Raw genomic sequence first — 144,179 nt, 5'->3', positions numbered from 1 at the left:
TTATTCAAATTTACAGAGCAACCACAAGTAATTGAGCAACTAGGAATAGCCACATTTCAACTAACTAATGGCTCCAGCTGGGATGAAGTAATCGTGGCAAAAACCTCCATCTTCAGCAGCGCTTGAATTACATGACTTGGATACAATACCAACCGCAACCATTAGAAAAATCAGCAGCACCTCCTGAACCACTACCACAAACTTTGAGCTGACCTGTGCAGTCCAGCACAAGACTCATCAGTTTCTAGGACCTGGAAATGGATTATCACAATTAAATCCAGGAGAAAATTATGAGGCTTCTTCACTGGGATGAATGTGCTGTAATTTAATGGATCTGGAGGGATCTAGATGCTCTTTAAATAATCTTTGTTTTAGCTAATTAGATTGTGCTAGCAGAATCTTCCCCGCTTCATGCTGAGGAAGCAATAGGGGGGAGTTTGGAAAGAAATTGTTAGTTAAAAGAGTTACAGGGCTACTATGTCTGTCTAATTACTCATCTCACTAACACATGCATTAGGGGCTGGAAACCTCTGGAATAAACAGTACCGTAAATACTCTGAAGTTTCCAGGGAAATCCTGGAAAATCTGTTTGAAAGGGAACAAGATAGTAAAGTGTCAAAGTAGCCTTTAAGCAGCTCCTGATTAATAAACAAAGTGGAGAGTAATTGACAGTAAGACCATCTATTTCAAAGGATTCTGTAATTCCTTTTAAAATGTTGGATATTTATTTCTCGAAGGACTAATTTGGTTGACGCAGCTACTTAATGCTCTCACAGAGTCTTCAAAAATTCTCTGCTGAATGAAGGCAAAACTTCTGAAGTTAGTATTAGAATAAACATCTGATGTGTATCACGACAGATCAATTTAGGAAGCTCTTGGCTGTGTGTCTGGAGAAAGATGTTTGGTCATTTTATGTCTGGTTTTGAGAACAGAATAAAAAATTAAAAGATGATGTCTTTGGATTAAGACAGATTGAACATAAATCTGGAAGACCTGATTTCCCTCTCATTTACACTGGTTTACACCAGTGCAACTCATGAATTTCAGTGGAGTTATACTCTGGTATAAATGAGTGGAGAATCAGTATATTATGTCAAAGGATTATAATAAAATCTGGGTACGTACTGTAAAAATATATTTGTGAGCAATTGTTCAGATGAATTCCGGTAACTCACTTTGATGGAATTTGACTCTTTTTGCTCATTTTCCACAATCTTGTTCTTTTTTTGTTTGTTTGCAAGAATATGTTTGCAGAAAGCAAATATCTGATGAACAGTTATGTGAATATATGTTTATGAATAGGTTCACTCAAGAAGTATTCAGATGGCTCTGTGATGGGGTCCACTCACTGCAGGTAATGCCTCTTCCTGCATCACTTTGGGATTTAGCTCTTTCCAGGTGCTTTGCCCTCCTCTCACAGTCTCTTCGCCCATCCTGTCTCGCCCTGTTGCCCTCTTGCTCCAGGAGCTTCAGCTTCCTCTTTGTGACTTGACCCTCTGGCCAGCTCACTATAGTCCTCCCCTTCTAGGGTATTAAAGTCTTTTAGGGCAAACTGTCCCAGGCGGCCCACTCTCCACTGCCAGGACTGTGCCTCTTTCCCAGAGGTTGGCAGGGGAACCTGGGCCAATCTCTTTGACTTTCCTTCACTTGTTCATAAAAGTTCCAATCACAAAGAAGAAAAATTACCATATATTTTAGGTGACCAGTCATGCACCGCAAAAAAATAGGGAAGAATGACAATAATTCTGAAATATAATTGAAGCAAATAATTTGGGGGTGAAAATATATTCACCTCAAGTGTGTGAATCATTTCAAATAGCAAGCAAGACCCAGTGCATGGCCTGTTCTTTGCACTGGAAGAAGGGAATAGAGGGAGAATAAGGTCTCCCTTCTTTTCTTCTGCTGAAAACTTGTACCACCACTTCCTTGCACAGGGGGAAGCAGGCTCCACAGAGCTATGCCTTCCCCAACATGTGCATGTGGGCGGGGAAGAGCAGGGAGGGGGCAGAGCACTGACTCAACCACTACAATATGCCCAGCAGTAGAACTGAATGGGATGGGATTTTCCATTTGATAAAATAGTCAGAGATTTTGATGTTTTGTTTTTGTTTTCATTTCATAGAGGAAAGGGAAAAAAACTCAGCATTTTTCATGGAACAGCGACCTGGTTTCCCTGCTGCCTATAATTGCACTGTTGGTGAACAGAGGACACTAAACCAAATCAAAACAAACCCCATAACAGCCCTTTTGTGACTTTAAAGTCAAAGGGTGAAATCTTGGTCCCCAGTGAAGTCAATGGCAAAATGTTGAATGATTTCAACAAACTCAGGATTTCATCCATAGCCAAGATAAACGTGAACTTATTTTTATTTTTAATGTGCCACTCAGTGGCAAAGCCAGGATTCTTTTTATTTTTATCTCCAAACTCTGGAAATAAGAGTTCTCATTCAAACTCTGATCAGGTCAATAGCATTCTCTCTCTTTCACTTTACAGAGATATTACTTGGAACAAACAATAATAACCTTTTTGTTTCTAATCCCAGAGACTGATATTCAGTCCAGGATGACTTTCTTAAAATTCACACAATCTCTTTTTGCCAAAATCTCCGTGTACAGTCGCCAGCGTTCAAGATACTATTTCAAACTTTGACTCACATTTTCTGGAATACAGTGCTTTAAAAAAAATAAATGTGGCTGAAAAAATGATTTGGGGGCTGTTAGGTTCCAGGGAGGCCTTGGCCTACCCAAGGTGCTCTGCAAGAACGAGGCCGATACACACTCTGTGAGTAATTGGCTTTACTGAAGGTAACATGACACACCCGCAACAGGGACTCCAAGCGTTGCTGTCACAGAGGCGGGGAACCCAGCGCCCTGGAGCTCAGCCTGGTACGGAGTCCAAAAGCCACTACAACGCATGCTCATATTTATATAAACAGCAGCAAGCCAGCTCATACATAATGCAAAATGGGCTTTCCACCCTCCAGGACTGCCTGGGGCCGCCCCTCATGGCCCAGGGCCAGGGACTTTCCACACACAGCGGCTGCAACCGGTCATGGCCAGTTGAAGCAGGCACTGCGTGCCCTACAGTAACCGGGCTCTGAGAAAGCGGAGCTGCCTAACTAGGCCGTAACAACATCTTCCGCAATGCCCTGCCTCCCTACAGGGGCAAATAAGAACTTACCCGAACCTTCAGAATTTACTTACTTTAAGCTCAACTTGGTACCTTTCTGAGAAGTTAAAAAAAAGTGCCCATTGCAAAGATAGGCATGTTATGAAAAGAGCTAATAAATCATTCATTCTTCAGTCATTATAAATTATTATAGCCCTTTCTTTCATTCTTGAAACAAATCCAAAATTCTACAAATGCATATTCAAAAGTATTCACTAAATAGTTTATACTAGCAATTTTCAGCTTTTGTGGTGTTTGCAAATGGTTCACTTTGTTTACTCAATGTTTGTTACTCCTGAGGTGTGATTGGACATTTAAGTCACACTATATTGTTGCTGCTCTCTGATTGGATAACTGAATCTTTTTAAACAGGAGAGTAATGAATGCCAAATAGGGAATAGTGGATGCTTTTGTTTGTACATAAGCACTCTTGTTTTTGTTATGTTGGTGGCATAAGTACAGAGAGTTGAAAACAAAACCTAAATACTATTCCTGAAAGGTTGCAACATAACACTTCTTTATTTCTTAGAATCCAGAAATCTAGCACACAGCAACCAAATATACAGAGGGATAGTAGGCTGCACAGAGGCACAACTCAACCCACCAGTTCTAAGACAGGCTCTTTTACAGACTGCTCAAGAGCACCCAGATGATCCAGCTTCCCTCAGAGCTCCCTAGCATGCAAGCAATACACCACACTTTTCATGTGAATATGGGTGTTCATATGAAGAACAACTATTACCCAAACATCCATGCAAATGAAATCCATGCATGAATAACAAGAGATACAAGTATTATTGACCTGAAGAGCCTTTAAGACTTTGAATGAATGTTCATGGATACTGTTTATTCAGTGGACAACCAGCTCCAGTATGGGTCTGAGTATACTAACAAGATGATGCAATGGCCTGAGGGAACACCTCACTCCTAGGGTTGACAACTTTCTAATCACACAAAACTGAACACCCCTGCCCTGCCCCTTCTCTGAGGCCCTGCCCATGCCCCAGCTCTACTCTGAGGCCCTGCCCCCTGCTCGTTCCATTCCCCCCCGCCCCTGGTTCCTTGCTTTTCCCCACCCTCACTCACTTTCACTGGGTTGGGGAAGGGGGTTGGGTTTGGGGTGTGAGGGGGGTGAGAGCTCTATCTGGGGGTGCAGGCTCTGGGGTGGGGACAAGGATGAGGGATTTGGGGTGCAGGAGGGGGCTCCAGGCTGGGGATGAGGGGTTTGGAGTGTGGGAGGGGGTGTGGGCACTGGGGTGGGGCCGGGGATGCAGGGTTTGGGAGGGCCCCATGGACGCGGTACCCATGGATGAGACCCCAAACCCACAGTGGGTGCGGGGGAAACTGAGGCAGGGAAGCTCCTGCCATAAGCGGGGATAGGTTCCGGCCCCATACCTGAGGTACGGGAGGAGACAGGGAAGCTCCTGCCAGAAGAGGGGATAGGTTCCGGCCCCATACCTTAGGTACGGGAGGAGACAGGGAAGCTCCCGCTAGAAGAGGGGATAGGTTCCGGCCCCATACCTGAGGTACGGGAGGAGACAGGGAAGCTCCCGCTAGAAGAGGGGATAGGTTCCGGCCCCGTACCTGAGGTACAGGAGGAGACAGGGAAGCTCCCGCTAGAAGAGGGGTTCCGGCCTCGTACCTGAATTATGGGATGAGCGGGGGTTGGGTGCCCTGCCGTTATGTGCATGGTATGATTACCTGTGAGCAGAGGCAGAGTTATGGGGACAGCCACTACCGCCGCAGTGTACCTTCTGTGGGCAGGGGATGGAGCGACCACTGGCAGAAGGGCTCAGGGTCCACGCGACCACAGGTGGAGGCCTCCCGCCGGAAGTCCCCACCCTGGGTCGACAGCAAAAAGGCTGAAGGGCAGGAAGACTGACGGTGGCTGGGCCTTGTGGCTCTTAAGGCGGGAGGGGTGTAACTGGGTGCTGGCCAGGAGATCCAAGCCAGGCCCCGTTAGCCCAGCTCCACTTAAAAGGGGGATTAGTTAGGACTGGCCGGGGAGGCCACTCCCTAATCACCTGAGGGGATGCACCTGCAGGCCTGAGTGGCCAGCCTGCTATATAATGCTGGTTGGGAGGAAGCAAGCAGGAAGAGACAGGAAAGGTAGGAGCAAGGAGCTCTAGATCCCTGCTGGCAGGAGAAGCTAGTGGTCTCCCAGGGTGTTGGTCTGTAAGATATGTAAATAGTAGGTGGTGGGGATAGGCACGAACAATAAAAGAGCACTGGTGCATGTACTTTGGAGCAGTCTCCAACTGAGTTTGTTGAGGGGCCGGGAGCAGGCACTGCTACAGTCTCTTTTTGACATTATCAAAACCAAGTTTTGTTTTTTTGGTTTGAATGACTTTTTGTTAAGAAATGAGTGATCTCTCCTGTTTCCATCCACTGCCATCATCTACACTGCACTTATGAGAAAAAGTAACATTGTGCCAAGATACCAGTCAACTACCCTTTGCATTTTCCCCATCCATAACATGTATGGACTGACCTTGAAAGAAAATCCATCCTATTTTGTTTGAAGCCAATCTTCCTGAGCAGAATTCAAGTGGCTCATTCTTGTGTGAACAGTGTGGTGCAGAATGAGGGATCCGTAGTTTGCAGGAATCCAGGATTGCATAACTGTGGGTCTTGATCCAATACCAGCTGAAACTGTGGAAAGGTTCCCATTTACCTCAGTTGACTTTGGATCAGGCCTTTGGATTTAAGGTCTTTAATATTAAACTTATTTTTCTTCCCCATTTCCTTAATGTAGATCCTTCTCCCATGCTACCGACCCCCGACCCCCACCATTAAATATAACATCCTTCCTGGCTTTCTTCATATTGAATTTGATGAGCAGTGCTCCCTCATCTGGATGACTCCTAACGCTTTGTCCATTAAAACAATAAATTCCACTCTCTGAGCTGCCCTGATTCCCTTATGCTCAGAGGCTCTCCCTGGCTGTAATTTGGCCTTTATACCTTTTTCTCCTGTGCTACTGTTTCCACAGACATTAACTCTATAATAGGTTATTTTTCAATTCACCCACCCTCCCACCTTTCCATTTGCTTGCAGAGCATATAACTGGCTGTAAAACATTCTGCAATACCTACAGTGTATAAAGTACACTACACAAAAATAAAGGGCCAGATTCTCAGCTGGCGTAAATTGCCATCAAAAACAAAGAGCTACCTTGATTTGCACCAGTTGAGAATTTGACTCAAAATGTACTATAAGACTTGGCTTTTAGGCTTAGGTGACCTTTCTCCCTCTGCACAGTGAAACTTAGAGGAAGCCATACATTATTCCTCAGGGGAGAGAAGGAACTGCAGAGTCCGTTGTTGAGACTAACCATCATTATACATGCCAATCACATCCTGCCTGGCAATAATTACTAGAGAGTGAGAGAATGTACCTGTAATCATAAAGTGAATTAAACATATAAATAAGGTTCAGACAGGTAATTGCAAGCAAAATGAAAGGGAGCGAGTGTGCGTGAGAGAAACAGAAATGTGAAATGAACAGCAAGAGACTTAAATCAGAAACTGATGAAAGACTTTGAAGATCTTTTGCCTTAATTGATGACTATTATTCATATTTATGCAATTCATGGCAAAGCAACTGAAAGGGGATATGAAAGGAATACATTTAAGATATTTAAAATAGGCTTATTGCCTTTGCCACTGCTTTGTAATGATCCATCTGTGCTGTTCAACTGACCAAAAGGTCAAGTTCCATTTCTCAATGCTACCCAAAGGCTGGGATTCCTTTTGACCTCTTTCCCCTTTCCTTAAGTTCTTTTTGACAACTTATTCAGAGCCTGGCACCAACTCTCTCATATAGAGAATAACACAGCTTTGGTTTCTAAGGCCTGGTCTACACTAGGAGGTTATGTCGAATTTAGCAGCGTTAAATCGAATTAACCCTGCACCTGTCCACACAACGAAGCTATTTAGATCGACATACAGGTCTCTTTAGTTCGATTTCTGTACTTCTCCCCGACGAGGGGAGTAGCGCTAAATTCGACATGGCCATGTCGAATTAGGCTAGGTGTGGATGGAATTCGACGTTAATAGCTCCCGGAGCTATCCCACAGTGCACCACTCTGTTGACGCTCTGGACAGCAGTCCGAGCTCGGATGCTCTGACCAGCCACATAGGAAATGCCCCGGGAAAATTTGCATTCCTTTTCCTGTCTGGCCAGTTTGAATCTCATTTTCTGTTTGGACATAGTGGCGAGCTCAGCAGCACTGGCAGCGATGCAGAGCTCTCCAGCAGAGGTGTCCATGCAATCTCAGAATAGAAAGAGGGCCCCAGCATGGACTGACCAGGAAGTCTTGGATCTGATCGCTGTGTGGGGCGATGAGTCTGTGCTTTCGGAGCTGCGCTCCAAAAAACGGAATGCAAAGACCTACGAGAAGGTCTCCAAAGCCATGACAGACAGAGGATACAGCCGGGATACAACGCAGTGCCGCGTGAAAATCAAGGACCTGAGACAAGGCTACCAAAAGATCAAAGCGGCAAACAGACGCTCCAGATCCCAGCCCCAGACATGCCGCTTCTACGAGGCACTGCATTCCATTCTAGGTGCAGCCGCCACCACTACCCCACCACTGACCGTGGACTCTGACGATGGGATAGTGTCGACGGCCGGTTCCTCGGAGATGTTCACGGACAGGGAAGATGAGGAAGCAGATGAGGAGGACGAGGCAGTCGACAGCGCTTACAACGCTGATTTCCCTGACAGCCAGGATCTCTTCATCACCCTCACTGAGATCCCCTACCAACCCTCCCCAGCCATTAACACAGACCCTGAATCAGGGGAAGGATCAGTCGGTAAGTGCTTTAAACATGCAAACATTTATTTTTAACAGAGCAGGAATATTAACTATGTGAAAAGAAGGTCAATATATATGGGGATAGAACAGAAATCCTCTTGGGAGATCTCCACGAAGCTCTCCTGGAGATAATCGAAAAGCCTCCGCAGGAGGTTCCTGGGGAGAGCGGCCTTATTGGGTCCTCCGTGGTAGGACACTTTTCCGCGCCAGGCTATCAGCAGGTACTCTGGGAGCATTGCCTCGACGAGCATGGCGGCATAGGCCCTGGTTTGTGCTGGCTTTCATGCAGCATGCGGTCTCTATCTCTGTCAGTGATCCTCCTCAGGGTGATCTCGCTCAGGGCGTCCTGCTTTGAATTAGGGGAATGTTAGTATTGGGAATGCTTGACTGTTCCTTTATATAACAATAAGCGTTGGTTTACAGCCACGTGGTGGAGGCGGTAGAGGGGCAGCATACAGGGATCTTTCCCGGGGACAGCCGCGAGGGGGTGGAACAGGGGCAGAGTTCATGCTTTCCAGATTGCCGGCAGCAGGAACTTGCAAACGCTATGACCATTGCTTTGAGCGTGAAAGGAGGGCACTGCTATACATTAAGGTTTAAGCAGCCAAAAGTCTACGGCTTACCATGTGTGCCTGCTCCACGAATTCTGCTGTCCTGCCCCGCTTGTCTGATCTCCAGTGCAAGACCCAAGGCAATGAATGCGAAGGCCAAAAATTCGAACTTGTCCTGAGTGCGCATGAGATAGGTGCTGTGCATGGTCTTGTTCACAGAGACAGACTAGACTATGTTCATTGTTCGCAAAAATGTATCTTTGTAAGGAATTCACTCCCTTTTTCCCATCACACAACTGCGACTGTTTCCCGACCTGCCCCGGCATCCCCCTCACAGAGGCTGGCGCAGATTAGGCGGTGAAAGAAAAGGACACGGGACGAGATGTTCTCTGAACTTATGGGCTGCTCCAGAGCCGAGGCGGCACAGCAGACCCAGTGGAGGGAGAACATGTCTCAGTACCAGCTCTCACACAGTGAACGGGAGGACAGGTGGCGGCAGGAGGACCAGCAGGTGACTCAAACGCTGCTTGGACTAATGAGGGAGCAAACGGACACGCTCCGGCGCCTTGTCGATGTTCTGCAGGACCGCAGGCAGAAGGACAGAGCCCCACTGCAGTGTATCTGTAACCGCCCTCCCCCGCCACAAAGTCCCATACCCCCTTCACCCAAAGTAACAAGAAGGAGGGGCGCCAGGGGCCGTGAGAACTGTCACTCCACCCCTGCAGAGTGCTCAATTACCAAAAAGCTCTCATTCCCTAAATTTTGAGAAGTCCTTTCCTTCCTGCCTCACCCAAGCCCCCATCCCAGTTTCATCCCCTAACTGTCTAGGTGATAATAAAAAAGATTTTTCTGTTAATTACTGTTTCTGTCATGTTCTTTTAGAGGAGACTGTGTTTCAAGAGGGAAAGGGGGTTGGTAATTGGACAGGTCAGTTACCTTTACCAGGGTACAGACACGGGGGCAGGTTCAGCAGCAGGTCACACACACAGTGCAGTCTTTAGGCACCCTGGTCAGTCTGGGAGGTTGTTTTCATGTTCCGTTTTGGGGTTGCTATGTGACTTTGTGGCGGGGGAGGGTGGTTAGAGATCTTATGCAGCAGTCCTTATCCTGGATCACAGAGCCATGCAGCAGCTGATCTGTAACTGTCCTCCCCCGCCACAAAGTCACATAGCCCCCCCACACAGAGTCCCGAGAAGGAGGGGTGGCAGGCTCCGTTGAAACAACCAGTTCGCCACAGCGCACCGCTCTAGGAGCAGGAGCCTGTCATTCCTCGAGTTTAGAAGCGGTCTTTGCAGCACTACACACCCTACCCACCACAGTCTGCGTCCCAGTTTTAACCCTTTACTGCAAAATCAGTACTAAAGAAAACGGTGTTTATTAACAAAGTTCCATGTATTTTATTTTTAAAGTGTGTTGGAAGGGGGGGAACGGGGTGAACGGGGTATGTAACTGCAGAGGATAGTCAACATTAACTGGGTAAAGAAACGGGGGCAAGTTCAGCTTCTCTGTAAACAAACTTAATAGTCACAGGTTACCCTGCTCACTGAGGAACCTAGCTTTCAAAGCCTCCCGGATGCACAGCGCTTCCCGCTGGGCTCTTCTAATCTCACGGCTGTCTATCTGGGCGTAATCAGCAGCCAGGCTATGTGCCTCAACCTCCCATCCCACCATAAAGGTCACTCCCTTGCTCTCACAGAGATTGTGGAGCACACAGCAAGCTGCAATAACAATGGGGATATTGGTTTCGCTGAGATCCGAGCGAGTCAGTAAGCTTCTCCATCTCCCTTTGAGACGTCCGAAAGCACACTCCACCGCCATTCTGCACTTGCTCAGCCGGTAGTTGAAGAGTTCTTTGTCACTGTCCAGGGCGCCTGTATAGGGCTTCATGAGCCAGGGCATTAGCGGGTAGGCTGGGTCCCCGAGGATCACTGTAGGCATCTCCACATCCCCAACAGTTATTTTGTGGTCCGGGAAGAAAGTACCTTCCTGCAGGCATCTAAACAGACCAGAGTTCCTGAAAACACGCGCGTCATGAACCTTGCCCGGCCATCCGATGTTGATGTTGGTAAAACGTCCCCTATGGTCCACCAGTGATTGCAGCACCATTTAAAAGTAGCCCTTTCGGTTAATATACTGGCTGGCCTGGTGGTCCGGTCCCAGGATAGGGATGTGAGTTCCATCTATAGCCCCACCGCAGTTTGGGAATCCCATCGCGGCGAAGCCATCTATGATGACCTGAACGTTTCCCAGGGTCACTACCTTTGAGAGCAGTAGCTCAACTATTGCGTTGGCAACTTGCATCACAGCAACCCCTACGGTAGATTTGCCCATGCCAAAGTGGTTCGCTACTGACCAGTAGCTGTCTGGCGTTGCAAGTTTCCAGAGGGCTATGGCCACTCACTTCTGCACAGTCAGGGCTGCTCACATCTGGGTGTCCTTGCGCTTCAGGGCAGGGGACAGCAAGTCACACAGTTCAAGGAAAGTGCCCTTACGCATGCGAAAGTTTCGCAGCCACTGTGATTCATCCCAGACCTGCAGCACTATGTGGTCCCACCAGTCCGTGCTTGTTTCCTGGGCCCAGAATCGCCGTTCCAGAGCATGAACATGACCCATTGCCACCATGATGTCCACGGCGTGGGGTCCCATGCTTTGTGAGAGGTCAGTGCCACTCTCACACTTGATGTCCTCACCGCGCTGCCGGAGCCTCCTTGCCCGATTTCTCAGGATCCGACTGTGAAAAAGGTGGACGATAAGGTGTGAGGAGTTGACAACAGCCATAACTGCAGCGATGATCGCAGCGGACTCCATGCTCACAGTGCTGTGGCGTCCACGCTGTCACTGACCAGAAAAGTGTGTGAACAGATTTCCCGCCGGCGCTTTCATGGAGGGAGGGCGGGAGTGACGGTTGAATGATGACAGTCGACACATATTTTCCCCCAGCAGGCATTGGGGGCTCGACCCAGAATTCCAATGGGCAGCGGGGACTGCGGGAACTGTGGGATAGCTGCCCACAGTGCACCGCTTCCAATGTCGACGCTTGCCCCGTTAGTGTGGACTCACAAAGTCGAATTACTGTCCTTAGTGTGGATACACACGTTCGACTTTGTAAGGTCGGTTCCACAAATTCAAGGTAAGTAAAATCGAACTACTCTGGTACTGTAGACATACCCTAAGTCATTTGCCAGAGTTGTAAACTTACAATCAGCAGAATGGCTGCAGCAGCCTCCTGGGACATGGGCCTCCACCCCACCTCACCCCACCACCTGACCCTCAAAAAGTTCAAGACAATTTTTTCCCTTATCAGAGAGAAAACGTATACAGTCTTCTTTGTCTGCTCATTTGTATTAGATCTGTGGCACTTGTACCACCTACCAGTTAATAAAGATTGGGTAGCTCATAGAACAACATAACGATATAGTTTGATTTTCCAGGAGACTAGAACCGAATGGATTATTCTGGCCAATCCCTCCTTCTCTCTCTCCTGCCCTGACTGCCACAGACACCATCCTTCTTTTTGAGGAAGATTAGCCAGAATTCCTTTCAGAACCTATCAACTCCACTGATCTAAGAGTCTGGAATTGCTGCTGTTGATATAATAGAAGGCAGTTGCTCCCCACTCTGATAAAATGTGTATTGCTTCCATGGCACTCGGGATCTCTGCTGGACCAAAGAGTGGGAGTGCAATATTAGAAGGTGACTCACTTAGGTTTCCAGGGCTGGAAATAGAGTGGCTGCAATCTGAAGTCCTCGTGGATGGGTTGTAAATCAAGAAAAGTGAACTTACATGTATGTCTTTATTTTAAGAAGTGATTTCTCAGAGCTCCAGTGGGGATACCAAGAAAGAAAAAGAAAAGAACAGTCACAGAACTGGCTCAGCTATCCATAATATAATGCAGCGTTATTTTTCATAGCTTCTTTCATACCAACTCCACCCCAAAATCTTTTAGAAATTTAAATAATACAAGTCAGTGGATATTATATTGTATAGATTATGAGAAAACAGGGGCAAAAAGATGCTGTATGTAGAATATATTAAAACCAGATAACGACCAAGAGAGAGAGAAAGAAATTAAGAGGTGTAGGCAAGGGAATGAAGAGATGTTATTAGATGAGATTTGAAAAGAGATGGAGTGATGATGAGGCAGAGAGATACCGGAAGGCTGTTCCAGATGGCAAGAGATTATGCAGAGGGACAGAGAGGAAGCTGGTGTTAAATGAGAGGAGGGAGAGGCAGTGAAGTGAGTGCCAGGTCTGGAGTTATACAAACAAGGAAGGCATTTCAGAGCTAGCTCCTGAAATGACTGGGAGGCCAGAGGATTCCTCTAAAAATGGATGTGGTGTAGTACCATACGTGTGAGAGGGTGAGCAGCATTCTGCAAGCTGCTAAGAAACAGAGGAAGCAGGGGCTAGGGTTATTTTTAAATCAAAATAATTTGGAGTACCATAGAAACAGAGCAACCACATAACTTCCCCTGATGTCTTAACTGGATTTTCATATTTGTAAAGAAGTACTAAGTGACATCTGTCCTGGGTTCTTCTGTTTGTTTGAAATAGGTAGGACTGAAAGAAAAACAAATGTATCTACAGTTCTCACTGTTAGTCATTAGCGGCTGCTTTGCCACTGCAGCTGGGGCTGCCAGAAGCTGCCTCTTTCTACTTTGTGCTGCCTGGCAACTTCCACAGGCAGCACAACTTCCACAGCACAGGCAGCTGCACTGTCTACAGCTTCCACCAAACATTTTGGATTCTTGAAGAATCCACGACCTACATGGCAAATTTTTCTGATATGGCCTCCAAATTTGCACTGGCAATTTCGTGCACACAATTATTTGAGCATGCAAAGGCCTGGATTTGCCCACAAATCAGATAAATGCCTAGCCATCCACCTGGCATGCACCAATTGAGTTCCTGGGGGAAATAGGTGGGTGCAAGTCTGTCCACAACTAAGGGCTCCTCCCCCAGCCTAAGGGGAGAAGCTACTGGACCCAGGGCTCAGGTAAATTCGAGGGACAACAAATGAAAAAACAGGAGCAGGAGTGAGAATCACAGGGTCAAAAGCAGTTATCCAGAGAGGGACACCAAGCAGACAACCCCCGACAGTGCCCACTGCTCCTCCAACGTGTCCAGGTAGCCAATAGACGTGGCTCAAAGGATCTCTGCCCAGAGACGTGACTTCAGAAAGGAGCGGAAATAAGCCCCACAGTTGCAGAACACATCCCCATCCAGCATCCTTCTCCTAGTATGGTGCATGGCCACACTGGCCAATGTCTGGAGGAGGTTGATGAGGCGGTCTCACGACTTCATGGCACCATATGCAAAAATTGGGAGATGTGGGGAAAGTGCAGCCAGAACATGAGAAGAAGGTTCTGGAGGAGCAGGAAAAGGATCTGCAACCTGGTGCAGTCAATGTAAATGTGTGCCAATCCAACTGGTGTGCAGGAGTGTCATTTACACACATAAATGCTTGGTTTTACTTGTTCAGAAAGTTGAGAATGTTTATATCTTCCAGAAGTGCATTTTCATGCACTAAGCCTGACCTGGCTTCGCACTCCGCCCCGCCTTTTTTTTTTTTTTTTTAAATGTCTCATGCCCCTTTATTTTGTTTTTGTTTAAATATCGGTGGGGTTGTTACATATCAACATTGAACTGCATTTTAATTCAGTATCTAAAGTGTTATGTTAATTATCACATGGCATGTGCGCTGAGGCTAAATTTGAGTCCATGTGAACTGCTGTTTTCCTATTTGCTAGAAGTGCCTGAGGACGGCCCATTCTAGCTCACATCCTGACATTCCATTTTGCACCTGTGTTTAATCTGGAGACAGAGCTGTGCAGAAGATCAACTTCAGAGTGCTGAGAAGAGAACAGATTTGCCTGAGAAGATAAGTGTTGAAGTGGGATGGCTTCTGAGCTGGTCAGATTGCTCATCTGGGACCCCATCCAAAACCCACTGAAGTCAATAGGAGGCTTTCCACTAAAGTCAGTGAGCTTTGGATCAAGTCTTTGATCTTGATCAATGGTGACAACTTTTTCTTCTAATAAAAGTTAAGAATTTTGTTGAAAAACCACTCACTCAATTTCCCTGATTTCCATTAAAAAACAAACAAAACCCCCAACACTAATAATTTTCAATACATTTATCCACATTCTGCACCAGCTGAAGCTTCCCAGAGGTCTTCAAGTATAGCGCACATACTGTTCTGTGCCTCAGAACAGATGGTTTTCACTAACTGATGGAATTAGGAATTCAAGCCTTGGCCACTATCTCATAGTCAGTCAGAGACTAAGATCAAATTGGTTTGTGCTGATTTTTTCCATCATGATCAGATAATTTAGCTAAAACTCCTCGTCTGTGTGAAAATCATCCCGGTGCAAAGGGACAGGAAAAACCCTAGGTACTGTACTACTTAGAGGCCATTTAAACCTTCAAAACAGGGTTTAAACAGGACTTATGTGGCACATAGGTCTTTTCCTAGCCCTCTATATATTGGGTAAATTTCACATTCTGAGAACAGCCACCTCAAAATTATTCATAGAAATTTAGACAGAGGAGCAAAGCTCAAATCCAGCTATGATGAAACATTCACAGACTTGGAAAAAATGTGAGCAAATTATAGCTGTATGCTGTTGAGCAGTGGCAAGACCAATGGATTTTAGGACTCAGGAGACCTGGGTTCTAGTCCTTGTTCTATCACTAGCCTGCTGGGTGATTGTTAGTAAGTCACTTCTTCTCTCTGTATCTCAGTTTTCCCATCTGTAAAATGGGAATAATGATAGTTGCCTCCTTTGTCAAGCTCTTTGAGATCTAGTGATGAAAAGTGATATATAAGAACTGGGTATTACTATTACAAAATTTGGCAAACACATTTTGAAAGAAGCAGTTGCAAATATTTTGTGTATAAAATAGTGCATTCCATTTTCCAGGTATTTGTAACTGTTTTCATGCTCTTTTCTATGAATTTTTGTGCAAGAAGTTTATTTGCAAGAATGTTCACAGAAAGTGAAAGCGTTGGAAATATTCAATGCAAATACAATCCTGACAGGGGTACTAGCACTGGAAGTGCTCCCGTGACCTTTTTGAAAATTCTTTGTGAACTCAGGTTTAGAAAAGGGGAGGAAGGGTGCTTGTGAGTAAGAATAATAACCAGAAGAGACTGATGTTTCTGTTGCTGATGTTAGCACTGGTCACTGTAAAAAGCCAGTCAGCATTAAACACTTGAGAGGACAGTTTAGGATTGCACAGTTATGTGGAAGAGGGCCAATCAAAGATACCTCTTGAGCTACCAATAGACAACAATTTTATCAAATTAGTCCATCGCCTCATCGGTTCTTTGCCTTTGTTTACTAGGCGTTTTACCTATACAATTCCAAAGAGACAATCTTGGGCAGGCCACGATGATCCAAGGTGCGCCATTTCCTCCAATTCTTATACAATTGTATATCAGTCCAGCTGTTTCCTGTTCTGATGATTTTCTGTATGTTTCTCAGAACATAAGGTTGTTTTTGCACATAGAGTTCTAATAGTCCTTGACCCTAAGCTCTTGCTTCAGTTGCTAACTTGCAACGCAGGCATTAATGTCAAGCACGCATCATTCATACCAGGCCTCAATGACCTATAACGTATTACATGGATATATGAATCACAATGTATCTGTATTTGTACATATATACACACACACACACATATATATATATACACACCAATACCGGCTTTTATTTAAAACTTCACATGACATTCCTTGGTGAACCAGAATGTACATACCAGAATCAGGACATTCTTGTCACACATTCTTTCCAGTTGGCATTAAAGGGTTCTTAGGTCATGTCATCTGTAAACAAAGGTGTGACCATCATGGAGCCTGAAAAGAGAGCACCTTGGGACTACCTCATGGATGGTGGAAGATAAAGGAATATTATGAAATTTGACTAACCCATCAACTTGAGTGTACTGTCAGTATCCCCCTGCCTAAATCCTCTGAAAACACTCAAGTTCCATTAGTTTATGAGAGTGAACCACCAAAACAGGTCCATCCCCTGACAGGGGATGCGTGCTCCAATCTCAAATGCAGTTAATCAAATGAGATGGACAGGAATATTGCTGCCTTTTACAGTTGCCAGCCTTCCAGGATTGTCCTGCAGTCTCCAGAAATTAAAGATTAATATTTAATTCAATAGTATGTCATGTGATGAAACCTCCAGGAATATGTCAAACCATAATTGGCAACCCTACTCCCTTTGCAACTGGGACCAAGCACAAGCACACACATGCTATTACTAAATGGTGCATATGACTTGACACTGATGGTGCAGTGGTAGATAATGGAGACCAGGGAATTCAATTACAGACTTAGCACCTTTGTGAAATAAAGCTGAGTAGAGTATGGGTTAGAGAGGGGACATTTAAAAATCCACAACAGTTCCTTAAATCCTTCAGGTCTAAGGCCTGGCAATGAATCAGATAAAAGAGGGGAAAAGATAGACAAAGACATCCTTCACAAATAGAGCTGTGTCCATAAACACTATTAATAGCTATGGTGAATGGTGGGTGATAGAATGACATAAAATGGAGATGCGTTAATTCAACCAAATACTTTGGCAGCTACACAAAATCTAGCAGAATGAGCAATTGCAGCAAACAAATTTTGAAAGCAAAATATAAGTTCAAATTTGTTTGCACAGAGCATTTGTTGAATAATTAGGAATAGTAAATAAAATATTTAAAAAAGACACAATCTGTTCATAGACAATTCTCTAGCCAAAAAAGTGGCTAAATTAATTGACTAAATTATTCATTACAAATTCTCTCTCAGGCTTTCTTAAGGGGTCAAGTGCAAGTCAAATTTGAACTAAGGTCTGATGTGTAATATCTTTGAGTTGAATATTTTTTCATGGCTCTCAGTAGCAGCCTATCCTCACCCATCATGAATGGAAGGGTGCCGGTCATGCCAATGGATGTCTTTCAGGTTTAGAAGAGATGTTAACCTGTGGGCAGAATCCCAGAGGCCTTTAGAGTAAAACCATGCCTTTAAATAGAGCTTTTTGAAAACTTTTAATCAGTTTTTCCCCCCAACAAAAATGTTTTTTTATTAAATTAAATTTGAGTGAATTTTTCATTGCTGTTGATTTTTTTAGGGTTTTTTTTTGGTTGTTGTAAAATCAAAATCTGGAATAATTTTGAAAACCAAAAGTTTGTTTTTTCCCCTTCCCACCATCTTTCCCCCTTTCCAGTGGCAAAACATAAAAAGGAAAAAGAAGTGGGTAGGGAGAAATGACAGACAAAGGGAAGGGAGGACTCCAAATAACTGAAAAACAAAACATTTTCATTTTCAAGAAAAGAATCCATGGAAATTTTAGAAAAAATAGTCTGTGCTGTGTGGGTGTGTGTAAGTAAATATGTCCTATTTGTCAGCTAGTTCTACCTTTACTTCACTAGCAAGACACTTTCATTGAAATACAAGCCCTCAGACACCACAGTGACGTACACAGTACAAGAATTTAGAGTAGATTAGAATTTCAACCCCCCATACCCTGTTTAACCCAAGGGATGAATTTTCATGAAATGCATATCAGTAACTGATTTTTTTAATTATTACTACTATTATTCCCCAAACAGTAACTTGTACATTAGGTTCTTCGCCAAGGGACCCAGAATTAAGTTATTCTCTTCTAATCGGGAAGCTTGGTCCAAGTTTCTATTAATATGAACTGTAAGGACAAGCTGAGGATTTAAGCGGGGTGGCAGTGGAGGGGAGTCAAGGAATATAGATCTATTTTTCCTCTCTGCTTAATGACTTTGTGTGTACAGCTCTGTACCAGAACTCTCAACAGCTAGTGCATAAGTTCTGTGGTCCACTGTAATTAGGGTCACTCTACATAATGCCCTCAGCTTTCATAATTACTGGGTCATCCCATTTACCCTTTTTAAAAATGGGCAAAACTTAAGCTTTCTTTCAGCCTTCTGTAACTTCCCCAGTGCTTCAAGACTTATTGAAAAGCAACATTAATGATACAGAAAACTCCTGAGGCAGCTCTTTTCAAGCTCTTGGATGCAAGTGACCTGGACCTGATCATTTAAAAATATATAACTTCAGTAGACACTTGTATTTATAGTATTTGTATTACAGAACAGTATAGAGACCACAAGTAAGATCAGTGCCCCATTGTGCTAGGGACTATACAAATACATAGTAAGAGACTGTTCCTGCTCAAAAGGGCTCTCAATTTAAATGGAAAACAGACAAAGGGTGGAAAGGAAACTTTATTATTCCTGTTTTACAGGTGGGGAACTGAGCCACAGTAAGATTAAATAACTTGCTTAAAGTCTCACGGGAGGTCTCTTGCAGAACTGGGAACTGAACCCAGATCTCCTGACTCCCATTCATATCATGAATAACTAATAAATTTAAAAAAATCACTGTCTCTGAGAATTTTTTTTAAAGGAGAACTAATAGAAAAATTAAGTTACAAATTATTCACCCAGTTGTACTCAGGACTCTACAAGTAGTAGGAAATGCTTCCAAGTTGGGGTTTTGTTACACAGAACTATCACACTTCAATCATTCAAAACTAGACTGCACAGAATACTAGAATATATATTGTAGGGAGCAATCCTACACTAGCAGGTTGAGAGGTTAGATAATTTGGTAATACTTTTTCATCTCTAATCTCTAGGATACTGGGTTGACCCAAAAGTGACACATTTTGACTTAAGAATAACACGTTTATATTAGAGCTGTCAAGCAATTAAAAAAAATTAATCATGATTAATTGCATGATTAAAAAATAGCCATGATTAATCAAACTATTAAACAATAGAATACCATTTATTTTAAAATATTTTTTTAATTGTGATTAATTTTTTGAGTTAATCGCATGAGCTAACTGCGATTAATTGACAGCCCTAATATATATTAATCATGGAGGACACATTACAAATCCAAAGCCCCTATTAGCCCAAGCCTGCCCATGTGACCACCCCAACTCAGAAAGGGTCCAAGAATGAGCCAACAAAATCAATGAATCATCTCCAGCTTCTGTCACTCATGAGGTCTCAGTGCCATGGTGGGTCTATGAAAAGCATAGCTTAAGAGGGCAGAAAAAATTTGGTTTCTAATTTTGCAACAATATCCATAAAAAGCAAACATTCAACCATAGCAATGCAAGTAAAGGGTAGGAAGAGAGACAAATGAAGGCTGCGTCCTTAACTGTCTATAATCCTTTATAGCTCTTTGGAGTGATTAGCTCCTATTTACTTCTTCTTCTTGCAGCAAAGTTACTGTACTCTGCCACTGGAAAAATATGTGTCTTAAATTATCACTCCAAGCTTTGTGCTAGTCAGGCCCCGTGTCCTGGATTGAAATCAATGTTAATGGATTTTGAGACTCAGATACTTTTTGAAAAATTGATGTTTCCTCTTCCTTTTGTTGTCCACTGTAGTGAGGCGGACAGACCTCCCTCCTCTGGGGTGAGTGAGGGAGTATTACACACCCCTTGGAGGGCGGAGCCTAGGCCACCCCGACCCCCTTGCCGGAAGGACAGGGGCGCGGCCAGCAGTATAAAAGACCAGACCCGCAGCCCCTTCAGGGGGAAGCCTGCAGAGGGGAAGGACGTCCCGCCGGTTCCGGAGCAGCACGGAGCGGATCCCCGGCCTGGCTCGGCCCAAGCCCCGGACGTGGATGACAACTGGCCCAGAGTGCCCGCCGCCACTTACCCGGAGAGAGCCGGACAACGACTGTACGCCAGAGGTACTCACCCCAGGGGAGGCAGGAAGTGGCCCAGGGGCAGCCCCCAGAGGACTGGGTGCAAAGCCCCAAGCCCCCGCATTAGTGTGTTGCGGTTGGATCCCTGCCGACCCCGGGGCAGCTGATTCCGCCCCTGCCAGGGCCCTGGGCTGGGACGCGGTGGAGTAGTGAGGGCCCGCGTCCCCCTGTCCCCCCGACCCCCGGGTGGCTGACCCTCGTTCCTCTGCAAGGGGCTCTCGCTCTGAAGACGAGTGGTCCCAGCCCCCCTGAGACTGTGTTGTTTGCTGGCTGCCTGAGACCTGCAAGCCCAGGGCCAGTTAAACTGAGACAAGAGTGGAGGCAGGCTACCGCCAGCCTTCAGCGACCTCCCTCCTCCGGAGTGAGTGAGGGAGTGTTACACCCACCATCCTCATTTTCAATATATCCACAAACAAATTGATGACCCACAGATCTGATCAATTATTTTGCTCCTTTTGCGATAGTTAAATGTAATAGTGCTTTGCTGGCACAGTTTAATTACTGGCACAAGTGTCTGAAATTTATGAACAACAGCTGAGCTACCATGACAGAAAGCAGGTGGCCTTGTGGCTGTTAGGATCCAATTGGCATGACAAACTAAGGCAACATAAGCTACTGGATGGACTCATTACTACAATTTTGCTGATTCAATCTCTTCCTTATCCATTCAGCCCTAATCGTTATTCAGTCTGATAGGCCAATGTCCATTGCAATATTCCTCCAGTTGGCTTTATGTGGGTTTGGACGATATGCACATATCAGAAAAGAGTGGAATGGAGTAAAAATAGAAGGACCCAAGAGAACAATATAATTATTGAGAACTTGGGGTGGGTCAATGAGGAAGAGGGGAGTCATGTTTGCATGGGACTCCATACTAGGGGAGGTTGAAAAAACTAGGATCATTTCATATGATAATGGGAAAAGCAAGAGTAGACTGAAGAAATATGTTAATTAGTGAGTGGTATAGAAATAGCTATTTGGAGGTTCCTATTTATCTTCCCTCATAATATAAAAACAAATGGGAAAGTCAATGAAACCAAAAGGCAACAAATTTAAAATGAGTAAATGGAAACACTACTTTCACACAACAGATACTTAAACTGTAGCATTCATTTCCATAGGATACAGAGGCAAGGAATTTAGCAATTTTTTTTTAAAAAGAATAGATATTTACAGTCACTAGAAAGAAGGTCACAAAGTCTATCAAGTTTCATATTTTAAGGCATAAAATAACTGCTGGGGTCAGGAAGAAATCTCTCCCTCCCATGGTAAAGCATTGCTCAGTTAGCCAGATGGCTGTATACGTTATGCAACCATTCTCTCCTCCCTCTCCCCCGCAAGTCATGAAATCAACATGATATTGCTGCTACCACATTATTCACTCTATTGGTATTGTCTGTGTCTTGGGGCTTTTCTATATGGTGCAGCAATGCATACTAGAGGGATGTGACTTCTAAAGCTTTCCAAGGTGTTGTGCACTAACTGGCCTGGGTAGGCCTTGCTAGTGCACACTAAAGGTTCTCTGGTAACTTGAGTTCCAAATGAGGATGTGCACGCATTTGGATGCTGATGGGTTTTTCCAAGAAGTTTGTTAGTCATATCCAGGTCTCCACAGCACTCTGTGGGAGGGTGGGAGTTGGGATGTGGTTAGCACTCTCAGAGGATGGGGCAGGGTCTGGCCACTCCACTGGTTTTCTTCAAAAACACTCAGGGTGTGACTACACAGCCCACAGAATTGAGCCTCCCAGCCTGACAGACTTGGGCTCATGAGGCTTGTGCTACTGCATTAAAAATAGCTGTGTAGACAGTACTTTGAAGTTGTGGCTCATGCTCTGAGGTCCACCACTACATTCCCACTCCCCGCTCCAGGCTTCAGAGTCCAAGATCTAGGCCAAGCCACAACATCTACACAACTATATTTAGTGCGGTGGATCTTGGGAAGCCTGCATCCCAAGAAAGGGGAAAAAAATCATAGGCAGGAGTTCTAGATAAAGCTGGATGAGCAAGCATCTTAGAGAGGTGATTAAGAAAAAGCAGAAAGCCTACAAGGAGTGGAAGATGGGAGGGATTAGCAAGGGAAGCTACCTTATTGAGGTCAGAACATGTAGGGATAAAGTGAGAAAGGCCAAAAGCCATGTAGAGTTGGACCTTGCAAAGGGAATTAAAACCAATAGTAAAAGATCCTATAGCCATATAAATAAGAAGAAAACAAAGAAAGAAGAAGTGGGACTGCTAAACACTGAGGATGGAATGGAGGTTAAGGATAATCTAGGCATGGCCCAATATCTAAACAAATACTTTGCCTCAGTCTTTAATGAGGCTAATGGGGATCTTGGGGATAATGGTAGGATGGCAAATGGGAATGAGGCTATGGAGGTAGATATTACCACATCCGAGGTAGAAGCTAAACTCGAACAGCTTAATGGGACAAAATCTTCATCCAAGAATATTAAAGGAACTGGCACATTAAAGTGCAAGCCCATTAGCAAGAATTTTTAATTAATCAGTAAACTCAGGGGTTGTACCGTATGACTGGAGAATTGCTAACATAGTTCCTATTTTTAAGAAAGGGAAAAAAAGTGATCCGGGTAACTACAGACCTCTTAGTTTGACATCTGTAGTATGTAAGGTCTTGGAAAAAATTTTGAAGGAGAAAGTAGTTAAGGACATTGAGGGCAATGGTAATTGGGACAAAATACAACATGGTTTTACAAAAGGAGATCGTGCCAAATCAACCTGATCTCCTTCTTTGAGAAGGTAACAGATTTTTTAGACAAAGGAAATGCAGTGGATCTAATTTACCTCGATTTCAGTCTGGCATTTGATACGGTTCCACATGGGGAATTATTAGTTAAATTGGAAAAGATGGGGATCAGTATGAAAACTGAAAGGTGGATAAGGAACTGGTTAAAGGGGAGACTACAACGTGTCGTACTGAAAGGTGAATTGTCAGGCTGGAAGGAGGTTACTAGTGGAGTTTCTCAGAGATCAGTTTTGGGACCAATCTACTTTAATCTTTTTATTACTGACCTTGGCACAACAAGTGGGAATGTGCTAATAAAGTTTGCAGATGACACAATGCTGGGAGGTATTGCCAATACAGAGAAGGACCGGGATATCATACAGGAAGATCTGGATGACCTTGTAAACTGGAGTAATGGTAATAGGATGAAATTTAATAGTGAAAAGTGCAAGGTCATGCATTTAGGGAGTAATAACAAGAATTTTAGTTATAAATTGGGGACACATCATTTGGAAGTAACAGAGGAGGAGAAGGACCTCGGAGTATTGGTTGATCACAGGATGACTATGAGCCGCCAATGTGATATGGCTGTTAAAAAAGCGAATGTGGTTTTAGGATGCATCAGGCGAGGTATTTCCAGCAAAGATAAGACGGTGTTAGAACCATTATACAAGGCACTGGTGAGACCTCATCTGGAATACTGTGTGCAGTTCTGATCTCCCATGTTTAAGAAGGATGAATTCAAACTGGAACAGGTACAGAGAAGGGCTACTAAGATGATCCGAGGAATGGAAAACCTATCTTATGAAAGGAGACTGAAAAAGCTTGGCTTGTTTAGCCTAACCAAAAGAAGGTTGAGGGGGGATATGATTGCTCTTTATAAATATATCAGAGGGATAAATATTAGGGAGAGAGAGGAATTATTTAAGCTTAGTACCAATGTAGACACAAGAACAAATGGATATAAACTGGACACTAGGAAGTTTAGACTTGAAATTAGACGAAGGTTTCTAACCATCAGAGGAGTGAAGTTCTGGAACAGCCTTCCAAGGGGAGTAGTGGGGGCAAAAGACATATCTGTCTTTAAGACTAAGCTTGATAAGTTTATGGAGGGGATGGTATGATGGGATAGCCTAATTTTGGCAATTAATTTGGCAACTTATCTTTGATTATCAGCAGGTAAGTATGCCCAGTGGTCTGTGATGGGAGGTTAGATGGGGTGGGATCTGAGTTACTACAGAGAATTCTTTCCTGGGTGCTGGCTGGTGAGTCTTGCCCACATGCTCAGGGTTTAACTGATCGCCATATTTGGGATCAGGAAGGAATTTTCCTCCAGGGCAGATTGGCAGAGGCCCTGGAGGTTTTTTGCCTTCCTCTGCAGCATGGGGCACGGGTCACTTGCTGGAGGATTCTCTGCAGCTTGAGGTCTTTAAACCACGATTTGAGGACTTCAGTAACTCAGACATAGGTTAGAGGTTTGTTACAGGAGTGGGTGGGTGAGATTCTGTGGCCTGTATTGTGCAGGAGGTCAGACTAGATGATCATAATGGTCCCTTCTGACCTTGAGTCTATGAGTCTATGAGTCTATAAGTATATCTAAACCATTCCTGACAGGTGTTCCTATGTCCTGTTTCACTGATGGGGATTCCACAACTTCCCTAGGTAACCTGTTCCTGTACTTAACTATCCTTATAGTTGGACATATTTCCTAATATCCAACCTAAATCTCCCTTGCTGGAAACTAACCAACTTACTTCTTGTCGTACCATCAATGGACATGGAGAACAGCTTATCATAGTCCTTTTTAGAACAGCCCTTAACATATTTGAAGACTGTTATCAGCTCACCACTCAGACTTTTTATCTCAAGACTAAAAATGCCCAGTTTTTAAAATCTTTTTTCAAAGGTCAGTTTTTCTAAACCCTTTATCATTTTTGTTGCTCTCCTCTGGACTCTCTCCAATTTGTCCACTTCTTTCCTAAAGTGTGATCCAAAACATATTAGCATATCCTGCCTCAGTCATGCCCCAAGTCAGTGATGATGAAGGTGAAAGGAGAGTAGAGGGTGCTGAGGATCAGCAAGGTGTGATAGATCTGGAGAAAGATGGTGATCCTGGGGAATACAATCAGCAATTTTTTTGGCTGGTGGCCCCACCCACGGCCATCTGGGACAGGCTGATTGCCAGCAGTTTGAAGGTGAGTATAAAATGAAGCATCCTTTAAGTTAATAATAGTCACACTTAATGAACATGCTTTTTTATTAGAGCATGAGGCCTATGGCCAAAGCAAAATTAGCCTGCCTGAGTGCATGAACACAATGTGTTCAAAAAAAGATGTGGGGAGAGAGGGAATGGGATAATGACTGCACCTGCAGGCCATTATCTTTTCTCTCTCTCCCTTTTTTCCCTTCTTCTTCTTTGGTGCTCGGTCAGCAGCTGCCTTAGAAGCAGGCTGGTTATGCCTGATACTATGGCGATGCACGCTGGCCCTCTTAGATCCAGGGTGGCTCTGTTGCCCTGCCTGTTCTGATGTAGAGGAGGCAGTGTGTTGTTCAACGGTTATGGTGCAGGATGAATTGAATTATCTGGGTCCAGGCAACCTCTAATCGTGCTGGCCAGAATGAACCAAATGTGCCCACAATATTCCATAAGTGGAAATTCACCCAAAGAGATTTCATCCCTTGTGTCCCTTGGAAATGAGAAAGAGCGTGTGCTGCAGCACTGGGCCCATGAAGAGTCTGAGGAAGATTCCTACCCTCCACTGCTAACACGGGATGGGTTCCATAGACTTATGTGACAGTTGCCTTCTGAAAGTCCCAGAGTGCCAGGCCAGCTTGAGAACCAAAAGATGCAGCCAGATTTTCAGAACACTACAGCTAGTTTTGAAACTTCCTCCAATTTCCAAAGCAACCTAAAGCAAGAGCCCACTTTTCCTGCTTCATATCCCAAAGGACCCCTTTGAAAGGTCTCCTAGACATCCCATTGCATTCCAGAAGCCGTTGCCTAGTGTGGGACCCCTATTTATTGACACAGAAAGCATTAAGGATCCTTGAGCTCCAACTGTAGCAACAAAAACTAGAGTGAGTGTTTTGGGATGAAGGTTTTGCAGCCATTCGTAATCCCTATTCTAGCAACAGATCTGTTGATCCACAGAGTGAGCATTAAAGACTATGTGAAAATCTTTGGAGGACAATTTCTGCTCTGACCTAGCTACAATAGTGCAACTCATTCCAGTCAATGGGGTGCAATCTGTAGAAGATTTTTGCCTGAGATTTCTAGGATAGAAATATGTGGAATCTGCCCTACAACTAAGATATGACAAAGGCTGCTGGTCGTGAGATTAAAATCCTGTTTTCTATGAATTGTGTGAGATGCTGCACATGTTTTAACTGGGGCTTGTTGACATTTTGGCTGCTGAGTTTGGAAAGTGAATTATTTGGAGATGCCAGATGGTTCTAGATTTCCTACTGGGTTTTGGAACAGCGCAGTGGATCTTGGGACACTAATCCTCCAAATGAAATCAATGGAGACAAGTAGAAGGATTCTAATGATGGCTACCGGGATGTACACAAAGGAAGGCATGAAAAGACATCTATTAACAGGACAACAGGGGTCAGATTAATGTCATCCTGATGTATAGGCACTTCATGGCATGCTCTCCCCAATGGATCCACCCCCATGCTATGGTTCCCAACCCCCATAGGCCTCCTCTGCCAGAAAGGCTGGTTCGTGGAGGGCCCCAGAGAGGCAACAGGGGACATCCTCCCATCCTGCCACACAGACTTCTCTTCTGGGGTAGTATTGGCAAGGTCTGGCAAGGTCTCCCAGAGCAGTGAGTCTGGGCATTAACATCCCATTGAGATGAATGGGTAAGGCACTCCCTCCCAGAGCCATTATTTCAGGCTCTCTGCAGACTTAGGTAGGCGTTGTTGCATTTGTTAAATAGGTGTCAAGTTTTTCTTCACAGTCATGAGAGCTAGAAACCAGTTATTAAAAAAATGAAACCAGAGATTGTGATGTAACCACATGACTCCAGGAGGTGGGGCCTAAGAAGCTATGCCCTAATTTGGCCTTGGAGGATAACTAAACTTAACAGGTTGGAGGCGGGAAGTCTTCAGCATTTGGTTTTCACAAAGTCTGGAATTTTGTTTGGAAGGAGTGTGGGAGAAAACACAACCTCCACCTCTACCTATGTGCAGGGAGCCTTCTAAAAGAACAAGTATTCTAGGAAGCCAGACTAGATGACAAATGAAATGGACCCCTTGGGAAATAATTTTCTTGGACATGGCACAGGGTGGAAGGTTGTTAAAGGAACTTTTGTTTGACCCCCCCACACACCCTTTTTTTTAAAAGGGTAGGATTTATATTTTTAATATCCGCAGTTGAATCCACGTGCTGTCTTGGGACCCTCATTAGTATTCATTTTAGCAGCACACAATAGGCTCTTGCAGCTGCCCTCTCTGCATTATTTACCAAGACAGATACAGGAGCTGTTAAAAGAATTGTAATAAAGCAAAAACCTGCCATCATCCAACAATCTGAGAGGGAGCCTTCAAAGACTATGATGTCTCTTTCAAGTTCTGTCATTTCCACATTATCATCAGTGGACTCTACTGTGATTATATCTGTGCATTTTGCTTTGTTCAGAACAACATTAATATACCAACATACATTTCACTTGGTCCTTCTGTATCTAGCACTACTTAGCCTTCTGTTTTTTTGCTTTGGCTAAGACATACCTTAACTGGTCACACTGGTCTACAATTTTTGAGACGTCGTCTGCTTCAGAGATAAAATGTGGTATTTATTATGTATTTTGATGTGCTGAATTCAAATATGACAATTAAAACAACTGATTGGCTACTGTTTCTAAGATATTTAAGTTTTTACATTTTATGTCTATGTATATTGTGTAGATAGTAGAGTTTTAATCATAAATTGTAAACCTAGGTCTTTTCATGTGTTTATGGTTGCTTTACATGATAATATTTCACCTGTCCTGTTTATGTAACACTTTAAAAATCAGCAAAAGGGTTATATAAATAAAATTTATTATGAAACCAAAGGCAAAAAACTATTATGTACATAGTTTAGTCCTATTCAGTGTCTACTTGGCACTTCTTGGCTTGTCTCTTGTATTCATTAAATGGAGCATCTCTTGTCGCTGTCCAGCAATAGTCTGCAAGCACTGATGGGCTCCATTTGCCCTGATAGCGTTTCTCCATTGTTGCAATGTCCTGGTGAAATCGCTCGCCGTGCTCGTCGTTCACTGCTCCGCAGTTTGGTGGAAAAAAATCTAGATGAGAGTGCAAAAAATGTATCTTTAGTGACATGTTGCAACCAAGGCTTTTGTGTGCCTTGAGGAGGTTTTCCACCAACAACCTGTAGTTGTCTGCCTTGTTGTTTCCGAGAAAATTTATTGCCACTAACTGGAAGGCTTTCCATGCCGTCTTTTCCTTGCCACGCAGTGCATCATGTCGAAGAAGTTCACGAATCTGAGGACCAACAAAGACACCTTCCTTTATCTTAGCTTCACTTAACCTTGGAAATTTTCCACGGAGGTACTTGAAAGCTGTTTGTGTTTTGTCAATGGCCTTGACAAAGTTCTTCACCAGACCCAGCTTGATGTGTAAACTACTCAAGATAGTTAAGACCAAAGCAGACTGTGAAGAACTTCAAAAAGATCTCACAAAACTAAGTGATTGGGCAACAAAATGGCAAATGAAATTTAATGTGGATAAATGTAAAGTAATGCACATTGGAAAAAATAACCCCAACTATACATACAACATGATGGGGGCTAATTTAGCTACAACGAGTCAGGAAAAAGATCTTGGAGTTATCGTGGATAGTTCTCTGAAGATGTCCACGCAGTGTGCAGAGGCAGTCAAAAAAGCAAACAGGATGTTAGGAATCATTAAAAAGGGGATAGAGAATAAGACTGAGAATATATTATTGCCCTTATATAAATCCATGGTACGCCCACATCTCGAATACTGTGTACAGATGTGGTCTCCTCACCTCAAAAAAGATATTCTAGCACTAGAAAAGGTTCAGAAAAGAGCAACTAAAATGATTAGGGGTTTAGAGAGGGTCCCATATGAGGAAAGATTAAAGAGGCTAGGACTCTTCAGTTTGGAAAAGAGAAGACTAAGGGGGGACATGATAGAGGTATATAAAATTATGAGTGATGTTGAGAAAGTGGATAAGGAAAAGTTATTTACTTATTCCCATAATACAAGAACTAGGGGTCACCAAATGAAATTAATAGGCAGCAGGTTTAAAACAAATAAAAGGAAGTTCTTCTTCACGCAGCGCACAGTCAACTTGTGGAACTCCTTACCTGAGGATATTGTGAAGGCTAGGACTATAACAATGTTTAAAAGGGGACTAGATAAATTCATGGTGGCTAAGTCCATAAATGGCTATTAGCCAGGATGGGTAAGAATGGTGTCCCTAGCCTCTGTTCGTCAGAGGATGGAGATGGATGGCAGGAGAGAGATCACTTGATCATTGCCTGTTAGGTTCACTCCCTCAGGGGCACCTGGCATTGGCCACTGTCGGTAGACAGATACTGGGCTAGATGGACCTTTGGTCTGACCCGGTACGGCCTTTCTTATGTTCTTATGTTATGCAAGGGTGGTAACAAAATCTTTCTTGATTCAACAAGTGGTGGATGCTGAACACTTTTCCTCCCAGGCTCCAATGACTGTTGGAGTGGCCAATCTTTCTTGATGTAGTGGGAATCTCTTGCACGACTATCCCATTTGCAGAGAAAACAGCAGTACTTTGTGTATCCAGTCTGCAGACCAAGCAAGAGAGCAACAACCTTCAAATCACCACAAAGCTGCCACTGATGTTGGTCATAGTTTATGCACCTCAAAAGTTGTTTCATGTTGTCATAGGTTTCCTTCATATGGACTGCATGACCAACTGGAATTGATGGCAAAACATTGCCATTATGCAGTAAAACAGCTTTAAGACTCGTCTTCAATGAACAGTCTCCACTCATCTGGATCGTGAATGATGTTGAGGGCTGCCATCACACCATCGATGTTGTTGCAGGCTACAAGATCACCTTCCATGAAGAAGAATGGGACAAGATCCTTTTGATGGTCACGGAACATGGAAACCCTAACATCACCTGCCAGGAGATTCCACTGCTGTAGTCTGGAGCCCAACAGCTCTGCCTTACTCTTGGGTAGTTCCAAATCCCTGACAAGGTCATTCAGTTCACCTTGTGTTATGAGGTGTGGTTCAGAGGAGGAGGATGGGAGAAAATGTGGGTCCTGTGGCATTGATGGTTCAGGACCAGAAGTTTCATCCTCTTCCTCTTCCTCGTCTGACTCAAGTGAGAATGATTCTGGAACCGGCAGTCCTTCTCCGTGGGGTACTGGGTGTATAGCTGATGGAATGTTTGGATAATGCACAGTCCACTTTTTCTTCTTTGACACACCTTTCCCAACTGGAGGCACCATGCAGAAGTAACAATTGCTGGTATGATCTGTTGGCTCTCTCCAAATCATTGGCACTGCAAAAGGCATAGATTTCTTTTTCCTGTTCAACCACTGGCGAAGATTTGTTGCACAAGTGTTGCAGCATATCTGTGGGGCCCACCTCTTGTCCTGATCTCCAATTTTGCAGCCAAAATAAAGGTGATAGGCTTTCTTAACCATAGTGGTTATACTGCGCTTTTGTGATGCAAAAGTCACTTCACCACAAACATAGCAGAAATTTTCTGCACTGTTCACACAAGTACTAGGCATCTCTGCTCACTGTGGCTAAACAGAAATGTGTCCCTTTGCAAAATCAAACACTGACAAATAAGAGAGCACGACACTGTATGATTTCTAGAGCTGATATAGGGCAATTTGTTCAGCAGAGTGATGTAAGCTTTGTTATGATTGCATCATCCATGACTTCTAGGAATAACATGATGCAATTCATATCATGTATGATGCAATACCAGCTTCAGATTGCATCATTCATTGTTTTGCCTAAAAAGCAAGTACTGTCCAAACCCAGTCATAGATTTATTCATAGATCCAGTCAAAGATGTATTTTAGTCATTTCTGGTTTAAATTGAGATCCCTTCCCTTTATAACTCACTTTATCCCTCTGATATATTTATAACTCACTTATCCTCTGCTATTCCCAAGTCAAGGGTCGTATATACTGACCCAATAGCATATCTTGAAAACTAGAGCCAATCAACAATTTTAAGCATCATTTTCGTTCTCAGTGACCCAGAATTAATAAAGTTTGACTACATTTATTTCAGAAGCATTTTGGCTGTAGGGCAGTGTCATCTATTATCTACATAGCAAGGAGAGATCTAAGGCTATGTGTAAGACATCTTGCTATGTGGAAAACTAAAAAGCAAATAGGTTCATCAGTTTCAGTCACTAAAGATTAATAATTTACCCTTTGTCACTTCTGTGGTAGAATTTGTGAGCAATCAGCCCCACATACCACAGCAGAAAAGGGGAAACAGAGCTATTGGTTAAAAGACAGATTCCATCTTCTGCAATTTACCAGCTGAATTATTAAACCAAAGCCTGATTAAAGGCTGTTTTAAGGACCACTAAGTTAGGCATGGAATGTAAGTTTGTGTGCACAGTGCCTAGCACAATGGGGAACTACTGCAATTGACAAAATAAGTATATTTTAAATGAAGGAAGGTTCAATGGATATGAAGCTCCCTCATATGTTAGAAGGCAGGGACATGTATTGGGTATGGCCACTTTATGAGTGAAACTTTTTATATAAATAAAAATACAATCAGCAGCTTTCCCTACAAGATTTAATAATCAGGAATATTAAAGATGCTTTTTTATTACACAACACAAGGCTAAAGGACATGTTTAATGGAACTAAAGGAAACATTTACTTAAATTTTAAGCTCTTTAGGGCAGGGCCTGTCTTGTCATGTGTTTGTATGTCATCCAGCACAGTGAGCCCTAATCGGGGTCCCTAGGAGCTAGAGCAATAATAATAATAATAATATTAATAATAAAGTTTAAAAGCCAGTCCTGTCTCTATTCCCTCTTGCATAGTTTCACAAGGCTTGAAAGGAAAGAGAACTTCTTCAGGTTTTCTGTATATGGCGCAGACCTCAGAAAGGCAACAGATGAGAAATCCACAACAGCAGTATGGCTCTTCCCAAGGCATCATATCCATTATATCAAACTCCAAGCGTCAATCTCCAGTAGCATTTTTGGCATTTAGTTCAGACATATCCTCATTTGCAAGTGTTCCTCTAATATACAAATGTTCCCTCCCATCACTCAGTGAACATGAGTGGGGTAGGTTTTGACATCTTTCCTAGATATGGCCTCTGCAACAGTGCTGGACGGTTAGACATAAGTAGTAAAATGTATTCCAATAGCAGGTATTAGAGACAAATATTTCTTGCACTTACACTGGTGTAAATTAGAAATAGGTCCACTAAAGTCGATGGGCTTATACCGATGTAAAACTGGGGAAAGTGAGAGGAGAATTAGAGCCCATGAATCAAAATTAGATGGGAAATACATATTAGCAAAACAACCTACCCAAACAAAACCAAAACAACCAACCAAATAACCAAACTGGCTAAGTCAGGCCAAGTAAGCAAGCCCTCTTCCCTGGGACACTAATGGTATGTGTACACTGCAGCTGGAAATGTACCTTCCAGCACAGGTAGACATATGTGCTTGAATTTTGATCAAGCTTAACATGCTAAAAATAGCACTGGCATCACTATACCTTAATTGTCAGTTCCTGTACCACTGGTCAATTGCCAAGATCACAGTTAGTGGCCATGGTAAAACTAAATGCCAAATTCTACCCTGACCCTCATCCTCTGCAAAACCATTGATTCCAATACAGGATGTAAATCAGAGCAGAATCCAGCCCACAAGTAGCCCGTTTTCAATTCAGAGTAGCTTTAAATTCAAACAACTGTATTACTTAGGCTTCCAGTTCAATGGTGAATCTCCTTTGGGTAGAACCTTTCTAAAAGTTGGATACAACCTGTCATTTAGAAGAGGGTCGGTCTTGTCTTGGGGACTGTTCATAGGACATGGAGCTATTCACTTCTGGGCCATTCTTCTTTGGCCAAGTTGGACATGAGTTCTTATAGCTGAGTATGTTAAAGCACAGTCTGAATCCAGAGAGAAGTGATTGTGCAACCAGCGTGAGAGAGTGGCGATTGAGACAAAGAGGCAACCATTCTACTTCAATATCCAAAACATGGGGAAATGAAAGACAGATATTTCCTCAACAATTATGAGTTGTAAACAATTTTTTTTCATCAAAAAGTAATGAGGGAAAACCTGCCTAATCCTGGGAGAAAAGTAACAGAGAGCTATGTATCGACCTGTCACCAAATCAGGAATGGACAGTAATCACAAAAGGATATAAAGGAGCAAACCCCAGTCAGAGCGTATAGACTCATCCTGGGTGGATCGTAATTACTACTGACAGATACCTGAAGGAGCTGTCTCTTTTTTTTATGCTTTGGCTACACTTGTATAGCTTGTCATGCCAATTAAGTCTTATTGAATTGAACTGAATTGAAGAATGAGTCATTGGTTGCAATCCAGTTTCTAGTGTGCAGGTGTCCACTTTGAATAACACATCACAGTAATAATTTGGCACCATGTAATGTTTTGCTTGTATGGGTATAACCTGTCAGCAGCAGCCAGCTCTGCCCCTAAGGAAATTATTTTGGTCACAGAGTGATTAAGGGGGAAAAAAGGCATTACAGGTTATGGACTTGATCCAGTTGAAAGCCCACTGCAATCAACGGGAACCTTTCCATTGACTTCAATGAGATCTGGATCTGGCCCTAAATGCATGGCTTCTAAATGGACCACTTCCCCTCCCACAATAAGCATTTTCCAAAGAGCTAACCACTCATACAGTCAAAGAAACAGAACTAGCAGATCATCTGAAATGGCTCCAACTGGCAACTTCTAACAGAGTTATAACCATGGATGGTATTTTTCCTGGAATCCTTATGAAAGGATAATGACTGAACAGACATAGAAACTGGACTCCCCCAGCACCCAAGAGATGGTCTGGTCATTCAGGTTTGATGCACATAATGTGGGATAGTGAAAAGAAACTTGAGCTGCAACTGCCCACATTGTTGTATGTGTTTGATTGATAAACAGCAAATTTTAGTATTCGGTGCTGTGAATCTCGACCTTTGACCAGCACTAAATTCACCCTAGGACTGACAACAAACCAGCCAACGTGATCTGAGGGTAGGAAGGTGTTCCAAAGCTTATTCTTCAAACACCTTCTGTTACAGGAAGGAAAGTGTCTGGGGGGAAAAAAGGCAAGCTCATTGACTTGAAATCTCTGAATTGATTTGTAATTCAAAGCAATTTTAAATTTAACGCTAAATTAAGGTAGCATGAGAGGGCAGATTAAAGTTCCAATTTGCTTTTCAGCTGTAGAAATTAACTGAAAAGCTCAGGGTAGGTATAATGGGCTTTAAAGGACTTTAATGAGACATAAGAATGGGCTCTAGGATTTTACTGAAAGCAAATAAAAAAAAGACCCTTTGTTTAGCTGTTGCTGACATATGCTCTATTTCTGCTCATTTCAAAGGCAGGAACGGGAAGATCAGTGCAGGTTCATGTTGTGCAGCAGAACCTGGATGTTGTCGTGTGAACTTGTCTTCAGCTTAACAAGAACAAAAGAGACAGATTACTTTTATAGTGATGTTGCAGTTCTTGTTTTTACCCCTTTATACCTTATTATAAAGCAAGGCTGGATGAAACAGATGTAAGTGTCAGTATTACCAAAAAAAAAAAAGTCACCAATTCACCCGTATGCTGTATATTCCATACAGGCAAGATTGTGCCTAGACCAAAACTTCCCTTGGCTACATAGGTAAACTCCCATAGTCATCAATGGGAGTTACACCCCTTTGGGCCAATTCTTCCATATTTACATGAAATAGTATTTTATTTAGCAAGTAACACCAATGAGCCAAATTCTACTCTCCTTTATTCCTGAATTATTACATTGATATAACTCCATTGTCTTCAAGAGTTGTGTTACACTGTATTTACATTGGTGTGAGAGCAAAATCTGGCCCAGGGGGGAGATACTATTCAGTCAGACCTGAACACAAAGGCTTCCAATGGGATAAGATTGTAATACTCCCCATTCCTTAAAAAGAATATCAAATAAAATTCTATAGCATTCTACAGGAATAGCCACCCAAACCCTGCAGTCTTACTCCTATAAGATGTAGGGCTTTGGGTCATTACTGTAGGATAATGTAATTTATTTTTGGTAAAGTGGAGCAAGGAAATACAAACACCTGGAAGAGAGGTGATAAGGAGCTGGCCTACTGCAAAGCATGCACAAGACTACATGTGGGTGCCAAGTTCCTAGAGCTGGCACCATTTACATCAAGATCTCCCGAGATTGTACAGTTTCTTCTAATGAGAAGCAAGGTCCCCTCAAGGTCTGAACTGGATAAGTGCAGATTTTAGATTTAAGTGTTGATCTGCAGTTGAAATAAGAAGGGATCAGATTCAATGAAACCAAATATTCGAAACCCTTTTTTCCCCTGTATGTTCCTCATGCTTTAGCTCATCAGACCACAAGTGGCTTCGAATGAAGTAGAAGGAACCGTACCGCAGGTAGGACAGAGGGAATACCAGAATTCCATCTTTTTCAAAGAGGTGACGCAATAAGATGATCAAAATGGATTCCAGAATGGTGATGATTGCTAATTTTTATTATCTCAGTAAAATTCATATGTTAATATAATAATAATTATAAAATGTAATAATAAAGTGTACTTGCAGCTGCTTTTCTGAATGCATTTTCAAGAGGTGTTGTGGGGATAAATACATTAAAAATTGTGAGACACTCAGCTCTGATGGTAAGGGCAGCTGTATAATACCTAAGATTCTAACAAACCGATGTCTCAGTTCCCGATGAAGCCAGAACTTTTTAATTTAAGGAATTGTTGACACTAGATACAGTATTTCACCAATGGTCACACCAGTGACAAAAAGCAAGGGCTGCACTGGCAAATTCCCCAAATCTTATAATTGCCCTGATTTCCTCATATGTCTACTCTTGATAAGAAACAAAACTAAAAGCAGATGTGACCTAATTATCCGTTCCTTGCCAGGTGAATAGAGACAGGTTGTTGTTTACATTTACTTGCAATGGATCAGCTTTATCCCCAGATTGAGTGGGCATATGGGGGTGGGGGGAGTCAGCATTTCAGGGTCTGCCAGGCTGCCCTTGGAGCTGAACCTCTTCTAATTCCAACATAAGTAACTTAGCAGTGGGGTTCAGTTTCAGAGCAGGATAGGTGGAGGATGGTATCTGCTCTGGGAAAGCTTCCAGAAAGAGGGACAAGAAAAAAAGATGAATATGATCTGCCTTCCTGCTAATGAGAAGAGCAGGGCATGATGCTGAGTTCCCTGAAAATGATGAGTGCGTGGGCAATCTAACTCTATTATTTTAATGGCTTGGAGCCTGGGCAGACTGCACTAATGTATTGATACTTCAGAGGAACAAGGAAACATTTTTAGATTTCATTTACTTAATGGCTTACAGATTAATTGAGTTCCAGACAGACCTGGACATTGTTCAGCTACTTTTAAATATATCACCTCGTCGACAGCATTCTTTGCAAAAGTTGCTCTGGAAATGGAAAATTAGAGTGAAAAATGTTACCAAAAATCAAAAAACACCTCTCCTGGGAAATAAAAATAGATGATGGCAGGGAAAGAGGGTGGGGAATGAAAACAGGAGAGAAAATGGATAGTAGTAGGGAGAAAATTTGTCACTCAATGAGCATAGTGGTTTAAAATAACTAGAATCTGTGTCGAAGCCACATTGCACTTAGCTAATCTTGTCCCCACCCCTTTCCCTGTTCAAATACATTTTCTAGGATTCCAACAAAACTTCATGCCATTTAAGGTCTAAGCCAATGCACAATGAAGTCAATGGGGATTGAGTCCTTACAGAAGTTCGTCATCATAGATTTCAAGGCCAGAGGAGACCATAGTGATCATCTAGTCTGATCTCCTGTATAGCACTGGCCATACAACTTCCTCAAAATAATTCCTAGAGCAGATTCTTTAAAAAAAATCCTATCTTGATTTAAAAATGGTCAGTGATGAAGTTCCAATGGTGAATTAGTCTCACTATTAAAAAGGTACTCCTTATTTCCAGTCTGAATTTGTCTATCGGCAACTTCAACCCATTAGACCATGTTATAGCTTTCTCTTGTACATTGAAGAGACCATTATTAAATATTTGTTCCCCATGTAGATACTCATAGACTGTAATTAAATCGCCCCTTGATCTTCTCTTTCTTAAGCTAAATAGATTGAGCTCCTTGAGTCTATCATTCTAGGACATGTTTTCTAATCCTTTAATCATTCTTGTGACTCTTCTCTGAATCGTCTCCAGTTTATTGACATCATCCATGAATTGTTGACACCAGATACAGAATTCTACCAGTGGTCACACACCAGTGACAAAGACAGAGGTAAAATAATCTCTCTATCCCTACTCGAGATTCCCATTTATGAAGCCCAGAATCACATTAGGTCTTTTGGCCATGGCATCATACTAGGAGCTCATGTTCAGCTGATTATCCACCATAATCCCCAGATCTTTTTCAGTCACTGCTTCCTAGGATAGAATCCCCCACCCTGTAAGTATGGCCTATCTAGTTTGTTCCCAGATGTATACATTTAGTCATTAAAATGCATATTGTTTGCTTGCATAAAGTTTAACAAGAGATCCACAGCACTGTGAATCAGTGACTGGTCCTCTTCATTATTTAGCATTCCCCCCAATTTTTGTCATTTGCAAACTGTATCAATGATGATTTTATGTTTTCTTTCAGCTCATTGGTAAAAATGTTAAATAACATAGGGTCAGGATCCAAACACTGCATGATCCTATGGACACACACACCCATTCTATGATCATTGCCCATCTACATTTACATTTTGAGACCTATCAGTTAGCCAGTTTTTAATCCATTTAATCCATGTTAATTTTATATCATTCTATTTTTTTAACTGAAATGTTGTCCAGAACTAAAATTTAATGGTAGCTTAGGTCCAAATGATCATGACTTGATCGCTTTTACAATATACAAGCAGAGTGTGCTGCAACACATTTTGTTAGGAAATTGCCATTTATAATGGTAAAAAATACCAAGGATGATTTAGTACTGGCAGCATGAGACCTCCAGCATGTGTCATTCAATTTGAAATTCTCCCAGGATCACACAGCTTCCTTCCACCCCTTACACATTATAGATAGGTGCGCAAAGAGGCAGTTATCCTTTCTCCAGTGTGATTTGGTAGTCCGTAGCAGGCACCAACTATATTCCATCTTGTGGTTTATCTGTTAGGACACTGACCCATAAGCATTCAATATCACTTTCTTCCGAGTTACCAGTGACTCGTAAACAGGTAATCCCATTTTTTTAACAGAGTGCCACTCCCCATCCCCTTTTGCCCACTCAGTAATTACTTAAATAGGTTATAAGCATTGATTTTATCATTCCAACAGTGCAAATCATCCCATCAGGTTTTAGTAATAAATCTAGAGCGAATTAACGCTCATAAATGATCAATTCAAATTCTTCTTGTTTGTTGTCCAGGCTCCTACTATATGTGTATAGGCAATTAAAAAATGTCTTCATATCCTTTGATTCCTTAATTAATATTGTTCTCAACATCTCAGCTTTGTACTAATTGTTCATCGCTGTTATGTGTGCCGACTGAGAGAGGCCATAGCATTTTTTAGGCCAAGTCTGCAAAACAATTTCACCCCTTCACTCCCTGCACCAAATGCAACTATTTCTCTGTCTCCCAGGAACATACCCCTACAGAGTCAGGGTTTGGGTAAGGGCACTAAGATGATAATTTAAGACAAACCTAAATTTTCGTTAGCAAGGTAAAATTGTTCACATCATACTAGCTGGGTGGGTCTGCTTCATTTGGGAAGGTAATTTAGGTTTGTTTCCCCTCACACACCACCAATCCCCATGCAAATTGTAGGAGGAAAGCAAATACATAATTACCACATGTGGGTTTCCCTGCACCCACTGTTAATAACTCTGCAAGAGAAACAGAACTTAAAGAGTCCATGACTGCACTGAAAAATAAAAGTGAAATTAACAAAGTATTTACCATGATTTATAGGATTCCTCCCATATAACTGTGTTAATTATCCTAATCAATAGCAAGGGCTAAAGAGTTTGTTAGTGCATGACAAACAGGATGAGTCAAATTGCTGTAATGGTTGAGTCAGTTTGCCAAAATATTGCAGGATGCAGCAGCATTCAGAGATTGCTACTTCTTCAGAGACATATACATTTGCCAGTGTGCTATACATATTGAGCCTACAGAGCCTACCCCAAGAATTTGTAAGTGGATGAAAAATTTGAGATACAAGGATTGTTAGATCGGATAGAGAGATTTACATGTGGCAATGGTAAGATTTAACATGTATTATTAGGAAGGTGGAGTAAGTTTTGGAATGCTAGAATATTTTGAATCTGTAAAGTCCTCACCCTCTGAAACAAGGAGTCTGACTAATCACTACCATGATTGTGTAAAAGGAAAGTAATTCAGAACTGAAGACCAGCACAGCTTTTCTTGCATTATAAAACTTCCTTTAAAGCAGGAATTTCACACTGAGAAATACAAAACAGAGACAAATATATCAAAATACAGAACTGTGTTTCTAGCTTGCAATTGTCACAATTTTCCTTGCTATAACTGTTAATTAACAAAGATATTTGCAGATAGATAGGAAACCACAAACACATACACAACTCCTAGCCTGAATTTTCATTCTCCTTATTATAATGAGGGTACTACATTTAAATACAGATGTTCTAATAGGCATCCATCCACTTGCTGCATTTAGATGCATGTATAACCATAATTTCCCTAGGTGCCAGCTTCAGTATAGATTTAGAGGTTTTATTTAAATACCTATATTTGCAATTTGGGCCCTTTGCTGTCAAACATTTTGGATTTCAGCCATGCACAGGCATGTGGGATGGGAAAGAGTGGTTAGAAATCAAGGATCCATCTCTCTTTGTCCCTGCATGTAAGGACCAGGCATAGTAGCAGCCTCTGTGGTCTCCTCAGCACAGGATGACTTGAGTTAGCACCCACAGTGGCACTGACCTATTCAAAGGGCCAGCCTTTGCTGTGGCCCCACCCTCTCTTCTTCAGAATATTTCTGTTGTGTAGACACCAGGCAGGGGGTGGGGGATTTGTAGATTGCCTGCCCGATGCACAGGAAGTCTTGGAGTTTCCATAGGAATGGTGCATCTCTGCACTGACACCAAAGACTTAAAGGCCCAGGCAGGCCCTTTGCATATTACTCCCATATATTTTTCCCTTTAATAGCCTCAGAACATCCATGTCTCTTTCCGACATCTAAGCCAGTAGTGCCAGCATGCAGGGCTACAGTCCATGGTGAAATTGAAGTCCATCCTCCCCATGTCTTCCTTTAAGCACCTCTTTGTCACACACCCCCAATCCTTACCTGTCATAACAAATGACAGGAATCCTGTATGGCTCAAACATTAATGGACTTGCTGGCTGCTGCTGGCGGAAACAAAAACAGAGATTTTAAATCCTTTTGAGCCAGCTGCGGAGGAAGCTCAGCAGCAATATTGCAATAAAACTTCTAAGCTCTGAAGAACTGTTTTTCCTGATGGAGTTTCTGTGCAAAGAGACTTAAGAAGTGTTCTTATTGCCAACTCAGTCCCCAACTAAAAGGTTTTCAAACCCTTCCTGTTTCTCAGCTTAAGAGGACCCAAAGGGAAGCTTATGAAAAGCAGGGGCTTGCTACTTCTAAATTTGGGATTTCATGGACTGGGTGGATAGGCGTACAGCTAAGTATGACCCTTCCTTCTAAATTCCTGGCTGGTCAGCATAGAATTCCTCTGTATTTAAATTCTGCCTCTTCCCTCCTAAACTAACAGTTGGCTATGTAATTTTATTTAAAATAAAGAAGTTTTGTTTCCAGAAATGCTAGTGTTACACTGAATGTTTTTGTTTGTTTGTTTTTTGGATTCTATGAACACCAAAGGCCATTCCCCTATGTTGCTGGTTTAGGACAATGGTTTGCAAACTTTCCAATATTGCTGATCACTTCTTAAATTAGATGGTCCATGAGGTGGGACCAACCTCTTCCACCAGTCCCAAGTAAGAAAGAGGAGCAATCTATCCGAGATAAAATGAATAATGATAGAAATTCAGTAACCCAAATCCTGACGTTCTGATACAGATTTTTACTTAGCCGTTGCATACAGGCAAAACCCCTCCTGGATTTATTTAGAGTTGTCTCAGTAAAGATGAGAACAACTTACTAAGGACGTTAGGATTTAACTTATCATGTTTTATTTTCTTCTGGATCATTTTCCTTTTGATTCAGCGAGAGCAGAATTGTTTATTGATTAGTAGACATTCACTACGGAGGGTTCAATAGGTGTTTTTGCATATGCTGAGTCCTACGGGTAGCAAATTGAGCTAACAAGAAAGAAACAAATTAACACTGCCCGTGCCTACATATTTGAAATACTCTTCCAATAAACTTTCTGTGGGGAAATTATTACCTCTTACCTCAACCCACCCCGCAATAATTGTCCAGTAAGGTTTCCATCAAGGAAAATATACAGGTATATAAAAAGTATGCCAAATTGTTGGCAATCCTATTAATTATTATTTATTTCTTATTATATTATTATTATTATTACTTATTTGTATGACAGTAGCATCTAGAGGCCCCCAACTGAGCTCAGGCTCCAATTGTACTAGGCATTACACATATGCATAGTAAGAGAAAGTTCCTGCCCTGAAGAGTTTATAGTCAAACTAGGCAAGACAGACAAAGCTGAGCATAACAGAGTCCTCAGAGAGCCAGGTGGCTTATTGGTTAGCCCGCTCACCTTGCAGTCTCCAGCCTCCCAGCAGGAAGGGCCTGCAGACCATTTCCTAATCCTTGTACGGGGCTTATATTCACCTCAGGGTTTTCAACATCCTTATCTTCTCCTTACTAGAAGGGGGTGGAGTGGAAACAAGGTTTATGTCCCCCCTGCAACAAGCGCAGTTGCTAGGGAAGCCCCACCCCACCAGGCTCCACCGTAGGGCCCTATGAGAAAATAGCGTCCAGCGCTCTGGAGTGCCCCAGATCTGCCTCCCTCAATCACTGCCTACCATCCATCTCCCCAAGCATGTTCAAATCCAATCTGAGATAGCAAGGTGCAAAAAAAGACCACTAAACTTTCAGCCCCAGTGGAGCTCTATAGGCAGCCTTGTTCATGAGCCCTCAGAGTATGTCTGTCTTCCTCCTCAGCCTTCCCCTTCTGAGCTGAGTTGCGACATTAAGCTTCCTTTCCAGTTGGAGCACAATCTACAGGCCTGGGGTGCGGTGGGGTTACCTGGGCTCAGTGATTTCCTTTAACCCCTTCAGACTCACTGTGGGGTTTGTGTCCCCCTCCCAGTGGGTAAAATAAGTCTTATTATCACCATTTAACAGATAAGGAACTGAGGAACAGAGATGGTGAGAGACTTGTCCAAGATTACATAGAAAGTCGGTGTCAATGCTGGAAAATGAGCCCAGATCTCTTGTTTCCCAGACCAGAGTTTCAACCAGAAATGATCCTTCCTCTTCCACTGTCCCCAGCTTGAAAGCACATTTTAAATGTGTCTCTTGAAATCATAATGTCCTTTTTTTGGAAAACGAACTCCACTTTTGCTGTTTCATGGAATTAAGTTTAGGTAAACACTGTTGTTTTGGTGTTCAATCTGGAATTTAATATCAAGTAAAGCTGAGTGAATAATTTACAATACATAATACAGGTGTATAATGAATTTAAACGTCTTTCCTGTTCACCAATTGTCTGGAAGCTGCTTATGATTTTCCCATTTAATTTGTTGTTGAATACTTCCAGTGAATATTTCTCACTCTGGAGATTGCTTATGAGCAGTTTGCAAATCGATGAAATTTGAGATTTACTGGTTAATTTTGATTGGATGAGTCATATTATTTGTGTTCCACCACTGATGAGCAAGGTTATTGGGGTGAATACTTTCATTTCTATCTAAAACTACCTTGGTTTTGGTTGAACAACAACATTATAGTATGTGAGAAACAAAGCTACTACTGGCCAGGGGAAGTTGTTGTGAAGAGAGGAGCAGTCTCTGAGGAGTCTTGCGTCATTTCCAGAGAAGGCCTTGGAAATTAACACCAGCTCTTTATATTGGACCCTGTGTCTGTGGGGAGCAGGAAGGGAAAAGGAGCTGGGGAAGAGTACTATAAAATAAAGGGAGGGAAAATGTGGGGACAAGTGAATATAGAGGGCAGGTGAAGTACAAGAGACCCGAAAGAGCTGGTGAGTTGGGAAGGAGATGAGTGAGGAAGGGAGAACTACACCTTAGCGACAGGGGAGAAGATACAAGGTGATACAGGTTTAGGAGAACTGAGCTCATGGGTCTACACTGGGGGGGGTCGAACTAAGGTACGCAACTTCAGCTACGTGAATAGCATTGCTGAAGTCCAACTATCTTAGTTCGACTGACTTACCCGTCCTGGCGCTGTGGGATCAAAGTCCGCGGCTCCCCCGTCGACTCCGCCACTGCCGTTCGCGGTGGTGGAGTTCCGGAGTCGACGGGAGCGCGTCCGGAGTTCGAACTATTGTGTCTAGATTAGACGCGATAGTTCGAACTCCGAGAAGTCGAACTCTCCGCGTCGACTCGGCGGGTAAGTATGGACCTACCCTTAGAGTCACCCAAGTAGACCAAGGTTTATACTTGCGGTTCTCAAGACTGTATGCAGTGGACCACAACCATGAGTACAGTCTGTAAAGCATGTTGGGATCCTTCTGCATGGAAGGAGCTGTTGGCTAAATGTAAGATCATCATTGCTTCTGATTTTTCCTCTTTGCTGTTTATACTAGTGCTAGACTTCAAAGTAGCCAGCATCCCACATCTTCGTCATCTGATGCCAATGCTTTAGGCCAGAGGCATCATAACAGAGGCAGAGTGGGAAACATATGACAAACAATGCCTTCAGCACAGAGTCTTTCCCCTATTAAAAAATCCTCCCCCACTGGCTAATTCATTAAAAGCTATTAATGTCCGTAATGAGAGAATGGGAAAAACAACAACAACATTCTTTGTGGAGGCGAGTGGCAGCGGTTGGTGGAAAGAATCATAAACAAATCAGTTTCAATTAATGCAGGAGCTCATTCAATTATCCTATCTTCCCACAGCACTGGACTCTTGGAATGTCAGCATATGAACATTGGTATGATGTACAGACACAAGATGATCACAAAACAGAAAGACAACATACTCTGAGTTTCCATCTATGTGGTGGATAAATGGTTCCCTTTAGCACTTTACAATATCTACAGATTAATTAACAGATGGGTAAAAAAAAAAACCACTTTGTTAACAGGGATTAGGGTGGAGGAGGTGGTGTGGGGTCTGTGAGGGAGTTTGGGTGCAGGAGGGGATTCTGATCTGGGGCAGGGGGTTGGGGTGGGGGTGGGGTGCGAGGTGCAGGCTCTGGCTGGGAAGTACTTACTACAAGCGACTTCCGACTGGCAGCACAGCAGGGCTGAGGCAGGCTGCCTGCCTGCCATAGCCCCATGCCACCCCCGGAAGCGTCTGGCTGCTAGCACATCTCTGCACGCCCCTTTGGAGGAGGGGAGCAGCAGGTCACCGTACGCTGCCCGCACTGGCCCCGTAGCTCCGGGAACAGTGCTGGGGGTGGGGGCAGAGTGTGGAGCCACCTCCCCCACCCCTTGCCAGGAGCCACAGAGACGTGCTAGCAGCCAGCCTCTTCCGGGAGCGGCGTGGGGCTATGGCAGGCAGGCAGCCTGCCTGAGCGCCCCTTTTAGCGGCCTGGAGATCACTGCCTGTGATTTTTTTTTGTGCCCCAAGCCCCCTTGAGCTGGGGCACTGGGCTGCAGCCCCTAAAGCCCCTGCCTTAATCCAGCCCTGATAGCATTTGTCTACCTACTGGTGGTAGAAATTATTGCCAGATTTGCTTTGTTTGCAGATTTTCCTGTTTTCATGGGTCTAACATGAAACTCCAGACTTTGGGTTTAAAAAAAAGGCTACCTATACCAAAGCTACTTATACAGTAAACTTTTGCCTTCCAAAGGTCAAGCTTTCTACGAGGGATGGAGTCGTCATTTTTAGAACCCTGGACTTGGGATGAAAAATGTGCGCCTGCAACTTGTAAGATTAAAATACAACGGCCCAGATCATCAGCTGATTTCAGTTGGCTTAGATCTATCCGCTTACACCGATTTACACCAGTTGAAGAGCAGGCCCATTGTATTTTAATTTTACAGGTTGCAGGTGCATATTTTTCATCTCAAGTCCGGGGTTCCAAAAATAATGAGTCCATTCCAACTAGGAAGCTTGACGTTTGGAAGGCACAAGGCTGCAGCCAGATGAGTAGCCTTGGCCAATGCAGGTTTCACTAAACTGATTACCTGTCTCTATTATTTCACAAGTCTCTAAGTAAGTTTCTGTTTGCATCCATGACCTTCTATTACACTCAGCATTGCTTGTAAAATTTACATTCAAAAGGTAGGCAGGGGACTGCTACCTCACTAAATAGAAGGGATCAATCAACACGGCATGACCTTAGCTGATCCCCGAAAATCTAATCGGCTCAAGTCACCTAGCATCTGCCACACAAAATTAATGGAAATTTCAGGCATGCAATGCTGTTTCTAGAAATGTATTATAAAGTCAAATGCTCAAGGTAATCCACAATGATGACCCTGAGTGCGCTAAGATAAGTGAAGGGAAAAACAAATGCCATACTGTGGTTTACAAAGTATCATTTAGGTGCTGGGAATTTACCAGTTTGTAGAACATTAACAGGGAATTCTACAGTCTACAGGACAGTTACATTCTAAGCTTCCCAGCCTTCTTGGAAGGCACTAAGGAATCCAATGGAAAGCGAAGGCTTTATTCAGTGATAACACAGATCATTACAAAACTCAGGGGGACTTACAGCTGCCCTGACTAGCTCAGTACCACATTCCCCACAGGAACAAGAAAGGGAAGGAAACAGAAGAGAAATACAAAAATAAGCAGTATGCAGAAAAGTTTCCCTCTGGTGGAGGAACTGACCAAATACAATAGGAAATTGTACAAGGCAAGGGGACAGTTTGAAAGAGATAAGGTCTGTGCTCAACATGTTCTTTAGAATTGGTTAAAGTTTTTTGCAAGAAAAGATTTTTGACAAAAGGGCTTTTTTAAAAAGAATTTATTTGCAAACCTCCCGCCCCACATTATCTAAGGGTTTTTTCCCCACAAAATGTAACTTGATTTTTTTCTTATCCAAATCATGGTCCATTATCACATTTTCAGATGGTATGGTGTTGGGAGACAGATAGTATACTGTCAGGGAAAAGAGACACCACCCCCCAGGCCTAGGCCTGGGCCTTAGGCAAAGCTGTGATATCTTATAGCTGTAGCTAAAGCTTGCTTGTCTGCACAAAGGACATGCAGGGGCAGAAAAGATATGGCTAGAGCCCCAAAAGAAGGAACTAAAGTAGGGAAAAGGGGAACCAGGGAATGGAACAAGAGGCCCAGTCATGCCAGATTGCGACAGCTGTCCTTACATCGCCAGACCGCAAGAAAAAGGGTGTTGGAAGGGTCAAACCACAAACTTGACAATAACAGGAAAAACCCTAAATGGTAAAGAAATTGATCTGCTTGCTTGTAATTAACAATGTATCCCAATGAAGGCAATAATAGTGTGTAATGAGCGTGCTATGTTTTGCGGTTTTCGCCTTTATAAGCTTGGTAAATTTGTGAAGGGCAGAGCAGCTTGCCTCTTGCGTGGGGCCATGCTGACTCTCCCTGCATATATGCTTGTATAAAATAAAGGCGCCTCAGGCTGTCTGATCTAAAATCAACCGTGTGGTCAATTTTCCACAACAATTTGGGGGCTCGTCCGGGATCCACAGATGACTTCCCTAGACCGGAGGACCGCGGGCAGTCTCCCACCAAATCCTGGGCCCATCTGAAAGGTAAGCTACCTTTTGAAATCTCTTGTAGGCTCAACGTCTGGGTGAGTTAAAAGCTGGATCTGAACTTTTGTTATCAGACACGCTTGACGCCCTTGAGTTTAATAGGCGGAATTCCATGTTTGGGTCCCGGATAATGTCGGGATCAGGTTCCCCAGGAAGATCCACTGGGTGTGGCTAGATAGACCTTGGACCAGGTCCTATTGGTCCGAAGGTATTGATCCGGCCAGGAAGTGGCCCTGGGTCCTGTTTTCTGCCCTGACAGCTGTGTCAGGAACGTGCCTGTATGTGAGTGAAGGCCGTGCGGCCAGTGTGAATGCTGGTTGTGGGAAGACGCCCTGAGCCTCCTGCAAAGCCTACCAGCTCGTGACTGGGAGTGTCTCGAAAGCAAGCCCCACAACCATGCTTGGAGAGATTGTGAGGACCTTGACTGGCATATCCAATGAGAGGCCTGTCCAGACCTACATGCATGTGTGACCCTTTCCTCTTACCCAACACCCTTTACCTTTCTCCCACTTGGAGCCTTGGGCTCCCTCCCCTGCTCGGAGAGAAGGGGAGTCCCAGGAATCCGCCCACCATCCCTGAGGTACGAGGGTAACCGACACCGCTCTCTTGAAGACGGGCTGGTGCTCTTTGCCAGAAGGGGATGTGCGGGGACCGCACCTTTCACCCTAACCTCTTCCCTTTCCCCTCTCCTGCCAAGGGCAGGCTGAAAGCCACCGACGGGTCCTAGCATCTTAACATGGGTGTAGATAGTCATGGAACCATCGGCGGGTCCAAGATCACTCTGAGTTGGGTGTAGATAGCCGTGGAGCCATTGACGGGTCCAAAGTCACTCCGACCTAGGAGTAGATAGTCGTGGCAATCCGAAATAGGCGTTCCTAGTGTGAAAGGCTTGAGCGAAAGTGAGCTGAAGTGAGAATGGGGGCCGGAGGGTCAAAGGGCATTCCGGTCCCACCTAAAGGCACGCCTGCTGCGTATATGTATTCGAATTATGGCCAGTCGACTGTTAAATACTTAAAGAAATGGAACTGGGACACCAGGGATGATCCAAAACTGCAGTTTCCCCTGGAAGGAAGCTTCAACCTTGACAAGATTGTGCACCTACGGGGCACGCTCCTTGTCAACACCGTGCTTCAGGGGCAGTTTGATGCATATTTTGATTGGTATGAGGAGACAGGAAAATGGCGCCAGGAATCTCATACGAGCAGTCTTAAGGACTCCCAGGAGAAATTAAAGCTTAAACTTAGGGAGACGCAGGAGAAATTGGCCCTTGCCCAAAATTTCACAGGCCAAACTGTTGGCCAGAATCTCCCTCTTTACCCCTCGAGGCCTCAACAAAAGGCGCCACCCCCGGAGGGAAGGTATTGCAGTGGGATCAGGCCTGTTCTGAGGTGCAGGATTTTCTGAATGACCAGCTAATGGCCATTAGGAGTGATCTTGAGCACCAGACTTGGCCCGCTGCCCTCACAGAGGCTTCAGGTGTACCATCTGAGTTGTGGCCCTGGAGGCACGCTTGGAAATTTTCTGGGTGGAGGTGCTGGTGCTCACAGTGCTCCTTCCAGGCCTATGGGCCGGTAAAAGGAGTGTGGGCTCCCACATATCGAATCCTCCCAGGTCCTTGGGGAGGATGCCTGTGGGATTGGGTAATCCACCAAGACATATGGGAAGTAAGGCCGCCCAACATGCCTAACCGCTTCTTAATTGGCGCTCCTGAAACAACACCTGAAATTTGGATAGGATTAGGAAACCAGTGGACCTTCTGGCCACTGGAACCCCCCCAACTACAGCCAGGGGAGATTGTCACTGTCAATGACCACATTTGCTGGGAGGGTAACAGACATATAACAACCATAGCTGCCCAGCCACTCACCCAGGCTAATGACAGCTGTGTTTGTGTCAACAATACCATTTTGCAAGATGTGCTCTTTAATCTCGCCACTACTGCAGGGAACCATGTCATTTACTGGCCAGCTGATAAAACCATACAGGTAGCCCTCCAGTATCAAGTACCATTTGACTGGACCATGCTGGTCCCCGACCGGTTCCATAATTTACTTTCACTATTGCCAGAGGTCCAACAGATCTCCAAGTTACAGGAACAAATTCATCAACTCCCTGTCTCTCCCTGCATATATGCCTGTATGAAATAAAGGAGCCTCAGGCTGTCTGAACTAAAATCAACCGTGTGGTCAATTTTCCACAACAATACCAAGCTGATTATTCAACCTTTGCAAAGTGATCTTGTGCTGCATTGGGTGAATCAAATTATTTCACCTATGAAAACCTATATTCTAATCCAGGCTTAGACAGTAAGTGAAATGGTTGGTGGTTTTATTTTAGTTACTAGAGGACTTTTTCATACCAGAAATCCATCATACATTCTGGCACATTTTTTCATGATTATTTGACTCTGCTCAGCATTAAAGAAAACTGGAAGACTCGTGTGGACTGAAGCCTGAAGTATTAGAGGCTGGTGGCTGTTCAGGATTTAGATGTATTGCAAAGTTGTGCTTAGGGAAGCTTGCACAATGTCTACCTGAACTTTGCCTGGCTTGAGCCCTCTAGACAGATTCAGACTGGAAGTAAGGCATACTTTTTTTTGAACAGGGAGGGTAATTAACCATTGGAACAAGTTACTAAGGGTTGTGGTGGATTCTCCATCACTGGAAATTTTAAAATCAAGAATAATTTTTTTTCTAGAAGAGATGCTCTCAGTGCCGGCGCTTCCATTTAGGTGACCAAGGCAGTCGCCTAGGGCACCAGGATTTGGGGGGACAGCATTTTGCCACCCTCTGCGGCAATTCGGCGGTGGGGGGTCCTTCCACGCTCCAGGTCTTCGGCGACAATTCTGCGGCGGGTCCTTCACTCACTCCAGGACCCGCTGCCGAAGTGCCCCGAAGACTGGGAGCGCGGAAGGACCCCCCCCCCCGCCGCAGAATTGCCGCCAACGATCGGGAGTGCGGAAAGACCCCCGCCTAGGGCACCAAAAACCCTGGTGCCGCTCCTGGATGCTCTAGTTCAAACAGGAATTAATTCAGGCAAGCCATATAGCCTGTGTTATGCAGGAGAGTAGATGAGATGATCACAATGGTCCTTTCTGGTTTTCAATCTATGAATCCAATCTTTCATTTGCACGATCTCTAACTTCACCTTCCTATCCCACCATCAGTACTTCACTGAAACACAGTTAGGGTCATTTAAGTGCTACATCAAATCCATCATATCCATGCAAACCCTTAAAAGTGAGAAAATGTTCAGTTAAGGGATCCATCTTTACCATGACATAGAAACGCACACATCACTGAACCCCTTCTGAGTTACAGACTCTGCCCGTCAACAAATAAATTCAAATTAACTACAGCATATAAATGTTACCCATCACATAACACCAGATTCCTCCCAAACATCCCATCTTTAAGCCATGCTTTAATAGGAACTTTTAGTCTAGAATTTTTCTGAAAAAGGACAACATCAATGTGTCTTTAACATAACGTTGTTTTGAAAAGAGAAGGTGGGGAAAAGGCTTTGATGGCTTGAAATGTAAAAATTGCTTTGTATCCAGTTTACTGTATTAAAATTGGTATTTCTGATCAACCCCAGTTCTAATGTCAGGATCTGTTAGATTAAACATTTCTTGATAGAATTTGTATCTCAGAGGTGCCTATGTCTACAGACTTTCCTCCTGTGAAAAGACTTTTGGTTATTTTGCCTTGATCATGTATTTGTACCATTAATAAAATCAAATTTGTGTTTGCAATTAAAGAACATAGTTTTTAAGAGCTGTACTTAGAGCAAACATTTTACATCCAGTCATGAATGCGCTAAGTACACCCCTTCATAATACAGTATGAGAGAAGAGAAACACAAAGAGTTAAAACCAAGGTATTCCATGGGCTTGGCATCTGGCTGTTATAGAGCAAGGCACAAACTTAATAGCTATGACTCGAAGAACACAAAGGGTCACGTTCTGAAAGAGAATGTGAGCCAACATGAACCAGAAGCATAATGTGCAAGACTATATGATTGTGTTAATCTCTTAAAGCTTGTTAAAGGTGAAGTTAGAACTTTATATCACATCAGCCCCCCAAATAATATAAATTACAACTGGATCTTTTTTAAATTAATTATTTTTATATCCATGTTGACTCACACTCAATCAGCAGTTTTTGAAAATAAATGGCACTCTCAGATTAGTTTATTTTCCTCAGCATTTACCTATTTCTCAAATAAAATACAGACAAATTAAGGCTTTGATTCTACAGAGGCGCTGGAGTCCAATCCTCAATCAATTCCCAATTTGCTAATTCTGTGGTTTCCTAATCCATCCCTTGCTTAGCCTCTGGCTATACCTCTATCACCTTATGTGCATGCAGGCTTATTTGTTATTAATTATTATTATTAATAATGTGGTAAGTGCAAACAATGTGCTCAGGACTGTACATTAAGACCTATGGGAAAAGATTATTCTTGTGCCAATGGGCTTGCAGACACCTCCAATCCTGCTCCCATTGAATTCATAGCCAAAACTTTCATGGGCTTCAGTGGTACAGGTCATTAAATGGTCATTCAACAATTTGTGATGCACTCCTCTACCTCACCCACTGACAAGGCTTAGCATTTGTCCACCTCTTAGAAGTAGTCAGACTTCAGGAGGGATTTGAATGAGGAGAAGGCGTATGTGTGGGGTAGAGGGACAGGGAGAACATTCAAGGTGTATGGGACAACATGGAGGAAGGCACAGAAACTACAGTAGGATAAGGAAACTGAGTGAGTGCCAGTGAGGCCGGGTTCCTTGGAGGAGTGAAGGATCAAGAATCAGTACGATGAGAAAGCACAGTAGAGATTTAAGCAGGGCTTTCATGAAGAGAAAGTGAGGACAAGATGAATGAATTTTATTCTAGATCCTAATACTAGAAGGAAGCAGTGAGGGGATTTATGGAGGGGGTATAATTTGTGGCGTTTGAGCAAGATTATTTTAACAGCCCCTGTCTGAATAGACTAGAGGGCAGTTAGACAGCCTGGGATCTCCCTACATTCAAACAAACTCTCAGCATGACAAGCAGTCCAATGGCAACTGTTCTTCTCCACAGGAAACAATAATCCAGGCAAATCCCCTGCTCATTCTAGGGCTTTCAAATAAAAGTTCTCATAGACAGAGAGTAAAATAAGAGCACTGCCTTCCTGAGGCTGGTCTCCCCTCTACCAAACTCCCACTGCTTGCTTTCTATGCTTTTTATACCCAGCACCTGAGCCCTGATAGGTTACCGAGCCCAGCTGGATATGCTATATGCCCCTGAACTTTTCCCTGTCTGCTTCTACACCACTGTAGAGCTAAGAAGGAAATAGAGAGCTGGGCTGAGACACACCCCACCTACTAACACACCCCGGGTGTTCTAAGGACTTCATGAGACCTAGATCTGTTGCAAATGTGAATCCTTCCCTGTCACTTGTGGGAGTCCAGTAGGCCAGAGAGAAGTAGTCAAGGTGAGAGATAATCAAAGCATAAGCCAGTGTTTCAGTGGTGGGGGTAGAAGGAAAGCTCAGATGAAATGTGTTGCTATCAACAGCTACAGATGAAAAGCCACAATGGAATATAGAGAAATGTATTTCATGCACTTCCCTGGGATTGGACTCTTCTCAACTGATTGGTGAGCCCTGAAAGAGCCCAGCATTACCTGAAGGCTGAGAGTTTTAAGAAGATACCCTTTTCTCCTCATCAAGTAATTCTTCCATGTATAATGATGGAAACTCTTCAAGCTGCTTTTAACGGAAGCACCTTGAGAGTAATAAGTATGTTCATCCTGCAAGTGCATCCTTTTCCTCTTGCTATTAAACGGGAAAGCCTCTTAACATCCTAAACTTGACATCGCTGCATATCATGTAGTTGGGATGTAAACGCACTATTAGAGTCAAACCAGGAGTTCTCATCTGCCAATTAAAAAAACATAGTGAAATATCCTTATCTAATGTCTATTACCCTGCCTGCTGGAAACATTTCTTCGCATTCTGTATTCCCCAGCTTGCACACACACACACAAAAGGAATTTTAAATTAAAAACTGGGCATCATTTTTTCTTTTCTTTTCCTCAAGTGTAGAAGCAGAATGATACATGGAAAAAAACAGGGAGGACACCATGGGGAAACTTGTTCTTATAATTTGTATTATGGTTGCACTCAGGGACATGCATAAGGAGGGAAAACAGGGGCATGGGTGCTGCCAATAATGTGCAGAGGCACAGAACTCCTCTGTCTCTGGGGCAGCAGCGGGGAGAGCGAGCTCCTCCAGCCCCAAGGCTGCAGCGGGAGCTGACAGCTTCTCCAGCCCAGGGTCCTGGCAGGGGCACAGAACATGTCCTGCCAAAAGCCATGAAATGTAAACTCCTGTGCATGCCCCTGGTTGCACTTACAGGCACCATCCAAGGTTGGAACCATTGAATAGGTATTGTATATAGTAATAGACAGTCCTTGCCCCAAACAGTTTATAATGTAAGGCAGACACAAGGTTGGAGAAAGGATTATTGTTATTCCAGTTTTACAGATGGGGAACTGAGGCATAGGGAGAGTAAAACTGCAGTTTTCAAAAGGGCCTAAGGGACTTGGAAGCCTTGGGTGCCTTGCCAAAGTTCACTCAGCATATCTTTGGCAGAGCTGGGAATTGAACGCACCTCTCCTGAGTCCCAGTCTAATGCCTGAAGCCCAGAAGTAACCTTCCTCTTTCATTGTCCCTTTGCTAAAGCACATTGCAAAATCATCTGCTCACACAACATTCAGGAACTTTAGCCTGACCTCAAGCTTCTGTTCCCATGAGAAATTCTCGTGACAGAAAAATCACTTTGGTTATTAATAGAATAGATGCAAGTGAACACAAATGGTACCCGGAGTTTGTATCGTACTTACACAAGGCTGAATTGCCATGTCAGGATGATAGACACTAATAAGGTGAACACAGGATCTGTTTTGTTTGAATTTTTCATGCAAAATCAGAACTTGTGAAAGGTGCTATATTCCACTTTCTATCCCAGTGGTGCACAAACTTTCCCAGTCGTGCCCCCCCCCCTTACCATTAATGGAACCTGTGCACATCCGTCCCTTCATTACTGCACAACCTAGGCTTCCTCAGCAGAGGAGCTTGGGCTGAAGACGGAGCTGAGGCTACAGACAGAGCCAGTCTGGGAGCAGAGAGGGAATGAGGGCAAACCTGGCTGGGGGCAGAGCAGGGTTGGCGAGGGAGTGGGCCTGGGGACAGAGCTGGGCCTAGGGGAAGAGCAGGACTGGGGGCTGAATGGGTTTTGGGCTGGAGCTGATCTGAGGGCAGGGCGACACGGGGCTGGAAGCATGGCACTCCCTCCCTGCCCACCATGAGGTTCTCCTGGGCCTGGAGACAGAGCAAGACTGGAGGCTGAACAGGACTGGGGGAGGAGTGAGTCTGGGGATGGAGCTGGTGTGGGGATGAAGCAGGGCTGGAAGCGTAGCACTCCCTCCCTGTCCCCTGTGGGGAATGGCTTGGGCCCCACCTCTTGCCCCCCCCTGAACATTCCTCCATGCCCCCGCTAGGGAGCATGCCTCACAGTTGGGGGACCACTGTTTTACCCTGACCCGATGGATCAGCTCTAGAGGTGAAAATTTCCATTGTAGTTCCATCCTTGGACTCTTTAACAATGCTGCCAGGTGTGTTAGTGACAGTGGTGGTTTTTAAGTTTGTGCCCTTCCACTGAGAACTGGCTTGAGTCTACCAGAAGGCCCTTCGGCCACTCTGCAGATATTTGAAGGTAACAACTTTGACTATAACAGCGTTTAAAAGAGAACTGGATAAATTCATGGCAGTTAAGTTCATTAATGGCTATTAGCCAGGATGGGTAAGGAATGGTGTCCCTAGCCTCTGTTTGTCAGAGAGTGGAGATGGATGGCAGGAGAGAGATCACTTGATCATTACCTGTTAGGTTCACTCCCTCTTGGGCACCTGGCATTGGCCACTGTCGGTAGACAGGATACTGGGCTAGATGGATCTTTGGTCTGACCCAGAAAGGCCATTCTTATGTTCTTATTCACTAATGAGCTTTCTTGGTACAGGCATATTATTAGGATGGAAGAGCAATACACTACAAAGTGTGTTTACTAAGGAATGCCACTATACTGCCAGCAATCCCATTGTTGCCAACGCTTCAGTGGTGCAATATGGTCACATGGACTGAACATCCAGACAGATGGGCTTAAGGACCTAGCTTGAGATTGTACCAGGCTGTGCTTGATCTGCAAGGAGGCTATGTCCCCTCTTTCGGATTTGCCATGATGATGATGGTAGGACTACAGGATTACATTCATGCAAACTAGGAACCTTTTAGTTCCCATCTGCAGCATTCATATGAGGGAGTTTCAGCACAGCTCTTTGATGCACACTACTAGTCACATACCTATAATCCAAGCTGTGTGGCAGTGCAGATAAGCCAAGAGGTAGCAGATCCCAGTTCAAATCCTTTCTCCCCCTCAGGTGGAAGGAGGACTTGAATCAGCAACTCTCCGACAGCCCAGGCGAGTCCCCTAACTAACACTGGGCTAAAAGTTATGAGAGAATTCCTCCTCCTCTCCAAAACAGCATGGGTGCCTGACACCAAGAAAGGCTTGTCAGCTGACAATCCCAAGCAGAGGGAGGCCCGGTTCGCATCCCGGACATGGGCATCTATCTCCAAGAAAGGGGCTTGGCATGTCCTGTTGGCTAGCTTAGGCAAGGCACCATACTCAGGCATTGCAAATCCCAGTGATTTTCCAAAGTGCCTAAAAGTTAGGTGTAAGAGTCAATGTCAGTTTCTTTGTGAATTTAGTTCTGTAGTTCTAGTGGGTCTAAGACTCTCTGAAGGGAAGCTGGGCATTTGGTATCACTGATTTGCACGTTAATGCCCAGAAGGCATTTCCATTTCAGCAGTTGTACCATGGTAGCAATATTGGTATGCAAATTAGGTGATCTTACTGAGAGGTTTGTGTATAAGCTGTGTTCTACAATGAGCTTCGTGGACCAGACACATGATGGTCAAGTTTCAAATGGTTCAGTTCACATAAGTACCCACACATTCCAAACCTGACCCATATTATTCAAACCTTTGATGACTTCCTCATAGTGATCATCCACTGCCAACCACCAGACCTGGCTCCCTCTCTTCCTGGGATTTATCCTCTTTTGCAGCAACTGCAGAGGAGCGGAGCACCTCTAGCAATTCCCCTTCCCCTGGAGTCCTACTGCAGATTAATTCAAATGTAGCACAGTCCAGAGCCTTGCCCCCATCATGCCCAAAGCAAGTGAGATTTTGGTTACACTGCAGCTGGGACAATACCATCACAGAAAAGGGAGAGAGAGAGAGAGACAAGGAGTTGACCCCAATCAAACTTTTTCCACCCTTAAAAATAGCTTGGTTCAATAGAGAGATGAAGGTTTTAATTGTTTCCTATTTTAAGCTCAGTTCACTGATCTCTAGATTTGAGCCTGTAATTCTACAGGGAAGCAGCATGGCCTAGTGGATAGAGCACTCAACTGGGATTCAAAAAACTGGTTTCTATTTGAACTCTGCCACTGGAGTGCTGGGCAGGTCACATCACTGACCTGTGCCTCAGTTTCACCATCTGTAAAATGGAGATAATGGGGCTTACCGCTTGTGTAATAGGCTTTGAGAGTTATGGATAAGTGTGATATAAAAGCTCAGGATTATTATTACAGTGTTACCTGCAAGGGGCATCTTTTTTAAAATAGCTGAGTGTTATAATAGAGTGAAAGTGCCAGCATGGCACTATTTTATGGGCACTAATCCAGTTGCTAAATGGAAAAGCTGACAAAGCCAAATTGTTTATGCCCATGACCAAAGTAGATGACTGCCCTGTCCAAAGGCAGAACAGTATTATCCCCACTGTGACACAACTGGGATTGATGCTCTGGCTGGTCTGCGATAAGGGTTGTTGCATCTGAATCTCAGAATCAGGCAAACCAGTGGAAGATCTACCCTGAGGAAATAAGCCAGGAAGCCGTGTTGTGATGCAAGTACTCTGAAGTAATGTCCATACTTTGGAAGAGGAGGGGGTGGCAAGTTATGTACGAAAGAAAACTGGCAAAATGAATTCAGTGAAGCGAAGAGCAGGTTCCACCCAAACACTAATTGAAATGAGTGGCTTAGAAGGGAACCCCTCAACTAAGTGGCACTTTCTTTGAAGTTTAAATGATGTTTTTCATGATGTTTGAATAATCTCCCCTCACTGCTTATAACAGCTGTGCAATCAGGACAGTTAAATCAGTCTTCTTCCTGACTTTTTTTTACCCTGTGTTGCTCACATGCTGATTTGTTACTGTTTGGTTTCACAGCAGTGCTGTACTCTGCAGGCTTATTTGTTATTGTAGGGTTGCTCCTGGGGGCTGGCCTGCTGCCTTTGACTTGAGGAGGAGAAACAATTGTTAAAAGAAAAACAGAAAGATCATATTATAAAAGCAAACGTTGGCTAAACCAACAGTGAACATGAATCTACTCCTCCTCTCCAGCTGACAAGTCACAGGATATGAACATCGATGCCAGAGTTGCAGGATGGTGCAATCAGACATCTTTTTTTTAATCCTCTTGGAGTTTTAAAACTGCTTTTCCCCTCCTGTTTAGTGTTTGTTTCAAAGAAGAAGCCATGCTGTTTAATAGCACTTCCCTCCAGGAGCCATGGGGACCATGACAGAACTCTTTTAAAGGGGGAAAATATTTTGAAAAATAACGGAGGAGAATTTCGTCAGAAAGGATTGTTTCTCTTTTCTGCTCAACCTACTCTCATCCTCCTGGGACCAGGCGACTCTTTCCTTTGTGAACAAAGACAGCGCCAGCTCCAGGAGCTCTTTGTTGTGCGCCCATTGAAGAGCCGTTAAGGTTAACACGTTACCAACATGAATGATCAGATTCACCAGGCACTCCAGTTCCATGCGAACAGCACATGAGACTCAGGAACAGCTTTCAGGGTCAGATCCTCAATGGGCGTAAGTGAACACAGCTCCATTGGCTTCAAGGCATTGATTGATGTCAGTGGAACTATGCTGATTTACACCAGCTGAGGGTTTGGCCCCTCAAAGTCCAGATGGGAGTAAATAGGCCAGGAACAGGTGGAAGACAGGGTGATCTGTACAGGAGCAGGGGCAGAGTCAAATGCACAGAGCTGTAGGGAGCTGTAGGGGCATGGGCATGAGCACCAACCAGCTCCTTCTGAGTTGGAGAATCTTGACTCAGCTAGGCACAGAGCCCGACGAGCTGAACAATGAATGGCCCTGGGAGTGTTCCAGGGTACACCACATTCTGCCCCTAGTGTTAGATACATTCGTGTTGCTTGGAGCTCCGTGTTTGCCGGAAAGAAGGAGAGTTAAATAAAAGGTAAAAGGAATGAACAGACAATGGGGAGCTGCACAGAGACCACCCGTTAGAGGCCAAAAAGTATTTGACCCTAATGAAAAGAACTGGGATCGTTATAACTAGGAGTACAATGAGTGCTGCTCCTCCTGCTGCCTTACCTGACAAAAAGATCAGACTCAAACCAGGGGCCAGCTCAGTAACCTGCAGCGTGTGTTCTCAACTGGGGTTCACTGACAGGTGCCAGAGAGTGGCACACGCCCTCTTCTTCTCATATTGCTAAAGGAGAGAAGGCTCCTGGCTAGCTCGCAGCAATTCAGAGAGGTGGGGGCAGGAGGTATCGCACTATGGAAAACACTGTGAGCCACTGACTTAGAGGCACTCTTGGTCATATTCAGTGTAAACAAAACTTGAATCCCAGGCTTGGTTTCTCACCCCTTGAGCATTCAGGGACAGCAAACTTCCTAAGCATCTCAGCAGTGACACAAACACCAGCCACAGTAGTTTATTGACCCATTGCTGACAGTAATGGTCAGTAATGAATCCCCCTGAATAGCTTAGTGGAGAGGGTAGATCACACGACTCAGCCGTTTTCAGCAGCGTTACAGAAAGCGGGATGGAGATTTAGTAAAAATGGGACATTATGGTGCAGATGAGGCGCAGCACTACTGGTGGTTTTAAGGGAGATGAGTTCAGCCCTTTTAGACAGATGCTATTGGGCCATATTATGGTTCTCATACTCAGTGCATGACAGTAGCTTCTAACACTTGGGTCCAGTTAATTTCTGAGTAACTTATAAATCATATATATAAAAAAAGATCTAGTATTTATAAAGCCATATGTGTGCGTCTGTGGATAGGGTGCTGGGCTGGGAGTTAGGAGAGCAGGGTTCAATTTCCAGCTCTGTCACTAACTTGCTGTGTGACACAGGGCAAGTCTCTGCATCTCTCTATGCCTTTCTTTCCCATCCCACACTGTCCATCTTATCCAGTCTATTTAGACCGTAAGCGCTTCAAGGCAGGACTGTTGCTTACTATGTGTTTTGTACAGTGCCTATCACAAGACTCCGATCTTGGTTGGTCCTCTGGGTGCTGCTGTAATAGCACATCATCATAATCACCATCATGTTGTGTAGCTCCTTACTGCACAAGTAGTGCCATAAACCTCAGTCGGACTCCATACAGAGTATGGTAGTATTCAATGCAAGTAAGGGCACTAAAATCTGGCCCATAGTGAGGTCACAACACATAAGGCCTGTGTATAAACTCGTTACATGCAAAGGGGGAAAAAAACTAGGATACATTCAATCTGAATTCACCATTGCACAGCATTTGGATTTCAGACCCAGAGAGCTTTTCCACCATGACCAGGAAGGATCCCAGTTTGAGAGGTGTGTGTGTGTGTGTGTCCCCTACGATGAGGGAAAGGGAATCTAATAATGAAGGGAAGTAGGCAACCTGGAAAGAGCAAAGAAATGTAATGCTGGGTGGTTTGTTTTGATGGTGACATCATTGCCAAGTAGAAGAGGACAAATCAGTGGTTAAAGAAATGTTATCTTCATGTTTCGAAGATGGAATTAGAAATAGTAAAGGGAAAATAAGAACTAGAAGCCCATGTAAAAAAGAATGAACACTTTTGACATTCCAAATTCCAGGCTTACTATACATTTCAATAATGCCAGTCTTGCTCTTTTTATTATCTACCACATATGTTTATTTAATTAGAGAGTTATATTTTGATAGATACACAGTAAAGAAAACATTGCCAAAACCTCACAATGGAATTAATGAAAGAGGGCAAAGCTGTACAGACATGGCTGGAAACAATAAGAGGTTTACTAATCTGAATGCAGAAATTGGCAAGAAATCTTGGGTAAAAGGACAAAACCAGCCTTAATTCAGTTAGTTTGCTAGTTCACTGGGTCAACGTCTCTTTTTGATGTACAGAGAGTTACTGCCCAAATGGGGATGAGCATGTCTCGGAAAGCCAACAAGTAAGGTGGGTCTGCTGCCTGTTTTCTGCACAATCCATTCACAAATGATTAGATAGTTTCAATGCATGTTGTTAGCTCTCCCCCTCATGGCTAACATTCATGAAATCCAATGGGAGGAATGAAACTAAAAGAAAGAAGATGTAGGTTTTATATTTGATATGGGGCGACAGGAGGAGGAGTGGGGGAGATTTTGCTCTCTACACGGAAGATCTCAATATCTAGTTGAGTTTCTTGTACAGATCCAGAAAAGTGTAAACCAAGGCCCTTCAGAAGGACAGGATGTATCAAGAGAGGCTAATGGGGTATGGAACATATTACCTCCTGTTCAATATACAATACCCAAAACTGGAAACAGCTGCTCATTTTGGCTGACCAATAACTGTTTATTGGTTTGTGTGAAATGAGGTGCTGGTCCCAGGTCAGTTCGTAGCTGATCACAGATGTATTCTTATGAGGGCAGTCTCTCAAGGTACATCAAACACTGAATGGCATAGACATAGAATTTGAACCATTCTTCTCATCCCCAGAGGTGGTTTTTACAAAACAAAGTTATGTGGTAATCTGTCCACAATGTAGGACACTGGCAGGGCCGAATGCCGCGGGGAAGTATAACAGAGAATTTCAGTCTCCAGTCCCATCAATCTATAATCACACAGAAACACTAAAATTAATTTCTAATTAATAACAAAATCTTTCCCATTAGCCACAGGGGTGGGGGAGATTATTGAAAATGAACACAATTGAAAGGTGGGGGATTGTTTGATTAGCAATAAGTGATGCAACAAGCAAGTAGAGCTGTAGGAATCAGAGACTTATTAAACACGTTGAGAGGCCAGTATTACTTGCTGAGGTTCCCAGCAGCCAGCCCCCAAGCTTACAATCCTGAGCACCTGGTTCCTCACCAGTCTCAGTCCCTCCTGAAACCTAAACCTCTTTCTCCAGTTCCACTCATCATACCATAGGAGATTACTTGGTACAAGATACACCGTCAAATGAAAAGGAAATGAAAATGGTTACCTGCACAAAGTCATTATACTGAAACGCCAGACGCCAGACTGGTGTCTTCCCCACACTTGCCCTGATAGGGTTAAGGCAGTGCAAGAAAGGGGCAATTAATCCATTAGGCAGCAAGCTGGAGTGAATTAAAACTTAGAGGGAAGACTTAATTAGAAGAAGCTCAACTGCAGGAACAAGTAGGGCCTATATAAGTAGGTAAGCTGACAACAGAGGTGGGGAAAGGCTTCCGTCACTCCCTGGGAGGAGTGTTTAGAGGCTGCAGAGATGTGCAGCCTGCAGTTGCTCCCTGGGAGCAGGGAATGGTGTAGCTGGAAGACCCAGAGAAGGAAGGGAGCACTAGAAGATTGGAAAAGGGCTCAAGGAAATTCAGTAAAGTACAATGTGGAACAGGCCTTGACCACTGACTAGAGGGTCCTTGAGCTGGAACTTGGAGTAGAGGGCAGGCCTGGGTTCCTCTGCCAGCCACTGGAGAAGTGGCACTAGTAGGGCAGTGAATGGGAAGATTGCCTGAACCTGTATGTCAGAAGTGACTTTCCAACCTCTGGAAGGGGAAACCACAATAGTGACTTAGCTGGAGGGCTGAGCCATGAAGAGGCAGCAGCAGCCCACCATGAGAAGGGCTGCAGACCAGAAGAGAGATGGAGTGATGGCATGCCACTGCGGGAAGGGGTGTTGACCTGGTGAGCTATTCCCCAGAGTGATGTGGGCCGAGGGACATACTGGCTGCTGTTTCCCGCAGCCCCCATTGGCCTGGAGCGGCGAACTGCGGCCACTGGGAGCTGCGATCTGCCGAACCTGTGGACGCGGCAGGTAAACAAACCTACCTACCCCGCCAGGAGCTTTCCCTAAACAAGCGGCGGCTCTAGTTTGAGAACCACTGAGATAGCCCAAAGTAAGCAAAAATGCTACATTAGGTACATGAAACTAGGAAACATATCCATGAAAGTAGAAGTGTGAGACTTTGGGGTTCACCCAGGCCAGTAAGGGATTTGGTCATTGTCTGCCTTGTTACCCTGTGTTCCTTGTGGCTGTGCAGCTTTAGTCCAGAGCCCTGACCCCAACAGTCTGCAACCAGCACACAAACTTCACCCTGGCTTTGCCCAATCTGGCTATTCCTTGTGGGCTGACCTTAGTGTCCTTCCAGGCCTGAAATAAACTCCCAAATCATCCTGCTGCAGGGACCAGTCCCTCTCACTGGGCCCTCACAGAGAAAGTGTTGGCTTTGCTTTGCAGAGACTGTTAAACACTCCAACACGTTAGCTTTCTAGAAGCCCACACTTCACTGAGCTTACACAGCACTGATGATTTATAATGAAAGCAAAACAAGTTTATTAAGAAAAGAGCGTGGATTAAGTGATACCAACCAAGTAAAAGAGAGAAAGGTAGAGACAGCAACAAGCAAATGAAAGTGAAAATATGCAGTGAAAAAAAGTCTAAACCTGAATCGTGCATCATACAATCTTTGTTCAAAATGGTTTCTCTCACCCACTGTCTCTGGTCCAGCTTTTTACTGACCAGCCTGGTCAGGACCCATCATAGAGACCAAATGGCTTAGTTTCTTTGTCTCCTAAGGTGGAATCTCTCTGTTCCTTATATCCCCAAAGGGATGTCTTTGTTTTACAAGTCAGAAAGGCCTCCTGGGGATTCAGTCTCCCATGTCTTTCTGGGGTGCAGGAGCTGTGTTAATTCTGTCTCTCAAGATGAGGATAACTCCTACCAGTTTAGCTCAATGGTTTTGTTTACTGCTAATATGTAAATTGAGGAAAATCCACATTCCCTTGTATATGACAGACCCGTTTATTACCTTTTCCTAGGCTAGACTGTCTGGTTTTATATATGTTCTAGTAACATCATACAGAGGGAAATCATAACGCCACATAAAATGTTCTCACATGCATTTTACAATGATATTAATAACTAGTGTGTTATAAGCTTTCATATGCTATATCACAAGACCTATTTTGTACAGATATTATTGCAGTAGTATATAAGGTGTGAATACAGGGGTGCCTAGGGTCACAAGACAAAAAATATATTTCCATAAGGGGTAGAAGTTGGATAGCCCTGAGGGCTGAATTCATAGCAGACTTTAGATGTTTTCATCACTTCTGGTAGGTTGGCAGATAATTTAACTGAGGGCAGAAAAAAATGTCAGTGCACAGTTGTGCATCACTGCACATATCTTTAGGCCTTAGTACACACTAATGAAACAATGCAGATTTAAAGATTTAGGATTTGTTGTATATCTAAAACGAAAGCTTATGAATGTAATTTATTCATATAAAAGGAAGATCACAGTTAATCCCCCATGCAGGGCTCTTCTGATGCCACACCGCATGCACTCTCTGTCTTTCTCATTAAAACAAACTCACTATTACCGCTTTGCTCTGCAGATTATTTTACCCAACCCCATTCCCTTTAAAGACCTGCTGGTTGTGGATCCAAGACACTTTTACTATGCCCAGAATCCATAAAGGGGAAACCTCGGAAGTCAATTTAAGAATCTCTTGCCCTTTAATTTGGGGAGGGGACACAATTTCTCACCACAACTTGCCTATCTTTAATCTATCTCACTTCAGAGCTATCACTATATCATTCACTGAGGCCAAATACACACCCATATCAGTCAATATGTAGTATTCTAGACTGCTGTTCACTTTCTCCATTTCTCCATGTGCAAAATAAAAGGTATAGTATTTATCCACCCTAGTAAAGCATGCTGTTGTCCTTGGGTAGTGCAATGGAATAAATACCCCAGGATCTAGAAGAGATTAGGGCTTTCATAAGGGCTGGCTGGAGGTGACTTTTTCTAGGCAAGATAGAGAGAATGTTGAAGGGTTGTGGGAAGCAGATGGAAGAAATGAAAGAATTTACACTGATATTTCTAACTAAAGGTGTCTGACCACAATTTGTTACACAGGTGCCCAGTTTCAGTGTGTTGTTGGTTCCTGGGCTGTTCCTGGATGCCCAGTTAGCAGTTGTGGCCAATAGCTTTTTCCATCTAAAAATGGTGAAGAGAAGGCAAACTTTTTTCTCTGATATAGAGACCTTGCTACAATTATCCATTCCTTTGTTGCCTTGAAATTATATTTACATAGTGCTCCCTTGATGTGACTAACATTGAAACCAAAGGTAGGGCAGACTATGATAGCCTGATTATTAAGCAGTTTCACATCAGAAGTACATTTATATACAAATGTTCTGGGATCTGCACTGACTGCCAAGCAGGTTTCAAAGCTCTAAAGCCAGTGCCACAAATGGACAGTGCAGATGAGAGGCATAGGGTGGGAATTACCATACCTTTGGGTTTTCCTGGCAGCCTCCCGTCCGGGTCAGGGTCTGGACGGCTGGGGATGCAGCCTCCTGTCCAGGTTGGGGGCTGGACAGCCGGGGCTGCAGCCTCCCATCCAGATCGGGGGCTGTCCCAGCCAGCAGCCAAGGAGGTTTCTTCAGCTGGGGTTGGTTCCTGGAGATAGGTCAGATCCACCTCTGGGAGCGGCCCCTGCAGGAGAAGAGGAAGTCCCATCCCTCTCCAGCCTGAGCCAGTACTAGTAGCTGGAGACTGGCCAACAGTAAAATCCCCTGGCTGGGGCACCTGCAGCCCTGCCCCTCCCCTACAATAGGCAGATTTCACAGGGGAGATCAGATTTCACGGTCTCTGACGTGTTTTTCACGGCAGTGAATTTGGTAGAGCCCCACTCATTACATATGAGAGGGACTTTCAGTAAGATATTCTCTACAAGGGATCCTCAGCTTTGGAAACCCTCTCCGTCCCCACCCCCACCAACTCGGTTTGCCAGAGCCGAGTTCTGTTAACCATCATTCCATGATGCATGGCTCACCTTGTCTTCTAGGCAGGGCGAGGGGGAGTTACAGTTTGTTTGGGGAGTTATGTTATCTGCTGGTGTGTGTTTATTTTAGACTGGGGAGACAAGCTGATTGTGGGGCTTTTATTTTTGAATTGGTTTTGGGGTGGTTGTTGTTGTTTGTGAAATGATATTAAGTCAGGGTGTGACTGCTGGGGATGGGCACCTCTGTCTCTGGGAAGAGGGGGCAGAGTAAAAATAAATAAAACTCGGGACTATATCTCTCAATATACATGTGTGGGGAAAAACCATTGTCAGTGGTTCTCCCCTAAAAATCCCCCAATTACAGGCACTAAAATCTTCAGAGTCCTTTAGTTTACCTGTAGAACCATAGAGATGGCAGTTTTCAACCCACACTTTAATCAACTTAAACAAAATCAGAGCCTAATATGGGGACTAGTCCTGCAAAGACTAATGCACATGAGTGACTTGACCTTTATGAGAGTAATTGCATTGAAGTCAATGGAGCTACTTGTGTGAGTAAAATTACGCACACGTATCAGTCTTTGAAAAATCAGGTACCTTCTTTTCTAAAGTTTAATTAGTTGTAGCCAGGTGCCCGCTGGCAGTAACAGTAGGTCTTTTGGCTAAGCACCAGCTTCTCTATGTCTGGTATTCATATACAGCTTCTGGCACCACCCGATCAGCATGCTTCAAAATAATCCTGAATGAGCAGGAAACCTGGCAAGTGGAGGCAGGCTTTGGAGAAACATCAGTGCGTCAGTAAAACTTTGCCACCGACGCACAAGTCATAACTGTTTATGATAGTGAAATGGAGCAATATATTTTATGAGCAGGAAAGTAGAAACATTAAATACCATATGAATGAGCAAACTATTGAACAGCAACCCCTGTTGATCAGAACATTGTGTCACTGGAGGTCACAAATTATATATTGCTATTTGGGAGCCAAGCTAAAAATATACTTCACACACTCTCTTGTATTGTAGGTATAGACAATTATTGGGTCTGCCTATTCTAAGGGGCAATACTACATGCAGAAGGCCTAATACCACTTTAGTTTCATTGCAGAGAGACCACTATCTTTTCTAAAGGTATTTCCATCTTCTACATATAGGTTCCATTCCTAGATTCTGATTTTACTCCATCTGAATGAATGGGTAGGAAAGGGCTTAAAGTAAGGCTGGTTGAAAACTTTCTAATGAAACATTGTTCCGACAGAAAATGGGGTTTTATCAGCATCAAAATGTTTCACGGGAAAAGATTGATTTCAGCTGACTTTTCCATAAAAAAAAATCTACTTGAAATATTATGTTGATCCTGTAGCTGAGCTACTGTGATGTATCATGGGACTCATCATGGAGAGGTTGGTGTGTATCATGGGATATGTATTCCATCCATGGCGAAGGGTACATAGAGGTGAAAACAGGTATGAAGGACCCAGAACTACAACTGTCATGATGCATTGTGGTGTCTCAGGCAGATAAAGATTAATGTCAGCCTGAAATGAAATTAAACATTTCCAAGTTGCAATTTTTTGCAACTTTTCATTTCTCAAAAAGTTTGGTATTTTAACTTTTTGTTGCAATTTGAGACTAAAATAAATGTCAAACTATTGGAATTTCCAACCGGGTAGAAATTCTGGTTTTTGATCAGCTCTAAGCTCAAACACAGCCAATATTAACACCTGTGCAGAATCCCTGTGGTGCTATTGAGAACACATTTCCTTCCCCAGCCTCCTGACAGTGTGCTCCCTTCCCAGCCCTCACCTCTCCATATACCCCTGCTGAGGGACTTCTCGGGGGTCTGCAGCATGGAAAGAATGATACCATGGGGCAGCACTTCCCTTTCTTTCCTCACCTCTCAGCCGAGGATCCACCGAGTTTTTGTCCCATCCCCCAATGGAGACTGTTTGGCCTTAAATTAGATATTACTCTCCTCACCCAAAAAGAAAGAATGTCATTGCACTTTCTTTCCTTCTTCAAGAGGCTTGTTTGTTTCCATTAGTTCTGCTGTATTCCAGGGGGACATCGGAAGCATTCGGTGGCCAGAGAGGTTAATTACAGCAATGTCCTTACAGCATATCCCTTTGGGACCCTCCCCAGCACTGACACATTTTAGAATTTTGTTGTTGGTTGGTTTTAAATGTAGCAGTAGTGAAGGGGAAAAGGGTCAGTCAATCTTATAGTGTCCCTCATGAAGCAGATGAGACAGGACTCAGGTGCAGTAAACATGAAGGGGATTCTCGACTGACATTGATCGCTCAGTAAACACAAACACTAGCTTTCCCTGGCTCTCTAGTTTGCAGAGAAAGGACCACTGCTTGTGTTACACAATTACCACATAGGATCTGTCTACATCTTGGATCGGATACAACAACTGGAGAATGGATTGCTGACAACTCTACAGTTTTCTGAGCCTTTCAGTCCTTGCCCTGTCTGCTGAGATTGCTAGCTAGTATGCCAATTAATGCCAGTGATGGCTTTTGTGATGTGGACCCTTGTTTACTAGAAACTGGGTTGAGATAAGTTCACACAGTGTAGGTGCCAGAAGGTAACAGCTTTGGATATGAATTTAGGTATGAACCAGGACTCTAGAACAAAAAGCTATTTATCTTATTTCCAATCCCCTGATACTTTCAATCTCCAAGCAGCTCATTCACCTCCCTCCTACCACTGCCCTTCAAGTGCCCTTTTGTACATGCATGCACGTGAAACCATATACTGCACTAATACATAAATTCTTAGAGAATATACTCAGAGAAAACCATGAGATAGGGCCACTGTTTCTTGGGATTGGTGTAGATACTGTGACAAAGTTCCTCCTCTACTTTGGTGGGTCCTGTGATTATTGGAGGATTTGCTCACCTCACAGATTCACTGTGTGGGTTGGGAAACAGCCCAGAGACCTTCCCCTCTGGTAGAAGCCACAGTCCAGGTCAATTCCTCCTGTATCTGGTCAGGAGTTGGGAGGTTTGGGGGGAATCTGGGCCCACCATCTACTCCGGGTTCCAGCCCAGGGCCCTGTGGACTACATCTGTCTAGAGTGCCTCCTGGTACAGCTGCGCAACAGCCCTACAACTCCCTGGGCTACTTCCCCATGGCTTCCTCACAACACCTTCTTTATCCTCACCACAGGACCTTCCTCCTGGTGTCTGATAATGCTTGTACTTCTCAGTCTTCCAGCAATATGTCTTCACACTCTCAGCTCCTCGGACCTCTTGCTCCCAGCTCCTCGCATGCATGCCACAAACTGAAGTGAGTAAACTCAGGTGCCCTGATTAGCTAGCCTGTCCTAATTGAGTCTAGCAGCTTCTTCTTAATTGGCTCCAGGTGTCTTAATTATCCTGCCTGTCTTAATTGGTTCTAGCAGGTTCCTGATTACTCTAGTGCAGCCCCTGCTCTGGTCACCCAGGGAACAGAAAACTACTCATCCAGTGATCAGTATATTTGTCCTCTACCAGACTCCTGTACCTCACTGGTTTGGGTCTGTCACAATACATAGTTAGACCTTTTAAATAGAAATTTCTCAACTGAATGTTTCTCCTTCAGAAAATGCTAATTAATCAAAACAGAAAAAAATCACAGGACCATGTTGATTTTGACAAAACTCCAGAGGAAGTCAGACAGGATTTTGATGGCACCCTGATTCTCAGGCTCACAGCTCCAGGGTAGCCTGCCAGATGCAGTGCATCAGAGTTGGGGCTGATAGGGCTTTCAGGGTCCCCGGTTCCAAGGCAACTTGCCACATGGGCTGCTGAGGACCTAGGACTATGTGGGACCTGGGTCTCCAATTCTGGGCCAGTCCACTAGGCAAACCGTGGTAGGGCCAGGACTCCTGGGCAAAACAACATTTTGGAATTCTTGTTCCATAGGAAATTTCATTTTTCCTTTCATTTTAGAATTTTATTTTGTAATGTTGGAATTTCCAGTGCAATGGGAATTCCAGTTTCCAACCAGCTCTACCTGTATGTTTGTGTATAGTCATTAAACATGACAAATTCAGCTGAGCCCATATGGTTTCTTCATATTCATATTATTGTTGTGCAAAGAGTAAAGAGCATTTCACTAGCAATGAAAACTTGCCTTAGACTATGGCAGTCTGATGATGACAGCATGTTCACATGCTATTGTTTTGCACATTTCTAGTACTTTAGATAAAAATGCAGCAAATGACTTAGGGTATGTTTACACTCCCCTGCAGTTCAGACTAGAAGTGTGTGAATAGCAGTGCGAACCAAAGTGCTGCACTGTATCTCCCCTGAAGGGAGGCTGCAGGCGTGAAGTAAAAGGTTCCTAGTTGGCATTAACACTGTCCTTTTCAAACATGACTGCATTAATGCGAAGTAGGAACCTTTTAGTTCTTGTCCACAGTGTCCACTGGGGGAGTTACAGTGCAGTGCTTTGGTGCACACTGCTGTTCACACCCCTGTAGTCTGAACTGCAGGGCAATGTAGACAAGCCCTTAGAATCTCCATGACCAGTCTCTGTGGGGTTACATCATCCCTATGCTGCCTTGGTGGAAAGTTACAGCAGCAGGACAACACAAGAAGAGAGGATAAAGATAGTTGTTAGAAAGTGAGAGCTAGCCCCGGGAGACAGACACCCAGGTGGCCTAGCTGGGATCGGTTTCAGGTGATAAAACAAGTCCAATCAGATGGATTGCATGGGGAAAATGAAAAAAATAAAAAAGCAAAAATGCATGCCATGTGTGTGTGTATCGTGTGTAAAAAAAAAGCAGCAACAGCAGATGTGTGTGTGTGGTGTCTGACTAATATGGGAGCCTATATAATATGATAATATGATGCATTGTACTTAAATTTGCAATTCTATTATTGGTTGTTGTTGTTATCCGGTTGTGCATAGCAACAAGCCTCAGCCTACCCCACCCATACACACTTCATCCGCCGGCAAATGCTTAATTTAATACACTGACCTTGGCTGGATAGTCCTCCTCTTTTTGAAACTGTAGTTACTCTCTCAGTTTACACTACTAATAATAACAGTAAAAAACTAATTCAAAGATAGGATAGATTTTCAGCTGTATTTGCTTCCAAGATGCTTCATGCTGCTGCCCCCATAATACGAGCATCAGGTTGGCCACTTTAGCCTCAAAAAGATGATTAACCATAATAAAGATTGATTATTAAACTAAAGAGCAATAATAGCACTTAGACTTTTACCGAAGTCCTCACTGGGTGAAATCCTGGTCGTCTGACTAAGCCACTAAATAGGACTATTGGCCAAAGTATGATGAACATGATTTGGCCCACTCATGAATAATTAGAAGGTCAGACAAATTTGGAGAGCATTGTAGAAGAGTTTGGGATTTGGAGGCCTAACCATTAGCCTTTCCAGGAAATGAAACTCCATCCCAGCACATGGAATGATGTTGGGAAAAGCCATATTAGGAAATATAGACAACGGGGTTATCTAATAAATACTCATTTCTCATCAGGGGTGAAATCCTGGCCCTATTGATATCAATGGTAAAACTCCTATGATTTCAGTAGGGCCAGAATTTCACCCCAGATACGCTCAAAGAGCACCATTTAGGTTGCTGACCTTTTATCCTGGGATGGAAAATACTATATTAGTGCAACAGAGCATGGTTTAACATTTATCTGTGGATGGAATTTGGTCCCAGATAATACTATATAGTGTGCTCCCATCAAACTGTCAAAATGCAAAAAAAAATCTTTCATAGATTGGAAGAGATGAGCTAACAATTAAAATGCTACTCTCTGTCAGGGTAAAGTTTGAGTTTAGATCATTCCCTGCAATTCCCTCACGGCCAAATAGGCTAGGCTCTGCTCTTATAGGGTTAAGGTCCTCAGCCTACCAATTTCTACTCCTCCATATTCAGATGACCCTCTTGTCCAAATAAAAGCCTCTGAGGAGATTAGTGGTAGAGGACAAATCCATGAAGTTCCCCTTTACAGGTATACTCCTATATCCACCATCATAAAGAGAGAAGGGCAAACACATCATATATTGTATAATAATACATAGCTAGCAATTTTACTGGGATGCAGCACATTTCTTCTGTGGCACGTTCTTTAGTGCAAGCTCAAATGTGTGAACAGCAGCCAATTACCAGGATGTGCAGACCATTCTGTACTTAGTACAACTCAAAGAGCTTTCTCCTTTTACATTTAACCTTATAGCTTCCCTGTGGCTAAATGCTTTTTCAAGATTAAAATCAACCATTTAGAAGTTTCTCCCTCCTCCCAGCATGTTAAATTCCCTTTCCAGTGTATGACTCTGTATAGTTATTGTTCAGCCATTTCAGATTGCTTTTTCCTTCTTCTAAGACTATTAGAAATGCAGCTTCACACTTCATGGAACACAACACGATCAAATTATATTTTATTTCTACATAAATAACAAAACAATTAAACACATACACAAACTGTTCCTTAAAATGTTATTGCAGCAAGAAAAGCAACTGTGTAAAAATGGTGCCATTGCCAACATATTGGCTCCCTCTATGTATCTTTGAATCACATCTGTTTCCTTTAGTGGCAAAATGAAACACTGTTTTTATTACTGCTAGCACTGCAGAGCCAGCACTGCTACGGAAGACTGAGTTGGATGCTATTTTGCTTAACATATTATTAATAAACGTGCCAGCACAGTTCTGAATGCTGAACTTTTGTTACTGGTGATGCAGAAGAAATATATTTCATTTTCCAAATCCAGGTTCAGTTTTCAGAGTGGGAGTTAATAAAACTATCTTTTGATTTGTAAGCTGAACAATTTTGATATGAAAGCCATTGAGAAAAAACAACACAGCAATACTTTACACTTATACATCACCTTTCATTCAAGGATCTCAAAGCACTTTGACACACATGAATCATTTAAGCCTTCTAATAACCCCTTGGGTTAGGTTGTGTCTCCATTTCACAGATAGAGAACATGTGACACAGAGGTTAAGGCTGAAATTTTCAAAGGAATGCAAGGGATTTAGTCACACGTCTTCCAGAAACATCCAACTAACATGCTTATCCCATAATCCCAAACTGCTTCCCACATCTTCTCCCAGGCCAAAACCCTGATTTCTCCCTGCCAAGCATTCGGCTTTCCCAGACAACTTCTGCAATGCAGGCAAGTATTGTCAATCAAAATATTTGCAGCAGAGTAAAAATGTTAGATAATGGAAATTTAAATTGAAACCAAATAAGACAGGAGCTCCTGGGCTGATTGCATTATTTATTTTCAAATTTAAGACACTAAAACCCTCCATTGTCTATTGCAGATGAAGCTGCCACAGAATTTCCAGTTTGCTGCCCCAGTATGCTGTGAAATCCAGGTACCATAGGACAGAATTTAGATCCATCTTGCCACAGAGTACATAGGGCTTTAGGTATTAGCTACTGCTGGAGAATGATTTGAGGGACTAAAAACTTGTTTAAATTTGGGATTAACTCAGTTTAAGCAACTGGTGCCCAGCAACTAGTTTAGCTGCATAGATGCACACCTCAGCTGTAGACAAGGAAAGTCATGACATGTACTGGAGGAGGTTACACTGGTGTCAATGGGTACAAATCACAGGTTTCCTTGTCTATGCATTGGAGCAGTGACAGCAGTTACTAGCCATGGATGGCTGAATCCCAAGTAGTGATTGATAGGCCTGATTGTTGGCTGTGTTATGGAAGATCTCATGTGTCCCAATGTAGCTTTGCAGAGCTCAAGGCCTGAACAGCCTTGAATTGGGAGAACTATTCCGCCACCATTATCTATTTTCCCCCTCGACTTCAATGAGATCTACAGCGTCTCACTTTTGGTACTTCTGAAAGTTGAGATTATTTATTTTTTCTGCCCTGAGTGGCTGCAAAAGTACAAATTTACCTGTTAAAGGTTTTTAACAGCAGGATGCTTCTTAGCTGCTTAACAGAAACATTAACAACCTTCTGACAACTAGAGATGCCCACCAGTTTTAAAGAGGCCCGTGCCTGTCAAAAGCAAGAGATGAGCATCTCATTGAAAGCAATGAGCAAGAAGCAGAAGAGTTTGACCACATCTAAAGTATGTATGGTTCTCCTTTCAAACAATCAGAGCAATTAACGATATGGGCCCTCTTCTCCCCTGCACTAATTATCCCCATTGTGTGGAGTGGAAACTGTGGGTTTCAACTCTGTTTCCTTCATATCCTTCTACTGGAGTGCAGGAGGGAGCTTTCTGATGTTCAAACGAGGCCAGGGATTTGAACCCTATACACAGGAGGCCTGAGTTTTTGTGCCATAATTTACACATGGGCAGATTGGGTGCCCAAATCAGAATTGTCCACTCACAGATCCACTTTGCACAGGTGTAAAAGGCAACTCAAGAGGCAAAGCAGTGGAGAATCAGGCCCAAGGGATGTGGCAGAGGCAAAAGGCCATCTGCATGAAGTCCCAAATCAAAATGGTAGCTTTTACATCCACTTCTCACAGGATGCTCTACTTCTTCTAGGGCTGGCCAATTTAGGGAAGGAATAGTATTCAGTCCTCCTTGGCCAGAAAGGATACAATAGCCTGATGTGGGACTTTTGAAGGTGGTAAAAGATCATATGTATACTAGGGATGTACCCTGCTTACACTAGTGGAGCTACACCAGTTTAATCTCCTAGCACAGAATCACAGAATCATAGGACTAGAAGGGACCTCGAGAGGTCATCTAGTCCAGTCCCCTGCACTCATGGCAGGACTAAGTATTATCTAGACCATCCCTGACAGGTGTCTCTCTAAACTGCACTTAAAAATCTCCAATGATGGAGATTCCACAACCTCCCTAGGCAATTTATTCCAGTGCTTAACTACCCTGACAGTCAGGAAGTTTTTCCTAATGTCCAAACTAAACCTCCCTTGCTGCAATTTAAGCCCATTGCTTCTTGACCTATCATCAGAGGTTAAGAAGAACAATTTTTCTCCCTCCTCCCTGTAACAACCTTTTATGTACTTGAAAACTGTTATCATGTCCCCCGTCAGTCTTTTCTTTTCCAGACTCTTTCCCTTTACAGATGAGGCAAAGCTGCTATTTGCACTAGTTGAACGTACGCCTGCTTGAAACAAGTGAAAATTTAACCAGTGCAAACAGGAGCTTTGCCTGTTTGTACTAGCGATTGCATTGATGCTGCTACACTGATGGCTGTAATCAGGACAAGTCATCAATCTAGACAAGGTCTAAGGGCTGGTCCACACTAAGAAGCGGGGTCGAACTAGGGTACGCAAATTCAGCTACGTGAATAGTGTAGCTGAATTCGAAGTACCCTAGTTCGAACTACTCACCCGTCCAGACGCCGCGGAATCGAAGTCCAAGGTCGACTCCGCCACCGCCTTTTGCAGTGGTGGAGTACCGGAGTTCGAACTATCGCTTCCGGAGTTCGAACTATCGCGTCCAGATTAGACGCGATAGTTCGAACTCCGAGAAGTCGAACTCACCGCGTCGACCCGGCTCGTAAGTGTAGACTAGCCGTAAGTGGAGAAATGAGGGAGGATCATGACAACCCCTTCCCATACCTGAATTTCTATAGGCCTTACAGATAAGGATATTTACTCATATTAAATAAATTCTCAAAGCCTTGTGGAGTGGAAAAGTATTATTATTCCTTATCTCCCCTTGTATATTCCATTGCCCCATCCCTTCATCCCAGACAGGATAGGATAGACCTGCACTTCTCTTGGGTTGTGCCTATGCAACCACTGGTCTCTTCTTGACAGAGTCACTTTAACTTCATGCTTCAAGAGATAGGAGCCTGCACTCTCATTAGTCTTTGTCACAGGCGAGAAGGAAAATATTCCAACTGAGTCTGGATTCCTTTGCTGTCTCATGGAGCAAGGAGCACTGTGTAGGAATGAATAATGATTATAGCCCATATAGAGTCACTGTTAGGTTGGTTCTGGGGTCACTTGCCTGTCCACTGCTCTTTCCCGGCTGCATTATTATTATTAATTATTTGCATTAGAGTAGCACCCCAGGGCCATAATCAGGACCAAAGCTGTGTTGTGCTGAGCACCTTACACACATATTCAAAGGCAGTCTTTCTCAGTTTAGACTGTAAGTCTTTCAAGACACACAGCATCAACTGTTGGCCATATTAGTTGTGGCAGTACTCAGTAACAAACAAAAAGAAAGCAGCTCTGCTGCAACAGCCTTACTTTGCCTACCTCGTGGCTAGACTGTGCTCCAACACAATTGCACAAGGGGAGTAAGGAGGAATGAGGTTTCCTCACATCTTGTGTGGTCATGTGCGACCTGTGCATATCCTCATCCTCAGGGAGGACTTGTGCTTTACAGACACCGTTCAGGGGCACAATGCTTCCCCAGGATTGGTGCACCAGCATATCAACCCTCACTCAAAGCTGTGTCTAAGGGCACAATGTAGCCCTAAATAAAAATGGAAAGATAAAAGCATTTGGATGACAAAGTTATGACTAGTATTTAAATATTTCTTTTCAATAGCTCCGGTGACTAGGGTGCTCTGAACAGTAGGGGGTAGTAAATTATCTACCCACTAAATCATAACCATCCTGTATTTAGAAAAAGCACTATAATCTTTCCAGAATTTTCATCCTCATCCCCTATGTGCCACCATCACAAGCTCTTCCTCCCTCTAATCTAGTCTGTTCTATTCTATTCAGGTTTTCTATAGCAGAGCACCTTCCAGTAATGCATTAAGCAATGTAACTAAACATCTATCACATGTTATTTGTTCTCACATCCTCTCTCCAGAGGGAGAAGTGTGTGCAGTAGAGTGTCTTATTTTGGTAGGGTGTGTCTTTTTTAAAAATAAATAAATAAATATAACGGTGGCGATGTGATTATATTAGAGACGGTCAAAGGTAAAAGAAATGTGCCTTGCATTGGAAGCAGAAAGTAGTGAGCTTTGCCGTGGTCCTTAGTTGTTGGGGGAGTTCATTCCACAGCCTTGAACTGCCCCCAGAGAAAGTTCTCTCTCTGCACAGATGAGCTTTATTCTTACTGTTGAGAGTTTCACTGTGCCAGAGGAGGTGTGACCCACCACCCACTCTACTCCTTTTGCTCTGATTCTGCAGCACAACAAGAAGGGAGACAGGCCTCATCTCCCTTGCTGGTGACTCCACCATGTGCATGGGAGTTCCCAGCAAGTGTTACAAGTGTAGTTGCTACTATGCCATGTCCCCTGCAGCCTTCTGTACAATGGGTGTATCCAGGATAGGAGGGCCAGGGACACAGCATAGCTAGTGTGTGCTGTGCTCCAGTTATTCCCAGCAGGTAGATGGTCATTTGGAGACCATTACTAACTGGCAGAATTTACATCAGCAATTTCTTTTCTATTCTATGCAAGATCCTTGTATTGCCCTTATCACCATAGTATCCGAGCCCCTTCCAGTAGTGCTTTAAGCAATTTGAGTGACTAACATCTGTCATGAGTAGGTTTTTTTTTTCTTTCATCCTCTCCCCAATAGGAGAAGAATGTTCAACATCACGTTTTGGTTTTTATGTGTATGTGGCTATGTGTTAGAGAAGACAGGTTGGAAAATTGCACTTTGTACTTGGAGTGGAAGGTAGTGAGGGTTGTGATGGGCCTTCCTTCCTGTAGCAGTTCATTCCATAGTCTGAGACTGGCCCTTGAGAACTCTGTGTCCTGCACCAGCAAACTTTACCCTTGTTATAGAGTGTTCCATTGTACCACAGGAGCCAAGTGATTCCCCGTGGTCCTCATCCTTCTGCTTTAGTTGGCCTTTTACATATCCTGAGTCCATGCCATCTGACTCATGCTGGGTCTCTCTCTCTATATATATATATATTGTGTGGCTAATCTCTGTTTAACTATTCTGTCTGCATCCCTTCTGGGCTCAGAATAATAATCTCTCTGATTTATATTCCACCCTCTTAAATATTTAAAATTGATCTAATTTTCTTCCACTGTGTATCTAAGCAGATATAGGATGTTTAATTAAAGGGGATATCATCAACTAGTATTAACTATGTTTTCCCCCCAAAATAATCTTGCAAATACAAGTTACAACAGATTAAACACCCACCGCTATTAAATTTAAAATAAATATTTCAAACTCTTCCCAGATATTAAGTAGAACACTCTGATATCTCTGATCAAAAGTAAAATACTTTATGAAAAGTCCAAACCTCTTTCTCTGTGGTTTTAGCCTTTTCTTCCTCTAGTATTCTTTTGTTGCCAATATTTTTCACTTACTGTGATCACAGCCATCATCTTAGGGACAGTTAACATAATTTTGACTAAGTACTTAGGGTGATGTAGAATCAGGCCCTTAATGGACATTTTGGCCTTAAATATGCAAGTTGTTCCATGCAAGCAGACCTCTACAGCCCATCCATTGACTATGATGTCGGGGACTCCATGTAGGCCCAGAGATCTGCACACATACCACAGCTTGGAGGATCAGGCCGGGGTTAGCATGTGGGTTGATTGCAACCGTTTGTTTGACTATGACTTTGTGACTGGTCACCAGAGTCACATAGTACTGTTTCTGCTCCCAGTGATCACAACTTTTGTACACAAGACGAAGAGAAATCAAAGCAAACTCAGGATAGCTGCCTGAATATGTCTGGCATGAACCTTTGTCCAAACACATATTTGCACAAATATGTGTGAGAATTTCTGGGAATATTAGTGAAATGAAAAAACAAAGCAAATCATTTTCACAAATGCTTATGAAAAATTAGTTGTGAACCGTGCTTAAGGGATTTTCAATTTTTATTTGAACAACTTTTTATTCATTTCCATGCATATCTCTTCTACTGCAGATATATTTAAAAGTAGTTTTCCCCCTGCATTTTTTATGTTTTATGTTTTGCCATATGGAGTCTGACCTTTGGCCATTAAATTTGTGTCCTGTCTCCAGCAGTGCTCAATACTTGATGCTTGAGAGAAGGTAAAAGAAACAACACAAGACAAAACAAACAACATTATGTGCCTACTAAATTGTGCAATTCTGTTCATGGGAAGTAAAAAAATCCTTATTGACTCCTGTAGTGATCAGCATGAAGCGTGAGCTTTGATCATGCTTATCTTAGGTTGCATAACTATTAATATTATTGGTCAAAAATAATCTAGTCCTCATTTAAACCTAGCAGCAGCTGCAGTTACTTCTATAACCTCCTGTGGTAGTGAATTCCACACGTTGACCACGTAGCATGATAGTGTGTTTCTTTTTATTTCTTCTACAGTCACCAATTAATTCAATCAAATCACCCTTTTCCTCATATTGTCAAACAGCACATAAAGGAGAGAGTGATTAGTTTTCACTGTATCCTCTGTAATCATAGGGCCCAAGAAAATCTCTTCCAGGTCTTCTTTCTAGGTTAAATAATAGCTTTGCAAAATTTACTATTTCCTAGATTCCTACTAAATGATTATTTGTTTTTCTTTATTTACTTTAACATTCTTGTAAAATAATATACCCCCAGACAGCTCATATGTCTCTTCAACTTTATATTCTATTTAACAAAGTTTTTGTATTGGAGTTTCCTTGTTTTTTTTTTAACATGGTCAGAGCATGGTTCTAGAGAATGAAGAAAGCCTAGGGGGAAGGGATTATCTTCTTTATTCCTCATTTTCTGAGTTCTACACCAGGGGACTCACTCCTAAGATTTGTGGGAGAGGAGATTTTCTAATATGAACCTTAAGAGGTGCACAGAAGTAGGGCTCCATCAGGATAAGTTCATCAACCTCTCAATAAGTGTTACAGTCTGTGTCAGTGGACCCACAATCCCTATGAGTTTTAAGAGACTTGCGTACCCCCCATCACTGCGTGAGTTTATGATTGTAGAGCCCCACAAGCCCTAGGCCCTTGAAGAGGTTAGTTATGTGAGGAAGCATGGCTGTGGAAGGAATGAGGGGAGAGTGGGCTTTTTGTGGGTCGACATGGGAGAACTGGAAGAAGCACAGTGGGCTAGGGAGGATGCTGAGGAGCAGCTCAGCACTGCAGGGGAAGGCAGGGAGAGGAAGCATGAGTTGTGCCCCTGGCTTCTGCAGCAGATGAACCTTCTGTGGTTCACAGCAGCTGAGCTCCCCCCTGATGAACAACAGTCCAGTTGTTGTGCAAATTCTGCCTTCTCCTCTTGCACTCCTGAGGCTCTCCCCTCACATACAAATATCTGGCCTCTGTTAGGGAGGTTATGGGGAAGAACAGGGGAGAGGGGCCCCAAGAAGGCATGATGACATAGGGGAATGGATATTTTGCTGGGAGTAGCAGGGATGGCAGGAACACAGTGGAGCAAGTGGAAAAATGGAAACTCAGGAGCATTTTAGTGGTGCAGGAGGAGAAGGCGGGGGAAGCACTGGCTCTTCCCTGCCTTCTCCATCCATGGTTTGTCAAAGAGGTGTCAGAAAGGTAGGAACTACTGAGCACTGCTGAAGAATCTCGGGAGGTCTAGGCACAATGGGGAGCGGCTGAGAACTAGGTAAAAGAGCTCAACAGTGCTCGTCCCACCTTCCTTTGACCCTCCTCAGGCAAGTAAGATGAGAGAAACCTCAGCAAGCCTTAGGTCTTCTGCAACCACTGGAGTGGCAGTACTGAGCTTGTCTGAGTAGACTTGCATTAATGACATTCCTGAAGCGAATGTTAATAACATTTATAATGTCACATTCATCAATTAAATTTTGGTCCTGGCCACTAGATCTGAGCTAGGGGAGCCATGCAAAGTTGTTTCTCTCTCTCTCTCTCTCTCTCTCTCTTTTCCTTGTTTCCAGGGGTCAGGGTTGGAGGTAGAGGATAGGTTGGTTTTGGTTTTCATTTGCTTTATTTTAATTTATTTTATTTTTTTTGAGGGGCAAGGGATGGCTAGAAAATGTTGTACACACACAAAAAAAGAATTGTGGAACTGGATTCAGCACCTCTGTTTTTAAAGTGTTACAATAATTCAGAAGCCCCTCGTCAAACTCACTTCAAAATGTGTAGTGAAGTAATAGGACGTTGGCCCCAGATAAAACCTACCCATTTTCTGGTTGATGTGACTTTCTGTGTGTGTGGAATTCCAAGGGACAAAAATCAGGCTTGAAGTGGAAACTCAGTTGCAATTTTAACTAGGGAGCAACTCCATAATGCATGTGGTGCATGGAGAGCACATTGTTGGCATTCAACAAATACATAACTAATAACAGTAACAACAAGCTGTAGTGCCAAATTTTGAGATTTGGAAATGTCTTGTTCCAGAGAACTGGGTTTCCATTCCAACTTTTCCTATTGAATGTTTAATGTGAAAAGATTATTGCTGTGCAGATGGTGCAGACTGCAGATGGTTTCTTCCCACTTCACTAGCCCCTCTTTCTTGCCTGTGTTCTGCAGCTCTTGGCCCTAGAAACAGGAAGAGATTAGCGGAGGGCTGTAAAATCCTTCACAATGCTCTATTCTGAATTCAGTGGCAGGGGACGCTTGTGGATTTGTCTAACTGAAAAGGTTTGGTTACAGTGGTACTGTTCCTTATGTTGTGTTACCAGTGCTCTGCCACAGATCAAAGATGTAGCCATCTGCACAAAAGTGAGAGACAGCTGTTTCAGCACAGCAAATGCTTCAGATGTGCTCAGACTGCTTGCAGCAGAGGTGTGGGCTATGTATTTTGCTCTGTATACAACAACAATAGCATGGAGGAACCACACGGACATGGTGGGATCCAAATAAGTTATAACAAAGTTTACTAAATATAGACCACCTGCAAGGCCTACTTACATATGTACACTGCTACTCTGGGTATTCACCCACGAAAGCTCATGCTCCAATACGTCTGTTAGTCTATAAGGTGCCACGGGACTCTTTGTCGCTTTTTACTGCTATTCTGGTTGATTTCCAAATCAGAGAAGGTCGTGAGCACTATCAGAGAACATACAAACTATTTAAAGGAATACTACCCTTTCGCTTTACACTCTAGTGTGCAAAACATTCTTGAAGAAAACTTTCCACTGAGGTTCTCTGATTTTGTTTCAAATTTTTAAATTATTGGACAAAAACCCTGGAGCTGCCAGGACTTCTCACATGAAAACAGCCCCATTTTTAAGTGAAATTAAACAAACAATACACACACACAACACAACATTCAAAATGTCAAATCCCCTTTCAGGTGAAAAACAATGTGCACTGAAAACGCATTTCTCATAGGTTTTGATGGGAAAAGAGTCCTTTCATGCACGTTTTGTGAAAAGCAACAATTCTGAAATGGAGAAAACCCTCTCCATTAAACTTTGCAACAAATGTTCATCTCTATTGCACAGCTGCAGTCCAAAAGGGCTAGATTTTTAGAGATATTTAGGTGCCTAAGGATGCAGATAGTTACCTAGTGAGATTTACAAATGTGCATCAGTGCCTAACTCTATTGAAATCTGCCATCCTGATTTCAATGGGAGCTAGATGCCTACATGCTTTTGAAAATCCCACTAGGTGCCTATCTGTATCTTTAGGTGCCTAAATACTCTTAAATGTCTGGTGGTAAGGCCCCGATTCAAGAAACCATTCCTATTCAGAAAAGCACCTAAGCATATTCTTAAATCCCATTGAAATCGATGGCACTTAAGAATGTGCTTAAAGTTCATTACTATTCAGAAAAGCACTTAAGTACATGCTTAACTTCAGCTTGAAGGGTATGTTTAAATGGTTTCCTGAATCAGGGTGGTAAGCACATGCTTCACTTTAAGTACTTGAACAGTGCCACTGACTTCAGAGTGCCAGTGGGACCACTCATGTTTAAAATGAATCACATGCTTATATTCCTTGTCAGCTCAGGGGCTCAGATTACATATTCATCATCACTCACAAGCAAAGCAGGTAAAGGTCTATTCAATATTTGGATGGGAGAGCTTGGAGAGAGACCTTGAGTTATATAGAAAGTGGTGCTGGTCATTCACTATGAGTTGCTCTTCCCACTGTTTAAATATTGAACCAAAGATCCAGCAGAGTGCTAAAAGGGACTGTACTCATAGGGGCGCTGTCTTTCAGATGTGAGAAAAATAAGGCCCTGACCACCTGTGTTCAGTAAACAGATTACAAATTAAATGCATGCATTAATGTAATAAATTATTTAAAAATAAACCTTATGTGACTTTTTCAAGAGTAATTACAATAACTTTTAAAGCCCCCTGAGTAGCTGTTTCTCAATACATTAAAATACAGTGTAACTATAGCAGTATATTTAGCATATGTTAAGAGGGGGAATATTCTCCTAGCAATGGAGCATTTCATATTGCCTGACATTGGACTCTTTGAACAAGGAGTTGTGTGTATGTGACGTCTCTAACTGAAATAGAATTCAGAATATTTTGTTGTCCTCACCTCAAATTAAAAAAAAAAAAACAAAAAACAACCCAACCCCTAATATTTTTGTTTCATTCCAAATATTCCTGATGGGAAAGCCGAGGATCCTTCTTTCTGTAAGATCTTTGGGGCAGGAAACATCTTTTGTTCTGTGTCTGGACCAAGCCTAGCACTAGGGTTCCTATACACTACAGTAATACAAATAAGAATTCTGATTATTCCCACCTGCCTTCACACTGCAGTCTCAGAAGACTGTGCATCCTGAGATTCCAGCAACATTTCTTAATTGTCCAGATTTAATTGCTGCTGAGTAGAGAAAAGCATCTCTTCCTTGGGGACTGCATATGCAGTGGTTGAAATTCATGGCAGCCCAGGGGATAGGCATGATAATGAAGAGGACTGCATGTAGGCTGGGGCAGTTCTGTCTGATTGTTGCATTTGATTTCCTTTGGACTTAAAGTATGGTTTTACTCTAATGTGTGGTAGCATGGGTTCCATGTTTATTGTCTCTCAGTGTCTTCCATAACAGATTGGTTCCCTTGACACATAAAAAAGGTGATTTATCTAACTGCCGGCTCTGCAGACTCAGCCTAGGTTGTGAAATCCAGATGTTCTCTGACTAGCTTATGTATCATCATCAGTAATAAATATTCTGAGAGCAAATGTTGCTTGTACTTGAAATTGTGCAACCCCAATGTCTTCAAATTGCCCAGGTGTAAGTAAAGGCAGACTTTGGCCTTACTTCTGGAAATGAGCTAACAATTCTGTTGATGCTGTGCAAGTCCGGATAGAATCTAGCTCACTCGCTCTCAGACCTGGGTTGTCTCTGCAGCGCCAACAGGAGTAATAACTTTTGTCACTAAAGCAAACAGAGCTGTCTCTAAATACACACAGGTAGTAGATCTGTGGATCAAGAAGTTGTAATTGTTGCAGTCACTTTTCAGAGTTAAACAGTTTGTGTAACGTAATCCTGTTGTGAGATCATAGTACGTTTTCTCACGGTATTACATTACTTCCGTGGACTTATTTAACAGCTTATCATATTTAGTAACAGTTTTAATGATGCCCTTACAAATAGCAGTTATTAAGCAATTAGTACTGTCAAAATGTTTTTCAACATGTTTCAAATCAACTTTTTATTCACTGCTTATAACAAACGATAGAAGCTAGAAATGGAAGCCAGTTTCATTAATTAAATTTATTTTCTTCCTTGTCATGCACTTGAAGGTTTCTTACTGAAGGATTACTAAGCACCTCCAGTGCTTCCAAAGCCAAACTATATGGGGATCAATACGTTCCCATCTGCCAGGGTTCTTCAATAAGTTGCCAAGGTATCTGGACTTTAATATGCCAAATATAGTAGCTGGTCTATTTGTCAGCCATGTCTCCATCACAGACAGAAGCCGCACAAGCTGACGGGGTACATGGGCAGAGTTAAGGTTATATGAAGCACCTTACACTTAAATTAATTAAGAGTTGAACAAAAGATAAAGGAGTATCCTTAACTTTGCATTTTATGAGTTTTCAATTTTTTAAAAAAATTAAAAATATCTGTTAATGTTTTCCCCCTTAAATTGTTGGTACAGATTAACTAATTTTTTTTTAAAATCTGAGAATAGAGTCTATTCTATAATATTTAATTCTGAACTACAATTGTATCTGTATTCTATTTTTTATCTGGAAACTATTAGCATGTATGTATAAAACACTAGGGAGCTTCAGGCATATGAACCATCTGTACTATTTTAAAAGTGGAGCTTGTAGCATGAACTAGGGACAAAGGCAAAGGCCGATTCAGGGAAGACCTCAAGCACATGCTTCACTTTAAGCACATGTATGAGTCCTATTGAAGTTCAATTGCTTAAGTATTTTGCTGCATTGAGGTCTCATTTCTATAAGGTCTTCAACACCCTTCTGAAATCAACAGGAGTTGAGGGTATTCAGCACCTTGCAGGACTGAGCCTTGTCAAAGACTGGAAGGACTATGTTGGTGGGATTTTCAAAAGGAGTTATGCATGCTGAAGACCTTGTAGAATTGAAACCACAATGTTCAGTGTTGCCCTCATTAAATGGTCATTGGGCCAGGGAGAGCATGAGAATGGCCTGATGGTGAGAGCACTCACCCAGGATGTGAGAGACCCAGAATCCACTTCTCCTGCTCAAATGACTGTTTAATTACTTATTCACAGCTTCAACAGTAGAGACTGAGGGACTCCCCACATCACGTAATAATATCCTATAGCTCAAGAGTTAGGGCACTCATCTGAGAGGTAGCAGATCCCTGTTCAAATCCTTTCCCCTCATCAGGTAAAGTGGGGACTTGAGTGAGGCTTTCCACCATCCTAGGTGAGTAACTTGGGCTAAATGTTTTGAGGGAGGTCTTCATCCTCCTTCAGCGGCACAAAAAAGACTTAGATACCTGACTTTAGGAGAGGGTTTCCAACTGCAAATCCCAAGCAAAGATAGGAACCTAACCCTGAGATGGGTAGAACTTAGCGCACAGCCTCCTCATTGGCTAGCTTAGACAACTCAACATGCTGGCTTTTGTGAATCCCACTCTTAGGCACCTATCTCCCCCAACTCATTGTATAGGGAGTCTAGGCACCAAACCCAGGCTTTGTGAATCTCAGTGACTTTTCTTGGTGCCTAAAAGTTAGCCGTTGTCACTCTCAGTGTCACCACACCTAAGTTCCTTTGTGAATCTAGCCCAAAGTGCCTAAGTCACTTTTGAAAATTAGATGTAGGTACTTTTGAGAATTTTACCCCAGGTCCATTTAGGGTGACTCAATTTGGGCACCCAAAATTACTTCTCACTTTTGAAAGATCGTTATTTTAAAATTTATTTCTAGCCTAATTTATTTTGTTGTAACTCTACCTATTTCCACAACTGTTACACAACTGCCTCTTGATTAATGCACCCTTCCTATGACAAAGAGTCCTCTTAGCCAAACTGTAGCCTCACTTGGGAAAATGTCACGACACTGTGAGCTTATTAGCTGGTGGAGAGCTAGGGATTAATAAGGGGCTGACAATACTTTTGTTTGAAATCCTCTTTCTCTAACAGTAATTTTTAAACCTATGCCCACAAATTTTTATTTGCTACTATTAATTATTAATAGCATCATTAACTGCAAATTGCAGGCTCCTGCTTCTGTGCTGCTGGAAACAACCAACCTGGCAGAGAATCCCGCTTCTGTGTAGTGACTCAGACATTGATGGCAGACAGCATGTTTATATATACACTCTGGGACCTCATCTCTTACCCAACGGCCTATTTACACACATTACAGTCCCTGGAGATTTATTTTTAACTTATAATATTTTTAAAAAAATCATTGCTTTGAATTTTGGTAAATATTGATGGGGAAAACACTTTCTGGAAGTGGAACAGAATAACTGTGGTAACCAATTAAACTGACTCCTTCCAAAGCTACATTTGGAAGATTTAAGATTGTACATTTAAGATTCTAACCTTAGACTAAATCCTAACCTATAACAAACCAACAAAGCCAGTTGGCTGTCGCTTTCTCCCTCCCCTCAGAAGCAAGTCATTTCAGAGCCAAGTTTAAAAGGACATGTTGTGAGGAAAATGCACCCCACCTGAAAATTCAGCCAGCCAGGTTCTCAGGTGGTGCCAATCATCATGATTCCACTGAGCTCAAAAGAGTTACACTGAGTTACACCAGCAGAGAACTTGGCCCAGCTGAGAACCAACAGCTATTGTAAAGCTACCTCAGTGCCTCTGCATTGCTTTCTTCTGCCTTGAATTTAGTAATTTTCCAAGCACCTAAGGCTCATTTTCAAAAAGTGACTTAGGCACTTGGAAGCTGACAGCTCATGGAAAATTCTGGGGACTTAGGATCCTAAGCGCCTCTTCCCACACCACTCACAGGAGCTGGGGGACAGGGCAGAGGGTGGTTTTCCCACTATGTTATGTGTGATTTTCTAATTAGGCAAATAAAACTTAGGGTACCTTGAAAAATGTTTGGATCAAAAACGTGAAGCTTGTCACCCTTTTCATAAGAGGAGCCACATGACAATATTCAAGAGAAAGGAACAAAGCCTAGGAGCGTGGACAGGCAAAGCGCCAATATTCCTCTGAAAACTGTACCTTCAATCCCCCATAAAACACACCACAAGAAAGCCTTTCATATCAATTTTCTGCTTTGAAATCTCAGTGATCGATAAGGACAGGCACCCCCCTGGGCATCGATGGAATAACTCTGAGAGTTAAAAGTAAGGCTATTTGTGTCTGATGAGGGCTATGCAGCTATTGGAAAGGCTAACACACACACACACACACACACACACACACACACACACTTACTTTACATTAGCAATGTCTCTTCAATGGGGCAGTATTTGGGAGCCAAGGGGGGTAAAAAGAAGTGAAAAACCAGTACATCACAATCTGACACGGTGTTATGTGAACTACTAAAGTAACCAATGGAAACAAGCGGAACAAAAAGTGATCTGTTCTTGAATAAGGGCATGTTTGGAGTCTATGCGGTTTAAGTAAGTATGATCAAAATTTTCAAAAGTGGTCACTTATTTTGGGATTCCTCCGACATGAAACACATCAGGCCTGATTTTCAGATGTGCTAAGTACCTGGAATTTGAACTGAAGTTAATATATTCTGCCAATGCATCTTCTACTGGATGGTTCTGTCCACTCCGAAATTGTCTCATTAGACACTAAGGAATCTTTAGCATACAGTGCCACACTCTGCTGTTCTGCCACCCTTCTGTGACCTAACCTGTTCTTTCTTGTAAATGCCCTGATTTCTAAGGAATAGGGGTGTGGGGATTTTAACAAAGCCTGGTAGAAGCAGGAGGCGAAAAAAGTCATGCCGCTGTGCCGCTGACCTGGAGCCACCCCAGGTAAGCTCGCACCCCAACCCCGAGACCTCTGCTCCAGACCTGAGACACCCCAAACCTGGAGCCTCCTCCTGCACTCCAAGCCCCTCATCCCTGTCCCCACCCCAGAGCCTGCATACCCATCCCAGAGCCCTTACCCCCCAAACCCCTGCCCCAGCCCAGAGCCCCCTCCCACACCCTAAACCCCTCATCCCCAGCTCCATCACCCCCTCCTGCAGCCCAACCCCCTGCCTCAACCTGCAGCCCCCTCCGGCACTCCGAATCCCTCGGCCCCATCCCCCAGCCTGGAGCGCCCTCCTGCACTGCAAACCCCTCATTCCCAGCCCCACCCCAGAGTCCACACCCCCAGCCAGAGCCCTCACCCACTCCTGCACCCCAACTCCCTACCCTAGCCCGGAACCCCCTTCTGCACCCTGAACCCCTCATTTCTGGCCTCACCCTGGAGCTCGCACTCCCAGTTAGAGCCCTCACCCCCTCCCTCACCCCAAAACCCTGCCCCAGCCCAGTGAAAGTGAGTGAAGTTGGGGGAGAGCGAGCCACCGAGGGCAGGGGACTGTAGTAAGTGGGGGTGGGGCCTCAGGGAAGGGGCGGAGGCTTGGGGAAGGGGCAGATCTAGGGTGTTCAATTTTGTGCAATTAGAAAGCTGGGAAACCTAAATGTAGACAGGGCTGTCTAGTCATCGCTGCTGGTTTTCCTTCTGACCGTTACCACATTCTTTAAGAAATGCTTTAGTTAAACACAAGTTATTGGGCTCCATACAGAAGTAACTGGGTGAAATTCTGTGGCCTATGATATATGTGAAGTCAGACTAGGTGATCTAATGTTCCCTTCTGGCCTTAAGCTCTATGGATTGATGAATTCTGGGCCATTGTCCATCTGAGTCCATAAAAGTAACTTTCATTCTCTTTCCTATTCCGTACAGCTGCAATGAATTCCTATTTTGATTATTCACTCTTCCTTGAATCACTTTCCTACATCTGGCACTACTGGTAAATCTAATAGGTTTTCTTATATCAACTGCCTACTGAAAGGTTCATCTTGCTGGAAGGCAGCAGAATCAGGCCAGGGATTTCATATTTCTTTCCCTTTGCAAAACTAAAACATGACAACAGAGGTTCATTTTGCAAAACTATTCCTGATTCATCCCATTTCCAGTGAGCATATGTACCCCCTGTGCACAGGACTGGAGTAATGCAATTTGGTGACTGCACACCATGACCTAAGCACTTCTCCTGTAACCCTATCCCCATACCCTCCACCTCCTCTTGGAGTATCACTGATTTTCTGCAGACTCTCGCAAATGTTGCTGCATTGGTTACACATGGGTCACATTTTCAAGCCTTTTTTCCACAAACACGAGGGCTAGAAACTTCTATTAAAAATGAAAGCTGTGATCCTGACATAATCACATGACTCTGGGAGCTGGTACCTGAGGCACAGGGCCATAGTCTTCATCCAACCCTGCTTGCAAACATCTTACAAGGGTGAAAAATATTCTCTGTTCCAGAAATGAACAAAACTGTATCAGGAGGGATTATTGTCCTGTGTTTTTCCCCTGGTGTGAGCTAAGTTCAAGGCCAGCATTGATTTTATTTCTTTTTTAAATCAAACTATTAACTTCATGCTCAAAGGACACGATTAACTAAATAGGCAACACATGATTTCAGTTAGTATCCTACACAAAGGAAAGATCTCACTGAACTGCAGTATGACTATAACCCACAGGGTGGGTGAAGGTCTCTTCTAAGGTAGAGGAACCCTCCACCACTGAAAGAAGTGTAACTTAGCAACTGCATTCAATGTTCCCATTTACAGCACTCAGGCTTTTTTATTTCTTCCTACTCTCTCCCCCCAACACTGGCCCCTCTAAGAATGTGAGGTTCTTAGAATTAAATTACTGTGTATGTTGGAACAATTACAAAGCAAAGCTAAACAGTATGTCCTGACCATTTTCATAAAGTGAGGGTGACTGCCAAGTAAGGCACTAGTTTAAAAGCAAAAGTTTCTTTGCACAGCGCTGAGTTATACTGTACGAATTGCTTCCTCCCAAATAAAAACATGCATCCACACATGCACATAGACAGAAAATCTCACTAACATTTTATCACTGTTTATGTCATGTGCCAGTCCATTGCAGTTCATTCTGCTTTTCAATCTGTTTCCATAAGCTTGTCTTCATATTAGCAACACAGACAAAACTGGATCCCTTTTCTCATCCACACCTACTCAGAGGAACATAGGAATTGCCAGACTAAATCAGACACAAGGTCCATCTACTCTGATATCCTGTCTCTGACAGTGGCCAGCCCCAGCTGCTTCAGAGGAAGGTGTCATACTTTTGATATTGTCCCGCATGACCTTCTCATAAACAAACTACGGAAATGCAATTTAGATGGAGCTATTATAAAGTGGGTACAAAACTGGTTGGAAAACCATTCCCAAAGAGTAGTTACCAGTGGTTCACAGTCATAATGGAATGGCATAACGAATGGGGGTCCCGCAGGGATCAGTTATGGGTCTGGTTCTGTTCAATATCTTCATCAATGATTTAGATAATGGCATAGAGAGTAAACTTATAAAGTTTGCAGACGATACCAAGCTGGGAGGGGTTGCAAGTGCTTTGGAAGATAGGATTAAAATTCAAAATGATCTGGACAAACTGGAGAAATGGTGTGATGAAATTCAAAGTACTCCATTTAGGAAGGAACAATCAGTTGCACACATACAAAATGGGAAATGGCTGCCTAGGAAGAGGTACTGTGGAAAGAGATCTGGGGGTCATAGAGGACCACAAGTTAAATATGAGTCAACAGGTAACGCTGTTGCAAAAAAAGCAAACATCATTCTGGGATGTATTAGCAGGAGTGTTGTAAGCAAGACACAAGAAGTAATTCTTCCGCTCTACTCGGCGCGGATTAGGCCTCAACTGAAGTATTGTGTCCAGTTCTGGGGGCCACATTTCAGGAAAGATGTGGACAAATTGGAGAGACTCCAGAGAAGAGCAAAAAAGTGATTAAAGCTCTAGAAAACATGACCTGTGAGGGAAGATTGAAAAAAATTGGGTTTGTTTAGTCTGGAAAAGACTGACAGGGGACATGATAACAGTTTTCAAGTACATAAAAGGTTGTTACAAGGAGGAGGAAGAAAAATTGTTCTTCTTAACCTGTGAGGATAGGACAAGAAGTAATGGGCTTACATTGCAGCAAGGGAGGTTTAGGTTGGACATTAGGAAAAAGTTCCTAACTGTCAAGGTGATTAAGCAGTGGAATAAAATGTGGAGGGAGGTTGTAGAATCTCCATCATTGGAGATTTTTAAGAATAGGTTAGACAAACACCTGTCAGGAATGGTCCAGATAATTAGTCCTGCCACGAGTGCAGGGGACTGGACTAGATGACCTCTTGAGGTGCTTTCCAGTTCTATGATGTTGATCTTTAGTAATTAGAGATGATCTTAAACCAGTCAGTTTCCCTAAGTGGTATTTTTATTTACAAAGTAACTATTTGAGTGAGAGAAGCTGGGTTTAATCTCTTCCCTCAAGACTAACCCAAGGTTTCTATAAAAATGTTCATTAGGCCATAAATGGTAGAGCCGGTTGAAATATGAAAAACTGAATTTTCACACACCCACACCCACATACCCTCACACCACAGCTTATTTTTTTATTTTGTAGTGTTTGAAATTAATCTTTTTTTTTTGTTTCTTACAAATTTTCATGATATTCTTTCAAATTTTCTATTGAAAACAAACCAACAAAAATAAAAAGGTTATTAATTTTTTTTCATTTTGATAATCTTTTTTGTAATAATTTTCAATTAAGAAGTGGCGGTGGGTGGGTTTAAAGGCATGACAGTTTTCATAAACTATGTCAAAGTCAACAATTTTTCACTACAAATATCAATTTAAAAATAAAAGGCTATTTTTCACTATAAAAACTTTTCATTTGAAAATTTTTCAATCAGCTATAACACATGATTTCCTTACATTTAATGCCAATAAAACTTAGATTACATGATTTATATAGTTGTTTTTAGAAAAAGGACAGAAGCATTCCAGTTAATTTATGGAATGGGTATTCCTTAAGGTCCTTAAGAGGAAGATGAACTACAAAATACAGAGGGAAGGTTGATCTTTTGGTTAAGGTAATGCACTGGTACTCAGAAGATACAGATAGGTGCCTAGTGAGATTTTCAAAAGTTCCCAATTCACTTAGGTACTTTTGTAAATCTCACTAGGCATCTATCTGCATCTTTAGACACCTAAATGCCTCTGGAAAATATGGCCCTTACGAGCCAAAGTCCTCAGAATTTTCAGTGAGATGTCAGCTCCCAAGTGCTTAAGTCACTTTTGAAAATGACACTTGAGTGCTTTGAAAATTTTATCCTTATCTGAAATATGTAAAATAGAGATCACAAAATTTCCTTTTTCTGTCATGTCTATATACAGTCGTTAGCTCCTTATGCCAGGGTTTTTCTCTTTCTACGTGTATACACAGGGACTCAGCAGAGTGGGACTCTGATCTCAGCTTCAGACTTTAAAAAACCACTGTAGTAATAATAATAACTATTATTATTATTAATAATCATAGTAAATAACTGCTGTGCAGACAGTGCATGCAGGATTGTAGGAACGGTATTAAAAGGAGAATGTTGGGACTGATTATTTTCATGGATGAGATTTTACAGTTTACACTACAAACAGACCTCTCTTTTAGACCTTATTAAGAAGTGAGAACACAGTGTCTGGACCTGCTTTGGAAACAGGCAAACAAATAAGGAAGTGCTTGCTGTATAGTCACAAGGCACATTTATTATTTATTCTTCTTTTATGCACCAGTTTACTTTTCAAGACTAAGTAAAAGTTTATTCCCTTCACTTAGTCTAAAATACTTTAGGCTTGACACATTCATATGGTCAGCCAGTTTATTCTGCTCAGAAAATCAGACTACTTACCAAAAATCCTGAATCCGGGTGACATTTGGAAGTTTCTTTCCAAATATTTCCCATGCTTTCAGAAACAAAAAGAGCAGAAGAGAGGTTTGTAACTATGGCGCTCTCACTGCCTGCTTCACTAACTCTGGCTGTATCCATCTTTTGTCTCTTGCCTCACCCTTAGATGGTAAGCTCTTTGCAGAAGGGACCATCTTTTTGTCTTATGTTTGTAGAGCGCTGAGCACAATGAGGTCATGGTCCATGACTAGTGCTCCAAGGCCCTATGCTTACACAAATAATACCTCTCTAAATACAATATGTAGAAATGCAATGCATAGACTCATCAGTTTTTCTCTGATTCATTCGGGTGCTCAAATGCCTTTTTTTAAAAAACACTCTACCTTCTAATTGCATCTTAAATGTTTGAAATGTGTAACTGGCTTTCCTTTCTCTGCCACTGTTAATTCCATTTGGCAAACACAGATGGTTTGTGTCTTCATCTGGGCACCAGATTTGTCCAGGAGGTCAGTCCATCACTGTAAGAGAGTCTGTCAGTTAAATGTTGTTGCAGAGTTAGTGGAAGATACACAAGAGCATAAAACATTGTGCTTTTCCTAGGCCATACTTGATAAAACTGTGGGTATGACAGAGAATACTGAAGAACTTAAATTCCCTGATCATGACTCAGAGATGACCTGGGGAGGAGACAGTAAAATCTGTGAGGAGCTCTTTGCAGATTTTTCCACACCTTGTTCCCTGATAGGGATAGGTTTTACCCTTTTCAGATGGTGCAGGAGGGTCAGCCGCCAAACCCCTGATGATTCTTTGAGAACTGTGAAGTTCTTGAGGGTACCATAGGCCACGCCTGTCCATGCAGTTGCCCTCTGCCTCTGCAGTGATTCTCTGCATCCTGCAGCCCTTTCCCAGCTCCCTGTCAGTACAAGTCTTGCTGCTGAATCTGGAAGCACTTCCCATTACAAAGGGAAGTACCAAGGACTAGAGGGGTTAGCAGCGTACCTTCATTAATGCTGCCTCAGGTAATGTTAACGTATCTAGGGGATCCCTACATGGCTGGTGTGTGTGTGAAATATGTATCCAGAGCCCATCTTTCCAGCTCACTTCTCCAACTATGTATCCTCCTGATCCTTACACAGTTGCCACAAAAGAACTTCCAAGAGATCAGGAGAAGTGAGGGGATGATGCCGTAGACTGCAGGGAACAGTCTTCCTCCCCCATCTTGTGACATCTGTGCAGAGGTCTGCTGGGTTTTTGCCCTTTCCACTCACAGCGTTGGAGGATGTGATCTGGCCCCATTAATTTATTAACATTTGAGGCAGCCCCTTAGATATCACTTAACATTTCAGATTTGTTCTATAATCTACACATAGCTAAATAGCACCAAAAATAGCACCAGAGATGTGGGTAATATAAAATACTTCCCCATTAGAGCTGACTGTCAAGATTATGTTGTATTATTTGTTTGTCTTTTAAATGAATTTTAGTGCTGGCAAAAGTCATCAGACTGTTTTGGAAACTGAAGTTTCCTATGTAACCCTAGAAGAGGTACATGGAGGGTAGCAGCACGGCAGACTTCCAATGGGAGATTTCTATTTAAAATGCATAGAGTCTAAACAGCCCCACTGAGTGGAGTGGTGAACCTTACCCTAGGAATGTAGTCCCAATCAGCCCATTCCAATGAGTCGAGATTTTACCAGATATACATTTATTTCTGCGACTTTAACTGACAAGTCAAACACTGGAAAAGCAGCTGCCAAACCCTTCTGTGGTAGGACAGGGATCTGTCAGACTGCCTGCTTCCTGGTTCACTAGTACAAATGTAGGACTAGATGGTGCCTCTAGGCAGATCCCTAAGCCAGGGGAGGTGTGTAAGCTGCACCACCGCAGAAATAGGGTTGCCAGTTTTGGTTGGACAGATTACTGGAAGTTTCATCACATGACATAATCTTTCACTAAAGATTGATCTTTAATTCCTGATGGGTTTCCAATCTTCACAAGAATAGCCTTGGGAGGCATTCTGGGTTGGAGACATACCTCTGAGGGCTTGTTTACATAAACATTTAGTCTGTGGCAAGCGGAGGTGTGAATCTACCCCACATTATTGTCCATGTAAACCCTGCTGCAGTGCACTGACAATTCCTTTAGTGTGCTTTGATCTATCCTGCTTTGAAATAGGAGTAGATCAAAGCACACTAGGGGACTGTTAGGGCACAGCCAGAGGGGTCACAGCTAATGCAGGATAGCTTTACACCCTCCACTTGCTGCACATCAAATGTTCATGTGGGACAAACCCTGAGCCACAATTTCTCCCCTGCGTCCTCCCTGCTTCCAACCGGTTGCTGCCACATAACCCAGCTGGCTTAGCTACTCCAGCCACTGAAGTAGAGCAGAGGGAGCCAATGTTCTATCCATTTCCCACCCATATGCTTCAGGAGGGGAGTAGTGCTGATTACTCAGATATGCCCACAAGCTAGGTCTGGGTAGCGCACCTAGGGAAGAAAGCTGGGTTCTTGCTTCTTCTTACAGGTATGTAGTCCAAATCACAACCTAGCCTGATGTTTTTTACTCTTGCCTTGTTAACCACTCTAGTGGCTAAGTACTGGAAATGCACCATTTATAGGACATTTCTCAGTGACAATGTAATATCAGGGAAATGGAGTGGAATTGACTTTGAAAAGCAGCAGAGGGTATAGGAAATGTAAACATTCACAAGCTTCTCTGAGGAAGAGCAAGACACAAAAAATGAGAAGGGAGTGCATATTGACATGATTATAAACTGCAGATTATATTTCAATTCCTAATGCCTATGGAACAAAGGGAAGTCTAATGCCACTCAGTTTAAATCCCATTGTCTGAGAAGGCATGCAAAATGGAGAAAGATTTATGATGAGTTCTTTAAGCTCTCAGTTTTCTGCTTAGAAGATATGCGGTCCTCATTTGTAGCCTTTCCTGCATCTTGTTAACTTCAAAATAATTGAGTCTTTATGAGATTGGCAGGAGATCAGTGCTGTGGAAAGGGGGGAAAAGTGACTAGGAAAAAAAAATCTTTGCAGCTTGGATGGCTTTGTGAGCCATTACCTTTTGCTTCCATCCCCAGTCTCAATGTAGAGCTTTATTAATGCAATCTTCTTAACAAGGGTGTCGGCAAGATATAGATTTCCAAACTGGTTACTATGGAAACTGGTGGTTCATTAAGCCCCCTTTCAACCCTCCTTCCCTTTTTTATATTCTTAGATCTGAGGATGACAATACATATAGACTCAGACTTTGTATTTCCTTCAGTCATGTTTCAAGGTTCCCTATGGCGCTGGGATCATTTGCCATGGGGAATTACAATGAATCACCAGAATACCTAAAATAACACTTTTCTTCTTTTTTTTTCCAGTCACCAATAGTTCAGCAGTAGCAGAGTGAACAAGGAGAAGGGAAACATTCATGACAAAATGAAAACATAAGAACATAAGAACATAAGAAAGGCCGTACCGGGTCAGACCAAAGGTCCATCTAGCCCAGTATCTGTCTACCGACAGTGGCCAATGCCAGGTGCCCCTGAGGGAGTGAACCTAACAGGCAATGATCAAGTGATCTCTCTCCTGCCATCCATCTCCATCCTCTGATGAACAGAGGCTAGGGACACCATTCTTACCCATCCTGGCTAATAGCCATTTATGGACTTAGCCACCATGAATTTATCCAGTCCCCTTTTAAACAAAAAAGCCACTTGAAATATCATAAACAGGTGTGAAAAGGCTCAAAGTAAAAATGGGTCCAAAGATAGGCCGGGCTTTTCTTGGGGGTCACACTCAGGCAATTTCAGAACCTTTTATCCCTTTCAAAGGTCTTCTTGGGTTTTGGTAAGTCTATGTGGGCAATGGAAGCTTGCCAGCTTTTTCCCTCTCTGCTACTCTGAAACAAAAGTCAGACCCTTCTGAGCTGCAGCAGCTTCCCTCCTGGTTGCTACCTCTTCCTGTGACCAGCTCTTCTTTTTAGGCATGCTTCCTTCAACTGGAGCAGATGCTGCTGGTGTCTATTTGGCAGGGATTGAGCTCAGAGGAGCTTGTTAGCCTTCTTCTGACTGGCATAGGGTTGTGCCAGTTTGCTGCATCAAGCTGATTGTTAAAAAAATGTAAATGGACCTGTGTGGGGGTGAAGATCATTTTTTGTATATAAAAAAAATCCAACGGTGGGTGGGTTTGTATATTTCCAATGAGTAAGCAGCCGTTTTCCTGACAAAATAAAAATTAGGGGGTTGAAGAGGTTTGCGCACATGTGACTCCACAAGAAGGCTGCTCTAACTTACTTCTGGATGTCCACAGCCTCAGGAGTCCATTCCAGCATCCGGAAATAGCCAGAGCACAAAGACTTCCAGCCACACCCACTTCTCCTCAGCTCCACCCCCTGTGCTTGGCAGGAGGTGGACTGTAGAGCTGCTATACCACTCAAAGACTCCCCCTATGAAAGAAGCAATAGATACTTACATTCAGGGCCGGCTCCAGACCCCAGCGCGGCAAGCATGCGCGTGGGGCGGCCCTTTCCCGGGGGGGGCAGCTGGCTGGGCCGGCGGACCTGCCGCAGTCATGCCTGGGGACGACCGGACCTGCCGCAGGCATGACTGCGGACGGTTCGCTGGTCCCGCGGCTCGGCTGGACCTCCCGCAGGGATGACTGCGGCTGCTCAAGCGGAGCCGCCGGACCTGCGAACCGTCCACAGCCACGGGAGGTCCAGCCGAGCTGCGCGACCAGCGGACCCTCTGCAGTCATGCCCGCGGGAGGTCCGCTGCTCCCGGGGCTCCGGGGCGCCTCCCGCGCATGACTGCTTGGGGCGGCCAAAAAGGTAGAGCCGCCCCTGCTTACATTACAGAGCTGAGAACTCTGGCATGCCCTGCAACTTTGGAGATATAAAAGATTCCCTAATTAGAACTAAGATCATCTGTGGGACAGGCGAGTCCAGCTTACAGGAGAGACTGTTGAGAGAAACAGATCTACAAGAGACAAATGTCTCCAAATAGCAAGAGCAGCTGAATTGTCCAGGAAATGGCAAAGCTATGACAGCCCCTAGTGCAGAACAAGTAAATAGGCTCAAGCTAGAGGAATACAGGAAGTATGACAGAGGCAGCCCAACTGAGAATGCAGGCATCATGATCGAGCATATGTACTGTGGAAAGCAATGTTAAAAGCACAAAGAAAAATGCCCAACCTATGAGTAATAGCAACAGGGTGGTTGGAAATAGAACCACTTTATGTCCCAGTGCTGCCCCTACCCCAGGAAGAAAAAAATAGTACGGTCAGTACATGCAGTGACTGAAGACCTAGAGACTGCTAGTGAAAAGCAGGACGCCTGTAGTGTGACTTTAGCACGCCCAAAGACTCCCAATGTACACGCACTGCAGAGGAAAGCTGACAGCCACTGAATTGTTATATTTTCAATTATGCTCTTGGATCAATGAGCAATTTGAATCCCCCTGGATTGTGGAATCAACTGTAAAGTAATCCCAGAGACATTGGGTCAGGGGACAAGCAGCAGGATGGGTCAGGGATTCTAAAAAATTCTCATTTCATTTGAAACATTTAGCAGGGTTTTTATTTGTTTGTTTGTTTTTGTTTTTCTGCTTCTTGGTGAAACAAGAACCAAAAAAGCCTCCAAGGTTTTCAATTTGTTGTTACCCCTCTACCCCACCTCCTTTCTCTCCCTCTTTACCTTTTTCTCTTCCTGCCCCGAGAGGGAAAAGGAGGCGAGGAGAAGGAAAGCCCAAGAGAGGAAAAGCTCAATGAAAACCATTTTTAAAGACTTTAATTTAAGTGGAAAACAAAAGTTGAATGAAACAACATTTTTCTACACATTTTTTCTTAAATGTTGTTTTGATTGAACCAAAAAACCACCCAGCTTTAGTTGTAACCGCACAGGCTTCTGTATGCTTCTTAGGCCTAGCCTGAATGGCCCACTGGCCTGAGTTCAGTCTCATAGGGGGCACCTGCTAAATATAGCTTGCTTACCTTAACTCTCAGCTTCTCACCCAGCCTCTGTCCCAGTGCCTAGATATCTGGCTGAAACTGTTACTTTTGGATGGCATGAGCACATTCCTCCTTCTGACCTATAACTGAGTCACTCCTTGGGCAAAGAAGAAAAATAATGTATTTCTGCTCTTCAGATTAACCACAAGAATTTTCTACATTATTTTAGCCAAGTATGTGCTTGGCCTGCCTTCTATGGTTCAGTCATGTGCAGGTAGGTGAAATAGTGGGTGAAAAACTGGTTGAAGGACAGTAATCAGGGAATGGTTATCAATGATACACTTTCAAACTGGGGAAATGTGTCCAGCAGGTACCACAGGGGTCCAGCACTATTCAATATTTTTATAAATCAATTGGATAATGGAGTCGAAAGTTCACTTATGCAATTTGCAGATGACACCAGGCTGAGAGGGGTTGAAAGCACTTTGGAGGACAGGATTAGAATTTGAAATGCCCTTGATTAAATTGGAGGATTGGTCTGAAATCAGCAGATGAAACTCAATAAAAACAAGGGCAAAGTACTACACTAAGGAATGAAAAATCAAATGCGTAACTTCAAAATGGGGAATAACTAGCTTGGCAATAGTACTGCTGGAAAGGATCTGGGGATTATAGTGAATCACAAAGTGAATGTGTCAACAATATGATGCAGCTACAAAACAGACTAATGTCATACTAGGTTGTTATGACATATGTTGCAACCTTGTGCAGTATCTCTGGGGATACATATTGTATTAAGCTCATGAATGGTTTATGTATCACTGTGGGCCAGGGACTGTATGCAGCTTGGGGCAGTGGAGGAGAGCGAGGGGGAATGATACCACAGCTCCTCCAGGAACTAAAAGCAGTGGATGGTGATTTAAGGTGAATCACTCAGGTTGTAAAGACCTCCAGAGAGGTACCATGCAAATATTTGGCCACACACTTCTGAAACCCCAAATCATGTTCAGGTTTTGGCAGACTTATTTCAGCTTTTCAATTAAAAAAACACAACAAATTTTGAAGGAAAGCAGACATTGTCCGTGATTTTTTCTGCTTTTTAAAACCCCTAGTTTTCGATCCAAAAAAAGTTTTGACAGAAAATATTTGTCCAACCTGTTTAATGAGCTTTAGTGCCTTTTAGCACTAGCTGATGCTGAGAACCAGTGATACCTTGTAAAGGTGACTTGAAAAGAAATGTTCTCAGAACTGGGTTTGTGCTGAGATGCGGAAGGTTTTTAAATGTTTATTTTTCCCAGGGCCACCTGGGGAGGGCAAGTGGGGAAATTTTCCCTGGGCCCCACAGGGCCCCCCACAAGAATACAGTATTCTAAAGTATTGCAACATTTTTTTGTGGAAGGGGCCTCTGAAATTGCTTTGCCCCAGGCCCCCTGAATCCTCTGGGCGGCCCTGCCTATACTCATCCCCATGTTCCATAGCCTCCTCACCCGGACACCCAAGAACGCGGGGGTGGGAGAGCCTCTGGGCACCCAGCCACTCCACTGCATAGGATGGCCAAAGCAACAGAAGGCTGTCATTCAAACAATTTGATTTTTAGTGTGGCTACAATAAGCAATGTGGCCTTGTCCTTCCCTCCTCCCCCACCCCACCCAGGCTACCTTGTCTGTTATCTAATTTTTTTAATTAATAAAGAAAGAATGCAAGGTTTCAAAATAATAGTTACTTTATTTTGAAGGAGGGAGGGTGGTTGGCTTACAGGGAATTAAAATCAACAAAGGGGGTGGGTTTGCATCAAGGAGAAACACACACAATTGTCACACCGAAACCTGGCCAGTCATGAAACTGGTTTTCAAAGCCTCTCTGTTGCACAGAGCACCTTCCTGTGCTCTTCTAATCACCCTGGTGTCTGGCGCAAAGCAGTTGTCTGCAGTTGCTTTCATGGAGGGAGAGGTGACTGACGAAATGTACCCCAAACCACCCGCGACAATTTTTTTTGTCCTATCAGGCATTGGGAGCTTAACCCAGAATTCCAATGGGCGGTGGAGACTTCGGGAACTGTGGGATAGCTAACCATAGTGCACCGCTTCGTAAGTCGATGCTAGGCATGGCAGTGAGGATGCACTCCGCCGACTTAATGAACTTAGTGTGGACATACGCAATCGACTGTATAAAATTGATTTCTAAAAATCGACTTCTATAAAATTGACCTAATTTTGTAGTGTAGACATACCCCAAGTTAGGCAGGCAAAGGAGCTGTGGATCCTAGGTCTCTATGCACAAGTGAGCAAGTCCGTGTCCACCCATCAAAACACAAAGCAATAGCAAAACAGTCCCGCTGCAGTGGGACAATCTAATATGCAGTAGCTACAGACTTAGGACAGCAGTGGAGAAGAAACTGAAGACAGCTGCAGTGTAGTAGCAGACAACCATCAGACCCAGACTGATTGGACCAAGCCCAGGACTAGGACTTAGGAAGATCCAGAGCCATCAGCTGGCCTGATGGAGGAGAGTCAGAAGAAAGGAGGATTCTGAGCAATACAGAGGACCAACAAGACACGACCCAACAGAATGAAGACAACAACAGGGTAGAAGCAAGTCACCCGCCCAACAAACACAAACTGAGAGACTGATGACCAGCACTCTTGAAGAAATATGAGGACTCACAGGCTGCAATATGATAGTGGTAAGGCCACATCTCAGAGGTGTGTTGGAATAGAGAAAGTTTGGCTGTTTTGAAAGCTGCTTCCCATATCTCCCTGAACGGATTACTGTGTAAGTGCTGGTACGCCCAGATGTCTCACTTCAAAATGTTGCATGCTATAATTGCCATTACAGCCCTGTACGCTAGTAGGATTGTCAGCACTGTAAGCTGCTGGGATCACCAAGCAGAGCCCAACAACTCAGTCTTGCCAAGGGAGAGCTTTCTTGTGGGCTTGCACTGTCAGGTGTCTTAAAATAAAACTGAAGAGATTTCACTCAGACAGGATAAAAGGTCCAGTGGAGTTTATACTTACCACTCTGGGTTCAGAAGTTTGCCTTCCCTTAGATCTTTCATTAGCTTGACCTTGCTGACTTCTATCCTCCTGTCTCTGATTTCCCCTGAAATAACCTTTATCTTCATTGAGACCTCAAACAGTAGTCTTGGCCCACTCATTCAACTCCTTCTCTCACTTCTTTAAGCCTGGAAAGCCAAAGAGTTCAGGACAGACTTAACTGTTCTCCTGCCACAACAAGGGTAGGGTTACTATATCCTCTCACAAGCAAATAGGAGTGAAGAAGATTGGGGAGAGCAGGCTCAGATCCTCAGCTGGTGTAGGTTGGTGTAGTGCCATTGACATCAATGGAGCTAAATTGATTTACACCTGCCTGCGGATCTGGATCTAGTAATTTAAAAGCTTAAAATATAAAAGAAATGGCTACTTCGTTAGCTAGCATTTAAGAGTGTGATTTAGTAATGAAAGTCCCCTTTATTTGCATTCCCTGGAGTTCCTTTTAATGACTGCAACAAGACTCTCGAATCCTGAGCCAAAGGAGATAATGGATAAAAAGGACAGCTATCAGGCTGTAGAGCTAGCAACAAAAAAGAGACCACTGATGTAGCTAATGCTACCAGCACAAGTTCGGTACATCTGTATTCTTTGGAGCCAGTGTAAAGTATTAGCAGCTTGTACATGAAGATGATCAGGGTTTATAGCACAGAAGTGAGTCTGTGGGGGATTAGGTTTGGAATATTTCATCAATTATATTGCTGTAAGCGATAATAAAAAAATAATAATACTTTGCACTTGCATTGTGCCTTTCATCCTCAGATCTCTTCTCAAACATTAATTAAGCCTCCCATCCTAGTGAAATAGGTGTGTATTATTATATCCATGTTTAAAATGGAACAGAGACATTAAGTGACTCACCCAAGGTCACATCCGTCATGCTGGAAAGGGTTTTCAATAGTCAGTTGTTAACATTCAATCACAAAGCTGAAGGAAAATATATGGTGATTTTGGAAGGACAGGGTGATTTCCCTGCTTATGCGTGAAGTTCACATCTATCAGAGATGAGAGCAAATGTTTTGTCTTTGGAATGCAACAAATGGAACCAATTGTCAGATACCTTTTAAACAACAATGTCCTAAGTTGGATTCCTTTGGTCCCTGTCCCATCTACAAAGTCTGGTCAACTCACCACCACTCCCATTTCAAATCACATCAGCTAAGCACGATGCTACACTGTACAAAGCATATTTTTCAAGTATCAAATTTCTAGCAAGTGCAGTCAAATTAAGTTTGTTTGCCACGTGGTGCCGTCTCCCTCCTTAGTATGTGGTTTTGTTAATAAATGCATAGATTCCCCAGTCCCGCCCCCCCCCCCCCCCGTTTCAAAGGCTATGGAGACTTGTTTTCTTAGGAGTCTATTGTTAAAGTATTGTCAGAACACAGGAAGTCAGTGACAGAAACATGAAAAGAATACAAGAGTGGTGGCTCCCAGTCTTGTGCTCTAACCATTACACTCACTGCTTCACAACAAGAAAATTATATCCAGCCTGCTATTCAAAAGAGATCAGCTCTCATTTAGGCATCAAAAAATAGTCACAATGTGCTGAGTTCTTTTGAAAATCAGCCCATACACACTGTTGAAAATTTAGTTTGTATTTTTCTGACTACAATGGCATATGAGGTCTTTTGGAAAGCTGAGCCATAGTAAATGGGAGGAGACATCTGAGAGAGTGGAGCCATCATGCCAAAAATCCATATGGGTCCAAGCGGGTGGCATGGAGCTATGGACCACCCATTTGTAATGTTTAATGACACATTCAATCCTCAGACTTTTTCACTGGTAAAGATTGTGCTTATCTGTGCAGGGGGGGCTGAAGTTCTAGCTCAATTAAGATAATAATAATATCATCATCTAATTCTTACATAGCACTTTTTAAATCACCAGATTTCAAAGCACTAGTATCCTCATTTCACAGGGCGGGAGGGGGGGAGAAACTGAGGCACAGGAAAGTGAAATGACTTGCCTAGTATCACCCAGTAGCTAAACCAGGATCAGAACACAGTTCTTCTGAACCCTACTCCTGTGTGCTATTCACTATACCACACAGAAAGGAATTAGAGACTCTCCCATAAATAAATATATTTCATTGTGCCTATGTCCTGACAAAGCATGTCAATGCCTGATCAAAACATCTCTTGAAAAAGGCTGTTTAGACTAGAGAAGAATCAAATGAAGATATCTATGTCTGAAATATCACTCTGGATTAAATTTTCCCGGTGGTTACCTTTTTCCTAGACAGCCTCCCTCTTGCAACAAGAAAATGATATCATGTTGGTGTAATGTATGTCTTCCTTTCTCTTCTGTTTTCACTGCCAAGTGCACTAACAAGGCAAACATTTGCAGCTTCCGATTGTGGAGGTATAATCTGTTCCCTAATGCACAGCTCTCTTTTCCGGGAGAATACATTTCTTTTACTGGAAACTTAATACAATGCAGAAACAGCAGGGTTTATTATCGCTCCGCTGTGTCTTTGAGGAGGGGATGGAATCAACATATCTTCAAAAGGCAACAGAAGGATTAGTAACTATAATATCTGTAATGGTGTCTGTTGTAAACACACACACGCTGTAGCTCTCCGTCTCTTGATAACATCCCTTTTTAGCCTCACTTGCCAGAGAACTGTAAGAAATCGCTCATTGTATGGTGGGATGTCTTGGCAATTGAAAATAACTGGCAACCCTACCCTGCTCCAAACTAAACAATACACTCCGAATCCAAGATAAAGGCACTTGCCAGGAGTAGGATATATCAACATTAGTTTTGATTATAAAATAATGTTCCAAATTATATGAAGCCCGAGACTAAGCATTCTTTCTTTGCTGCCGGGGTTGACATTTTCTACTGTGCTGGGCCTCCGAGATGTGCTGCACAGAAGGCATAAACCAGGGAGGGCAGGGGCAAATGTGGCTATAACCCACCCTCAGATTTGGCAACACAAACATTTTGTGAATTTGTATCAGTTTCACCAAATTGTTTTGGAAAAAACAAAGGAGCAATCAAAAACATTGAAGTTTGGTTTCAAGTCAACATTTTTTAAGCAAAACATTTCAATTTTTCATTTCAGAATGTCTCCAGAGGGGTAAAACAATCCCTGGCACAAATTAGAGTAGCCCCAATCATTCTCTAATTTATGTCATCTTCCCAAGGGCTGCCCCACAATCTGGAGCAGCCCAAAACTCCCTTTCCCCACACCTGGCAGTGGCATGCCCCTGTGCTAGAGTTAGTGAGGGGACTAGAGTAGAGGCAGTAAAACCCTCCCCAAATCCCAAGCCACACAGTTCTGGTACCTGTACTTCACTGCAGCAGCCCTGGGCTGTAGGTGGGACAGAATTTGTCCCACCATGTTTACTTTCTTCCCCAGCCTGCCTCAAGACCCAACTATCCCAAACCCTAATACATTTTCTCTGCCTAAAGGCTATTCCTGCCTCCCTTACAGCAAGGTGAGTTGTACTAGGGAGTCATCAAGACCCTTTAACTCTTTTCCAGAAGGCCCGCCACCAGCTGTGGTGTTTCAGACAAAGGCCTGGTCTACACTGGGGGCGGGGGGGGGGGAATCAATCTAAGTTACGCAACTTCAGCTATGTGAATAACGTAGCTGAAGTTGACAGACGTACTCACCACGGTGTCTTCACTGCGATGAGTTGACTGCTGCCACTCCCCCATTGACTCCACCTGCGCCTTTAGTGGCGCTGGAGTACAAGAGTCGACGGGAGAGCGCTCGGGGGTTGATTTATCGCGTCTAGACTAGATGCGATAAATCGACCCCCCGCTGGATCGATCGCTGCCTGCCGATCCGGCGGGTAGTGTAGACATACCTACACTCTGCCAACCTCTTATAGTAACACAGTCACTGATTCCAAGAGTCCAGTACTGCAGGGCAGGAAAAGAATAAGCTTGTTCTAATTAGTTTCTTCAATAGTTTTAAATCTGCTAGTACACAGTACAGAGATGAGGGATAAAACTATCCCACCAATAGACTGATAGGCTGATGGATTGATTTTTTTTTTTTAAATAAGCCATATTGCAGTGTTTTAAGGCCCAATCCAAAGTCCTCAGCAGGAGTCTCCCCATTGTCTTCAGTGGGCTTTGAGTCAGGCTGGGTTAGGGTAGTACATGTTTCAAGTTGGGAGAGCTCAAATTCTTGCTTAGGTCACAAGTGAATATGAGTTTCAGCTTCTGCTCCCCAGTTGTCCACATCATGAATCAGCACATTATATAGCATAACTGCACACTGTAGTCAGCTAAGTTCTACCAACCAGTCGGGAGTGAGCTGAGTAGGATTTCAGCCAGGAACAGCAAAGGGTGTTTCAGGTCAGGAATGAGGCATAACAGCAAAACCGTGTAGAGGCAATTAGTTTCAGAGGGGAAAGGGCTATAGTTAACATCTTTCCTTGACTGAGCTGTTCTTACTCTTTAACATATGCTGGGCTAGATTATGGATGGTGCACCAGGTGAATGGGTGGAAACACCCCAGAAAACCTTGCCACCTCTTACACACCTGTGCAGGGGCATCCAGAATGCAATGGGGCAAGCTTGTGTGGCCAAAGATTCTATGGCTAAGTAGCATTAGTGTCACCAGGACTCAGTACCCTAGTACGCTCTCACTAATGGTTTGATCATAAAACTGGGGGCAGTATTTGATACAACCCCCTTTTATATAAGTATATGTGCACTTCTAAGTATGCTCCCACCACCAGTGCCCTTGGAGGCATTTGACTTGCCTCTGCAGGAGACTGGGCATTCCCAAACAGTCCTGCAGCCACCCTCACTCAGCATGATTCTGGCTGTGAAAGCTGGAAGAGAGCCCTAGATGTTTCAGGCCTTTATTACAGTTATTATTCATACAGGTGTGCCTGACACTTTACAGCTCTAATTTCTTTTTCTTTGTGTAGAAAAGTGGTGAGAACTCATCAGCTTATAATCACAATGAAGGCTGTAGTCACTAGTAGCAGACATTTAAATAAAAGAAAGATTAAATATTTGTGTAAAATATGGAGAGTATCTTTAGATGGCAGAGTTAATTAGGTGTTGAAAATTTAGTGATCCGTTTGACATCGCAAGAATAATAGATAAGAAGTACTTCTACTAAAACTACAACCCCTTGGGCTTCAAATTCAGTTTCTATGCAACAAAAGGCAGACAATGAATCTTCTGTTACACAGTTTAAATGAAATCCTTAAGAATGTACAGGTTTTATATTACATTGTTCTCTCCACATGCATGAGAAAATACTATTTGTGTGTGCACGTGCACGTGTTTGCGTGTGTGCAATGGTGTGAATAACGGATTTTTTTAGTTCACTGGCAATCATTGGTTTCTAATGAAAAGCTTCATTTCAACAAAATCAGAATGTTTTGTTTCAATTTTTTGTTTAATTTTCTTTTAAAAATCAAGTATATTTTAAAGGAAATTTTGAAATGAAAAGTTGTTTCAGACCAAAAAATCAAAATGTTTTGTTTAAAAAGTGTGAACTTGAAAGTTTGCAGTATTAACATTCTCCCTCAGAGCACTATCCTTGCCACCATGGATGTCATCTCCCTGTATATCAACATCCCTCACAATGACAGAATTGTTGCCTGCCTCAAATATCTACCAGATAATGGACAACACTCAGATTATCCACCCCAAACACCTCACCAATCTCATCTTTACCCATAACAATTTTACATTTAACAACAAACATTGTCCAACCATGGGAACAGCCATGGGTAATAGAATGGATCCCCAATAAGCCAGTATTTTTATGGGCCACCTCGATGAAGAATTTCTGGTCAAATGTACCACAAAACCACTGATATACCTGAGATACAGAAATGATATTTTCATCCTCTGGACAGATGATCTACACTCCCTCATAGATCTCCACCACAGCTTCAATAACCACCATCCATCAAACTCTATCTAGAACACTCCCATCCCAGCATCAGCTTTCTGAACACCATGATCAGCTTCAGCAATGGAACCCCTATAGACAACTATATACAAGAAGCCCATAGATCACCACATCTACCTCCAAAGATCCAGTAACCACCCCAAACACACCAAGAAATCTGTTATCTACAGCCCGACCCTGAGATACCACAGGCTATGCTCCAAGGAGAAACTCTGGGATACACACCTTAACATATTTAAAACCACCTTCACCAAACAATAACATGCCACCAGAGAAGTAGATTGTATTATGAAATGGGCCACCCAAATACCCCAACAGAAACTGCTTCAATGTAGGAAAAAAAATCCCACTCTGTCTGCACACTCCTAGTTATCACCTACCACCCCACACTGGAACCCATATGGGATATCATTAAACAATTAAATCCCATAGTCGATGGAGACAACATTATATATAAAAAAATATTTCCCAGATTTCCTCTTCTGGCCTTCAAACAACCCTCCAATCTCAGCAAGCTCATCATCCAAAGCAAACTCCCACAGACCAGGACATACCAACTCAAAGTGGCACCAGTCCCTGCCATAAAAACAGGTGCAAAACCTGTAGACATACCTCCACTGCTGTGATGATAAATACCCCCCATAATACCCCTTTCAAAATCCATGGGTCCTACACATGCGTATCTAAACATGTGGTGTACTTCATCCAGTGTACTAAATTCCCCAATAACAACTATGTGGGTGCAACCAGACAATCAATACACTCTTGAATGAACTGACATAGAAAAATGAAAAAGACAAAAACACCATATCATCCATGGGTGAACAATTTTCACAAAATGATCACTCAATATCTGACCTCTCAGTCCTCATCCTCAAAGGAAACCCGCAGAACACTTTTAAAAGACAAGCCTGGGAACTTAAATTCATAGCTCTGCTAGACAGCAAAAATCATGGACTTAATAAAGACACTGGATGTACAGTTCTCTACAACAATCTGTGACACATCAACCCTCCTATGTCCTATGACTGTAGAAGTGTTAACTTTACCTTAAAATGGTCTCTTGCAACATGTGTTAACTCCTTATCTGTTCCATCTTGTATTTAGCTCAGACACTCTGAGTTCCTTTCCTAGACCTGAAGCAGAGCTCTGTATAAGCTCAGGGCTGGTCTACACTGGGGGGTAGGGGAGAATCGATCTAAGATACACAACTTCAGCTATGAGAATAGCATAGCTGAAGTTGATGTATCTTAGGGCTAGTCTACACTTACCTGCCGGGTCGACACGGTGAGTTCGACTTCTCGGAGTTCAAACTATCGCGTCTAATCTGGACGCGATAGTTGGAACTCCCCGTGTGCTCCGGTCAACTCCGGTATTCCACCACTGCAAACGGCGGTGGCGGAGTCGACCTTGGAGCTGCGGACTTCGATCCCGCGGCATCTGGACGGATGAGTAGTTTGAACTAGGGTACTTCGAGTTCAGCTACGCTATTCACGTAGCTGAACTTGCGTACCCTAGTTCGACCCCCGCCCTTAGTGTAGACCTGCCCTTAGATCAACTTAGATTGACTTACTTCACTTTCTAGTGGTGTGGGATTGACAGCTGCCGCTCCCCCATTGACTCCGCTTCTGCCTCTCTCCCTGGTGGAGTTCCGGAGTCAACAGAGAGTGCGTTTGGGGATCGATGTATTGGGTCTAGATGAGATGTGATACATCGATCCCCGATAGATCGATTACTACTCACTGATCCAGCGGGTAGTGTAGACATACCCTCAAAAGTTTGTCTCTTTCACCAACAGAAGTTAGTCCAATAAAAGATATTACTTCACCAACCTTGTCTGTCTAATATCCTGGGACCAAACAGCTTCAATAACACTGCAAATGACTTGAAACAAAACATTTTTATTTTTTCATAGATTTTTTGGTTTGCTTGTTAATTTTCCCAAACCAATTTAGTGAAACTGATATGTTGCGTTACGTGCGGGCCGGATAAAGCACAACAACCAATATGATTGCAAGCTGAATCATTTATTGTGTACAATGCATCATATTATATAGGCTTCTCCATATTAGCAAACGTCAGACACACCAACATTACATTGCTGCTGATTGGTTCTTTGTCCGATACACACGCTTTTCACATGCATGGCCCTTTGCTCACTGATTCCCCATTTCCCATGCAATCCATCTGATTATGGTCCTGTTTATCACCTTGAAACTGATCCCAGCTAGGCCACCTGGCGTCTGCCTCCTCCGGGCTAGCTCCCAACTTTCTCACAACAACTTTATCTAATCCCTCTGTTCTTGATGTGCTGCTGCTGTAACTTTCCACCAAGGCAGCATAGGGATGATAAATCCCCACACTGATACAAATTCACAAAATGTCTCAGTATCTGCCAAAAATGTTTCAGATGAAAATTTCGCTCATGTGCAAGTGCATATGTTTGTGTGTAGTATATAGTCAAGATTTTGGTCTGCCCAAATCTCTAAAGAGGTCTGATGTTTAAATGATGGCAGCTCAGCCCTTAGTCCTAGCCAAGATTTCCCATTACTGTGTGCCTGGTTCATTACATTTCAGTGATGAAGCAATTCCTGAACGTAAAACACCCAGGGCTGAAAAGCCCCAGAGGTAGTATATTGTATTGGTCTTGTGTTCAGTCAAAGCCACTTCCATTTCAATCAGGTGACAAGGGCTGATCTTAATAAACCAAGATGCAAAAAACCATAATAGTGCAGCATTAGAATAGCTATTAAAATTCACAGATGACTATTCCATTTCAAGAAGATTCCAGATGTAAGATCTCAAGCATCGCTGAAGGATTTTACTATTGCTCATAAAATGTTGTAATTAGTCTCCAAAAATGTGATTTAAAAAAAATTAAAAATATTAACTATGTATTGCACGAGTGTATTTCTATTTTATACAATATCCCCCCAAATGAGTAGCTAATAAGGGACTATGACTATAAAAACACATTTTTCACAACAATAAACTTATGAATATAACATCATTTACTACTTAAGAAGTACCCCTGGCCCCCAAAAGTCAAATTAGACACGTTGTCTTACCTCAATTCCCTTTTTATTCCCCATCATATTCAGCTACAAGTGCCCACAATAGGAAATCTAACTTGGCTGGCTTCATTCCATTTTGGCCTTAACCAATGCTAACACAAGACATTCTACCAAGGGAGTACCGATGGGGCAGTTGTTTGAGAGAGGATAAAGCATGAAAAGAAACCTTGAACATTCAGAGGAAGAACAGTCTTGTGATTAAAGCATGAGACTGAGATTTGTATGCAGTACAGTTGTAGCCATGTCGGGCCCAGGATATTAGAGAGACAAGGTGGGTGAGGTAATATCTTTTATTGGACCAACTTCTGTTGGTGAGAGAGACAAGCTTTTGAGCTACGCAGAGCTCATCTTCAGGTCTGGGGTCGGTAGTCCGAGCGGAGCGTCACAACTAAATGCAAGGTGAAACAGATTGTTTAGCATAAATAGTTAGTGGGTATTCTAAGAGACCAGCCAAGGAAAAGTGACCTATTGACATCTCTGCAGTCACTGGATTTAAGGCTTATTACAACAATCTTTAACCAACTAACCCCTTCTTTTTGTCCTATGACTGCAGAGGTGTTAACAGGCTAGAGATCATTGTTCTTCTGGTGAGTGGTTCAGGAAAGCATCTCTATTCAGGACAGCATTCAATCATGAAGCCAATAAGACTTAATCACATGCTTGAAGTTAAGTATGTTCCTAAGTGATTTCCTGAAGCAGGCAATGGTGGGGAGCTGTTGAGTATTGAGAACTTTTGAAAATCTGACCTTTAATTTCTGATGCAGAAGAAAAGCACCTGAGCCTCCTGCCTGAAAAGGGATAATTTTCCAAACTGGGGCCTCTGTGCCTTAGTTCCCACCTGTACAATGGGGATTGTGATACCTTGTTTCTTCCATTCTTTGTCTTGTGAGTTTATCCTGGGAATTTTCAAGAGGCATAAGGGAGTTAGGGTGTCCAAATCCCATTGAACCTCTATAGGAGTTGGAACTCCCTTACGCCCTGTTGAATAGTCCAACATGAGATTGCAAGTGCCTCAGGACAGGGACTGTCACTATATGTCTGTACAGTATCTGACATAATGGGGACTTGATTTTATTTGAGGCTTCTTGTTAGAGCTGATGGAAAATTTGCTGGCAAATCTCTTATTTGATGGAAAATTGGGTTTTTGCCAGAATAAAAACGTTCATGGAAAGTATCTACTTTCCTCCAATGCTAGCATTTTTTCATAAAAACCTGACAACTTTGGGGGGGGGGGGTTAATGAAAAGATGAAATTTTCCAGTAGGGCAAAAAAAATAATTCTGACCTTCTGTACTCATGTTACTTTAAATTAATGAATAATAATAATCGAGAAAGAATAGAACAAGTCTGCAGAAAATTATTATTCTGCAGTCTTCCTCAAGTATTCAGGCTGTCAGTTGCTAGACAATGATCTGAAATTATACTCTCCCTATTTCTTGCTACCCTCAGTGATTTTTTTTTACCAGCAAATAAAAATATATGTAGGACTATAGCTACCAATACATGATATAATTACCAGTAATTTTCTCCCACCTCTTTGAGAGGTACATAATAATAAAGAAAACTGGAAGCTATTTCAATTTTCTCTGTGATATTAAAGCAATTAAAATGAATTGGGTAACAAAGCAAGGATGGCCTTAAGAAATTACAAGCTCCAATGTCACTAGTGTGGGTGGGTGGGCCACTTTCAAATTACCAAATCCTCAAATGTATAATAATATAGGGCATGATTTTCAAAAGCACTTTAAGTGCCTTGAAAATCAATGAGACTTGTGCTTCTACATCAGAGTGCTTTTCAAAATCAAAATCTGAGTTGAACTCTGAAGTAGCAGTCTTCAGATATTCATGTGGGGCCCATCTGAAGTAAACCAAATTAAGCCCAATTTTACTAAACATACCATAGCATTCAGATCTCAAGCAATGGTGATATGAAACCTAGGGATCAGATTCTGTAATCATTCACACCCCTCTAACTCAAGAGAAACTGCCTTCACTTCTATATTCCTGCTCTCAGGAAACTAAATTGGCCTCCTATCTTAGAAGAGCTGGAAACTTCCAAAAATTATCACAGCTGTGACCCTAAGGGCTGGTCCACACTAGCTCTTTAAATCGAATTTAGCAGCATTAAATCGAATTAAGTGTGCACCCGTCCACACCAGGAAGCCATTTAATTCGACATAGAGGGCTCCTTAGTTCGACTTCGGTACTCCACCTCGACAAGGGGAGTAGCGCTAAATTCGACATGGCTATGTCGAATTAGGCTAGGTGTGGATGCTAATCGATCTTAGTAGCTCCGGGAGCTATCCCACAGTGCAACACTCTGTTGACGCTCTGAACGCCAGTCGGAGCTTGGATGCTCTGACCAGCCACACAGGAAATGCCCCGGGAAAATTTGAATTCCTTTTCCTGTCTGGACAGTTTGAATCCCATTTTCTGGTTGCTCATCGGGGCGAGCTCAGCAGCACCGGCAACGATGCAGAGCTCTCCAGCAGAGGAGTCCAGGCAATCTCAGACTAGAAAGAGGTCCCCAGCATGGACTGACCGGGAAGTCTCAGATCTGATTGCTGTGTGGGGCGATGTGTCTGTGCTTTCGGAGCTGCGCTCCAGCAAACGGAATGCAAAGACCTTCGAGAAGGTCTCCAAAGCCATGACAGACAGAGGATACAGCCGGGATGCAATGCAGTGCCGCGTGAAAGTCAAGGAGCTGAGACAAGGCTACCAGAAACTCAGAGCGGCAAACGGACGCTCCGGAGCCCAGCCCCAGACATGCCGCTTCTACGAGGCACTGCATGCCATTCTCGGTGGGTCTGCCACCACTGCCCCACCAGTGTGCGTGGACTCTGAGGATGGGATAGTGTCGACGGACTGTTCCTCGGAGATGTTCGCGGACGGGGAAGATGAGGAGGACGAGGCAGTCGACGGCGCTTTCCCCGACAGCCAGGATCTCTTCCTCACCCTCACTGAGATCCCCTACCAACCCTCCCCAGCCGTTACCACGGACCCTGAATCGGGAGAAGGATCAGTCCGTAAGTGCTTTAAACAAGTTAACATTTATTTATTAAAAGCAGCTAAGACCAACGAGTTAACATTTTTTTAGTAATTAAACAGGGAGAGACATTAGGAGAACAGAAGGTCTACATACAGGGGGATGGAACTTTTATCTTCATAAGATCTCTCCAGGAAACTCTCCTGGAGGTAATCTGAAAGTCTATGCAGGAGGTTCCTTGGCAGAGCTAGCTTATCGTGTGCCCCGAGGTAGCACACTTTGCCTTTCCATGCTATAAGCTGGAACTCCGGGACCATTGCCCTCACGAGCATGGCAGAGTAGGCCCCTGGGTTGTGGTGGCTTTCTTCCAGCATGCGCACTCTCTCTGCCCATGAGACTCTCCTCAGGGTGATCTCTCTCGCACACTCCTGCATGAAATTAGAGTAATTGGGGTACTATTAGTAATGGAAGCGCTTAACTGTTCCTTTGCATAACAAGAAGCCTCACTTAACAGCCACGTGCTGCAGTCTACAGAGTGGCAGCATACAGGGATCTTTCCCAGTGAACAGCCGCGAGGGGGTGCAACAGGGGCCGAGTTTATGCTTTCAGGATTGCCTGCATCAAGAGGACAGAGCTGTACATTCACTTCTATGAATCCAAAAGTGTTTGGCTTACCATGCCTTGCTGCTACACGAATTCTTCTTTCCTGCAAAGGTTCTCTGATCTGCAGCCCAATACCCCAGGCAATGAAAGCGCATTCAGAGAAATCGAACTTTCCATTAGTGAGTGCGCATGAGACAGGTGCTGTGCATACTCTTGTTCACAGACACCGAGTAGACTATGTTTCTTTGTTTAAAAAATGTATCATTGTAAGAAATTCACTACCTTTTTGACATCACACAGGTGCAATTGTATCACGACCTGATGCACCATGCCCCTCACAGATGATGGCGCAAACTAGAAGGCGTAAGAAAAAGACAAGGGACGAGATGTTTGCTGAACTTATGGGCTGCTCCAGAGCCGAGGTGGACCAGCAGAGCCAGTGGAGGGAGAACCTCAGTCAGCAGCACCGCTCACTCTGCGAACGGGAGGACAGGTGGCGTCAGGAGGACCAGCAGGCGACTCAAACACTGCTTGGACTAATGAGGGAGCAAACAGACACGCTCACTCGCCTTGTCGATGTTCTGCAGGACCGCAGGCAGGAAGACAGAGCCCCCCTGCACTGTATCTGCAACCGCCCACCCCCGCCTCAAACTCCAATCCCCCCCTCATCAAAAATAACAAGAAGGAGGGTCACCAAGGGCCGTGAAAACTGTCACTGCACCACAGGACAGTGTTAAATTACCCAAAAGCTATCAGTCACTACATTTTGAAAAGTCCTTCCCTTACTGTGTTGTTGATTATTAAAAGTAGTTTTCTGTTACTTACTTTTTCCGTCATGGTTTTTACACAACGCTGTGTTAGATGTCTTGGGTGGGTCGTTGGGTGGTTTGAGGGGGTAGTGTAATGCATAGGACAGTCACCTTTAGCAGGGTAGAGAGACGGGGGCTGGATCAGCAGCATGTCACACACACAGTGCAGTCAGTAGGCGGTTAGCTGGTATGGGAGGTGGTTTGGAGGTTTTCTGTCGTTGGGGGTGGTACGTGCATTTGTAGCGGGGGAGGGGGGTTACAGATGTCATGCAACGGTCCCTGTAATGGACCGCAGAGCCACGCAGCAGAGGAATCTGTATCCGTCCTCCCCCTCAACAAGGTCACATAGCCCCCGCACACAGAGTCCAAAAAAGGAGGGATGACAAGATCCGTTGAAACAACCAGTCCGGCACTGCTGACCGGTCTGGGAGCGGGAGCATGTCAAACCTTGACTTTAGAGGCGGTCTTTACATGACCACACACCCTACCCAGCACAGTGTGCGTCCCAGTTTCAACCCTTTAACGCAAAGTCATCAATAAAGACACCGTTGTAAAGCTACAGTGGAGCACGTACTTTAATTTTTAAATGTGTGTTAGAAGTTGGGGAAGCGGGGTGGACGGGGTATGTAACTGCAGAGGCTAGTCAACAGTAACTTGGTAAAGAAACAGGGGCAGGTTCAGCTTCTCTGTGAAGAAACTGAACAGTCACAGTTCACGCTGCTTGCTGCTCGCTGGTACTTGAAGAGTTCCTTGTCGCTGTGCAAGGTGCCTGCATAGGGCGTGACGAGCCAGGGCATTAGCGGGTAGGCTGGGTCCCCTAAGATCAGTATGGGCATCTGCACATCCCAAGCGTTATTTTGTTGTCCGAGAAGAAACTACCTTCCTGCAGGCATCTAAGCAGACCAGAGTTCCTGAAAACACGCGCGTCATGAACTTTGCCTGGCCACCCGACGTTGATGTTGGTAAAACGTCCCCCATGGTCCACCACTGCTCGCAGCACCATTGAAAATTAGCCAACTTTCTCAGCAGCTGACTGCGGAAGAGGTGGACGATAAGTTGCGAGGAGCTGACAGCGGCCACAACTGCAGCGGGATCCGTGCTCGCAGTGCTGTGGCGCCCGCGCTGTCACTGAGAAGAAAAGTGCACGAACAGATTGCCAGCTGGTGCTTTCAGGGAGGGATGCTGGGCGTGATTGACGGTTCAATGATGACAGTTACCCAAAACCACCCTCCACACAATTTCCCCCCCCAGCATGCATTGGTGGGAAATCCCAGCATTCCAATTGGCGGTGTGGAGTGCGGGAACTGTGGGATAGCTTCCCACAGTGCACCGCTTCCAAAGTCGACGCTTCGCCCGTTACTGTGGACTCACACAGTCGAATTAGTGTATTTATTGTGGATACACAACTTCAACTTCATTAGGTCGATTCCAGAAATTCGAATTAAGATGAATCGAAATAGTCTTGTAGTGTAGACGTACCCTAAGAGACCCTTTATGCCAACTGGCAAAGGGCACACTCAACACATTGTTGTCAGAATATTTAGACAAACAGTATCTTGTAAGGTATCATATAAAAACTGGGGACACGCTGGTCATTACATGATGTGCATATGTCAGGACCCAGACGAGCTAGGACAAGCTGCTAGCCTGATCCCTGACTAATTTAGCTGCTAGACAAGCAAGGAGCTCAGCTGTACTGCCTTGGAACTGACAGAGTTGCCACAGCTCCTCATTGGCTGCTGGTTTAGCAGCACTGCTGGAAGCCTGGCCCTCCCACAGCAGGTTAGTTGCTTCTGGATGGATACCAGGGGATAGCTCAGTGGTTTGAGCATTGGCCTGCTAAACTAGGGTTGTGAGTTCAATCCTTGAGATGGCCATCTGGGGCAAAATCAGTACTTGGTCCTGCTAGTGAAGGCAGGGGGCTGGACTTGATGACCTTTCAAGGTCCCTTCCAGTTCTAGGAGATTGGTATATCTCCTATTTTATTTTATTTTTTACAGCTGTGCTTGCCTGCTTCTAGCTGTTGTTCAAGTCCCTGCTCCTGCTCGTTTCCAGTTCCCGCTCTCGCTCTGCTCCAGCATCTGTTCCCCTCCGGCTTTAATCCTTGGCTGCACCCTGAGCTTATAACTCTGGTTGACCCTCCAGCTCTGGCATTTGGCTTTGGTCTCTCCAGTACTGATTCTCAGCTCCTTCTCTGGCCTATGACTTTGATTTACCCTCAGCTCTGGCACTGTATTTCTGTCACTCTGGTTCAGACACTTGGTTCATTCCAGGTGTCTGCCTGCCCTGGAACCAGCTCTAACCACTAGGACAAACTCTTGTTTCAGCCATTAGTTCTGACTGCCCATGGCCCGGCCAGCTACAAGGTGAGGGGTTGTGTATAAAGAATTACATATGTGTGCTGGAAATAAATTCTTAAAATATGGTTTGGAGGCAGTGAATAAACAAGCTTGCCTTAGACAAAGGAAAGTGGATTTACCTGTCTATGTGGCTCGGTTACAGGCAGGGGACAATGAAAATACATTTACATATAACATAAACCAAGTAATCGAACTAACAAGCGGTGGAGGAAACAGTCTGGTGAGCACACCACACAGTAGTGTGAACCCCCAGGAGGTCAATCTGGCTTTTGAGGCAAATACAATGGACTATGGGAAGTATAACAGGAGAAAAAGACATTCTAGTTGTCCCTCTATCCACTAAATGATGGATAGAATCTTCTGATTCTGTGACTCCTTCTACCAGAAGGGCTGGAGATGCTAGTGGCTTGATGTACTTAAGAAAGCTGCTTAGGCAAAAATAGTAGATTGCTACAAGACTTGGACACAAGAAAGTGTGTTTTGTTTTGATTTGTTTGTACCCATTTTCTGTTTCTGCTATCTCCGCTTAGTATACTTAAATCTGTTCTTTATTAATAAACTTATTCTCAGTGTTATTATAAACCATGTCAGTGTTTTGTTTTAAGGTAAGGTGTGTCCCCTCAGGCTGGTTTGTCCTTGGATGCAGCAAACATAACAATTCTGTGATGAGTGTCCAATGAAAGGCACTGCACACTGCAGAGAGACGTTTTGGGGAACTTGGGAAATGTTACCTGCAAGGCAAGGTTAAGACTGGCAGAGCCTCATTGCATTTTCTGGTGAGGCAGACAGACAGGTGTGGTAGGCAGCTGACACCTAGTTTAAGGTCCAGAAAAGTTCTCCCTTGCTGAGACAGAGACGTAAAAGTCGCTTACGGTTCTGGGTGCCCTGAGAAGAGCATCACAATGGCCCGCAGAGAATTAATCCATTCTGGCTTCTATACACCTTTATTTGTATGATCCTTTGGATCATCATACCTTCTTTCTTCTGGCATCAGTGAATTCCTTGTGGAAATCATTACCTTGCAAACATTACTGTAGAGTGTAATCTTAAATTGTTTACTAGGCTACAGTGAGATTTTCATCTACCAGAGTCTCAAATACAGAGATATCATCATGTAAAGAAATGCAACACTGCTGTTGTAGAAAAGCTACATATTGATCTTATCCATTCTCAGCATTCAGCCTCAAAGACTTGCAAGCTGCTAAATAAGCATTTAAGCCCAAATAGTGTGCTTAAGGTGTTATAGGGAATGAGATCTCAGAATAATTCTCTCTCAGATTGGGATAATATTTCTTATGACATTCAAAGATATTTCTGGTCCAGCACATGAATATATAAATGTATAGAATTGCTTGTCCAGAATCAGGGTGTTAAGAATTGTAAATTGTTAGATATGATGAAAATAAAGTCACCATTGTCTGCATGGTGCAAGACTGTCCCTTTCTAAAGTAATACCTTTTAGGAGAGATGTTATTAAAAGAACTATAAACTGACTTGGGGGATTTAGTTTTGATGGCCATACAGTGACAAATTTGTCAGTTACATCCTTGAAATAAATGGGAAAAGAAGTAGTTCCAGAAGAGGGCAAAAATTGCACCAAAAAACAAATTAACACGAATGAACTGGAAAAGCAAATAAACTCACACTATTGCAGTTTAGATCAGTGCTTTGTTGGATAGCGCCAAATGCAAAAAAAGGCTCTTTTGTGAGGAAAAATAATGCTAGGATTGTTGTGCGGTTAATTTCAGAGACCCTATCCTGATTATTTGTCTGCAGTGACAGTGAGGACAGCAGCCTTGCTAGCCATTTACATAATTTAGACAGAGCTGTTAGGTAGACTGGAGATCAGCATAGTCTGGTGGAGTGTTTTCAGTCTTGTGTGTGTATGCATGTATATGTTTGCTTTGTTTTTTCGTCTTGTAGCACCTATATGGTGCTTTCTATTTCAGTTAATTACCATCTGTATGATTTTGGTTAATGGCATCATTTGCTTGTTGTGACTATTCTATTGAAATAGGCCCCCATCTTGCAAACTTGCACATGCTTAGCTTTAATAATGTCATAATAATACTTGGCTCTTACATAGCGCTTTTCATCAGTAGATCTCAAAGTGTGTTGCAAAGGAGGCAAGTATCATTAGCCCCATGTAGCATGGGGGAAGTCCCACTATATTCCATGGGACTACTTGCTTGCTGAAAGTCAAGCACAGGCCTGAGTGTTTGCAGGATGGGGATCATAGTATGTACTGAAAATACAAACAAATGTTAATAAAAGGGAGAGCAACCTCATGAGGAATCAGTGGCATAGAGGGTTAGGACATTACAGTTTTACACACACACACACAGAGAGAAATACATGTTATTTGGTATAGTATCTTTCATAAAGAATGTATAGAAACAAATAGCAGCAGCAAGATTGAGAAACTAAGAGGCTTAGGTATGCAAGAAAGAAAAGATAAAACAGCAGCTGTGGCCTGATTAGAGACAAAGACTGTCTGGGGTCAGAAAGTTAGAGGGAGGTGTCTTCAGATGGCAGAAGCTGCAAAGAATAAGTGACCATGGAGATTGTGTGTGGAGGAAGGACCCACTGGAGCAGAAAAGAGCACTAAGAGAAAGACAACATCCATGGGGCAATAAGTGTAGAGATGGGTTCAAATCCTGATTTTACAAATTACTTTAATAGTCTAATCTACCTCATCATAAAAGCACCACAAAAATGCAGCATGACTAAATCTTTGCCGAGAAAGATCACAAACAGGAATAGAATGGCTGGAAGTTGCTCAAGGCAGCACTGAATTGTACTGGCAGTGCTGGTACCCAAGATGGTAAGGAACTGAAAAAGGTATGAATGGAATATTTAATTTTACTTGAAGTGAATGAAATGCAAGTGAGGGCTCACTCTCACATTACTGGCGACATGGCCATTCTGAGTCAGCTTTAATTAAGAAATGCACATTTCTGACATTTGCATTGGCTTTTTTCCAGGGGGAAACATATGCAAAATGCTGTGTGTGCCCATTCCATTCTCCTCCCTTTTTGGGTCATTCACTGTCTACTTCCACTTATTCTGGGGTGTGCACATACTACAACTCCCCCCTTAGTTAAATGTATAAACAAGCCAAAGAAACCTAGAGAAGAATATATAGTAGGTGTCTCTTAAACAAAAGTTGCACTTTACATCTAGTTTAGTAACTTCATATAAAGACCCTCGTTCAACAGATTGGAAGTAATCACGACCTCTTATTATCTTACTGATGTGTGATGCCTGCCTGCTGTTAGCATGGCTGGAGGAAGAACAATCCAAACTAGTGGTGGGAGAACGCTTAAAGGTTGGGAAGTTGAGCTTGGCTTGAATTAGTATCCAAAAGTATCTGTAACTTTTTAATATGTAAAACTGGGCTTCAAATCTCACAGGGATGGGCTTTCTTTGAGGTTTCTGGTATTTCTGCTTTTGATTCTAGCTGGAAATACCACAATAACATAATTTCTCTTAGTAAAAGGCCTACAAAATATATACTTCTTAATTACACATATATCAGATCTTTTAAAAAAAGTTTAGTTAGGTTCTGGTACTAAAAAGGGTGAAAGTTTTGGAAGGGAGTCTAATGTTATCCAAATTGGTTCAGTAATATCTCATCCAAACACATTCTAAACTTGAGCTTTCTGTTCTTTACCATGGAGACATTCATTGTTAATAGCCTTCTGGATAATCAAATCCAAACTGCTCTATTAAATTAACTCAAAATTAATAATCAGAGAGGGCCCCAGAGGTGAATTAGAGTGAGCAAAGTGTTAAGAACACTGAAATGAGGGGGAAGACACAGAGCAGGAATAAAGAATAAAGAACAGATAAATAAAAGCAATAGTAATTGGGTACTATTTGAGCAAAGCCTGCAGAAATCTCTCTTTGTGTGGGTTATGGCAGAAATCCATTTATCGATATTTCAACATGTCTTGCAGTCTGATTCTGAGCCAGGTTCATGAGGAATCGGTAAGCACTTGGGCAGTCATTAATAATAGTATCACTAATAAAACCAATACTGTTCCAGTTCACATTCACTCTGGCCATCACAGTAAAGAAATTCAGGTCAATAGAAAGAACAAACTCTATAACAATGCATGGGCTAGTTTTGTATAGAACGGCATGTTTTTCTTCTCAGTTGTGCAGTGCTCCAAGCAACTTGGTATGCTTCTTTAGAAACAGAATGATTAAAATAGGAGACCATGCTTAGGTATCCTGCAATGGATAAATGAAGAAACAATTCTGAATGAATACATTTGAGAGGCTTTCTTTTAATTTAAAAATATTAATTTAAGAATATCAAAATTGTTGCCATAGGCCAGATATTCAGCAGATGTAAATTGGCATCGCTCCAGTGACTTCAGTTTACACCAGCTGTGGATCTGGTCCAACACCTTTAATCATCACTGATAGCAGAAAGGCCATGGGCCAGATCCTCTTCTGGTCATAACTAACGATCTCTGCAAGCAACTTTCCACTCGAGTGTTAGAGTGAATATTTTGTGAGACCCAGTGACCTCTTGGTTCCAACTAGCAGAAAGCACGAGGTGCACAAGGTTCAAAGGGATCCCCTGGGTCTGTTATCTACATACTAGTTGACCAAAGAGTATTGTGTAAGATCCCTACTGAAAGCCTGTGTCACACAGGTCATCATAATCAATGTAAATGCATGTATGGACAATACATGTATCTAAACTGAAAATATGTTTTTATGGTCTGTGAGTTGGGGCCAGTCACCAGAAGTTGTTAAATTTCTTTCAGGCAAAAGATGTTTATATATTGGTCTGTCTAGATGTAAATTGAGTATTGTATGGTTCACAATGGATGCTTATTTATATCTGGCCTGAATGCTAATGAAAGGATTGTGAAATCTTCAGGGAGAGGGAAAGTACAAGAGGAAATAACCCAGCAGGAGGGAGTCCTGTGTACAAGTGAAGACAATGGATTTGGGGACTATAACTGTATGTACAGGGACTCACCCTGGTTTCTTTCCCCTAGGAAGTAATAAACTTTTGCAGTGAGTTTATTCCTGCAAAAAGGATCACAGCCAGCCAGTCTATTAAATGCTGTGAGAAGAAAGTTGGATGAGATAAACTTCATTAGACAGAGGGTATCTTGTTTGTGTAAGTCTAGGCTCTAATATGTGTGTTATGATTTTATTTTATATGTAAGCTTTTGTTTCCAGTATTTCTGCTTTGTATGATTTGAATCTCGCTGTTCTTTGCTAAATAAACATAGACTTACTTTCTCTATCAACAAATCTAAGTGCTACACATTAAGAGGATCAGTGTTCTATGGTGTAACTGGTAATTCATGATGGGCTGTACCTTTGAGAATAGAGGATCTGGGAATTCTGAGCGTGTCTAGTGGAATGGGGGCTGGACATTACCAGCAAAGGACCGGAGGGCTTGGGGACTGCTGTGTGCCTATTGCTAACCTGCAGAGGGACAGCAGAGACTGCGTAGGCTGAGAGGGGAGTGCTTGTGCTGACTGTGGCTGATGAAGTTAGGGAGCTGACCACTGGCAGGCACAGACAAGGCTTCTTCATGCTCAGGGCAGGTGGTAGCAAGGTGCGTCACAACCCTGGGTATCCCCGGGGGAAGTGTCACCTCTTGCAGTACAGTTTGAGGAGTCTAGCAGTGTTTCAAGTTTGTGATAGTAGTTTTGCTTTGTCAGATTTATTTGAAGCAACACTGTTCGTGAGCAACTGTTATTTTGAAAACAGCTGCCAAGTTGTGCTATGGATGAACATTTGCTTTATGTTTGAATCTGATGTGAACGATGCAAATCTAGGTGCTGATTCAGGAGAGACCTTAAACATGTGCTTAACTTCAAACGTGTGCTTGTGTCCCATTGACATTAAGCTGTGTGTTAAGCTGTGTTTGAGTCCCACCACTCTGGACCCATGTGCTCTTAAATTTCACTTGGATGCTGTAAGGCTGCAGCACTGTCTCTTTCCTTGGCCTCTCCGGCACACTTCCTGGGCACAGATTCTCTGCCACCCCTTCTTGGATATGGGATCTCAAATCCTAGCTACTCAAGGCCCCCCACAACCAATGCTGACCCCTCAGACTCTCCAGTAGCTTTCTTTTTTTCCCCAGGTCTAACCTTGTGCGTACTCTGGGTTAATAGTTACCTCTTCAGGGACATGTGATGGGGAAGCAAAGACACTCTTTGCAAAGAGTTTCCATAACTAATCACTTTTTGGTGAGCAGAGAAATATGCAGGTCTAGACAAAACAATAAAACACCTGAACTCATTTCCCTGCCTCAGTTTCTTCACCGCTCTTGAGCATTCTTTGGGCATAGGTCAAATTCTTCTAAGGAGTCCAGGATTCCCCACTTCTGCTCATGGCTTCTCGTCTGAATCATGGGCCTCTCTCCTCTGCAGGCAATTTCCTTCTTCATTGGTTGGCCCCTCAGTTAAAATGTACTGCTCTGCTACCAAAGCATACCCTTCTGATCCTCTCTCCTCAAACTTCCTTTGTCTTTGTGATCCCTCAGAGTCCCCCTGCCACGCCCCACCCTACCCTGGCTCTGTGCTGTATTTTTTAAGACAGTACTAAGAACTGACTTCTTTGTTCTTCAGTTTGGGGAACTTCCATTCTCCAAACCCCAGGCCCCTGCAGAGAAGTAGATGAAAACTGGTTTCACCTAGGATGTGGCCATCACATTGTCCTAAGATGTTCCCATTTGAATCAAAGTCACAAAGATTTAATGACCTTCCATTGTCACTTGTCTGGGGGATATGTGACACAGCCCTGACAGCAGATGGTAGATGCCTAGATACACTGAGGGGTTCAATGATACACCGGTGTCATAAGATCAACCAGAGTATATAAGTTGTACGTAGAAAGATTCCCCAAATAATCATAAATATAAATATACATTTTTCCAGGAGAGCAAAATTTGCGACATGCAGTAACTTCACTTGTTTCATGGCAACTTTGCTACCTTTTCCAAGATTTTTGCTTCTTGAACAATGCAGGTCTTGCCATCCAGGGGGTAATTTGAAATTCATAGCATCCAAAGACAAAATTAATATGTTCTAAGAAGAAGAAAAAGATTCAGGTTCGCTTGTATTGTAGAAGGCAGCTCGAATACATTCTATATGATTTTTAACAAATAGTTTGAGACTATCGACATGAAATATATTTTTTTTCAAGAGGCATTTTAAACAGTTTTAAACACAGTTTGAAGATTACTTCCCAGCTGGCCCTTCTTACATAGAAAAGAGGTGAATAGGTGACCCATTTATTGTGGAAGTAGTTAACAAAGGTAGACCTGATGATCCTTTAGCAGAATTATTTTGTGGTAACACTTTAAAACTGAGATTACAGGCAAGATTTTCATTTTGTGTAAATCAGCATAGCTATCCTTAAATCAATGGTGTTCATATCAGTTTACCCTAGCTGAGGATTTTGAACTCTGCACTCAAGCTGCGTAGAAGTTTCCATAAAAACTGAGTATTCTCAAACTTTTTTCCTAAACCTTTCAAAAGATATTTATGCAAACAAGGGCCCACAAGAATGGTTGCCATTAAAAACAAATATAAAGACTTGTCAATGAAAAATAACTTGTTCTTGTGCCATGCACATATAAACCCATGAATGGAGCAGCTCAGTAAAAGCAAACAGGCATTGTTACCCCATTGATCAGTAAGTTATATCTCATATGTCAATGCTTATAAATGTTTATAAAAAGTACATTTCAAAGAACCCACTAGGGGTTGTGAGTATATGGACAGTCAAAAAAAGGGTTGTGAGTGATAGAAAAAGTTTGGGAATCTCCCCCCTGAGATCATGCTGCCTTTTAGTTACGCTGTTACTGACTCACCAAGTGAATTTGTGTTTGCTTGTGGAAGGATGGGCTGTTTTTTGAGGTGGGAAAGGGAGATTGTTATCTTTATTTATTTATTTATTTATTTTTTGGCAGGGAAAGAGTTGTGGAGGTGAGAGAGTACTGGGAGCCATAGAATGATAATTAAACAAACCCCTAAGCACATTGTGTTTGTGCCAACGGCACATTATTATACTGCTATATATGGGGAGAGGGGAGAGAGCCTCTTTAAAGCATCTCTTGGGATTCGAGCCTCTTTAAAGCATCTCTTGGGATTCCCTATACCCCAACTCCCTTGAAACTACAGAGATTGTTTGTAGTCCTCTCGATTCTGACTGAAGTACTGTGCAGGTGCAAACCTGGCTAAAAGCAAGATCTGGTGGTCTTTTACAGTAATTTTCCTTAACACGAATTGGCTTAGTACTTCCATTATACAACAGAGTCTATTGTAGAGGGATGTATAATACAATCAGCTGTGTATTAGAAGCATTAAGCTCTCTTGCATTACAGAAAATTGCCGCACAAGGCTACCAGGCCTTGCTTTATTGGCCATGATGACAGCTGTAGATGGTCTATTCAACATCATGCCAAAGAGTAAAGGTAGAAGGGGGTTGTACATTTTTTAAATGGCTAGAAGCTACATCGCTGACTTCACACTGAAAGTACTTATATATTTGTGTAAGTCACCTTCCCTATGAGTGGCAGAGTGAAAACAGAGCCACTAGGCCCAAACAACACCTTTTGTGAATGATCATGCTAGATCTGATTTTTAACCCAGGACCTCTAAACCAAACATTATCCAGGAAGGAGGCAAGCTATTTCCTTCTGTCTGTCTCAGCACAGAATTGACTTGAATTGTTCAAAGAGATAATTTTAATTATCAGCCTAGGATCCACAAAAGACAGGCCACAACCAAATGAGTAATACAATAGCTGATATGTAGCATTTCTCATTTTCAAAGTTTTTTACGGACTTTAACTAACCTTACTGAGAGGTAGGCAAGGAAATACAACTATCTCCATTCTACAGACAGAGATCACCAGTGCAGAGTTCAGTGACTTGCCCAAAGAGACACTGATGCTAACACTGGGATCATTTTTAGTGGGGGTGGGGATTCTCTGAGTTTGGCCTCTGCCCTTATCCATACAGACATTTTTCCATCTTCAGATGTCTGTATCATATGATCCTCAGTGTGCTCAAGGATGGATGGCTGTGGTTCAGTCCTATGTCAGCCAGAAAAAAGGGCAGTGGTAACTCTAGAAAAATATTCTCACCCACCCAAATGTTTTCAAAGCCTTTAAAAAGTTAAGCAGGCAGAAACCAAGTTAGATAAAATTGTGATGAATATGTGTGCTCTGTGGATGTCCGAGCTGATGCTATGCTATACACCACGAGCAACTGAAACTTCACAGTGGCCGCTGGGATAGAACTTTAAAAGCAACAAAGAATCCTGTGGCACCTTATAGACTAACAGACGTTTTGGAGCATGAGCTTTCGTGGGTGAATACCCACTTCGTCGGATGCAGGTAGTGGAAATTTCCAGGGGCAGGTATATATATGCAAGCATATATACACCATCACAGGACCTAACCAGATCAGCCACAACATCACCGGTTCATTCACCTGCACGTCCACCAATGTAATATACGCCATCATATGCCAGCAATGCCCCTCTGCTATGTACATCGGCAAAACTGGACAGTCTCTACGGAAAAGGATAAATGGACACAAATCAGATATTAGGAACGGCAATATACAAAAACCTGTAGGAGAACACTTCAACCTCCCTGGCCACACAATAGCAGATCTTAAAGTGGCCATCCTGCAGCAAAAAACTTCAGGACCAGACTTCAAAGAGAAACTGCTGAGTTTCAGTTCATCTGCAAATTTGACACCATCAGCTCAGGATTAAACAAAGACTGTGAATGGCTTGCCAACTACAGAACCAGTTTCTCCTCCCTTGGTTTTCACACCTCAACTGCTAGAACAGGGCCTCATCCTCCCTGATTGAACTAACCTGGTTATCTCTAGCTTGCATATATATACCTGCCCCTGGAAATTTCCACTACTTGCATCCGACGAAGTGGGTATTCACCCACGAAAGCTCATGCTCCAAAACGTCTGTTAGTCTATAAGGTGCCACAGGATTCTTTGCTACTTTTACAGATCCAGACTAACACAGCTACCCCTCTGATACTGGGATAGAACTTGAGTTCACTGGCTCCAAAAGCGACCCTGAGACTATCTAGTTGAGGACACATTACACATACACACTTAGTATTACAGTACTAACCAAAAATATTAAACCTCTGGTGAGTTGCTTTCAGTCTTGGGCTTGTTAGAGATCACAGTAGATCTGGTCACTTTGGACTGTGAAGTTTAAGTCACACCCAATCTGCTTCAGTAAAGGCTTCATGTTTTAACATTTACTAAATCCACATTAGGGTGTTTTTCAGTTTCTGTATGTTTCAGTTAAGATTCTAGGCATTTCCATAGTATAATGGTAGGAAACATGGTGCACTTTATTTCCATGAGGTGGGGATGACAAATGGAGGACTAAGCAGCAAAGAGTCCTGTGGCACCTTATAGACTAACAGATGTATTGGAGCATGAGCTTTCATGGGTGAATACCCACTTCGTCACGTGCAATGGATGAATGAAGCTCAGAATGGGCGGTTAATGGCCATCCAAAACAAAGCTTTGCTCAGTGAGTGTATACAAGTTTTTCTGAAAATATAGTAGATGCAAGGTCAAAGAAACCTAATTTTTCTAGCTCACATCAAATACATGATATGTTGTGGTTAAAAAAAGGTATTTTCATTATGTTCAGGTTGATATTGCATAATAATAAAGTACAAACATATGTTCCATCAAAGAGCTGAGATCGACTGACCAGTCATAGCTTCAGTTTAGAAGAGGCCACTTCACACACTGTAATGATGGATCATTCCATTATGACTGTGCATCAAGGAGAAAGGTTGATTGATCAAATATATTCTTTTTCAAAACCCTGTTTTTTACAAGCATGTTAAACTACTTCAGAATTACTTCTTGAAATCCGAGTGCTGCCTTGTTAACATTTCAAACACCATGATCAAACCTCTCATCCTCGGTTTGCCATCCTACAGTCTGATATCAGAGCTCTTCCTGAGTTGGCATCCTCTAATTTCATTCTTGGATACGTCTATTAATGTGTTTATGATCTTTTTTCACATCAGCACCCATGCCAGTTGGTCTTTATCCTCACTAGTATAATCAAAGAACCCAATATGAATGTCCTCCCCATCTTTCTTTGCATGTTTTTAACTGTGTGTTTATATACTGTGCATAACTCAACTATGTAATAATAAGGACCATGGCCCTAATTCTGCTTCCACTGAAGTCTATGGTAAAACTTCCACCTATTTTAATTATGCAGGATCAGTCCCTATATGCAGTACCATTTCTAGCTGCAGAACTACAAGAGGACTGTATAGTTTATGAATGACAGTGAAACTACAGAATGGGGCAGACCTGCAGTTATGTTGCATGCTATATGTGCATTGTAATGGGAGCGACTTCTGGTATTCAGTGCCAAAAAAGATGTCACAGATGAGAACTTAAACACACAATACAAAGAAATGGTTTCCAAAGCAACTGTAAATCTGGACTGAGGAACTGAGTGTTCAAAGTTGATGTATAGAACAGGAGGGTGGGTGTTAATGTGTTCAAATGAATGTGCAATTCATGAGCACACACAAAACATGTTATTTGTTAATAAATTCTTTTGTCTATACAATCATTAAAGTACACATTCCATTCAATCTCATGTGCTAGGGAAGTGCACCTACAGTGTGCGAACTTCTGAAATTTGCAGTTAAGAAATGCAGAAAAGGAGACAGAAGGAGCTTGTTTATCTAAGCCCCTTCTATTGTCATTTCAAGGAGCATAAGAAAATGTTAACATCTTGGGCCAGATTCTGATCTGACAGTGGGTTTGTATCAGATTAACTCCATTAACTGAAATAGAATGACTCCTGATTTACAAACGTGTAAGTGACAGGAGAAACAACCAATTAACTTTTAATATGGGCAGTCCAAGTAGGTCTGTAGGTCTCTCCTTTAGTCCTGCCTGTCTTCTATTTAACTTTTAGTCCAGTTTCATGGGCATGGTATAGGCTGTGGTAAACTCTAGGGTGTAAAACCCCAGAGCTTAAAAAAACCCAGATATCATGACCATACTTCCATTTAAATATACTAGTAGGGCTTCAAGGGAGTGATGGGGGGAAGATCCAGAGTGGTTAAAATTAAGATGAACCAGTTAAGTTTTGATTGACAGATCTTATCCAATTTCCAATGAGTTTCAGAGATTGGAGCTCAGGATATACCTGTGGGTACAAGTATGCTTAGTATATAGTTAGTGCTGGGGGGGGGAGTGGGAGCGAGAGCGGGAGCGGGAGCTCAGTGGTTTGCACATTACCCTGCTCAACCCAGGGTTATGAGTTCAGCCCTTGAAAGGGCCATTTAGGGAACTAGGATAAAAATCTATCTGGAGATTAGTCCTACTTTGAGCAGGGGGTTGGACTAGATACCTCCTGAGGTCCCTTCCAACCCTGATATTCTATGTATACAGGCTGTTCTGCACCATAGTGTGTTATTGAAAATAAGTAGATAATTACATGGAGCCAAATTCTGATGTCCTTACTCCACTCAAATCCCATTGAAGTTTAGCAAAAATTCTCACTGAGGACAGATGGCTAAAACCAAGTTTGAAATGTAAAGTTACATTTTAATGGACCCCTCAGTAAAAACTTTAGGGTATGGCATAGAGGGCCTTATCCAAAGACTTATCTTGATTTCATTGAGCTTTGAACCATGCACAGCATACAGCTGTCTAATCCTTATAAGCTTTGTTATTTCAAAACCAAATTCCTTCCTTCCAGAGAACTTATCCTTATCACTCTGTTCACAGTAAATTGAATATTTTAAAATGGAGTTGTTTGGGGGTTATTTATATGGCAAAATAGTGTCTGAAAAATATTTTAAAGCATACAAACTTTTTTCAGTCTTTTTCTAACCCTGAAGCAACCTGATTTTCAACACACTTTCAAAGAAAAAAAATCATAATCTTTTGGTTGATATAAGGACATTTTTCCCCATAAAGTTATAAGCTTCTGAAGACAGGAGTTTATAATGAAACTGCCTCTTCAACCATAACAGGAGCATTGTGACTGCAGAACTATAATAATACAACATACCATACCAATGGGAAATAAACACACATCAATAAATCTTATTATTTCTATAACTATGCTGCAATATACCAGCAATTTTAATGAGCATAACAAAAAGCAAATCCCTACAGTTACTCTGCACGCATGCTGTGCATTCTGCTATGGTGTATAGTGTAATCCAAAGGTTTACAAACTTCTTGAGTGTAGAAGACACCTGAGAGAGAGAATCTTCTGCAACACCTTCCTTCCCACTGGCACCTGTGGGATCACTTCTTTGACCATTCACAAATGCATAATGGCCCTCCAGTCATTACAGCAATGGCTTCTTGGAAAGTAATATCAGGAACATATTCATGTATTTTTAACTCTCTCTAATGCGATAAGCAATTTTGTCCTTTTTGTAAAAAATTAATCACACTATCCACTTTGGCGCTTCATTTTATCTTGCCCTCCCATCTCTTTCCCCACTTTTTCCCCTTATCACATGCTTTTCTGTCACCGGCCCCTTCTCCTCAGTCTCACCCTGCACTTGTTTCCATGCTACTATGTTTCCTTGTCTCCTTTGCCACTGGACATGGAGTTCAGCCAACTACTTTTTCTCTCTCTCCTGTGCTAGATATAGGTCCCATTTGTCTCAGTCTCTTCTCTCCTGTGGCTGCTGACTGGAAGCTTCAGTTGTTCTGGTGGTGGCTCCCTGAGACAACCGGCTTAGCGCCACTATTTTGTTCCTTGCTGCTTCTACAAGCCTTCAGGAAACTGTATAATTGTTAAATCAGCTAGAAACAAGGTGGAGAAGCCAGCACCATGTGACCAGCCAACTCTCCATGGCCCAGCAGCTAATGCTCTGTGAACACCTCCATAACATTTTCATTCTGTAACAGTATTTTTGTTATTTGGGGAAAACCATGCATTATTCATGGCTTTACTCTACCACTTGTGAATCAAGCAGTCTTCCTCCCACACACACTCATGAAAATAAGAACTATTGTGTTGCTACCACAATTTGTGTACTGTACGCATCAGAGATGGGCAAACCTCAGAGTTTTGATTCAATTCTGATAAGCACTCAAAGTATGTTGGAAACCTTGCAAGAGGAGCCTGCCTTATGGTATTCAGCACTTGGTGTTTAGGTATCTCCTGTAACCAGGCAGTGTAGATGGATATAGAAGAGAGAAAAAACAAGAAAAAACAAGAAAAATATAACCCTAGTGGGCCAGAGTCCCCTCTCATTTATATAATTGTAAAGCATGAGTAACTCCATAGAAGTCAATGGGCTAGAACTGGTGTGAGGAGACCCCGAAGTAATTTTTTCAAGTCTTAAAAATAGGCTCAGATCTAAGTCAGTTTGGGAGATGCGGCAAGGTTTCATGTCACTCCTTATTTTATCTGAACTGGCTGGACAATCCCTAACAAATGCACATGTGCATAGCTAGGTGTATATATACAGATAAATACATGAGAGCTTGCAAAGGGGCACACCCTCACACTGACAGAGAGGAGACTAACGAGCTCTTCCAGGCCTGGTCAGCACTAACCAGGCACACCTGTAAGGCTTGTTCTGCCTGGAGGACTGTGGGGGAGAGCTTAAAAGAAAAAAAATATGCCACAGGAAGGGGTCATGAACTGGGATAAGGTTACTCCACCTCAGACAGGCTCACTGAGAGGGAGACAGCAACAAGCCTCTTGAAGCTGCATGATCCAGCCTCAGAGCAGCTCAACTCAGTAGAAGAGGCTGGAAGTGGACCCTGAGTACACTAAGCCGAAAAGGCTGATCCAGGAAGAGTGAACATAACATACAGAAGAATATAAGAACGGCCATACTGGGTCAGATCAATGGTCCATCTAACCCAGTAGTCTGTCTTTCAACAGTGGCCAATGCCAGATGCTTCAGAGGGAATGAACAGAACAGGTAATCATCAAGTGATCCATCTCCTGTCACCCATTTCCAGCTTCTGGCAAAACCAAGGCTAGGAACACTATCTCTTCCCATCCTGATTAATAACCATTGATGGACCTATCCTCTGTGAATTTATCTAATTCTTTTTTATAAACCCTGTTATAGTATTGGTCTTCACAACATCCTCTGGAAAGGAGTTCCACAGGTTGACTATGGCTGACTTGCAGGTCACTCTTGCTTCTTTTCAATTTCCCATAGACTCCCCTCTCCCATAAGGGAAGAAAGAGTGGAGAGGACTTTTGTTTTTTTTGTTTGCTCCAAGAATCCCTTGGGCATCTGCCTGGGATTGCAGGGTGTTGAGAGAAATACAGTACAAGGACCTGGAACAGGGACTTGAAGGGACCCCTGCCCCCCACAGATACCTTACATGGGTCTTTGAACCTGAAATTCTAGTACAAGAAAGTTTCAGATTCCTAAAATAATCCTTCATGTAGAAAACATAATTGTATTCATTAAATTAAATTATACTTACTTATCACATTTAAAAGAGTTTGAGGAACAGATCTCCAGCTGGTGTAAATTGGGCATAGCTCAGCTGAAGTCAATGGAGTTGTGCCAATTTACATCAGCTGAAGATCTAGCCCAGAGAATATAATAGTTACTCCCCATACCTCCTCAGGAGTCCAGCGTCTTTGATGGCAGCTCAGAAAAGTTTAATATACATTCTAAAAGTTCCCCTGCTGCCCTTACAATATGAGGTGCTTTGCTTCCCTGATCCTGATGACTTTATTCATTATCTCATCTCATTTTGATTTTTTTCTTGACTAAATTTACTTTTATGGATATTTTTGTTCAACTCCTATGCTTTCCTATTATGTAAATTGGCAGCTGCTTTACTCTTGTGTAAAATCTGGATGGTTTCCATTTTCCCCTCTAAAGTTAAAATCAATAAGAGCAGGGTGGAAAGAAAACTGTCCTGAAGTGGGTTATCAAAGACTACAGCTGCTTTTCAGGCTGAAGATAAGAGAGTCATTACTATGGACAGGTGACAAGCTCAGATACAAATGCATAAACCAACCCAAATTGCAGTGGGTTCATGGTCTATTACTTTTGTGAACTGCAGCCAAATTCAGAAAATCCATACAGCCCTGCTCCCCAATACCTGTGCATCAATCACACCTTGCCCCCCAAAAGCTAGATTCTGGGACTTCCCATTTTACCTTTTGATGTCTTTGGGGAGATGGGCAATTGGCCCATTGAGACCCTGATGTGGGTGGTATCCTCTGCCTCTTTCCTCTGATTTCTAGGGAGTGCTTGGTGACTGTTCCATCCTATCAGAGGCTTCCAGGGGACACTTGGCATGAGCAGCTGCCTTCCACTATCCTTGTTCAAAGAGATGAGGAAGTGAAAACACTGCTTCTCCATAAGGGAACAAAGACACTTCCATTGTCAGCAATAACCCTACTGAGATCACTGAAGAGTCTCCCCAAAGTTCTTAGTGTGGTAACTAGGGAACCCTAAGGGTTCCTTAGCAACTGAATGCTAGAAAAGGAAACTCCACAATCCCCTGTGTGTGGTTGCTAGGGAATCCCTGTTTATTCTACAGATACTACACCAGATATTATGGAGTGTTTTTATAGCTAATTTAATAGACAGTTGACCGGCAGCAAGGGCAAGTTTTATTTCCCTGCTCCAGCTGCCCTTTGTGGGACCGGGGAAAGCACTGCTGTGCATTCTTCTCCCACACTGAAGACTATCAAATTGCAGGATATGGTGGTCCATACTCAGTAGCTCCCCAAAGGCCCTCATGAGGACAAGTCATTCAATGCCTTCTGAGGACACTGGGGAAGGGTGGCAGGAACCCCTAGCCCCAAATGACCATCTTGGACGGAGTGGGGAGTTTTCCTCTTTTTATTCCCCCAGCTCATAGAATCAATAGGTAAACAGGTTAGGCCTAGGTCCTGACCTCAGGGGTAAGGGATGTGGGTCAGGAACCTGAAACCTGGGGGAAGAAGAGGGATAGTTTTCTTGGAGGCTTGGACCTGTATATAATCTGAATCTTTAATCATCTTATAGTGGCTGAGTTCCAATACCTGTGAACCTTCAAGGTACAGTTTGTGTGTAAGCCTTACAAACCTGATACAACAGGGCTAACATAATCCTAGCTATTTATGCTATTATTATTATTTTATTATTATTATTGTTACTGTAGCCTCAGCTATGGACCAGGACCTCATTGTGTTAGGCACCGTACATGCCATGCCAGTGAAGTATGAGTGTCCTAGAGACAATGTTCCCATAAGAGGGTAAGCTGAGAAGACAGGGATGTGGGGAGAAGTGGCAGATGAGAGGAGGAAGAAGAGCTGCTCTTCCCCTGCAGAAAATGGCATCTGTTGCTAAGAACAAAGAGAGAAAGGAAATCATAAAACTAGAAATCTTGGCAAAGAAGATTTTCTTGAGTTGTGAGATTTCAGATGCTTTTTGGATACATTTACATGGGGATGGGGTACTTCAGAAGAAGAGAACATAAAAGAAATGTCATCATCAATAAAAAAAAGATGGAGCAGAGAGATAGCACCTGCTGCTGAACCCAGTCACAAAAAACTTTGAACTATTTGCCCATACTTAAATTGCTTGAATGTATCATGGACAGCACGGGCTGGATCAGTTCCCTACCATTATCACCATCCAGTAGGTCGCCAACTTTTCACTGCAAGATCACATGACACTTCCCTCTAAAGAACTCAGCCCTTTCATTAAAGATGTTAGGAAGCTGATCTAATAGAAAGTGCTGTGATAGCAAAACCCTGCACTCATCCTGAAGACTCCTCTGTGTTCTAGAGAGACTTTGAACTAGCTGAGCCAACTACACATGTCAGGTAATAAACACCTAAAAGTAATTAAAAAAAGAAGAGAGTTAAATTTGGGTTAGTGACTTTTGTATTCCATGCAAGTATTCCATAAAGCACTGAGTTTTATGTTTGGATAGTCCAGAGGCTGAGAAGGCAAATAATCACTGGGATTATTTTACGTTCTTTTGAAAACTTGCCATGGGATCTTTAATTTCCACATGATCGACCAAAAGAGTCCTTGATTTAATAGTTCATATGAATGAGAAGACTTCTTACAGGGAAGCAGCTATTTCTACCACCCCAACAATACACTGCAGGATCAGTATCAGGTATAGGCAGCATCAATTGAACCCACAACCATCTGGGCCAGAAGGAAAAAGTAACAGCGACTGAGCTCAGGGACACAAGAAATTACAGATGTGCTGTTCTGGTGCTATTCCTGATTCACATACATGAAGGAAACACTAAGAAAAGTTCTGCTCTTTGCAAACTTCCAGTTCAAAAAGAATTTCAGATCAAAACATTTACTATCAAATTGTTGGTAGTAACGGCTCAAAAGAGCTTCACAGCCACTGGTCTTTACCTACCTCTGCCTCAACATGCACACAACCTTTTGATGCATCTTTCATCCTGAGAGATTCCTGGATCTGTCTTATTTGACACCCACTAATGCTTTAGAATATATTTTTGTGCCTCACTTCCAAATTATCATAATTAAAGAGTCTTTGTACCCCCACAAATGGCTTTTATTTGAGTAGATGAGTGGAATGTGGCATGAAGATAGAGCTGGGTGAATTTTTCAACCAGGACATATTTTTTTGTTTGTCCCCAGAGAAAGAAAACCACATTTGGTGACACCCAAACATTTCATTAATTTGGGGTGATTTTGCTGAATTTTTCATTTCAGCCATCCTTCTCCCCCCAAATATCAAAATGTCTCATTGATAGGTTCAAAATGAAGCATTTTGACTTTTCAATTCAAAGCAACTTTTCATTTTGAAATGCCCTTTATTTTTCTCTTTGAAATAAAACAAACTTTTAAAATGATTGAAGTCAAAACAAACGTTTTATTTTAGGTCAAACAATTTTTTAATTGATTTATTACTGTTCAATTTGTCAACTTAAAAAAAATATTTTCTTGACCCAAATTTATTTTTATTTATTTGTTTTTTGTTTATTATAATCCTAGCACAAAGGCATCCCATTTCTACTTGATGTCTACTCACTCCATATTATTTTTGACATCAGCTGCAGCGGCCCAGGAGACAGCAAACAGAGCTGTAAACAGGGGAGTTTGAAGCCTGGTCTACACTAGGGCCTCCGGAGCTATCCCACAGTGCACCACTGACCGCTCTGGGACAGCATTCTCAACTCGATGCACTGGCCAGTAGATCATCACAGGTGACCACGCACAGCTCATCAGCACAGTTAACAATGCTGTCTCCTGAGAATCAAAGTATTTGAAAGAATTTAAGGCGATGACGGATAAAAGGCACAGCAGGGACTCCAGTGCAGAGTGAAAGTAAGAGCCCTCAGACAAGCCAGAAAAGAAAAGAAGCAGCAAACCAGGAGCTTTTATCACCCCTGACGGAATTACCCTGCTCCCAGCCCTCACAAAGCAACTCCCAGAGAATGACGTGCAAATAGCAAACAGTGTTTTTAAGCAAGCCTTTTTAATGATTTTTTTTGCCAGAGGACTTAGGATGCAAGTTTGTTAACATGTCCGGGATTGAGAGGAAATCCTCCAGGGACATCTCGATGAAGCGCCCTGTAGTACTCCCAGAAGCCTTTGCAGAGGTTTCTGGGCAAGCAATCCTTGTTCCGCCCACCATGGTAGGACACTATGCATGCATGCATAGCAAGTGGACTGCTGGCATTCAAGAAGCATCCGCTTTATCTTGTTCTCTTTATCCTCAGCAAGTGTGATATCGTCAGATAACCCTAAAAAAAAAAAGAATTTCTACTGGTTTCGTGAAATGCAGCAGCTAAAAGACAGCTGAATTCTGATGCCTGGACTGATGTGTCTGTGGAGATCTGTAAACCCAGAGCTGCAAGCGGTCACTATAGATGAGAAATCACATGTGCTAGGTGAATAGATGTGTTCACTGAAAAAGTAGTATAACCATTGTTCTGTAAAATGTATTTCTAAATATTCATCTCCATCCCAAAGGCTAGCACAGATAAGGCGGAGGGAAAAAGAGACGCGAGAGATGTTCTCGGATATTATTATGGAAGTTACACTGATGAAAAAGAAAGAATGAATGAAAAAGAAGACGGTTTCAAATTACAGGAGGAAAGGGGGAAGTGAACGGAGGGAGGGGAGGGACAACCGAGATGAGGAGGTGGGAGGGAGAAGACCAGGAAAATCAGCGGCAGCGGCAGAAGATCAGCGGTGGCGCGGATGCAACTCTGGCTGCTGGGGTGATCAAACTGACATGCTCCGGCATCTTGTGGGCTTCAGGAACAGCAGGCAGGATCAGTGCCGCTGCAGCCCTGGACAGCCCAACCAGAAGATGATGCCGCCTGAATTTTTTTTTTTAATCTCCATCCCCCTCCCTCCTCCTCCCAAAGCACACCCTACTTCTCTCTTCCTCTTTCATAATAATCAATAAAAAATTTCATGCTTTTTATAATAAGTTTTGTTATAAGTAAGCAAAAGGTTGGGTGTTCATCAACAAACACAGCAGTCACACTGTACCCTGGCCATTGATGCAGAGATTATGGAGAATACAGCAAGCAGCAATAACATAGGGACATTGGTTTGGGCTGAGGTGAGCTCCACCACCATTCTGCACTTGCTCAGCCTGTAATTGAACAGATCCTGACCACTGTCCAGGCTGCTCCCCAGGATAACGACAGGCATTTCACATCCCCCCAACTGTTATTTTGGTCTGGAGTCACAACCTTTGTAGCAGCAGCTTAGTGATTGCTGGCTACTTGCATCACAGCAGCCCCCCACAGAGATTTTCCAACTCAAATTGATTGGATAGAATCTGCCCCATTACCATCAGGATCTCCAAAGCGGGGGGGCCGGCGTTTGAGAGAATTCTGTGTCATCGCCTCATCACTGTCAGATAGCTACCCACAGTGCAACGCTCAGAAATCGACGCTTAGCTCGGACCATGGACGCACACCACCGATTTAATGTGTGTGTTGTGGCTGATTTTATGAATTTTTTTTTAATCTGTTTTAAAAAAAAAATTTATGCAAATTCAGAGTGTAGTGTAGTGTAGACGTACCCTGAGTGGGAGTTTGGGGGAAGACTAAGAGAGGCAGGCAGAGGAACACAGAGGCTACTAAAGAGAGTGTGCAGTGTTTTAGCAGTGTCTTGGTGCTTGTTGGGGGTTTGTTTTGCTGTGGGTGGTGTTTTTGAGTTGGTTTGTGTTTCCCAGATTTTCAGGATTTAGGTGGGAAGCCTATGACAGATACAGAGGCAGTAGTTGTAGTGACCCAAGCAGTGGAAGATACAATGAAGATGACTGGATGTGGAAGCTGTGGCATGTACATGATCCTGGAGGGGGTACCTGAAAAGAGTTTCGCCTGCATGAAGTGCCGCCTGATAGAGCTGATGGAAGAAAAGATCCAAGGATTGGAGATGCAGGTGGAAACTTTGGTTGAGTTTAGAAGGGGATTCGAGCAGATGATGGAGCAAAGACATGATGAGGCTGAAGGGAAAAGCTCAGACTTGCAGATGGAAGCAGGATCAAAGAACTCTGAAGGGAGACTGCTGGGTGAGGAACGTGGACGGTGGAAGCAAGTGACTAAGCGAACCAGGCAGAGGAAAAGACAGACTAGTGAAGGAGCAATAGAGCTCAAGAACAGGTTTGCAGAGTTGGAAAATGAAGAAAGGGCACAGCAGGTGGTCGCTGAAGGTGAGAGGGCAAGGAAGAAGAGAAGAGCAGCTAGCCCTATAAAGAGAGGGGAAGAGTCAATGGAGATGACACCAAACATGAGCCCCAGGAGGATACGGGATGGGTTGCAGAGGATTGCAAAGGCGAATAGGAATTGAGAGGACTTGCAGCCAGAGGAACAGGGGATAGACCGGAGAATTGCACCATCACCAGGAAAAGGCAGGTCTACGTGATTGGGGACTCCTTACTGAGAACAATAGACAGTCCTGTAACCAGAGCTGATCCAGAGAACAGAAGGGTGTGCTGTCTGCCGGGTGCTAAGATATGGGATGTGGACCTGAGGCTGAAGAGGATCCTAACGGGAGCAGGAAAGAATCCGCTGATTGTCCTTCATGTGGGAACAAATTATACGGCTAGATTCTCGCTGGAACCTATCAAGGGAGACTATGCCAGGCTGGGGAAGACACTTAAGGAAATCGAGGCTCAGGTGATCTTCAGTGGGATTCTGCTTGTTCCTAGAGAAGGGTAACAAAGGTGTGACAAGATTATGTTGATCAACAGATGGCTTAGGCAGTGGTGCTATAAGGAGGGCTTTGGGATATATGGCCACTGGGAGGCATTCATGGACAGAGGACTGTTCTCCTGAGTAGGGAGGGAAATAGACTTCTAGGATGGAGGCTGGCACAACTGATTAAGAGCGCTTTAAACTGAGAGATGGTTGGGAGATGTCCAGGTAATCTCCATGCCGGAATTTAACATTAAGAGGGAAGAAAACAAAGTAAGAAAGGATAGAGACATGGGTAGGAGAACGGACATAAGGAGGAAGGGTAGTGTAGATAACAGTCTAATAGGTGATACTAGTGGTAGAATGTCAGTGAAGCCAAACGGCAAAAATTAAGATGTTTGTACACTAATGCGAGGAGCCTAGGTAACAAAATGGAGGAACTAGAGCTACTGGTGCAGGACGTGAAACAGGATATTATAGGGATAATGGAAACATGGTGAAATAGTAGTCATGACTGGAGTACAGGTATTGAAGACTATGTGCTGTTTAGGAAAGACAGAAATAAAGGCAAAGGTGGTGGAGTAGCATTGTATATCAATGATGAGGTAAACTGTAAAGAAATAAGAAGTGATGGAACGGATGAGACAGAGTCTGTCTGGGCAAAATCACATTGGGAAAGACTAGAGCCTCCCCTGAGATAGTGCTTGGGGTGTGCTACAGACCGCCAGGATCTGATATGGATATGGATAGATACATCTTTAATGTTTTTAATGAAGTAAACACTAATGGGAATTGTGTGATCAAGGGAAACTTTAACTTCCAAGATATAGACTGGAGGACAAGTGCTAGTGAAAATAATAGGGCTCAGATTTTCCTGGATGCGATAGCTGATGGATTCCTTCACCAAGTAGTTGAAGAACCAACGAGAGGGGCTGCCATGTTAGATTTGGTTTTGGTGAGTAGTGAGGACCTCATAGAAGAAATGGTTGTAGGGGATAACCTTGGTTTGAGTGATCATGAGCTAATTCAGTTCAAACTCGATGGAAGGATAAACAAAAATAGATCTGGGACTAGGGTTTTTTATTTCAAAAGGGCTAACTTTAAAGAATTAAGGAAATTAGTTAGGGAAGTGGATTGGACTGAAGAACTTGTGGATCTAAAGGTGGAGGAGGCCTGGAATTACTTCAAGACAAAGTTGCAGAAACTATCAGAAGCCTGCATCCCAAGAAAGGGGAAAAAAATCATAGGCAGGAGTTGTAGACCAAGCTGGATGAGCAAGCATCTCAGAGAGGTGATTAAGAAAAAGCAGAAAGCCTACAAGGAGTGGAAGATGGGAGGGATTAGCAAGGAAAGCTACCTTATTGAGGTCAGAACATGTAGTGATAGAGTGAGAAAGGCCAAAAGCCATGTAGAGTTGGAACTTGCAAAGGGAATTAAAACCAATAGTAAGAGGTTCTATAGCCATATAAATAAGAAGAAAACAAAGAAAGAAGTAGTGAGATCGCTAAACACTGAGGATGGAATGGAGGTTGAGGATAATCTAGGCATGGCCCAATATCTAAACAAATACTTTGCCTCAGTCTTTAATGAGGCTAATGAGGAGCTTAGGGATACTGGTAGGATGACAAATGGGAATGAGGCTATGGAGGTAGATATTACCACATCCGAGGTAGAAGCCAAACTCAAACAGCTTAATGGGACGAAATCAGGGGGCCCAGATAATCTTCATCCAAGAATATTAAAGGAACTGGCACATGAAATTGCAAGCCCATTAGCAAGAATTTTTAATGAATCAGTAAACTCTGGGGTTTTACCGTACGACTGGAGAATTGCTAACATAGTTCCTATCTTTAAGAAAGGAAAAAAAAAGTGATCTGGGCAACTACAGGCCTGTCAGTTTGACATCTGTAGTATGCAAGGTCTTGGAAAGAATTTTGAAGGAAAAAGTAGTCAAGGACCATTGACCTCAATGTAACTGGGACAAAATACAACATGGTTTACAAAAGGTAGATCATGCCAAACCAACCTGATCTCCTTCTTTGAGAAGGTAACAGATTTTTTAGACAAAGGAAATGCAGTGGATCTAATTTACCTCGATTTCAGTAAAGCATTTGATACGGTTCCACATGGGGAATTATTAGCTAAATTGGAAAAGATGGGGATCAATATGAAAATTGAAAGGTGGATAAGGAATTGGTTAAAGGGGAGACTACAACGGGTCATACTGAAAGGTGAACTGTCAGGCTGAAAGGAGGTTACTAGTGGAGTTCCTCAGGGATCAGTTTTGGGACCAATCTTATTTAATCTTTTTATTACTGACCTTGGCACAAAAAGTGGGAATGTGCTAATAAAGTTTGCAGATGACACAAAGCTGGGAGGTATTGCCAATACAGAGAAGGACCGGGATATCATACAGGAAGATCTGGATGATCTTGTAAACTGGAGTAATAGTAATAGGATGAAATTTAATAGTGAAAAGTGCAAGGTCATGCATTTAGGGATTAATAACAAGAATTTTAGTTATAAATTGGGGACACATCAGTTGGAAGTAACAGAGGAGGAGAAGGACCTCGGAGTATTGGTTGATCACAGGATGACTATGAGCCGCCAATGTGATATGGCCATTAAAAAAGCTAATGCGGTTTTAGGATGCATCAGGCGAGGTATTTCCAGTAAAGATAAGGTGGTGTTAGTACCATTATACAAGGCACTTGTGAGACCTCATCTGGAATATTGTATGCAGTTCTGGTCTCCCATTTTTAAGAAGGATGAATTCAAACTGGAACAGGTACAGAGAAGGGCTACTAGGATGATCTGAGGAATGGAAAACCTGTCTTATGAAAGGAGACTGAAAGAGCTTGGCTTGTTTAGCCTAACCAAAAGAAGGCTGAGGGGAGATCTGATTGCTCTTTATAAATATATCAGAGGGATAAATATCAGGGAGGGAGAGGAATTATTTAAGCTTAGTACCAATGTGGACACAAGAACAAATGGATATAAACTGGACACTGGGAAGTTTAGACTTGAAATTAGATGAAGGTTTCTAACCATCAGAGAAGTGAAGTTCTGGAACAGCCTTCCAAGGGGAGTAGTGGGGGCAAAAGACATATCTGGCTTCAAGACTAAGCTTGATAAGTTTATGGAGGGGATGGTATGATGGGATAGCCTAATTTTGGCAATTAATTGATCTTTGATTATTAGCAGGTAAATATGCCCAATGGTCTGTGATGGGATGTTAGATGGGGTGGGATCTGAATTACTACAGAGAATTCTTTCCTGGGTGCTGGCTGGTGAGTCTTGCCCACATGCTCAGGGTTTAACTCATCACCATATTTGGGGTCGGGAAGGAATTTTCCTCCAGGGCAGATTGGCAGAGGCCCTGGAGATTTTTCACCTTCCTCTGCAGCATGGGGCACGGGTCACTTGCTGGAGGATTCTCTGCACCTTGAGGTCTTTAAACCACGATTTGAGGACTTCAATAACTCAGACATAGGTTAGGGGTTTGTTACAGGAGTGGGTGGGTGAGATTCTGTGGCCTGCATTGTGCAGGAGGTCAGACTAGATAACCATAATGGTCCCTTCTGACCTTAAGTCTATAAGTCAACAGCAATTGTGCTATTGTCACCAATGGGGCCTGGATTTCATCTATAATACATTGGTGGTCTTGCTTTAACATGGGGATTTCGGGGTGGCAATGGATGTTTCCTCTGTGGCTACTTTTCTTTGCTGCCAGTTCCATAAATGAAGAAGTTTTGAATGAAAGTGGGAGGATGGGGTAGGGAATAATTACTCTGAATTTGATTTCTCTTGCTTGCATTTGCTTTGGGGAATTTGTTTATTTGTCTTTTGTGTCTGGTTTACTGGCCTAACATGACCCAGAAGAAAGTTTTGCAGGGAAGAGATCTGTGTATAATATTAACAACAGACTTTTTTATGAGTAAGTTCAGAGCTTTGTTTTTCCATGCTCTAAACAAATAACTTAGTGTTTTGGAGACTATGTGTGAATAGATTTTCTGTTTTGAAATGGGGACCAACCCAGAAGGTGTGTGACAATGGGAACTCTGAACTATTTTTTTTATTACTCTCAATATTATTTTATTTATATATTTTCCTAGTGCACTGGCTTTGTGTTGTTCCTTATTTTTGGGCCACAAAAATATAATGTCGAACACTAGCATAAATACGACCTGTGTGTTTCAGCATATTGCATGCACTTTAGTGCATCACAATCATTTTTGGACCTGGGGTGCTAAATGTGCAAATGGTGGTTCATATATTTAAAAGGCCACTGTCGCACTCAGGAACATTTTTAGATGTAGCAAGCTACAGTTATCTCCCTTTTCTAGATTCATTTTTCCAGCACCAGGAAATGTATGTATAAAAAGAAGCATTTTCTTTTCTAGTCATCCTCCTCCTACTTCCTGAAATGCTCATTTCCCCAGGGTGATAATGATAAGCTGTGATGTCAAAAACTGAACTGTGATGACATCAATGAATTAATCAGAGAGGAAGATGCTGATTAGAAAAAATAAAGGTGTCTATTTATACACAGCTATTGTAACCTGGTAATCAGCACTGACAAGAAAAGAAACCATAGAGCAATAAAAGGGGCAACCGTAAGATTTGAGAGTCAGAGTCTGATCACCTTTAAAAAATAGTTACTGGCTGATGTGGAAAGTCCATTCAAGTTTAAGGACTAAATTCTTAGCTATTGGAAGTCAATGGAGATACACCAATTTACGCCAGTTGAGGATCTGGACCTATATGTACAGGATGTTCTTCCCTATAAGTATACCACTACTGATAATTTAAGAACAATAGTTAATATTTTTGCAAACTCTGCACCAATGTCTAGTGGTTAGAATGGGATCTGGGAGTGTGACCTCTGGGGTTTT

Source organism: Mauremys reevesii, linkage group 1, assembly GCF_016161935.1.
Source record: "Mauremys reevesii isolate NIE-2019 linkage group 1, ASM1616193v1, whole genome shotgun sequence".
NCBI lineage: Eukaryota > Metazoa > Chordata > Testudines > Geoemydidae > Mauremys > Mauremys reevesii.
Note: the sequence above shows the minus strand (reverse complement) of the source record.